This window comes from Bos indicus x Bos taurus, chromosome X (genome assembly GCF_003369695.1).
Source record: "Bos indicus x Bos taurus breed Angus x Brahman F1 hybrid chromosome X, Bos_hybrid_MaternalHap_v2.0, whole genome shotgun sequence".
Lineage (NCBI taxonomy): Eukaryota > Metazoa > Chordata > Mammalia > Artiodactyla > Bovidae > Bos > Bos indicus x Bos taurus.
Window position 1 is genome coordinate 39,688,042 of NC_040105.1, and position 129,867 is coordinate 39,817,908.

At 46.1% G+C, this 129,867-nt stretch overlaps 3 long non-coding RNA genes across 3 annotated transcripts; 1 reads left to right on the forward strand and 2 right to left on the reverse strand.

Moving 5' to 3' along the window:
* Positions 1-18,857: 18,857 nt before the first annotated feature.
* On the forward strand, positions 18,858-84,435 carry LOC113887675. The gene is made up of 3 exons (XR_003509791.1): positions 18,858-19,140; positions 21,474-21,552; positions 84,182-84,435. It is a non-coding gene; the product is annotated as an uncharacterized LOC113887675 (long non-coding RNA).
* On the reverse strand, positions 37,041-40,493 carry LOC113887676. Its single transcript, XR_003509792.1, has 3 exons — positions 40,264-40,493; positions 39,120-39,188; positions 37,041-39,027 (listed from the first exon to the last, which is right to left on the reverse strand). It is a non-coding gene; the product is annotated as an uncharacterized LOC113887676 (long non-coding RNA).
* Positions 43,390-52,860, reverse strand: LOC113887673. Its single transcript, XR_003509790.1, has 6 exons — positions 52,628-52,860; positions 52,299-52,376; positions 48,139-48,209; positions 47,520-47,633; positions 44,985-45,078; positions 43,390-43,928 (listed from the first exon to the last, which is right to left on the reverse strand). It is a non-coding gene; the product is annotated as an uncharacterized LOC113887673 (long non-coding RNA).
* Positions 84,436-129,867: the final 45,432 nt, after the last annotated feature.

Sequence of the window (129,867 nt, forward strand, 5' to 3'; positions counted from 1 at the left end):
GACACAAACAGTCCACAGCAAGTTTACATACCAAATGAGGGAGACAGTTCATAACCACATAAACAAAGAGGTAAATAACCTATCAATGCTATTGAGAAAATAAATATCCAAATATTCTGGAGGTACTGCTCAAACTAGAGTGGTCAGAGAAGTCTTGTTGGAGGAGGTGCCATGTGGGTTGAGATGTGAATGGTGGGGAGAGGCAGATGAGCAAAGAACAGGGGAAAGGCATTCCCAAGTGAAAGACAGCAAGTTCAAGGCTCGAACCAAGGCCTGACTTGAATGGGGGCTCTTTGAAGGATGTCAGCAGCTGGGAGGTGGCAGAGGGCTCCAAGGGGTCTGATAGTGGTGGACCCCCATGGCCTGAGGCCAGGATGGGAAACTGCACTGATTGAGAATCAAGTGCCGGGACTCTTCCATGTGTCGCTTCACAGCCAGCCTGTGGGTTGGTTGGTGTGCACAGGGTGAGGAGAGGGGAGTACGGGGCAGATCCAGTGCTCAGGAAAGCGGATCCTGTGAGGGGTCAGCACGAGCTGCCTCAGGGTTGGTCCAGCCCTGCCCGAAGCCTGCCCTGTGCTGTGCTGACCTCCACTCTGGCCATGGCGCTGGGGGTGGGGTGGGGGAGGCAGAGAGATGCGCACGAATATTAATGGGCTTTTTCTCCTTTCAATAAGCTCAGCAGAACTCTGGGCTTTGTCTGGCGCCCCTGCTCCCCAGGGAGATCTCATAAAGGGCCTCAAGCAGCAGGCCAGAGCTAAGGACGGGGCAATCCAGGCTGTCCTCACAATGGCAGGGTGAGGAGGTTAAAGCCTAGTGTCAGCTGCTCAGATTTTCGTCCCTGGGGCTTTTCCTGCTTTTGTTATTTCTGGTCATAGGCCTGATATTTGATGGGGGCCTCTCTGTAGCTAACTATGGAAGGGTTCAGGTAGGAGGGGCGGCAAGGCTGGCCTTGGCCAAGGTTACAATGGACGGGTGAGCCGTGGTGGGGGCGGGGCACAGGGAAGGCGCTGAAGGCCCTGACTGCGTGCACAGTCTCCAGGCTGTCAGACTCCCAGCACCAGGGGCTCCACGGGGCTCATCAATTTGTATCTTACATCCCCAATGTCTCAGGCAGGAAACTCACAACTGCCTCATCCTGCGGACAGTTCTTGCATGGCAAGCATGGTGGGGTTTCAGGGGAAGGATCTTGCCACGGGAAGACACTGCTGGGGAGCTAAGGCGGCTTCATACCAGGACTCTCCAGGAATGGCGTGTGAACGCACTCAAACTTCACATCCCTGTCAACGGGAGAAGGGTAGATAACCTGTGGTCTAGTCACACAATGGAGTACTACTCAGCAATATAAAAGCACGTATATAAAATATATAACAATAATATATATTACATATGTTATATATTAACATATTATAAAATGTTTAAATAATTTTGTTGTTCCATCGCTCAGTCATGTCCAACTCTTTGCAACCCCATGGACTGCAGCATGCCAGGCTTCCCTGTCCTTCTTTGTCTCCTGGAGCTTGTGCAAACTCATGTCCATTGGTGATGCCATCCAACCATCTCATCCTCTGTCATCCCCTTCTCCTCCTGCTGTCAGTCTTTCCCAGCATCAGGGTCTCTTCCAGTGAGTTGGTTCTTCGAGTCAGGTGGCCAAAGTGTTGGAGCTTCAGCTTCAGCATCAGTCCTTCCAAAGAATATTCAGGGTTGATTTCCTTTAGGATTGACTGGTTAGATCTCCTTGCAGTCCAAGGGACTCTCAAGAGTCTTCTCCAACACCACAGTTCAAAAGCATTGATTCTTCAGCACTCAGCCTTCTTTACAGTCCAACTCTCACACCCATACATGACTACTGGAAAACTATAGCTTTGACTATGTGGTCCTTTGTCAGCAAAGTGATGTCTGCTTTTTAACACACTGTCTAGGTTTGCCATAGCTTTCCTTCCAAGGAGCAAGTGTCTTTTAATTTCATGGCTGCAGTCACCATCTGCAGTGATTTTGGAGCCCAAGAAAATAAAGCCTGTCAGTGTTTCCATTTTTTCCCCATCTATTTGCCATGAAGTGATGGGACCAGATGTTGGGATCTTAGGTTTTTGAATGTTGAATTTTTAAGCCAGCCTTTTCATTCTCCTCTTTTACCTGCATCAAGAGACTCTTAAGTTCCTCTTTGCTTTCTGCCATTAGGGTGGTGTCATCTGCATATCTGAGGTTATTGATATTTCTCCCAGTAATCTACATTCCAGCTTGTGATTCATCCAGCCCAGCATTTCTCAGGATGTACTCTCTATATAAGTTAAATAAGCAGGGTGACATAAGCAGTTTTAAGTAATATACTTTATATATTCTTTATAAATAAAATATAAATATTTAATATATTTTATTTCTATATATTATGTTCTATATAAAATTTATTTTACATATATTTGTATTACATATTTATATTGTATACATATTTCTATATTTTATATTAAAATAGTTGATATTTATATATCAAAATTTTAATATTTCTATATATATATAATTATGAATATGTGAATATATTTATATATTTTATATATTCTTTATATACAAAAGAACATATAAAGACTTCAATAACATGAACAGATCTTAGAGACATCATATTTTGTGAAAGAAGCCAGAGTATAATGCTGTTGGATTCCATTTATATGTGGCAAGTTCACAGAGAGGCAAAACTGATCTATAATTAGAATTGCTAGAAGTCAGAATAGTGGTTGCTTATGGGGGCATTGATCGGGGCAGGGCATGGGGGTACCTTCTGGGGTGAAAGCAGAAATTGTTCTAAATCTGAATTTTGGCTATGGTTAATATTGTCTATACACACATACAAATCCATCAAGCTGAACTTTTAAGATCTGTGCACTCTACTGTATACATTTTACACTTTAAGAAAACCATGACAATTAGAAATGACCTGTCCAAGGCTCATTTGACCTGTCCAAATGACCTGCCTACCTCTGCCATTCGAGTCAGATGACAGTGCTGGGTGTTAATTAGCCCAGGGGCTGTTGTAGGGACTATTCAGGGAGCTGGGTTCCAGCCATACTGAGGATTTCAAGCCACATTCTCCAAAGGAGCCTTTGGCTGGCACCTGGTTCCTCAGTTCAGCTCTGCCCCTGTCCACGGTGCTCAGGTGGCAGCAGGTAGCAAGGGGGGCTGCCCTTGAGCACAGCAGCTGCAAAGCCCTTGGACCAACCCTCCTCTCAGCACCTAAGCTCACACAGGTAGGGGCCAGGGGCCTTGGCTGTCTGCATGGCTCCACCTTTGCTGGTGTTTCCTCCATTGCTTTCTTCCTGCAAAAAAAAGCTGGCTATGGTTACATGACCACAGCCTTCCCCCAGGAGCTCCTACACTTGCTAGTTTGGCTTCCTGAATATATTTGCAGTTTTGATTGAATCTCTGGACTTTATCCTGCCTGTCCATCTCAACTTGAATTACCTTCCCCACCATATAATCTGCCCACTGCAGACACACAGATCCAGAAATAAACACCTCTCCTGAAGGGACTCCTGAAATCAAAGAGGTCAGAAGAGGCTGACCTCTTCCTGAGTAGTTTGGGGGAGGTCCCAAGTGCTGCTTTGCATCCTGAAGCCAACAGGAAGTGAAGTACCGAAAAATGAAGGTATGGATGAATGAATAACCCAGCAAATGACCCTCCCACTGGCCCTGCCAGCTAGGGCAGGACTAGGAAGCAGGGAATTTGGTCCAAGCCTGCCTGACATTTGTACAGGCCACAGATACCAGCGCTCGAGCATCCTTGAGAGGGATGAGGGAGATAGGTGGTCCTCCTCCCATTTATCCTCAGAATTGACCATGTCACCCCTGTAATCCCACCAGTGTGGGATTTCATGCAAATGTGTAAGTATTTCTGTGAGAAGATACCTAAGAAATACAAGACACAGTTCCTGCTGCTGGAGCACCTCAACATTTATTAAATGAGAAAAATGGATAGATGATTTTCAACTGGCCATGGAATGATGAAGCACAGACATGTACCTCCAAAGTCTAGCCCAAAGCCCCCACTAAAATGACAATGATGGGATTTTTCCAGAAGAATCTAAATCCATAACGATAAGAAAAATGAGAGAGGAAGATTACAGCCATTGAAAGATGTCATCAACATTTTGGAAGCCAGAAGGCAAATGGACAAAAGGTAACTGACTCAGGAGACTGGACAATGCTGGAAGCCAATGGCCCGTAGCCAGAAGCTTCAAGGAGCAAGCTGATTTGGGCAGCAGAAACTGAGAAAGGCTGGGGGAAATGGAGGTACCAGGTACTGCAGAAGGTACAGATGGGCTGAATACAGGGCTGTTTGCAAGCCTGTTGAAGCAGTGAGCCAATTCCAGCTCTCCCAGCTGGGTCACCTGATGCCTATCTTCCACCCCATGAGAACCTGGGGATTTGTCACCTGATGCCTATCCTCCATTCCATGAGAGCCTGGGGATTTCTCTTTGGAGAGACTGAACAGGAAGGACTCTAGACTCAGGACTCCACACGCAGCAGGTGCTGTACTGGAAACAGTTAATAAATGATTATTGTCATCTTAAGCCACTAAGTTTTGGGGTGATTTGTTATGCAGTCCTGGATAACTAATAAAGAAAGTAAAGAATGACTCTGGAAAGCATGGGGTTTAGAACAGTGGAGACCCCACATACTGGAGAGGGGCAAGGAAAATTCCCACTTGAATACTGAGAGGAGACCCCAGGGGCATTCTGAGCAGTAGACCTTAGAGTGGAAGCCAAGCCAACCATAGTAGGAGCACGCAAGATCCTCGGACACCATCAGAGAAAGAAGCTGGAGGAGTTTATTTGAATGTATCCAGAAGCTAAACAAACAACACCGGTGGTCCAGTGGTTAGGACTCTGCGCTCCCAATGCAGGGGGCATGGGTTCAATCTCTGGTAGGGGAACTAAGATCCCGCAAGTCACAAAGCATGGTCAAAATAAAATAAAGGACCAGAAAGAAAACAGAAAGGGGGTAAGAGATTAAATAACTCCAGAGACAATAAAAGCTTGGACAGGAAAGAACATGTGTTCCAAGCATACTACATAGGATGGCTGTGAATATATTTCCATACTTATACACACTGAATACTGATTTAACCGCCCCACCCCCCAAATGATACAGTTTTATGAGGATCATAGGGGCAAGAGACAGCGTAGGGATGAGGAGAGGAGAGGAGAGTTAAATTTTATTTTCAAGTAAAGCGCCAATTGGGCTTCCCTGGTGGCTTAGTGGTAAAGAACCTGCCTGCCAACACAGGAGATTCGAGTTTGATCCCTGTGTCAGGAAGATCCCCTTGAGAAGGAAACGGCAACCCACTCCAGTATTTTCGTCTTGAGAATCCCATGGACCGAGGAGCCTGGTGGACTACAGTCCATGGGGTCACAAAGAGCTGGACACGACGGAAGTGACTAAACGAGAGCACCCATGGTAGGTTCATTTCCTAGGGCTGCCATAGCAATGTACCACACATTGAGTGGCTTAAGCAACGGAAATGTATCATCTCACAGTATTCTGGAGGCTAAAAGTTCAAGATCGAGGTCAGCAGGGCTGTGTTCTCTCTGAAGGGGTAGGGAAGGGTCTGTTCTGAGCGGCTCAGCTTCTGATAGTTCCTTGGCATGCAGCAGCATAACTATGGTTTTCACATAATGTTCTCCCTGTGTGCATGTCTGTGTCCAGATTTCCCCTTTTTATAAGGACACCAGTCACTGGATTAGGGTCCATCCTAATGACCTCATTTTAACTTGATCATCTGCAAAGACCCTATTTCCAAACAAGGTCACATTCACAGGTCCTAGAGGCTACGACTTCAGCATCTTTTGCAGGGCACACAATTCAACCCATAAGAGATGGTAACGACTGTGATTAGAATAGCAAGAAATGACAGCGTAAGCATGATATTTAGAAATAAGGTAAATATGAAAACAGATTAGAGAATTAGTGGTTCCTTGTTGCTGGCAGAAACTGAGGTAGAGCCATGGAGGCTGCTGCTGTCTTCAGAAGCTGGAAAGGATTGCCTAACTATTGAAAACATGTACCTGTCTCACCCACCTCGATCATTAACACTCATCACATGTCATGACAATGTGATCACTCATCTCTGGTCCACACAGGACCATACATTCCTGCAAACTGTACTTTTTATTTTTTTTCAAACTACACTTATTATATGCCATTTCTGATGGCAAAACTGAGGCACAGAGAAGTGAAGCAATTTGCCCAAGGTCACACAGCTAACCGGAAGATCCTGGATAGGAAAGGCCAGACTACTCCTATTTCGGATTCGTCTGGGCGTTCTCTATACTGCTGAGTATGGAATCACACCATCGTTGTTGTTGTTCAGTCACTCAGTTGTGTCTGACTCTTTGTGACCACATGGACTGCAGCATGCCAGGCTTCCCTGTCCTTCACCATCACCTGGAGCTTGCTGAAACTCACGTCCAGTTGCCCCCTTCTCCTCCTGCCTTGATCTTTCCCAGCATCAGAGTCTTTTCTAATGAGTCGGCTCTTTGCATCAGGTGGCCAAAGTATTGGAGCTTCAGCTTTCAGCATCAGTCCTTCCAAAGAATATTCAGGGTTGATTTCCTTTAGGATTGACTGGCTAGATCTCCTTGTGGTCCAAGGGACTCTCAAGAGTCTTCTCCAACACCACAGTTCAAAAGCATTGATTCTTCAGCGCTCAGCCTTCTTTATGGTCCAACTCTCACATCCATACATGACTACTGGAAAAACCGTGGCTGTGACCATACGGCCCTTTGTCGGTAAAGTAATGTCTCTGCTTTTAAATACACTGTCTAGGTTTGTCATAGCTTTTCTTCCAAGGAGCAAGTGTCTTTTAATTTTACGGCTGCAGTCACCATCCGCAGTGATTTTGGAGCCCAAGTAGGTACACAATATCTGTTAGAGGTAGGAAAAAAGCAGGAAAGGGGCCTCTTTAGGTACTCATCTTTGATAAGTGTGTGTTTTTCCTCTCTCCGGGGGGCCGGCCAAGTCTTATGATGTCTGCACTCAGTGTTCTCCTCTTAGGGAACCTGTCTGCCCTCACACCCTCCCATCTGGGTCACCATATTCTTTTCCATCTAATCCATCTCATTCCATGACTGCAGCTGATTAGGCTAGAAAGGGCCCTTGATCTAGGACCAGAGGCTGTCCTGGTCTGGTAAGGAGACAACTTGGTCAGTCTAGTTCTGCCTCCTGAGAAAAATGTTTCACTTAGCTGCACAGAGAATCCAAGTCACTCAGCCATGGACAGAAGGCAAGATCAACCTGTTCAGGGCTGGTTACATTGTGAGAAACAGAGAATGACTGATGGAAGGAGAACAAAGAGAAGCAGAACTGCGTCACAACCCCAGGAGAGCCACAGAGAAGATGCTTAGGGCTTCCTCAGTACCCTCAGGCTGTCTAGCACCTGACCTCATGTTGCCTCACAACAAGCCACCCCCACCCCCACCATTTTTTGGGAAACATTTGAGTCTCATCTAATCGTGTAAACAACCCTCATTGTCTATGATGGCCTGTGTCTTACAGCTGGGCATTTCTCCTTTCCAGATGTCCTCTACATATCTTCCTCTATTTCTCCCTTCTTGCCTTTTTATTGCCTTCCCCCCACCTAGTGCTCTGGCTAACCAGACATTACATTTTTACTGCACACTGTTTTTCATAAAGTCATGGACCATCAGTCCTGTAAGGCACCTTCTAGAACTTTCTGCCATGATGGATATGTTCCATACCTGTGCTGTCCAAAATGGCAGCCAGCAGACACATGTCGCTGTTAAGCACTTGAAATGTGGCTGGTGTGACTGAGGAGCTAAACATTTTACTTTAGTTGAATCACTTAAAATTGAGATAGCCCCACATGACTAATGGCTACCCAGTTGGGCAGCACAGTTGTTCCGTCTTCTGATCCATGACCTCTTTTTACAGAGAAGCCTCTTGTTTTGAGTGTAAGAGCCGTGGAAGATCTGTTTCCTCTTGCAGTGGTTGCCTCCTCAAGTCAGCGCCCAGCTGTAGGACATAGCAGCACAGGGACTAGGGTGACGGGTCCCCACTGAAAATCAAGTGGTTGCACCACAGGTTTACACTCAGAGGCTCTCCACACAAGGGCCTGTGTACAGTGGGAGTTGAGGGGCAAATCAGGGGATTGGGTGGAAGCAGGACAACATCGTAACCTCAAATTCAGGGCCACCTCTCTGATTCAGGGGACCTCCTCAGAGATGGTCCATGTCGTAGGACAGAAATGAGCTAGCTGATCTGGGGAAGAGCACGTGGGAGATTTTCATGGGCCAGATCGAAATGTGACAATTATCTTTATCGCTCAGATGCCATTGGCCAGAACAAAGTCATGTGGCCACATCTGGGCCATGCAGTCCAGCAGAAGCGCTTAGTCTTTTCACCTTCCACACTGTGGTACAGATGAGTCCAGAAGAGCTACAGGGATGGAAGGAGCCTGAGTTTCTGAATGACTCCTGGGGAGGAGAGCCTCCCATCTTTCAGGAACACCCATTTTACGACTTTATTTCAGTGATCATCTTTCGTTGCAGTAAGCTATTGCACCTTGGGGGTTTATCTGTTGCAAGAGCCAGCATTTCCCTGGCTATTCCACCCCTAGGAAGCATATTTTCTCCTGAATGAGTCCTTACGTTGTGGATGGTAGGGATTGGGGTCTCTTTGGTGGTACAGTGAGGGGATGCCGTCTTGTCAATTGCCATCTGAGATCTCAGACCGCAGTGATGCTCAGCGCCTGTGTTGAACTCAGAACCGACAGAGTGTAGGAGGGACCTTCCTGTTTCTCCCAGCCTACCCTCTGGGTGGCCATGGCTTGACAGACTCGCATTCCCCATGCTCTCCTAGGTCTCTGAATGGAGGGTCTCTGATGCCTACAAGGGATTGGAATTCTTCTGGGGGAGTTAAGGCCTACAGAGCAACCTGTCTGAGGAGCTGATGGCCTTCACTCTACATGGGCCACGTGGGGCTTCCCTCCTCTGGCTGGACCAGTGGGCCTCAGTGCGAGGGACAGGGAGACCCTTCATGCCCAAGAGCTCATGAGCCTCATTCTAACATGAGCAGCAAGGAGAAAGTCAGAGAAACTGCAATCACGATTTGAGTGAGGCCCATGATGGGTATTTCTTGGCAGAGGAATAAGGATCCTGGCCAAAATTCCCTGCCAAAATTACCCAGCTCTGAGAGTCACGTATGAAGGGCGCAGAGACTTTCTGCTTCATTAACCATAGTAGGGAATACAAGAGGAGGGTCAGGCTTGGGAGGGGAAATATTGAGACCACTTTGGAGCCCACCAAGTTTGGTGAGTCAGTGGGGTGCCCACATTGATGCTTCTAGCAGCGGCATGGGCATGGGAACCTGAGAAGGCTGAATCGAGGAGCAAACCCATGTCTGGAAACAAGGGGTGATGGAAACTGTGGTGAGGGGAGGGAATGGCCAAGAGAGTCAAATGACAAGCAGGAGGAGGAGAACGAAGGGCCACAGGAGAGGTGGGTGTCAGAGGAGCCCCATGATGGGAGGGTGTAAGGGAGGAAGGAATGCCCAGCCAGGTGGGCCAGCGAGAGGACAGGAGGGCCAGGGGCATGGAAAGGCCATTGCATCTGGTGACACGAGCTTACTGGTGGCCTGCGAGAACACAAGTTAACCCAGAATGACACTCACTGGTTGGCGGGGAAGCCAGGTGGAGATTTAAAATTTATGGCAGAGAGTCTGCAAAAAGGATAAATTGCCCCGTCGGGACTGTGAGCTAATTGTATCACGTGGTACGCCTGGGGCAGGGATGATCTAGCGGCACAAAGTAGAACCCACTTGTACAAGCTTAAGTAAAAAGGGAGAATTTATGGGAAGAACATGAGGCTATCTCCGAGATCCAAGGACAGAAAGTGCAGCCGGCATGTGGGGGCAGGAACCAGCAATTGGGGAGCCAGCAGGCACCTTGGCAGCTCAGTCCTCATCTTTCTCTATCTCTGCTGCTCTGAGGTCTCTGATCTCTGCTTTCCTGCCATATGGCCTTTTTCTTCTCTCTCAGCTTTTTCTGTTGCTCTGTGCACACAGTGGAAAATGACTACCTAAGGTGGCCCTCCTGGTCTGTTCACTTCTTTCTCCTCCAGGCTCACACTGTGCCTGACACAAGGCACTCAAGCTGCCAACAAAGACTGCCTAGAACCACCAAGGTGTCCCAAGGCCCAGTTTCTGGGAGAGCATTTGATTGGTCCAGTCGGGTCAGGTGACCTTCCCTGATCCAATCCGCTGTGACCAAGGGGAGGGTCTTGTGCCCTTCCTCAGTGGGAGCTGGGGAACAGCATCTTTGGAAGATGACACAGGGTGGTTGTTTTATTTTAAAATTATTTTATTATTTTATTTATTTAGTTTTGTCTGTTCTGGGTCTTTGTTGCTGTGTGCAGGCTTTCTCTAGCTGCATCGAGCAGGGGCTACTCTCTAGTTGGCCGAGCACAGGCTTCTCATTGCGGTGGCTTCTCTCGTTGTGGAGCCAGAGCTCTAGGGCATATGGGCTCAGTAGTTCTGGCGCAGGGGCTTAGTTGTCCCAGGGCATGTAGGATCTTCCCGGACCAGGGATCGAACCCATGTCCCCTACATTGGCAGGCAGATTCTTATCTACTGTACTACCAGGGAAGTCCCCAGGCAGGCTCTTGAAGAGGAGAATATGGTGGCCATAGTACTCTGATGCTCCAGACAAGCTGCAAACCCCTGATGCACCCAAAACAGAGGTCAGGCTCCACTTTAGTGATGGTCAGTAAACACTATGGAGGCCGTGAGAGATGAGGCATGTGCACCCACTGACAAGTGGCAAATGCGACTTTCCTGTGCCTCCTTTTTCTCCTCCATCACCAGCCCCCCTGCCCTCCCCCCACCCACACACCCAACCCCAGGGATACAACCCGAAGAGCTCATCAGGACCTCTCTCCCCCTCGACATCTAGGAGATTTCTCCAGGCTCTGCTCTCATCTTCTTGGTTGCCTTCCACTACCGAAATGAGAAGAGCTAAACTGGGGGTTGCGAGAGAGGGGTTGCAATGCTTATCTTACTTGGAATGGCCCTGCCCCCACAGTACTGGGTCATGCAGTCTCAAGAGGAAGCAGTTAGGATAGTTTGACAAGTATTTATGTACAAAGATGGACGGTGTAGGGGAACCACAGGGATAGCACAAGAGGCAGAAGCTGTTAACAACGGAGTTTTTTGTCTGTTTTGTTTTGTTTTTTACCACCCAGGGCCCAGAGGTGAGTAGAAGAGGCCACCTTAAAAGGAACCAGGACCGTCAGTGGGAGGGTCAGTCAGCCCAAGCAGATTTCTTTGGGAGAAAGTTGGGGAATAAACCTTCACCTCACTCTCCTCCTGCGCTCTGAGTTCTTGGCGGGGCTTCACCATTTGCTAGAACTGGCCAACAGAAAGTCGGAGGGTGGGGGGGCCCTTTGAGATGGGTGCAGACGGGTCAGCTTCCTGGGCCATAGGGCAGGGAGGAGGGAGATGGGGCATGCCCCCTGAAGGGGAAAACGGAAGATGTTGCTTGCACCTGGGTCGCATCCTCTGCTGTGGGCTCCTCCAGGGCAAGCCACTCGGCTCCTCTGTTTCTGTCACCAGCTCCCAACCTACTGCCCAGGTCACGTTCCCAACCCGAGTTCACTGATGCCCCGAACGAATTCCGTGGCGCCTCTTTGTCTCTCACATTGCCAGTGAACTGGCCACGAATGGCATTTGACTGAATGGGACCAGAAACTCTCTCCAAGGCAAAAGTTTAGAAAGTGGAAGGAGGAAAAAAACCAAATCAGAAATGCCCCAAGATGGAGGCTGAATGATGCTGCTGGAGCTATTTTTCACTTCCTCATCAGGAAGTACAAATCATGAGCCGTACTGTCTTCCTCCTTTTTATTATGGCCTTTATGCTTATAATAAAACCAACCATAACTGGCACATGCAGTACTTTAAGGTTTACCAAGTGGTTTATGTGCCTTATCTCATCGGATCCCCTCAACAACGCTGTAAGTTGCACTGTATTATCTTTCCAGTTTTACAGACAAGGCTCAGAGAGGTTAGATGACTTGCCCAAGGTCACCCAGTGGGTATCGTTGAGATCTCAGCTAGGACTTCAAGTCCATTTCTATTGCTGCCCAAGGTTAGATGGCCTCTCAGGCTTGTTCCTGGCTGGCCACACTGTCCGGAATTGGAAAGTTTGACTTTCAAGAGGATAAACAGCCGAGCGGAAACCAGAGTGAGCAAAAGCCAGAAATGATGCCGAGGAACTGTGGAGCATGGGCCCTGTTGTTTTCTGCTGCCACCTCCTGGGTTACCAATACCCTTTTCTTCTATCTGTTCTTCTCAGCTTCAGATCCAAGCAGAACGAGGGTGGGGGTGGGGGAATGAGAGGAACACCCTCCCTACTCATTGCAAAGCTGCGTGCTTACTTTAAAGATTTTTAAATGGAATTCACTTGAAAAGGAAGGCAATTCTGACACATGCTGAAACATGGATGAAGTTTGACGACATGCTAAGTGAAATAAGCCAGGCATAAGAGGGTACATATTCTAGAATTCCATTGTTTAAGGTATTTAAATTCATAGACAGAAATCAGAATGGTGATCACCAGGGGCTGATGGGGAGGGAGGAATGGGGAGTTAGTGTTTAATGGGGGTGGAGTTTCAGTTTTGCGAGATGAAAAAGTTCTGAAGAGGGATGGTGGTGATGGTTGTATAACAAGTGGACTTAATGCCACTGTGTGCATGCTAAGTCGCTTCTGTCATGTCTGATTCTTTGCGACCCTATGGACTGTAGCCCACCAGGCTCCTCTGTCCCTGGGGATTCTCCAGGCAAGAATACTGGAGTGGGTTGCCAATTCCTTCTCCAGGGGATCTTCCCAACCCAGGGATTGAACCCATGTATCTTATATCTCCTGCTTTGGCAGGTGGGTTCTTTACCACTAGCGGCACTTGGGAAGCCCTGCTGCCACTAAACATTCAAAACTGGTTAAAATGGTAAATTTTTGTTACGCATATTTTGCAGAATTTAAAAAAATTGAATCTGGTAAACATCTAAGGAGCCTCTACTCTGTGCTCTGCACTAGGAATTCCGAGCCAAAAAGTATCAGCCTTACCTTCAAGGTTGACCCTGTCGGGCAAAGTGACATGAATGAACTCAGAGCTGGATGAAAAGTGCAGTAATGCAGTGTGGGTGGGGCTGTAGGGGAGTGGGGAGGATCTGCTCCATCGCAGGAACCTCAGCCGGGCTCTCCTGAGACTGAGAGGGCTTCAAGCGTGAGAAAGAGATTGGGCAGGAAACGAAGGAGCAGGGACGCACAGAACATTCCAAACAGAGAAATGCATGAGGGAAAATATAGAGGTGTGAAATAGCATGTTGTTCTCTCCTTTCTTTGTTGGGATGTAACTGTAACCGCATCCCCCCTCCTGAGTCTCTGGTGAAGAATGTGTGTGTGTGTGTGTGTGTGTGTGTGTGTGTGTTTATATTTATTTATTTGGCTGCGTCAGGTCTTAGTTTTGGAAAGTGGGATCTTCGATCTTCATTGCAGCATACAGATTCTTTAGCTGAGGCATGCAAACTCTTAGTTGCGGCATGTGGGATCTAGTTCCCTGACCAGGGATTGAACCCAGGCCCCTGTATTGGGAGTGTGGAGTCTTAGCCACTGGACCGCCTGGAAAGTCCCCTGAGGGGGTTTAATTTCCAGCCCCTCACAAACTGAGATGTGTGGCCCTACTGTGTATGATGATTATGGAGCTGATGCCACATGCCACTCACCATGGAGCTTTGACCCCATCAATTTCCTGTTCAACAAGTGTCCACTGATCACCCACTTGGATGTCACAGCAAGGTCAAGCTGTCTTCAAGCTTCCAAAGTGGTTACTCTCAATTTCTGTGCTTTTCTTATTGTGGACTAGCAGTGGTCCATGGACCACACTTCAGGTAGCGCTGGTTTAGAAGATGGTGAATCCCTTACAGGGAGGAACCATTTCTTTATATTTTATCCATCCATTGGATTTGTAGCAGACCACTCAAAAGAAGGCCTCTCCTTTCCCCAAAAGGGATGCCTACCTGTTAATTAGCTAGTGTTTTCCCTGTGTTTTGAATATGAAAAGCCCTGCCTGTATTAAATACTATTATTATTATTAGCTTCGTGTCCACTATAGTGGATGTCATTTAATTAGAACTGCATAATAGGCAACTCTGCCTTAATTGGCTGGGATGTGGCTAAGAAACCCTTTCACGTCCGTGTCTGCATTCTCTGTTCTGTGGCCATCACATCACATTCTCTGGCAATGGGTCATTTTGGAGACCTTGGGTAGGGTTCAGGGAAGGTTATCTGGCTACTGATTAACACTTAATTAGCACCTTTTTCATGTAGCACAGCAGTGACTTTGTAAATTTAAAAATTTCAGGGGACCACTTAATGTGGAATTAAAGTACAAGTGCAATATTTAAGATGCATGAAATTGTTTTACGCATTACAGCATTAACTAGCTCTTAATTTATGCAGTGCATGCCAGCGAAGGGCAATTAAAGTGTAGCAGGGAAAAAAATTATAGATCTCTACGTTGTCCTGTCTTTTCCTCTAACGATGCTTTTGAAGGCTTTTGCAACATTCATATCTCAACTCCTATTCTAGATTTAGGAGTAGATGGTAAGTTCTGAAACTTGTTTGCCCCACAGGAATTGACATTATCTTTAAGCTGAACTACCTCCAACCATGATGTCCCTCTAGGGCCCAGAAATCCACCCAGGCCTCGGTGATTGGCCCAGGGATAGGCACATAAGCCCACTAGCCATTGAGATGTCAGGGGACATTTGTTGGAATTTATGGTACAGTGAGGCACACAGTGTCTTTCTTCATAGCCATTGGAAGGCGTTGTTCTCCTTTCCCCTGGTCAGTGTGGTGTGAGGATGTGAGGTTGGGAACAGTGGCAGCCGTTTTGTAAGCAGTCTGGAGTGGCAGGGGAGTCATTGTTTAGAATTTGGCCATGAATCCAACACCATGGGAAGCCATAAGGCCAGGATGAAGAGAGACCTAATCCTGGAAGATATTATGGGAGACACTGGATTGGGACTAGTCTGAAGGCCATTGGCTTCTGTACTCGTGAATTATACTGGAGCCTATAAATATACTGCACTTTCTCACCTCCTTGCCTTTATTTATGCTGTTCCCTTTGACTGGAATGCTCTTTTCCTTCCTTCTGCGTCTTTCAAGTCCAAGTCCTAATGCCAAACCCTTTTAAGAAGCTTTCCTCAAGCTGAACCATGCTTGGGATGCCCAGAACCATGCCCCCTTCCTCTAGGACACTCATGCCTCCTCTCACTTGAAATTCTTCTGCAAGGGGCACACGCTGCCCTGAAAAGATTGACACTACAAAAGTGACTCTCCATCTCCCCCGAGAGGACCTAAGCTCTTTCTTCTGTCCCCAGCATTAGCATTGCACTTGGCACACTGAGTCCACAGAGTGCTGCAAACTTGTTCCTAGAAAGGAATGTTAGCGATATTAGGATGGTGTAGTCGGAAGAAGAGACAGCGCATTTGAGCATATGGTCTTCTTAGCTAATGCCGGTAGAAGAAGGAAAAAAAAACCTGGGTAAATGCTGCAGCTGGGTGGATTCCTGGGCCACTGCAGCTGCTGAGAGCAGGCAAGGACTTGCGAGGAGGAGGAGGAGTCAGTTAAGAGCCAGGCAGAATATTTGTCCCTCTGGTTGTAACTTACATAGATGGATACGGTCTCCAAGTACAAAGTCGAGGGCTAGGAAACTAAAAGTTTCCCGGTCACCCTCCTCCCTATACTCCACGTCATCTTGGCAGACACGAGGCTGAGCTACTCTGACCCCCCTCCAATCATTCGGAGTCTGGGCAGCTGACAGCCTCACAGTCCACACAGTGTTACTCTGGGTGCTGGCTCCAGCCAATGGCTGAGCAAGCTGGTAGCACCCAAGCCCGGCCATTTCCGCCCACATGGTACTGCTCTAATGGGCTCCCTTTGCTGGGAGCTGTTCAGATCTCCCTCTATGGCTGCTGGTTTCCCTGCCCCATCCTGCTTCTGCCCTGCTCCTTTCAGAGGTGTTTCCCCAATAAACCCTTGATGCTTCTGAGTCCATCTTATACCCATTTCCGAAAGAACTCTCCCAGAGGTAAAAACTGCTAACTCTTAGGGCTGTATTCTTCCAGCCCTTTTTTCTATTCATTTATGTATATGTATGCATGCATACCAGCTAAAGGTTTGTTGTAATTCATTTTGTTTTTACATAAATGAGATTATACTGTGTATGTGAACTATTCTACAATTTTTAAAAATTTAGCACTTCTCTTGTGCACAGTAGATATCAGTACGCATAGGTATGTCTTTTCTTATTTGCTGTATACTATTCCACAGTATGGCAAGCTCATCGTTATTTAACCATTCTTATACTGATACTGTGGAGAAGGCAGTGGCACCCCACTCCAGTACTCTTACCTGGAAAATCCCATGGATGGAGGAGCCTGGTAGGCTCCAGTCCATGGGGTTGCTAAGAGTCGGGCACAACTGAGCGACTTCACTTTCACTTTTCACTTTCATGCATTGGAGAAGGAAATGGCAACCCGCTCCAGTATTCTTGCCTGGAGAATCCCAGGGACAGAGGAGCCTAGTGGGCTGCCCTCTATGGGGTCGCACAGAGTCGGACACGACTGAGGCGACTTAGCAGCAGCAGCAGCATACTGATACTGATGAATGCTTGGGTTTTCTATCTTCTATTACTTTTTTTAAAGTATGTTTTTAAATTAATTTCTTTTTTTGGCTGTGCTGGGACTTTGTTGCTGAGAGCAGGCAAGGCATGAGAGCATTCTCTAGTTGTGCCAAGTGGGGGCTGCTCTAGTTGGGGTGCACAGGCTTCTCATTGTGGTGGCTTCTCTTGTGGAGCACGGGCTCTAGAGTGTGGGCTCAGTATCTGTGGCGCACAGGCTTAGTTGCCCCGAGGCATGTGGAATCTTCCCTGACCAGGGATCGAACTTGTGTCCCCTGTGTTGGCAGGCAGATTCTTAACCACTGGACCACCAGCCAAGTCCCTTCTATAAATTAAGAATATATTTATTTATTTTGGCTGTGCTGGGTTTTAGTTTCAGCATATGGGATCTTTAGTTGTGGCATGTGGATCTAGTTCCCTGAGCAGGAATCGAACCGAGGGCCCCCTGCATTGGGAATGCAGTCTTAGCCACTGGATCATCAGGGAAGTCCCTTTATCTTCTATTATTAATAATGGTGCTAGGAATGTGGTATGAGGGGATTTCAAATAACAATAAACTGAACATTATTCCAGACAGTTTATAAACTTGTATTAACCAAACCTTTTTGTGTGTTTCTGATGCTTTGACATCCAGGGCTTTTGCTAACCTAGGAGGGACTGCCCTTCCTAGGATCTGCCAGTTTCAGAGATGGTGAACAAACATCTTGCCTGAGCGTACCCTTCAAATGCAAATAAACCAATCCAGAGCCATACTCCTCACCACCTGTCTATCTGACTCTCACATTCCAGGCCACCATTCCCCAGCCCTAATCAGACAGCTAGGGGCTTCCCTGGTAGCTCAGCTGGTAAAGAATCCGCCTGCAATGTGGGAGACCTGGGTTCGACCCCTGGGTTGGGAAGATCCCCTGGAGAAGGGAAAGGCTACCCACTCCAGTACTCTGGCCTGGAGAATCCCATGGATTGTATAGTCCATGGGGTCGCAAAGAGTCAGACCCCACGGAGTGACTTTTACTTTTATTTTCAATCAAACAGCTAGGGGCAGCCCCAGTGCTCCGGAGCCTAGCCAATCCTCAACCTGCTTACCCGGGCTTGCCTGTTCCTTTTCGCAGAACCCACATTAAAGGCTCTTGCCCACCAGTTCCCACTCTCCCTCTGCTTCTTGACCAACCCCAGTGCTTCCCTGTGTGCTCCTCCTCCCGTGGCCTAGCCTGCCCCCTCCTCTTGGGATTTGTAAGTATAACCACTTATCTTGTCTATGCCTGTCATCATCTCTTGCTCTGTTGGCATCACCAGACCTGAATCCTAATAAAAAACCTATGTTCTGAACAGGAGGACCTCACACTGGCAAGGTGGAGCCAATATTTTCCTTTTCTCCCAAAGGTTCCAGCAGGCTTTCATTTGTGAACTTTCTGGGTGCATGTGAAATGCTAAATGTGCTGGGTTACTTAGGGCAGACACAAGAAAGAACTTCCCGCCAGTAAGCAAGTACACCAGAATAACCTTATTCCGGGAGCATCTTTAGAATAGTGGCGTCAACAGCCTGCAACAACAACCCAGTGAGCTGAATCCCCCACAGAGCAGAGGCAGGGACAGAGGCTGGCGGCCGGCTCCTGCTGGCAGAAGGCGTCAGGAATTCACCACTCAGCGGGGCACGGCCCCACCCCTCGCTGAAGGAGGCCAAGAGGTTCCCTCCGGCCGGTTCCTGCAGACAACTGCGGTCATCTGCACCTGAGAAGGGAGGGGGAATGGGATTACCGCCTTCCCCGTTGCCCTGGGGCTCTGGGCCCGGTGACGCGGGGCATCCTGGCCTGTGTTCGCAGCTGCCTGCCGGGAGCCGGAGCCTGTCAGCTCGAGCGGCAGCGAGGGAAGACATTTCTGACACAAAACCCCAGGGGAATCCACGGAGGAGCTGGGCTGTCATTACTTATTAACAATGGGCCTGATCCCCAGCCAGGCAGGCCCAGGGAAATAGCCTGTAGGGAGGCCGGCCTCCCCGCTACGAGGTGGCTTAACACTCTCAGTGCCGGAGGGAGCTGTTGGGGGAGGGGTGTCAATTGTCACATTTTTTGCAGGGAAGAGGGGCCATTCTTTACATATTAGACAGAGGCGCGCCGGTCCTCGTCTTCGCCTCCTCCTCTCGGTGTCCGCATTCTTTTCCGCTTCCCTGCCCCCTCTGGTTTGAAGCCGGCAAACCCACAGGATGTGGGGGACTGCGCTCCTCCGGAGAAGGAAGATTTGAGCATGCACACAGCCTGAAACCTGCGGCTAACATCCTGGTAACAGACCAGGAGAGGTGCACAGACTAGCTGGTCGTTCAATCTGGTTATTGCCTCTTTTCTCCCCCTCGATGATTCCTGGGCTCCGGCGCCGGCACTCTCTCTCCCAGCTCTGCGATCTCAGGTGGGCAGAGTCACCACCTGCAGGTCGAGCTTCCTGGGGAAGCAGAGGCTGAGATGGAGATTGGCATGGGGGACGTTTTTTTAGGGAGGATTTCTAGGATCAGCACCTGGAGATAGGAGGGGGGTGGAGGCCGAAGCCAGCAAAGGGGGAAACTGAACTACAGGGGTAGCTCGACGGAAGCCTCCGCTGGAGCCCCACGGAGATCTCTGGAGCTGGGGTGACCCTTCGGAGTGGTTCGCAGTTGGGCTGGAGGGGTGAGCCTCCAGACGCGGGCGTGGACCAGCCCCGGGCGTGGGCTGCTCCGGAAGCCGCCATGGCCCTGGGCAGGGCGGTTTCTTCAGCCTTGGGGAGGGGCTGAAGGCCACTCTCCAGCAGCCCAAGGTGTATGGATGGGGGAACCCGGCCACCACCCCCTTGCCTCCCCCGGAGGCCAGCCTGGCCTCCTTTCCTGTTTCATCTCCTCCCATTCTTCCCGCTATCCCTCCTCTCATCCCTCTTTTCTTCCCTCTTCCCCGCAGGAACTATCCCAGAGGTTTTCAAAATTTTAAAGGCCGTCCAATCCGGCGGGCCAGTGCAAGTTTACAATCAGCGAAACTGCCCTAATTGAGGCAGAAGGTCTGAGAACCACCCCCACCCCTCCCAACTCGGGCTACCGTCGTCTTTGCTATAAAACACTTCGTAATCCCTAAAAGAGCTGGCTGGCTGAACTCTGAGCATTTTTTTCCTCTCTAATTGGGCGGTTCCAAACTTCACCACAGGGGGTGCTAAATTGTCACGGGTTCTTTTATTTGTGTCAACGGGAGCAGGAAGCGTAGAATTGTTATGTGTCTGTAATGTAAATTCCGCGGCCGGATGTATCTGTTATCTATTCGGTTTCATGTACTTTAGGAGAAGGTACTGGACCTAACTGGTGACACGCACTTAGGAATAGTCAGGTAGCATGTTATCACCAAGCCCACGCTCTGGAGCCCACCAAGACCTGAGCTTCTTCAATCAGCCCCAGAGGTCTTGTTTATTAGCATAAAGGGCCTTAGTAATGAGTTCCCACTGGCGGAAGCAGTTCGAGGGGGGAGTGGATTGGTCAGGCATCAGAGCTGGACTTCAACACTTGGAGGGCTCAGGCTGGGAAGATGCGGTTCGCTCTGTGGTTGGTTCTCGAAGGAATGGCCCCGCGGGCTTGATTCCTAAATGATCCTACGAGCATCCAGTGACTGAATTGGTGAATCTTGTGCCCCTGGAGTCAGACTAGAAGGTTAGAGAATCCCGCTGCAAGACTTTCCTTGCATTTGCCTTGGGCAAACTTTCCTGAGAGGCGCTGCTGGAGCTTGTAAAGGATAGGGGGCTGGAAGGTCATGGAATTTACAGGACCAGTTATACGGCTGCTTTGCGTAGCTTGTTCAGAAGTTGGCTTAAAGACTTCCTCTGACAGTAACCTGGTGGCACGGTATGGAGAGGGGCCCTAAGACCTCACCCTCCTCGAATTACTGAAAGGTACAGGGCTTCCCTCATAGCTCAGTTGCTAAAGAATCCACCTGCAATGCAGGAGACCCCGGTTCAATTCCTGGGTTGGGAAGATGCTCTGGAGAAGGGAAAAGGCTACCCACTCCAGTATTCTGGCCTGGGGAATTCCACGGACTGTATAGTCCATGAGGTCTCAAAGAGTTGGACAAGACTGAGCGACTTACACTTCACTTCACCTCTCTCACAGATTTACCAAAAAGAACCTAGTGGGTTTTTATGCAAGACCAAACTGGCTTAGGTCAATAGCGCCAGCCTAAAACCCCACCTCATCTATAAAACTTTAATCAGCTGTGAATTACCACCTTCCCACATTAATAACCACTGTGTACCTCTGTGTTTTCTCTCGGGTATGATAGGGGTCTGCTCCTTGCATCCTCTGTCATAAGAAACTGTAAGGACTATATGCATTGTGTTCTTAAACCCTTCCCAAACTGGTTGGATTCACAAATTGGAGAGTGATGTCTTGGGGTTGTGGGGAGGTTAAAAAAAATCAGTGCTCAGAAGTGTCCGCAGCAGGGAGGCCCCCCGTGTTCATTATGAGCGGAGTGTGGATTAAGGGCTGGTATGCACAGGTGCCATGAACTGCACTGCCCTGTGTCTACACAGTGCTAGGGCAGATGAAGCTTGACTACTAACAGTGTCTGTCCAAGCACAGATCCTGTACACAGTCAAATAATCAATGCAAAACCCTGGCAAGGAGAGGAGATTAGGTCATTAGATCTGATGGCTTGGAATGCTGGTTGCCTGCTGAGGATGGGAACCAGGGTTGTGAGTTACATTCTCAACTTGGGTTAAATCTTCTCTCCGTACAGCCTGGTTCTGAAGGGTGGAGTCAGAGTCATCAGGAAACAGAGGGTTCTCAGCCAGCAGAATCATGCTTATCTGTATCAGGTAAGTCCCAGTGTGCAAGACCTTCGAGCACAACTTTGGTACTGAGTGTCTTTCGGCCCCTTGAGTGGACAAAGCATTTTCTCTGTCAGTGTCTGGTTGGATCTTTGTTGTTGTTGAGTCACTAGTGGTGTCCGACTCTTTGTGACCGTATGGAATGTAGACTGCCAGGCTCCTCTGTCCATGGGATTCTCCAGGCAAGAATACTGAATTGGGTTGCCATTTCCTCCTCTAGGGGATCTTCTTGACCCAGGGATTGGTTGGACCTTTAGAGCTGCTGAAAATGTGAGGGTTGTGGGGCAGAGAGCTGCATCTCCTTGAGCTGACCAATAGCTATACCTCCCATGTTGCTTGCTGATGAAAGTCTAGATTTTTCCTGATGTTGGATAGCAATGTGTTTGTGAAAGGCGGGCTTAATTCCAGGACATGATTCATAATTGTACTAAACCATAGTACAAATAGTACTTTTTTTTTTAAACTGTAGTTGATTTACAATGTTGTATTAATTTCAGGTGCACAGCCAAGTGATTCAGTTATACATATATATATATATATTCTTTTTCAGATTCTTTTCCATTATAGTTTATTACAAGCTATTGAATATAGCTCCTTGTGCTATACAATAGGTCCTTGGTGGTTATGTGTTTTGTGTATAGTAGTATTTATATGTTAATCCTAAACTCCTAATTTATCCCTCCTCTCTTCTTCTTTGGTAACCATAAGTTTGTTTTCTGTGTCTTTGGGTCTATTTCTGTTTTGTAGATAAGTTCATTTGTATCATTTTTTCAGATTCCACATGTAAGCAGTATCATATGATATGTGTTCTGTTTGGCTTGCTTCACTTTGATGATCGCTGGGTCCATCCATGTTGCTGCAAATGGCATTACTGGGTCCTTTTTATGGCTGAGTAGTATTCCATTGTATGTGTGTACCACATCTTCTTTATCCGTTCCTCTGTCAATGGACATTTAGGTTGCTTCCTTGTCTTGGCTATTGTAAACAGTGCTGCTATGAACATAAGGGTGCCTGTATCTTTTCAAATTAGAGTTTTTGTCTTTTCTGGATATGTGCCCAGGAGTGAGATAGTTGGATCCTATGGAAACGGTGGGTGGTTGTTGTTGTTGTTTTTACAAACATTACTTCTTGATGATTTAGTTTAGGGAGTCCCTTTCCTGCCCAATAGAACTTAACAGGGATCCTGGTGGCGGGTTTCTCAGAAGTCTTTTTCTCTTCAAGAAAAGAGAAATGTTTAAGGAGATTGTTGCCACCATCACCCATCCAACGTTCTTCCTGCTTTTGGATGCTGTTTGTAAGGATATAAGATACTGGAGCAGCAGCAGTTATTTTGTGACTGTGAGGAAATGATCAAACAGAAAGGTCGTCAAGGACCCAAGATCTTTCTACCTATCTGGCCATCAAATCTCAGACCACCTACCTCTGGGCTGCTTGTTCTATGTGAAATGCTTTTTATTGGAAACACCTGAGAGCATCCTGATGCTACAGTCCCTAGTACAGTCCCTAATTTAATAGTTAAGAAAGCTGGGAGAGATTAGGTCATGGAGTTAACTAGTGGCAGAGAAGGGCCTAGAATCCAAGGGTTCCAGTTTCATCCAGGATACTCTATCTCTGAACTCTTAGGGAACCCCAGAGGCCACCTCATGGCCAAGGGCACCGATGATCAGGCTGGCACCGATGATCAGGCTCTGTGCCTCTGCTCAAATCAGGGCAGTGTGGCTTTTATCTGATTTATCTTATTGGTTCCTCATTAACATTCTGTTTGAACTATGAGGCTTAAACATATTTTATAAACAATGTCCCACCCTTTACAACAGTGGCTGACTTTTTACCCCACCACAGTGAAAATTGTAAAGAAAATCTTTTCTAAGAGGAAACACCCAGGAGGGGTGGTATTTTATTTCCCAGGTTTAAGCCCAGAGATCCTAGCAAACCACTCACTCTCACGCTTACACACACAAGTCTCAGGCGTGCACACACACACACACACGCACTTCTGAAGCATTTGTATGCTGTGTGTGTGTGCTCAGTATGTCCAATTCTTTGCAACCCCACGGACTGTAACCTGCCAGGCTCCTCTGTCGATGGGATTCTTCAGGCAAGAATACTGGAGTGAGCCGCCATTTCCTCTTCCAGGCGATCTTCCCGGTCAAGGGATCAGACCTGCATCTCCTGCGTCTCCTGTATTGGCAGGCAGATTCTTTACTGCTGAGCCAGTGGCGAGGCTCGAAGCATATGCACGCAGACATGCTATTCACTTGATTTTTTCCGTCCTGTTAGGTGTTCTTGGGTTGCAAGGCAGAATGAGATGCAGAGGCTAACACAGGTGTGAGAGTTTATGAGAGCCCCTGGAGGGCTGCTGCCTTGGTTCTGGAAATAGCCACAGCAGAGGCCACATTTGTCATCTGTCTTGTCCTTGGGTGTTCCAGATTCTGGGGCCACCTCCGTTCTTGAGACCCAACTTGTCTTGGCTTCCACTGCTTGCTCTCAAGGTGCCCAGAACTGGATTTGGACACCTTGGTCTGATCGGGTGGGCTCCACACTACACTGCATGGACCCACCAGCCTTGCTTGGGGCAGACAGAGTTCTCAAGCCAGAGTATCTCCTGTCTTTCCTGGGGTGCTGAATCCTGACCCGGTCAATGGTAACAAGACAACAGAGTTAAATGCAAAAGGAACCTGGCTGTCCTGAAGATGGGGCTATGAGCATGGCAAGTACCTGACATTTACTCAGCCCCAGTACAGCCTCCTGAGAACTGGGACTTGCCTTTTTCTCCCTCATCTCCTCTGGGCGACCTCCTTTCCTACCCTTCCTTCGCTTTTTCATTCAGGAAGCATTTCTTCATTGCCTACTATTCCTGTGATCTATTGCTGGATAATAGTCCCCATATAGTGGCTTCCAAAGAAAATCATTTTATTATATCTCACAACTTTGGGGGTCAGAATTCACATAGGGCTTGGCTGGGCGATTCTTTTGCTCCTTGTCACATGGCTGCGATTACTCAGTGGTATTTGCTGGCAGCCTGGTTGGTCTGGAAGGTCAAGGTGGACCAAGTCAGGTACCTGGGCAGGAAAGGCTAGAAGGCTTGGGTTACTGAGCTGAACTCCCTCTTTATGTCACTCAGGGTCTCTCCAGTAGATGAGTATGACTTTGCACATGGCGGCTATAAGAGTGAGTGTTCCAAGAGACAGGAAGTGCTGCCAATTGCTTGAGGCCTGAGCACCCAAAGTGGCATATTTCCCTTCTGCCGTATTCTATTCATCAAAGAAGTCACAGAGGCCACCCAGATCAGAGGGGTTGGGATGGGAGCCTAGACTCTCTTCTCTCAATGGGAGGAGTGTGAAACCAGAAGTGGCCAGCTTGAATCTGCTACCTCACCTATCTGCTGGGTATCATGAGAGATGCTGTTCAGTAACAGAGCAAATAATATGAGTACCGCTATTTTGTTTCCTTATTCCTTCCTCTAGGTTAAGTCCAGATCTCGGGGTAGACTTTCCTGTTGCCCCAAATTACTGGAAAAACTCCACTGGACCTTGTAATGGGGGTGAGCGGAGCAAGGGCAGAGAATCTGGGCAGTACAAGAGCTGCTCTCAGGAGGTCATGTGGGCTGGGAGCGAGATCCAGGAGAGAAGACACTGACGCTAAGATGACTGGGGCCAGGGAGGGAGAGGGGAAAGAGGAAGGCACGGTTGGCAGTTGTCGGGAAGGGTGGACCTTTGATGTGGTCTAAATCTGAGTTCCTTCTAAAAGCAGAGCCTAAAAATGAAGACTTGGAGACAGGGAGTTCATTTGGGAGGTGACCTCAGGAAGCACACTGAGGGGGAGGGGCAGGAAACCAGTGAAGGGTAAGCTGAGGAGCAGGTGGGCATCTAGGGGCTCAGTCATGCTGGAGCCCCCCGGAGACTCTGCAAGAGCTACTCTGGAGTTGTCAACCCAAGAGCAGCAAAATTGTGTTATTTAAACACTGAATTCCTCCCAGCGTTGACCAAGAGTTGATCCTAGCATCTTAAGCTCACAGTACCTTTGCCCTACTCTGCACCAGTGAGCATCCCAGGATAGTCACTGTGTCCAGAAGCTGCCTGTTGGTGGCCTCCAGGGTGGTTATAACTGTCTGATTTATGATGAGAATTTCTAGTCCCTTTGCCACGGGACATGCTCAGCACCTCTGCCTCTCACGCCTCCACACTGAATTCCGGGTGAAAGATGCCCCCTCCCCCAACACGTGCCGCATAGCCCTGCTCCTCCACCTTCCCACAAATTCAACATTACAGCCCGCATGGCCCACGGATGCTTTGGGAGCCAGTGGATTCTCTGTGAGTTACATGAAGAATGCCAACTTCTAAGTCAAGGTCAGGTCTGGGCCAAAACAAAGGTGCTGGTGGGGACAGTGGTGCATGCACTTACCCCGCGCTGGACAGCACGGTACTCCGTGCAGCACAGAGTCCAGGCGGAAGAAGGAAGAGGCAACTTCAGAAACACAAGGCCAACTTCTGGGACCCCCTTCTTGTGTTTGCCAGGGCTTAAGAGACATGTGGCAGTACCTACTCCATCGAGGCCAGACCAAGTTAGCAGGTTGGTTGGCCCTCTGTGGAGGAAGTGACTTGCCCTCTTTGAGTTTCTATATAGTCGTCTCTCGGGCTTCTTAATACCCTAGCGGGCTGTGATCTGTGGTTCTATGAGGAAAGAGTGAGACAGTGCATCTTGGTGAACACTGGGGAATTCAGAAGAGTGTTCAGACTGAAAGCTTTCACGTGATTATGACTGTTATGGCAATGCAGAGTGCTCTGTGGAGACAACCTCCACCTTGGTTTATGCTCCTCCCATAGGAGTCCCTACTCCATGCTCTGTTGCCCTGCCTCCCAGACTCCTAGCAGGATCTCTGGGTCCTTGGTTACTCCATGAAACCTGTTAAGAAATTCTGCTTTTCTAGTGGTCTCTTCTTGACAGAAGGGAGTGCCCCAGACCTCTAGCTCACGCATATGCCCTAAGATGTCTTGGGCCATACCACGGGGGCCTCATTTACCAGTTCATGCCCATACCTCATTCTACCTAGACTCTCATGGGTGATTGTGTATTGAGATAGGCAGGCCTTTCTGTTCCAACTGCCCTCAGTTAGGGGCGCCTTTCAAAGGGCTCAGATTATGTCTAGGCTGCCATCTTAGGATGCTATTGGCTGCAAGTGACAGAAACTCCCAACACAAGAAGATCCCTAAGACGATACTTCTAGGTTCTCTCTTCTCTGATCCTCTCAGCTTTGCCTTTCTGGGCACATGTGTCAGTGTCAACCTCCAACTGGTCCCAAAAAGGCTGCTGCAGTTCCAGGCATCACATGCAGGTACACAACCTCTAGTAGGGAGGAGCTGTTCCTTCCAGCCAGAGATGATATTCCAAACATTCAGCAACCAGTACAGCAGGGTATGGACCAGTGGGAAGAAACTCTAGGTGTACTGGCACGGGCCTGCTGAAGGTCAGGACGGTTTCCAGGGTTGCATTCCTAAGAGGAAGGAAGCCCCTAACAGAATTAGCTTACACAGCAGTGGAACACATGACTCCATCCACAAAACCTGTTTCTAGAATGGTGAAGATTTTGCCATGAATTGTGAATGAAATCTCCCTTCTTGAAGGTGGACATGTGAGTTAGATTCGGGTTTGTTTAGCAGGTTGGAGGCTAGGGAACCCATCAGATTCACCTGTTTCGCGGACTTACACCTCCCCGCCATCATCCCTCTGAAATCACAGTCTTCTTGTGCCGACCTGGGATCCACTGTTAAATCTGACCTGAGCATCTCGTATGTATATTTTTCAAAATTTTAGTTTGAAAATTGAAATTGCAGGAATAAAGCCACAGACTTCCACATACACTTCACCCAGATTCACCCATTGTTGACATTCTGCTATTTTCTGTCTCTCTCTCTCTCTACACACACACTGATTATTTTGATGGAATAATTTCAGTCAGTTACAGACATTGGGTCCTTGACTCCTAAATCTTGAGTGTGATTCTCCAAAGAACAAAGACATTTGCTTACATCATCCCAGTACAATGATCACATTCAGGAAATTTAACATCAATGCAATACTATTATCTAATACAGAGCACATATTCAAATTTCAATAGTTGTCCTGAAATGTCCCTTTTAGTAGTTTTTCTGCTCCAGAGTTTAATCCAGGATCACATATGATCTCTGGTTGCCTGGTTACTTCATTCCCTTTCAGCCTGCACCAGCTCTCCTTAGCCTGACCTTTGATGTTACTGATGCTGACAGTTTTGAAAAGTACAGGACCATTTTGCAAAATGTCACTCAATTTGGGTTTGCTTGATGTTTTCTTAGGGTTAGATTCAGCTAAGCATCTTGGTTTTGCCTCCTTGCTGCTTTCTGTAACTGCAAGTGATTTAAGCTTTTATGAAAGTTATGTTTTTGATGTCTGCAAAGTAGAAGTACTGTTTGGTTCAGTTAGGCCCATTTCATGGATGGACAGACTGAGCAGTTCTTAGTCATTTGGGAGAGCCAGGATAAGGTTAATCCGAGAGGCCTTAGACAAACCAGCAATTTCTGCTCAACTGCCTGCCTTTCTCCCTCGCTCTTGCTCACATCCTGTCTCCTCCAGCTTCTCATAGCCTTCTCCTCGGGCTTAATTGATAGGCGAATTATTGAGTGTTTGGCCAGGCGGGGGGCCAGGAGGCTGTCTAGAGCCTGCAGAGCTTGCTTTTTAGGTTAAGGTGGGGATGAGTCTGCCAGCAGCCTCCCACTGACAAGGGCGTGATGGATTTCCTCCCATTCTTTGCTAGCAATGCTTTTGTTATTTTGCATTTTGTGCAGCACATTTCCTCTCGGCAACTCAAGGCCTTTTGCAGAGTCTTATGTGATGAAAAATAATTCTGCAAGGTAGGCAGACCGGGCAAGGCCTGAATACGGAAACTGCATTCCTATCCACATGTACAAAATCCCTGCTGGGGCCCGTCTGTGTTGGGGCAGTGACATTCGACGTCTGTGGCACTTGGAGACCATAAGAGAGCAAGGACATGGGCAGAGGGGGATGCAGTTGCCTTTGGTAAACTCCAAAAAAGCCCCTCTCCCTGTGCTTGGGCGACTGGCTCTTAAATAAGAAAAGGGAGGACTTTGAGAGAGAAATAAGGGAGGAAGGAATGGGCCAGTGATCGAAAGGAGGAAGTCAACACGTACAGGAAAAGGTGTTCAACAACCTTGGTCATCCAGGAAATGTAAATTCAAACCACTCTGAGATTGTAATATACCCATCAGAATGACTAATACATCAAAATGTATCTTCACCTCAGTCCTGAAGAACGTATGAGTTTACTTTGTAGAAATTCATTGAGCTGTACACTGATAACATGATACTTCACAAAAGATTTGCAGTAAGACAGGAGAAAGAGTAAGGGAAACACAGACTATTGGTGAGGTCCTTCTGTTGGTGAGCAGGTTGGATTCCCATAACTGTCCTTGGGTCCGTTTGTTCCTTAATCCAGAGGGACCACCACTCACTCCTCCTGTTCATGTCAGCAGAGTCAGTATGCTTTTTAATTTTCTGGTACTTAGTTTTCTATCAAAATTTGTGGGCCAAAATTTCATAAACGGCAAAACTTCTATTTAGAGCAAGGCTAAGGGCATTAGTGATTTTTGACTTCATTCATTCACTTATCCATTCATTCAGCCATGAAAGGAAAAATTATGATTCTGGAAGCCTTTGGCTAGGACTTTTCATGTCTCAGTTCAGTTCAGTCGCTCAGTTGTGTCCGACTGTTTGCAACCCCATGAATCACAGCACGCCAGGCCTCCCTGTCCATCACCAACTCCCAGAGTTCACTCAGACTCACGTCCATCAAGTCAGTGATGCCATCCAGCCATCTCATCCTCTAGATGTCAACAAGACATTTTAGCCCATCTGGGGAAAGCGTCAGAGGTGAGATGGGGGTGTGTGTAAAAACTGCCTTCTGTCACTTTTCCCCTAGATTTCTGAACTGGGGGGCTAATTCCTGCCAGAGTGAAAGGTGACAAGGTTGCGACAGCCTTGAAAGAGGATGTATTAGTTTCTGGGGGTTGCCGTAACAAAGTACCATAGAGTGAGCGTGGTATAAACGACAGAAACGTATTAATATTGTCCCATTGTTCCGGGGGCTAGAAGTCCAAGATCAAGGTGTGGGCAGGGTTGGTTCCTCCTGAGGGCGTCTGGGAGAATGTTTCAGGCCTCTCGCCTAGATTCTACAGGTTTGCTGCAGTCTTCGGTGTTCCTTGGTGTGTGTCTTTCTCCTAATTTCCCCTTTTTATAAAGACGCAAGTCATACTGGACTAGGGCCCACTCCAATGACTTCATTTTAATGTGATTACCTCTATAAAACCTTATACCTTAATAAGATCACATTCTGAAGTACTGAGGGATTAGGACTTCAACATACAACCATGCCTCATTTTACTGTGTTTGCTTTATTGTGCCTTGTGGAAGTTGTGTTTTTTTAAAACTTGAAGGTTTGTAGCAACCCTTGGTCGGGCAGTCTGTGGGTGCAATGTTTCTAACAGCATCTGCTCACTTCGTTTCTCTGAGTCACGTTTTGGTAATTCTTGCAATATTTATGACTTTTTCATTGTTACTACATTTGTTTTGGTGATCTGTGTTTGGTGTTTGGTGTTACTATTGTCATTGTTTGGGGGTGCCAAGAACCGTGACCATATAAGATCATGAACGTAACCAGTGTGTGTTCTGACTCCTCTTCCACCATCCAGCCATTCCCCCATCCCCTTTCTCCTCCTTGGGCTTCCCTATTCCCTGAGACAACAATATCAAAATTAGGCCAGTTAATAACCCTGCAGTGGCTTCTAAATGTTCAAGTGGAAGGAAGGGCTGCATGTTTCTCACTTTATTTTATTTTTTTAAATTTAAATTTATTTATTTTAATTGAGGCTAATTACTTTACAAACTGGAGCCTATTATACAGACTGAAGTAAGCCAGAAAGAAAAACACCAATACAGTATACTAACACATATATATGGAATTTAGAAAGATGGTAATGTTTCTCACTTTAAATCAAAAGCTAGAAATGATGAAGTTAGTGTGAAAGGCACATCAAAAGCCAAGATCAGATCAGATCAGTTGCTCAGTGGTGTCCGACTCTGCGACCCCATGAATCGCAGCACGCCAGGCCTCCCTGTCCATCACCAACTCCTGGAGTTCACTGAGACTCACGTCCATCGAGTCAGTGATGCCATCCAGCCATCTCATCCTCTGTCGTCCCCTTCTCCTCCTGCCCCCAATCCCTCCCAGCACCAGAGTTTTTTCCAATGAGTCAACTCTTCGCATGAGGTGGCCAAAGTACTGGAGTTTCAGCTTTAGCATCATTCCTTCCAAAGAAATCCCAGGGCTGATCTCCTTTGGAATGGACTGGTTGGCAAGATAGGTCAGGTCAGAAGCTAGGCCTCTTGGACCAAACAGTTAACCAAGTTATGAATACAAAGGAAAAGTTCTTGAATGAAATTAGAAATGCTACTCCAGGGAACACACAAATGATAAGAAAGTGAGAGTTCCCTGGCAGTCCAGGGGTTAAGACTCCACACTTCCACCGCAGGGGACACGGATTTGATCCCTGGTTGGGGAACTAAGATCCCACTTGCCGCATGGTATGGCAAAACAAACAAGAAAATGGGGGAAGAAAAAACAAATTATAAAGCAAAACAATCTTATTGTTGATATGGACAAAGTTCTAGTGGTCTGGATAGAAGATCAAAGCAGCCACAACATTCCCTTAAGCCAAAGCTTAAACCAGAGTGAGGCCCTAACTCTCTTCAGTTCTGTGAAGGCTGAGAGAGGTGAGGAAGCTGCAGAAGAAAAGTGTGAAACTAGCAGAGGTTGATTCATGAGGTTTAAGGAAGGAGGCTGTCTCCAGAACAACAAAAGTACACCATGAAACAGCAAGTGCTGATGGATAAACTGTAGCAAGTTGTCCAGAAATCTAAGATCATTAGTGAAAGTGGTTACACTAAGCAGCAGATATTCAGTATAGATAAAACAGCCTTCTCTTGGAAGATGATGCCTTCTAGGACTTTCATAGCCAGAGAGGAGAAGTCACTGCTCGGCTTCAAAGGACAGGATGACTTGTTAGGAGCTAATGCTGCAGCTGGCGCCAGTAAATTGAAGTCATTGCTCATTTACAATTTTGAAAATCTTAGGAGCCTTAAGAATTATGCTAAATCTACTCTGCCTCTGCTCTATAAATGGAGCAACAAACCTGGATTACAGCCCATGTGTTTACAACAGAGTTTACTGAGTATTGGGCTTCCCTTGTGGCTCGGCTGGTAAAGAATCCACCTGCAATGCAGGAGACCTGGGTTCAATCCCTGGGTTGGGAAGATCCCCTGGAGAAGGGAAAGGCTACCCACTTCAGTATTCTGGCCTAGAGAATTCCATGGACTATTCCATGGGATTGCAAAGAGTCAGACACGACTGAGCGACTTTTTCTTCTCTTTCTGTCTTACTGAATATTTGAAGGTCTCCACTGTTGAGACCTACTGCTCAGAAGAAAAGAGTCCTTTGAAAATATTATTGCTCAGTGACAATGTACCTGGTTACCCAGGAGTTCTGATGGAGATGTGCAATGAGATTAGTGTTGTTTTCATGCCTGCTAAGCACAGCATCCATTCTGTAGCCCATGGATCAAGGAGTCATTTCAAGTCTTATTATTTAGGAAATACATTTTATAAGGCTATAGCTGCCACAGATAGTGATTCTTCCTCTCATGGATCTGCTAAATCACTTCAGTCATGTCTGACTCTGTGCGACCCCATAGATGGCAGCCCACCAGGCTCCCCCGTCCCTGGGATTCTCCAGGCAAGAACACTGGAGTGGGTTGCCATTTCCTTCTCCAATGCATGAATGTGAAAAGTGAAAGTGAAGTCGCTCAGTCGTGTCTGACCCTCAGCGACCCCATGGACTGCAACCTACCAGGCTCCTCCGTCCATGGGATTTTCCAGGCAAGAGTACTGGAGTGAGGTGCCATTGCCTTCTCCGATCATGGATCTGGGCAAAGCCAATTGAAGACTTTCTGGAAAAGATTCACCATTCTAGATGCTATTAAGAATTTTCATGATTTGTGGGAAGAGGTCAAAATATCACCTTAACGGGAATTTGGGAGAAGTTGATTCCAACCCTCCTGGATGACTTTGAGGGGTTCAAGACTTCAGGGAAGGAAGGAACTGCAGATGTGGAAATAGCAAGAGAATTAGAATTACAAGTGGAGCCTGAGGATGCGACTGAATTGCTGCAGTCTCATGATAAAACTTGAACAGATGAGTTGCTCTTCATGGATGAGCAAAGAAAGTGGTTTCTTGAGATGGAGTGTACTCCTGGTGGAGATGCTGTGAAGATTGTTGAGATGACGACAAAGGATTTAGAATATAACATAAGCTTAGTTGATAAAGCAGTGGCAGGGTTTAAGAGAACTGACTCACATTTTGAAAGAAGCTCTACTGTGAGTAAAATGCTATCAAACAGCCCTGCATGCTACAGAGAAATCTTTCATGAAAGTAAGAGTCAATTGATTCAGAGAACTTCATTGTCGTCTTATTTTGAGACTCGCCAGAGACACTCCAACCTTTGGCAACGAACACCCTGATCGGTCAGCAGCCATCCACAATGAAGCAAGCTTGTCCACCAACAAAAAGGTTACCATAAACTGAAGGCTCAGATGATGGTTCCCTTTTTTTTTTTTTTAGCAATAACATATTTTCACATTGATATATACATTTTTGAAGATATAATGCTATTGCACACTTAATGGACAATGGTATAGTGTAAACATAACTATCATATGCGATGGAAAACCAAAAATGGGTGTGACTTGCTTTATTGTAATACTCGCTTTATCGCAGTGGTCTGTAACCAAACCCACAGTATCTCTGAGGTCTGCCTGTATATTTGGGGGTGGGATACACAATTTAGCCCATGCTAGAGGGGAATGACTCCACTAAAAGAACTGTTCCTCCCTGTCTCCACATTGTGTCTGGGTGATGAGGGACCAGTAGCTTCTCTTTTTCTTATTTTAACTTTTTAAATATTAGAGTATAGTTGATTTACAACAAAGTGATTCAGTTATGTATATGTAATATCCATTCTCTTTCAGATTCTTTCCCACATAGGTTACTACAGATTATTGAGTAGAGGTCCCTGTGCTATGCAGTAGGTCCTTCAGTTCAGTTCACTCAGTTGTGTCCGACTCTCTGCGACCCCAAAGGACTGCAGCACACCAGGCTTCCCTGTCCATCACCAACTCCCGGAGCCTACTCACACTCATGTCCATTGCATCGGTGATGCCATCCAACCATCTCATCCTCTGTCTTCCCTTTCTCTCCCACCTCCAGTCTTTACCAGCATCAGGATCTTTTCCAATGAGTCAGTTCTTCGCATCAGGTGGCCAAAATATTGGAGTTTCAGCTTCAGCATCAGTCCTTCCAATGAATATTCAGGATTGCTTTCCTTTAGAATGGACTGTTTGGATCTCCTTGCAGTCCAAGGGACTCTCAAGAGTCTTCTCCAACACCACAGTTCAAAAGCATCAATTCTTTGGCACTCAGCTTTCTTTATAGTCCAATTCTCACATCCATACATGACCACTGGAAAAATCATAGCTTTGATTAGATGGACCTTTGTTGGTAAAGTAATGTCTCTGCTGTTTAATAAGCTGTCTAGGTTGGTCATAGCTTTTCTTCCAAGGAGCAAGTAGGTCCTTGTTCATTATTTATTTATATAGCAGTGTTTATATGTTAATCTCAAACTCCTAAAGTCTGTTTTCTATGTCTGTGAGTTTGTTTCTGTTTTGTAAATAAGTTCATTTGTATCATTTTTTTACATTCATATATAAGTGATATCATACAGTATTTGTCTTTGTCTTTCTGACTTCACTCAGTATGATAATCTCCAGGTCAATCCATGTTGCTGCAAATGACATTGTCTCTTTTTTTTTAAATGACTATATATATGTATGTGTGTACCACATCTTCTTTATCCATTCCTCTGTCAGTGGACATTTAGGTTGCTTCCATGTCTTAGCTATTGTAAATAGTGCTGCAATGAAGATTGGGATGCATATGCTGCTGATAAGTCGCTTCAGTCGTGTCCGACTCTGTGCGACCCCATAGACAGCAGCCCACCAGGCCCCGCTGTCCCTGGGATTCTCCAGGCAAGAACACTGGAGTGGGTTGCCATTTCCTTCTCCACTGCATGAAAATGAAAAGTGAAAGTGAAGTCGCTCAGTCGTGTCCAGCTCTTAGCGACCCCATGGACTGCAGCCTACCAGGCTCCTCCGTCCATGGGATTTTCCAGGCAAGAGTACTGGAGTGGGGTGCCATTGCCTTCTCCTGGGATACATATATCTTTTCAAATTATGGTTTCCTCTGGATATATTCCCAGGAGTGAGATTTCTGGATCATGTGGTAGTTCTGTTTTTAGGTTTTTTTAAAGGAACTTCTGGGAGTTAAGGTGGGAAGGAGGTTCAAGAGGAAGGAGATATATGTATATTTATGGGTGATTTATGTTGTTGTACAGCAGAAACCAACACAACTTTGTAAAGCAATTATCCTCCAATTAAAAATAAATTAAAAAAAACTTTTATAAAAGGAAATTCCATACTGTTCTCTGTACTGGTTGTACCAATTTATATTCCCACCAACAGTGTAGGAAGGTTCCCTTTTCTCCACAGCCTCTCCAGCATTTAGTATTTGTAGACTTTTTGATGACGGCCATTCTGACCCATGTGAGGTGATACCTCATTGTTGTTTTTATTTGCATTTCTCTAATAATGAGCAATATTGAGCATCTTTTCATATGTTCATTAGCCATCTGCGATCTATTTAGATCTTCTGCCCATTTTTTGATTGGGCTGTTTGTTTTTTTCGATTTTGAGCTGCATGAGCTGTGTGTATATTTTGGAGAGTAATGTCTTGTTAGTTGCTTTGTTTACAAATATTTCCTCCCATTCAAAGGGTTGTCTTTTCATTTTGTTTATGGTTTCCTTTGCCATGCAAAAGGTTTTAAGTTTAATTAGGTCCCATTTGTTTATTTTTATTACACAAGGGGTGGATCCAAAAAGATATTGCTGCAGAGTATCTGCCTATTATGTCAGAGTATTCTGCCTATGTTTTCCTCTAAGAATTTTATAATATCCAATTGGACATTTAGGTCTTTAATCTATTTTGAGTTTATTTTTGTGTATGGTGTTAGAGAATGTTCTAATTTCATTATTTTACAGGTAGCTGTCCAGTTTTCCCAGCACTACTCATTGAAGAGATAGTCTTTCCTCCATTATGTAATCTTGCCTCCTCTGTCATAGATTAATTGACCATAGGTGCATGGATTTGGGCTTCCCTGAGCACTGAAGAATTGATGCTTTTGAACTGTAGTGCTGGAGAAGACTCTTGTGAGTCCCTTGGACTGCAAGGAGATCCAACCAGTCCATCCTAAAGGAGGCCAGTCCTGGGTGTTCATTGGAAGGATTGATGCTGAGGCTGAAACTCCAATACTTTGGCCACCTCATGCGAAGAGTTGACTCATTGGAAAAGACCCTGATGCTCAGAGGGATTGGGGGCAGGAGGAGAAGGGGACGACAGAGGATGAGATGACTGATGGCATCACTGACTCGACGCACATGAGTCTGGGTGAACTCCGGGAGTTGGTGATGGACAGGGAGGCCTGGCGTGCTGCGATTCATGGGGTCACGGAGAGTCGGATATGACTGAGCGACTGAACTGAACTGATAGCTTAGTTGGTAAAAAATCTGCATTTCTGGGCTTTCTGTTCTCTTCCATTGATCTGTATTTCCGTTTTTGTGACAATACCATGCTACTTTGATTACTGTAGCTTTATATTATAGTCTGAAGAGAGGGAGCCTGATTCCTGCAGCTCTGTTTTTCTTTCTCAGGATTGCTTTGGGTATTTGGGGTCTTTTTTCAGTAGCTTCTTAAGCATGTGGGGAAGGGGAAATGGTTGGTCCGAAGAAGAATTAAAGTGTCTCTGAGAGAGAAGGAGGAAAAGCTGTGGAAGCATCATCATGGCTGCCAGCATAGGCTCAGAAGCCAGGCAGTTTTGGTTCAAATTGTGGTTCCACACCTGGGCCCCTACTCTTACTGTATGACTTTGAACAAGTTAAAGTTAGGTTCTTTAAACCTCAGTGTCCCCATTACTAAAGTTGGGTCTTGACCTCCCACCTCCCAGGGTAGTCATACAGCTTGGCTTCTATACTGTGTGTAAGATGGGTTGAAAGTGAAAGTCACTCAGTCATGTCCAGTTCTTGGCGACCTCATGGACTATACAGTCTGTTGAATTCTCCAGGCCAGAATACTGAAGTGGGTAGCCTTTCCCTTATCCAGGGGACCTTCCCAACCCAGGGATCAAACCCAGGTCTCCCGCATTGCAAGGTGGATTCTTTACCAGCTGAGCCACAAGGGAAGCCCAAGAATACTGGAGTGGGTAGCCTATCCCTCCTCTAGCCCCAGGAATTGAACCGGGGTCTCCTGTGTTGCAGGTAAAATGGGTTTTGCTATGCTTAATCCACGTAAGACATGCAAGGAATTATTGTTTGGTTCTGGAAAAGACTCAAGGAGGGCAGAAACATTCAGTGGGGGCTTTAGTAGCTGTGGAGGGAGCAATTTTAAAATGATTAACCATTCTTTTCAATGATTTCAGGAATATGTGGAATTTTTTTTTTAATGCAAATCCTATAGAAGGGGTCAAGGTGAAAAAGGCCTCTCTGCAGCATATGCCCTAGGCCTTCAGGCCCACATCCCTAGAATTTCCCCAAATATATCTATGATATCTATATATTTAAATATTTTTTCTCTGGGGGCTGTGCTGGCTCTTCTTTGCTGTGTGGGGGCTTTCTCTAGCTGTGGTGAGCGGATCTGCTCTCTAGCTGTGGGGTGCCGGCCTCTCATCGCAGTGACTTCTCTCGTCGTGAAACATGGACTCTAGGATGTGTGGGCTTCAGTAGTTGTGTCACTTGGGCTCAGTAGTGGCGCAGGGACTTAGTTTCCCCGTAACGCGTGGGATCTTCCCGGACAAGGGATCAAACCTGTGTCCCCTGCATTGGCAGGCAGATTCTGAACCACTGGACTGCAAGGGAAGTCTTAAAAATTTTTTTGATATGCAAATAGGGTCACAGCAGATGCTGTCTGTCATACCCACTCACCACCCCTAGATCTCCCCCACCAACTCCCAGAGGTACCTGCAGACATTTCTGTCAAAGCCTACCTTTTCCTGTATCTCTCTGCATCAGGATGATCTCTGGCCAAGAAGATAACCCGCTGATACTCGGGATTGGCTAGATGTAAGAGTCCAGAAATAAATACCTCTCAATCAATGAGGGGCCAGAGTTCATGGATAAATACCCTGGCTTACCAGCACCTTGGTGGCATGATCCTGAGGCATGTTCCACATGGACCCTCAGCGGGTCTCCAGGGGACTAAGCCCCATTTGCCTCCAGCAGGGACCCACTCACTGACACAGTCTTTATTGGCATCCCCCTGCCCCCGTCTCACTTCCCTCTTCCCCACTGTGCTTCTTGGATCGCCTCCCAATTAATGACATGCACCCAGATTCTTGTCTCAAGGTCTGCCTTGGGGGACATCCAACTAAGACTGAGATGATATGATCACACATTGGTCTGCATGGAACTTTCTGCAGCCAGCAGTATTACTCCCAGAACTTTCCCTGCCAGCACATACTGAAGGACTGTTTATTATTCGACAGTCTGGGCACATCAGATTCAATTTAGCTAGTCCTGTTCCAACGGGCAATTAGGTTTCCAGTTTGGGGCTGTTATGGACACTGCAGCAGTGAGCAGCTTTGTGCCTGTATCGTTCTGCAAATGGGAAAAATCGATCTGAAGGATTACTTTCTAGTTCAATAGCTAGGTCAAAAGCTAAGGGAACACTTTAGATCAGGACCCAAGGGTGGCTGTGGTGCTCAAGACTGGAGGTGACAGGACTAGAGTGGCTCAAGCGAGCCTGGGGCACTGTCTGCAGCGAAGACCTAGTGTGCCTGAAGAGGGCCTGCCTGCCTGGCGATTCTCCCCGGGGGTCTCAGTGCATTTGTGGGGGGTTCCTGTGTGCTGGGTGCTGAGGCTACTGCAGCAGAAGGGCCTTCCCCTGGAGTCAGTATCTTCAGGAAGAACCCTACCATCCTGTTTCACATGCCCACATCCCGCTGCCACGTTCGTGCCATAGGCAGTTGTTTTTTCGAGCCAAATTCTCCTGATTTTCAGATGAAAAACAACTTGTTTTGAGAGCACGCACTCCTGAGATCTTCAGGCTCTTCCTTCCGGCTGATGAAATTAATTTTGAAGGTAGGAGGAATTGAGGAGGAGGCTGGGAATGGGTCCACAGCACACACAGGGAGTGTTTTCTATAATTTGGTCGCTCTGCCCACTCGTGAACACTTATAGTGTTTACCTGATCATCAGCCTGTGCAGAAAACAAATTTTAAAAGCATCAACATAGTTCTTTATTCTCCTCTAGAGCTATTTTCTGCTTGCTGGCTGCCTACTTGATCTTACCTTAAGATGCAGAGAAAGGTGCCCCAGATGTTCCCTGGGGGCTTGAACCATCAGAGAGTCTAGACGAGGCTGGAAGCAGCAGCGGTCGCAAGGATAGAGAGGAAGGAGAGAAGTCATTTCCTTTTCCCTCTTTCTCTGGTTTTTCCTGTTCATCTTATTTGTTTTCCTTTGTCATCGAAGGTGGGACGCAGGGACAGGGATGCCACCCCTCACACACACACTTACACACACATGCATGCGTGCACAAAAACACCAGTTTAGGATCTGAGCCCTGGTGAGAGCTTCTGACTGCCACTCCCTACCCAGTTCCCACCCCAAGGCCACCCATGGGCATCAAGCAAGGAAAAGCCCAGATAATTATCAGTCAGCTCAGCAACCACACTTATGAGGGGGCGACCTAGGGAGAGGTCTGCCCTCCAGGAGGGCCCAGGAGTCACCTGGCCTCTGGGGATGCTCTCTCTGCTGTATGGGGACCATTCCATTCCAGGAGCTGTGAGCCCTGGCATCTGGGGAGAGGTGTGGCAAAGGGAGCTGGCCTCCTGGGCACCCCAGCAGAAGTGGGAAGTTGAATTCTGACCTTGTTGCCAGAGGTGTGCAGTTCACAGGAGGGACATGGTCAGAAGCGGGTGGGAGGGCTGCTAATGCTGAGCAGTGATCTTCTGTACTGAGCACAGGCTGATGCCAGGCCCGTGTCATCAGACAGCCCTGAGTTCTCTTCCTTCATATCCAGGGGAGGCCCCTGTTCTTGAAGGATGTGTCTGAAGAGTCTCAGGTGTACATGCAAATCACCTCACTCCCCCAGCTCCTGCTGCCCATCCTTCATGCAAGCACAGCAGAGTAGCTGGGGGCAGGGACTCTAGGGCTGTGCCGCCTAGGGTAGAATCCCTGCATTACCCCTGAACAGCCTGGAGACCTTGGACGAGTTACTTCCCTGCCCTGTGCCTGTTTCGTCCTCTGGTTGATGTGAGGGTCAGCATTCGGGAAGTGATTCTAACCGTGCCTGACACACAGTCAACAGTGAATATAAGCATTTGTGAAATTAAAATGGGGGCACGTCCCCCAGCCTATGGAATGTAGAAGCCGTCTACTGAAGATTCGAGGCTGCTGATGGGCAGTCACAGGACAGTGAAGGATGAGGAGTTACCTCAGGATGGGGTCCAACATGGCGCCATAGGACGATCCTGAACATCCCTCCTCCCTTGGACACGCCAAATCTACAGCTCCATATGGAACCATTTCCACAGAAATGTAGCTGAGCAGCTCCTTTACATCAGCAAACCAGGCAAGAGCCACATCAAGGAGGGAAGGATGGGAATTGCCTGGTGGTCCAGTGGTTAGGACTTGGTACTTCCACTGCCGGGGCCCTGGGTTCAATCCTTGGTTGGGAGACTAAGATCCCATAAGCTGTGCAGTGAGGCAAAAACATAAAGGGGAAGGAAAGGCTGAGACACAGTGTCACCATAAACCCCACCCTGGCATGGCAACCCACCATCAGGAGGGAACGTACAAGCCTGGAGCTTCTCCTTAAGGAATGAGTCTCCCAAGTGCCTGGCTTTGAACACCTATAGGTCTCACATCTGTGAGACCCAGAATTCCATAGCAAACCAAGAAAGAGTTCTCTAAGGGCTCATGCTCAGAGTTCAGTTCAGTCACTCAGTTGTGTCCGACTCTTTGCAACCCTATGGACTGCTGCACGCCAGGCTTCCTTGTCCATCACCAAGGTAGCTCATGCTCAGAAGCAACTTCAAATTAAACATCCCACAATTTCCTGGCTGATTGCACTTGTTAGATATTCATCTCTGGCCTCTCTCACCGAGGGCTCGGAGGTCTGCCATTTTGAAGTTTCCTTCCTCTCCCTCTTGAGATCTTTCTCCTTCCAACTCTCTTGTCTCAGCCTGGAGGAGTCCCAGACTGCCTGTGGAAAAGCCCAGTTTCTCAATATTCCGGTTCCAGAGCAATTTATTCCCCCTGTATTCCAACTTCTCCATTCCAGATGCTGCTCTGCTCTGATTTTTCTTCATGAAAGTGTTGATGTGTTTTTCTGAACAAAAGCACCAGCCACCCTGAGTTTCCATCCTTAGTAACCTGTATGTGATCTTAATTAATCCTTATGATGCCTCACGAACCAAATACCACTATTATGCTTTTCATAGCTGAGTAGATCATGACCTAAAGAGATTGTCAAAAAGCCAGTTGTTCATGGAACTGAGATTCGAACCCAGCTCTGTTTGCCCTACTCCTAATCATGACCCCGTACTGCCTTCACATACCAAAACAAAAAACCATTTTGAAGGAGACCAGAATTTCTGTGCCTTACTCTCTGAGTGACCCTAGGTTCAGCTAAAAACACTATGGCTTCTGAAAGTGAAGTGAAAGTGTTAGTCACTACCACTCTAGAAAACAGTATGGCAGTTTCTCAAAAATTAAAAATAGAACCACCAGGTGATCCAGCAATTCCACTTCTGGGTATTTATGCAAAAGTTTTGAAAGCAGAGAAGGGAGATTTTTCACATCCATGTTCATAGCAGCATTATTCATAGTAGCCAAGAGGTGGATGCAACCCAAGTGTCCATCAAAGGATGAATGGATAGAACAAAGTGTGGCCTGTCCACACATTGGAATATCATTCAGCCTTAGAAAAGAAGGAAATTCTGACATGTGCTACCATGTGGATGAACCCCAAGGATGTTATGCTAAGTAAAACGTCAGTCACAAAAAGGAACTAGCTCAGGAAATCTATTTAACATTGTCCCCTTAAAAAATGCTTGGTCCATTTTATATGCCATGGTTTTTTCGACAGTTGAAAACTTTGAAAATTAAAAATAAAAAAATTTAAAACATTTTTGCTTCTCAAACGCTCAATGTTTAACCCACTCTCTGACCCTGCATCATTATTTCGAAATCTCCTTTGCAGAGCACAAGTCCTAGACTGGTAGATCTGACTCCACTGGGAAATTGCTAAAGCTTGCCCAGGTCATCTCTTTACACCCGCTCTGCCCAACTGTGCCAAGTTCAGAGACTCTTAACACTTGGGGCTCAAGACTCTCTTTAGAATCTGATAGAAGCTTCTACCCTCTCCCTACCTCCACACCCTGAATGCACACATGCATTGACACAGATAATTTTCCTTATGATTCCAATGATCCCTAGATATTCTGGGGCCTCCCTGTAGTCTTTCAAGGACCCCAGAATGAGATTCCCTAAGTCCCTCACATCACAGAGCTGCCCCTGATGGGCTTAAAGATTTCATTGTTAGTCATCTGCCTTCCTTCTTGGTGAAATCAAAGAAAGGGTGAGCTTCTTATAAAAAGGTCGTATGTGGCATCTCATCCCTTTAGAATGGTGCTATATTATCTGTGTGACAAGTCAGTGTAAAACATCTCTGTGTGTACAGAGTGATGTGTGTATGTGTAAGTATAGCTCTTCTGTTTTTGTTTTTTGTTTAGTCACTGTTGTGTCTGACTGCGACCCCATGGTCTGTAGCCCACCAGGCTCCTCTGTCCATGGGATTTCTCAGCAAGAATACTGGAGTGGGCTGCCATTTCCTTTACCAACACCTACCCTGCTGCTGCTGCTGCTGCTGCTAAGTCGCTTCAGTCATATCTGACTCTGTGCGACCCCATAGACGGCAGCCCTAGGCACAGTTAATTAGCATTTGGAACAAACTAATCAGGAACCTAGACTCCAGAAGTGGCTGCTGCTGCTAAGTCGCTTCAGTCGTATCCAACTCTGTGCGACCCCACAGACGGGGGCCCACCAGGCTCCCCCGTCCCTGGGATTCTCCAGGCAAGAACACCGGAGTGGGTTGCCATTTCCTTCTCCAATGCATGACAGTGAAAAGTGAAAGTGAAGTCGCTCAGTCGTGTCCAACTCTTTGCGACCCCATGGACTGCAGCCTACCAGGCTCCTCCGCCCATGGGATTTTCCAGGCAAGAGTACTGGAGTGGGGTGCCATTGCCTTCTCCCCAGAAGTGGCTACCAGATCAAATCTACACCAAAAAGATAAAAAATCTACATCAGAAGCTCTTTGAATTAGCAGAGGTATCTTAGAAATATTAAGATATATGATTTAAGAACAAGGTCCTATGTAACATGGGAAACTATATTCGGTTTCTTATAATAAACTATAATGGAAAAGAATCTGAGAAAGAATACATGTATATGTATAACCGAGTCACTTTACTGGACACCCGAAACTAACACAACATGGTGAATCAACTATAGTTCGATAATTAAAAAAAAAAAAGATTACGGACCCCTGGCACCCTCAGTACCATGCTCTAATCCGGAGTTCCATTTGGCCCCCTGCCACGTCCCCATCTTCAGAGGACTGTGGTGCCTGAGCCCCCCGAAATTTGGCTGACCCCGCCAAGAGAGGATCACTGTCAGAAGGAGCCCTGCATACAGAGTGCCTATCGGAGACCCTGCGGATGAGCAGGACGTTAACAGGCCTGCAGGAACAGGTCACAGTGCTGTCCTTGTACCTGCTTCCTAATGACCATCCATCCACCTGGCCAAATTCCACCTGAGGTTTGCTTTTATTCTCTCATGCCACCTGGCAGTGGGTGATGAGGAAGGACAGGAAGAGCCTCAACCGATTTCCCTGGCACATTTCCAGGGTAGCAGGATCAGCCTGGGGATACCCACCAGCAGTCCAAGTCAGACGAGACTTTGCTGTATTCAGAAATTAGACAGTGTCATCGAGACTCAGCTTCTCCCTGTCTGTCACCCTGGCTTCATCCTTAGGCTCTCTACTGATGGTAAGATGGCGGCAGCGTCTCCTCATGTTTACTCTGGTTCAAGTTTGGCCTGGAAAGTAAAGAGGATATTTTCCTGAGAGCTCTAGTGAACGTCCCCCGAGTGAGTCTGATTGCTATTCTGACCTGACTGGCATCAGGTGACCATTCCTGGTCCAGTCACTGTTGCTGACGAAAAGATGTTCCAATAGGTTGGCATGAGTCAAGAGCCACTCCAGGCAGGGGTGTCAGCTCCACTGGAACCCCATGGTTTGGGAGCAGTTAGGGGTGAGTGGCAGATGAAAGCTGCCTACAACTTCTTTTCCACTCCTCCCATTGAGAGGTAGAATCCATTTCCCTTCCCCTTGAATCTAGGCCAGCCTTAAACCTTGTTTTAACCGCAAAAAAATATGGTAAATTTCAAGGCTGGACCTTAAGAAATCTGTGGATACTGCTTTTGCATGCGTGGAATGTACCCTCACGGAATGCTCTAAGGAAGTTTAAGCAGCCGGGTGGAGAGGCCCACATTGGGGAGAATCTTGGAGCCCTGGCCAGTATCCTCAGCTGGACTCCCTGCCAGCACCCAGCATAACCTGCCAGCTGTGTGGTTGGAGCCATCTGAAACAGTAAGGATTGTAACAGGGAAGAGTCAGTTTTGACTCTTCCATGCTAGATCTGTTTCTGTGACTTTTATAATCATACATAATGGCCTGTGTCAGAGAATCCTGCCCCCCTCTGCCTGACCCTTAAATTAAAGTGCTCACCTGCAAATGACTGTAAGAAAAATGAAACTAACACATCCCCCCTGCCTGAGGATTGCCATTCTAGGAGATACTTGCAAGAATTAAATGGTCTTTTTTATTTTGTTTCCTCACCTCCCCCATCTCCGATCCATAAAAGAACCTGGCATCCAGACCCTGACAAGATGGTTATTTTGAGATGTTAGTCTGCTATCGTCTCAGTCAGCTGGCTTTCTGAATAAAGTCATATTCCTTGCCTCAACATCTCGTCTCTTGGACTCACTGGCCTCTCATGCACCAAGCAGAGCAAGCTTGGATTCGGTAACAAGACCAGCTGGGCCTCCAGACACCACAAGGATCAGAAGAATCACCCAGTTGAGCATACTCACAGAATTATGGGAAATAATGCTTATTGTTGCTTGAAGTCATGCAGTTTGGGAAGAGTTTTGTTACACAGCCATTGATAGCTGGTACACAGTGGCTCTGCAAGTGAAAATCAGAAGGGTTTTCCTGGAAATTAAAGAGAGTAAATACCAGATAGACAACAAACAGGAGTCCACCACAACGACCTATTCTGTGTAGGTAACTGAGTCACTACTGATGGGCTCAAGAAGACACAGAATTTTCCACAGCAGCATACCAGTTCCCACTCACCAGTTTTGTTAGTGTCCTGAGACAGTTGCTGTAGCAGCAGAGACAGTTTCTTAATTCCAAGCTCTGAGCTCCAGCAATAGATTTTTAAAGACAACTGTTCCTTTGGGGGCTCCTATGGCAAAGATGTTGGCCCTCCCCCACTGGCAGGTCACAATTGCAGGCTTCTGGGAGTCATTTTTGGAGTTCTGGAGACCCCGCCTAGAGTTATCACAACAGCCCTTCTGTAATGAGTTGGATGGTGGCTTCCCAAAAGCTATGCCTGGAATCTGTACGTGGGACCTGGTTTGGCAAAAGAGGCTTTATAGATGTAATTAAGTTAAAGAGATGAGATCATCCTGGATTACTGAGGTGGGCCCTAAATACAGTGATAGATGCCCTTATAACAGACAGAGGAGGAGAAAACACAGAGATGAGAGGGCCGCGTGAAGACGCAGGCAGAGATGAGAGTGATACAGCTACAAAGAATGCAGACAGCCACCAGAAGCTGGAAGAGGCAAAGGATTCTTCCCTAGAGCATCCGGAGGAAGCATGACTTGACCTCCAGGATTCTTGCCTGGAGGATCCCCATGGACAGGGGAGCCTGGCGGGCTATAGTTCACAGGGTCACAAAGAGTCGGACATGAATGAACACACACACACATATCCCAATGCCATTAAGAGGCTCCATCCATAGTCACTTCCTAAAGAGCAGGTTGTATTTGTCTGCTTTATTCCATGTGTGTATGTGGGTGTATCTGTGCTTCTGTGTGTGCGTTTGTGTATGCATTTCTGTGAGTTTGTGCTTGGTGTTTGGATGTGTGTATGTGTATTTATGTGTGTGTGTATAAATATGTGTGTGTACTATATGTGCATATTTGTGTGTGTTTATGTGTATATATTTATATGCTTGTGGAGAGGGGGCATCGGGACAAATGAAGTGCCTGTGGTAACTGTTAATACCATAAACTTGAGCTATTGTTTTCATAAATGGGAGGCTGGAGTTGGCCTCGTGCTGCTTCTTACCACTGCGCTGTTAAAATGACATTGCTCTGGAAGAATCCTTTCGTTCTGTGAGCGTAACCACGTAAACCAGGAGGAGCAAATTCCACTCCGTGGGAACTCGCAGGATCTGCTTCGCCCGTGGAGCCCCTAAGCCAGAGCGCGACAGCCCCTCGTGGCCTTTGTGTTGGGGACCAGAATAAAAACCGTGGGATTCTCCGCTGGTACAAGGGACATCACCGCAGTGCTTCTTCATACTTTCCCTGTGGCGCCTGTATTGCTGGTTATTAAGCATGCATTTTGCACCTGAGGCTCTTCTAGCCCCTGGCTTGACTGAGAGGAGTCCCTCCCCGCCCCGGTCCTCAGGAAGCTCCTGACCTGATGCTGGTGGCTGAAGCCAGCTCTGTCCCTCCTACCTTGAGCCCAGGTCTAGGTGAGTGCTGTGAACCTGGGGCTCAGCCAGGCGATACAGCAAAGCCAGCCTTTCCAAGTGGGTTTAGAGGAACAAGAGGCAAAGAACTAAAGCTGAGGGGTGGGGCGGGGGCTGAGGAAGGTGGGAGGGGGACAGCTGGGGGCACCCACAGCCCTCATTCCCCCCAGAAGTTCATTCCTGCTGGAGAGGATAGTTATTAGCGGCAGTATCAGTTTTTGAGTGCTCGCTGTGTATCCTAAGTGCTGGATGTGTATCTTCACACCAAGCCTCACAACAGCATAAATTATATTCCTGCCTGGTAAGGCCCCCATGGCTGATGCTCCACTAAGGATTTCTCAGACCTGAGGCTGCCCCACATCCCCTGCCTGAGTCTGCATGAGTCTGGACTTTGGGAATAGACACAGCTGATTCCAACCTCCTCCTCCCCTGGCTCTGTCTGTGCTCAGGGGTGCCTGGGCTCCGGTCCCTGCTTCCCTCCCTCCTTGAGGCTCAGAGCATGCTGGTCGCCAACAGGGCTGGGACTCCGGCAGCCTCTGTGCTGATTCCTGTGTCATTCATCACACAGGGCTCTCTTGGATGTCTGCGTTGAGAAACAAATGTTTTTCCCCTTTAGTAAATCAAGTGAAACATCACACACGGGGACAGCTGGTTAGAGCACAAGCTACTACTTTTCTCCAAGGTGAGGACATTGAAGGCACAAAATGTATGCAGGGCTGTGCATGGGCAATGCCCAGCCTGCCAGCTCAGCACATCCTGGCTCCCCTCCCCGCGCCCCTTTGCCTTGGGCTCCAAGCCAGCTGGGCACCGTGTCTCGCTCCCCAGCCCTTGAGGAAACAAGGTCGTCTTTCTGGCTGCTTACCCGGACACAAGGCAGGCTTGGCAGACACAGCCCTTCCAGGTGCCTCCCAGTATCTCAGCTTGTTTGGACTCTCCTCTCTGGTTCTTGAAACCAGAAATCTCCCCAACATGGCCCCTGCATTAGAGCGAGGAAATGGGGGATAGGAGTGTATAAAGCAGGTTTGGGCTGTAGACTAAGCGTGCTACTGGACTCTTGTAGCCTCTGCTCTTTCAGTTGCTCTTTCACCCCTCTGTCTTCAAGCTCTTAGACCCAGGCTCCCAACTGTCAAGACCTACTTTTTAAAAATATATTTTGTGGCAGTCATTTACACTTTAGTCTAAAGTTAACTGTGAAGTAATTCTCTGTCTGGAGGATTTGCACTTACATCTTTCTGGATGGAAATCATTCCTTAATGGGAGATGTGTCCCCATTAAAGGGATTTTTGACTCCTAATCTATAAGGCAGAGACGCATGGGTGAGGGGGCAGGGTTTGATGCTCCTTCAGACTGAGACTCCTACAACTTCATCCACTTGTCCTGCTTCCAGACTGCCTAGCTTACATCAACATCTTCCCTCTCTGCTCTCTTACTCTCTCCAAGCTTAAGTTGATCCTGGGGTTTGAGAGGTTTTGGTGACTCACCTTGGTGATTCATGTGAGAATTGTAAGATTTCAGGGCTGGTGGGAACGTGGAAGTCAAATAATACAAGTTTCTAGATGAAGAAACAGAAACTCAGGTTAAGGGAGAGGTGAGATGCCCAAGATCCCATGGCAAGTTATAGCAAAGAGGGGGGACCAGACCCCAGATTTCCTGGCTCCTAGCAATGTCCTTTTTACCAAGACCTGGAAATAACTCTCAAACACTGGCACCATTCGCAAAATGAAGTCCAGGCAGAAGCTGTCTGCTTTGCTGAATCACAGAGCATGTATCAGGGGTCTGGCCCTTCCAGGGTTAATGACACAGGCAGCCTCTGTGTGGCTTGGGAGGAATGTTCCTAGAAGAATTCTGTCTAGAAGAGGAGGCTCAGGGTGTGCTCCTTATGGTTACAGGGTCAAGCAGAGCTCGCTATTTTCACTGTCCAAACATCTCTCCTCCATTTGGCAACAGGGGTCTTTGATTTTGTTTTCCAAGCAGTCCAGAGCCCCTCATGCTCCCAAAGCAGAGTCGCCCTTGGCCGTACCTCCAGGCCAGCCTTCTGAGTTACTTCCTTCTCACCTCAGCACCAGGCCCCCTCATCTATTTGAAATCAGCCTTGACCTAAAGTTGCCTGGAATCATCCTAGGAGTACAGGCCAAAGGCAGAGGACCAGAATCAGTACGTGGTCTACTGGATCAACAGACAATACCCACAGACCACCTGGGTTCAACTCTCCCCTCTGCCGCCTCCCCGCTCTCTGTCTTCAGGCTGTTTGCTTAACCTCACCAGGTCTGAGAATCCTCCTTTGTCAGGTAGGGATCATTCTGGGGCTTGCCTCCCAGACTGTCATGACAGTTCAGTGGAGCCAATACATGGAAAACATTTAGCACTTACATACTAGAACAGTGTCCGCGTGTAGTAAAGTGTTAACTTAAAGTGACTCATAATATCTTTGCTGCCTTCTCTCAGAACCTCCCAGATGCCTCTCCCCCATGAAACTAAGCACTCCGAGCTTTGTTTTGAAAGGAGGGGTGGGGATGGGATATGTTAAAAGGAACCTGTGTGGAAATGTGTGAGAGTTATCTGAAAAAATTGAAATGTACCAGCCATACCCACTTCATCCTGACATCAGGCCAAACCAAGGCAAGAAAACTAATAAGATAAATAAGTCTTTATGTGATATGGAAAGAGAGAGAGAGACATGAAGGGAGTGAGGGAAAGGGAGAAGCAGCAGCAGAAGCAGGAGATGGAGTGTGGGGTCCTCTCTGCTCTGCTCCCCAAAATTAGCATTATTGTGCATGTGTGCTAAGTTGCTTCAGTCATGTCCAATTCTTTGCGACCCCATGGACTATATCCCACCAGGCTCCTCTGTCCATTGGATTCTCCAGGCAAGAATACTGGAGTGGGTTGCCATGCCTTCCTCCAGGGGATCTTCCTGACCCAGAGATCGAACCCGAGTCTCTTATGTCTCCTGCATTGGCAGGCAGGTTCTTTACCACTCGTGCCACCTGGCATCAGGTCATTATTCCTTTTCTTTTTGACATGGTCTTTGTTGCTAATGGCACCCCACTCCAGTACTTTTGCCTGGAAAATCCCATGGACAAAGGAGCCTGGTAGGCTGCAGTCCATGGGGTTGGTAAGAGTCGGACGAGACTGAGCGATTTCACTTTCACTTTTCACTTTCCTGCATTGGAGAAGGAAATGGCAACCCACTCCAGTGTTCTTGCCTGGAGAATCCCAGGGACGGGGGAGCCTGGTGGGCTGCCATCTATGGGGTCGCACAGAGTCGGACACGACTGAAGCGACTTAGCAGCAGTAGCAGTTGTTGCTAATGTACAGGTTAGTGCTGAGAAACAAAATAATGAGGAAAATGAAATGGGATGCTCTGAGGGAGCCAGTGGTACATAAATATTTTAACTGTCCAACAAACTTGAGTTCTATGCACATCAGCACCTTCATTCTCGCCCCTTACACCGTGCGGCACTGCACCTGGGTAGCTCTGAGCTGGCCACCAGCGTGGTCCAGAAACCTCACCTCTTCCCCTTCGACAAGCTGAGTATTGATTCTCAGGCCGGGGAACCGCCATGCGAAAGCTGCTGTCCAGGCTGCTGTGAGGGCCCCCTGTGGCCACAGTTTGGTGTTTATGGGCTGAGGGCAGATTGAGCGGCCAGCTGTCTGCAGCAGGAAAGTCCCTTGGTCGAAAAATGTATCCCCTACTGTCCTGTGGTAAATGCCTGAAATTCCACCATTAGCAATGCATTCCTTTGGGTATGCCACACCATTCTGAGGCCACAATTTTCACGTAAAAATGCCCCTCTGGGGAGTAACTCATGAAGACCCTGACACTTAAGATGAAAGAGTATTTCCTGAGAGAGAAGGTGAACATTGGCTATCTTGCTGGTGGGAGAGTGGCGGGGGTCAAGGGGAGAAGGCGTGTGGAAAAAGGGCTGTGGCTTGGAGTGCCGAAGCCAAACTTGGACAGCTGGGTTCTTATAACACTTTTAAAACATGGCCTTAAAGTCTTTGACACTCCTTCCAATGGGAGGTGGGGTTTATGGCCTCTCCCCTTGAACCTGGGTGGGCTGTGACTGCTGAAGCACCCTTTGTAACCTCTGAGGCGTTCAGTTATACAAGGTCATGAAGCTTCCTCCTGATTCTCTGGAACATTCATTTGGGAGTCCAGGGTCCTCAGGTAAGAAGCGTGACTACTCTGAGACCTCATGCTGGAAAGCTCACTCTGAGACCAACCTGGCAAGCAGCCCTGCTGAAGTTCTAGATACGCGAGGAAAGCCTCCAGAAGCAGAAGAGTTGTGCCATCAACCCCACCCAAATTCCTCACCTATGAAATTGTAAAATAGAAAGAATCAGTTGTTTCTAGCTGCTCAGGACTGTGGTAGTTTCTTCTGCAGAAGAAGCTAATAGAACAGCCAGTTGGCCTCACAGAATCAGGGCTGGTGGGGGTGGGGCTGGATTTGCCCACAGGACAGCCTGAATCCCTCAGAAACCAGCTACCTCAGTTCCCTGGAAATAATGCCGAGCCCACACTTGGGGCCTTCCAGCCCATGATGGGCCATTATCTCCTGGAGCAGAAGAATTTGGGGAATTCTCTACAGATAGGGACATTGACCTTCCAAGATGCAAGGCAACCAGCTGCTCCCCTGGTGTCCATGATTTGACCTGGTGTCTGGCCCTTCAGACTCCTAGAGGAGCAGTTGTGAGGTTTGGTGAGGAAAAGCATAGGTGTGGGCTCAGAAGCCAGAAAGGCCCGGGTTCGAGACCTGACTTAAGTCTAGAAGAGGGTGGAAGGAGCGAGGAGAAGCTGATCCGTAGATAAGGCTCTGTGTCTCCAGCCTGCTGGGTGGCCACCCTGTGTGGTGCCCACCTTGTGAGTGGCCCAGCCCAGGGCAGTCAGCAGCATGTGGCAGCCAGAGTCACTCCAGGCTGGTCACAGCTGGACTCCTGTCATCAGGAAATCTTTTCACTCACAGATGGACAAGTTCTGTTAGCACCTTGTTGCAGTTCTGGAAAAATAGAGACTGTTCATAAGGGGGAGAAGATGGAATTTAAAAAAGAGAGAGAGAGATTTTGATGAGCATGGACATAATGTCTTTTTTCTCCTAAGTGGCAACCACTTGATTTGTTTATGGCCCTGTGGTGTTTTCCAGACTCTTGCTTCCTCAAATCCCTTCTTTCCATTCTGACCTAGTTTGGGCTCCCTCAGAAGCAGACTCAGAGCAAGATTTGAGCTTAACTGGTTTGTTGGGGAGGAAACTCAGTGGTATAGGGGAGGCCAGCCAGGAAAAGGAAGGTTGCATTATCAAGGGAATAACTGCCACAGGCCACGGCGTTCAACACGCCTGTCTCCGAGTCCCCTACCTCGGGGCCAAAAGCTGACTAATTATCTTCTGACTCCTGTGGGCACCTGCTGAGAGCTTGGCCTGCGTAGGGCCAGGAGCAGACCCTCCTGTCCAACGGAGGTCACCCGAGCGCACAGAGGACCCTGCTGATGTGCAGACACTGGGAGTGCGGGGCCATCAGGGCCACACCTGTGCCTGCTGTAGGCTCTTTCCCTTCGGACCTGTCCCTGGCCTTCCCGGTGGGCCCTTTATTCACACACGATCAGCTGAGGATTCATTTACCACAATCTCGACAATCCATCTCTCACCTCAAGTGGAACGAAAGTCGCCATAATCCCCAGTTTCTCCCTCTGAGTTCCTCAGAAGAAAGGGATCAGCCTTCCTGCCTTGGAGACAACAGAGACAGCCTCAGAGAGTGGCAGGGCAGACAGAGCCACCCCTCCAGCATGGGGGCAGGACTCCCCTCCCCACACCATCCCGCTTTCTCTTCTGGCCCTGAGAGGGCGCAGACCCTGGCCACTAGCCGCTCTTGATTGTCTTTCCAGAAAGGCCTTGCCCCATCCTGCGCACCCCCTCAGACCCTGTGCCCCAGAGCCTGAGGACCTCCACCTTCCTGCTGGTGCGCCCTGGGCCTCACCTCGCTTTGCTAAGCCTCCACGCTCTGTCGAGTTGGGCCCAGCTGTCATTGCTGTGGCCAAGCCTTGACACGGAGCGCTGAGGTTTGTTTTTATTTTCCGTTTCCAAGGCGCCTTCTCTCCCAGGAGCAGGAGGTGCTGGGGAAGCTGTAATTTGCTAAACAGGCATTAATCTTCACATCAATCCCGAGAGGCAGGTAGAGCTTCTCGGTCAAAACACACAGGGTTGTGATCAGATGTGGCTGGCAGGGTAACGCGCAGATATTTGCACCTCTCCAGCCCAGCCCCTGCTCTCCCTCCTGGCAGCTGCCAACTTCGCCCCTGGGCGGTGGCCCACAGAGAACGTTGTCTTGGGAGAGCCAGGCATCAAGGCCATTCTGCTGCTCTCCCCTGGCCCCCTTAGTCTCTCTCCGGCCTTCCCCTCTCACACAGGGTAACTTAAAAGCAGCGTGGCCTTGGAGGAAGGCAGAAGACCTGGGTGTGAATCTTGCTATGTCACTTTTTTTCCATTCCACAAATATTAATGAGCCCCTGTTAGGTTCCTGGCACTTTTGGGTTCTGGGAATACAGTGATAAATGTTGGGGTTTCCGGAGGATCAATTAATAATACTCCTTTCTTCTCCTCCCGGCCAATTGAGAAATAGACATAGAAGTCCAAAAGGTGGAGTTCAAAATGTTCCTTATTACGGAGAAGGCTATATTGGCAGATGGGGCTTGAGATCTATCACAATTGTCTTGCTGACACTTGCCCCAGCATTGATCTGACCTGCTCAGCCCCAGGCAGGGCTGAGGCCCACAGGGAGCAGAGATGATGTGCTCTTTGGTGGGGTCGGGGGGTCGGGGGGGAGAGCTGCCTTCCAAAGGGAACCCAGAAGGTGCTGAGACTGCCCCCCCACCCCGGGGCCTGGATTCTTTGCTCCAACTCATTGCTTTGTTAGGGTCCCCTGAAGGTAGCCCCTGGGATGAGGATATGAGTACACAGAGGGTATTTGGAAGGGGCCGCTAGGGAAGATGGGGAGGGCATGTGGCCACAGGCCAAGAGTCACAGAGCCTGGCACATGCTAAGTTGTCAGTAAATGATGGTTCTGTTCATCTCTCATTCTGCAGGCAGGAACAGGTGACCCTCGGATATGGCAGTTTGACTCCCACATCATCTGGCTGCTTGGAGGGTGGGGTGTGGACAGGGGATATTAATGGCAATGGAGATGCTGGCACTTGGGCTCCAGCACCCCTGACCAATAGCGACAGGGCAGAGATGAGGGTGGAAAGGGCAAAGGCGGGGTCATTGTCAGGGAGCCACAACTCCTGCCTGTGATTGGAGGGGGAAATACCATTACCAAGTGACTCTCAAGGACTCCGGATTTCACCTCTAGTTCTTAGGCCTAGAGAGTTCTGTGACCCCTTGGTCCCAGAGATGTCGCAGCCTAGATGGGCACACAGATGCATACACAAGCATACACAAATACAGACATGTGCACACACAGACATGCATGTGTACACAATACGCACACACACAAATTACCCGCATTCTCAAATACTTATGTTCTCAAACATATATACAAAGGCACACGCTCACACGCACACACATTCATTCACCCACACATACTTTTTCTGCTACTTGCTGTGATCTCATTAGGCAGGAAAGGTGTTAAAGGGCAGCCGTAGGGACATGGCCTCTTCAACAGGACTGTCGGTGAGAAGGTCTGTACCCTCCCTCCTACCCGCAATTCCCACCCTCCCATTCCCCAAGAACTAGTCAGGAAGTAGGCCTGGTGCTGACCTCTGCCATTTCTCCCACAGACTCACAGCTCCAGAGGTGTCCAAAGTGAGGGCCTCTCCCCTGGAGCATGACCGGGAGGCCCAGCTGCTGCGGCAGGCCCCCATTCGAGGGAAAGGTAAAAACGAAGCTCAGGGACAGGCCTCTGCTGGGAGGTCCTGTGCTCTGGGCTCCAGGCTGGTGCTCGCCAGTCAGCCATGCACTTCCTCAGTGTACACTCAGAGGCCAATGTGTCTGCCCACTAGACCAGGCCAGCGTCACTACCTGTCTTTGATACTGGACAGGGGATGTGGCTTCAGCACAGGCAAACGGTGCCAGGAATGTGCCGCCCCCCCCCCCCTTATCCAATGGCAGGTCAGCCTGGCACAGAAAGGCCATGTGGCCCTCATGACCAATTTAGCTTTAGCCAAGAAAAGGGCATTTCTAGGGACTTGCGGTTCTGTGGACACTGCTGGTCAAAGGGAGAGAGATTGTGGTCATTGAGAGGACAGGAGAGAGCAAAGAAGTTACTGCTTTTAGAACCGTGGACACTGGTCTCATCTTAAAAAGTGAGCGGGAAAGCCATTTTTTCTAGACCTGACTGTTTTTGGTTTTGTCTCCTTGAATGGCTGCTGTGGGTGCCCCTGTGTTTTTCAGTCTGGCAGTAAGTGAAGTAGAGATGGAGTCTAGAACATGCCAGATTGGGCTTCCTCGGTGGGGGAGGTATGTCCATCAGCCTGGCCGGAGGCAAAGCCACCCAGCCTGGGCAGTGGCCCAGTAACCACCTACCTCCTAGAGAAAGGGGTGTGTTCTTTGTTTGCGTTAAACTCAACCCCCAGAGAAGCCCCCCTGCCCGCCCCCTTCTTCCACCCATTAAAATGAGCTTACAATCTGGGGACTAACCTCTAGTTAGAAACAAGATCAAAGCTTTCTCAGTTCTGCTCGTTACTCCCATCGTCAAAAAGCCCCCAAAGGGAATGGAAAGAGAACTTCGTTTTTCTGGAGGAGCATTAAGGTCAAGGTTGGAAATTGTTCTAGGCTGGAATCAGCCTAATAATAAAGCCCAAGTGGCCCCACTGGAAGCTCAGATGGGTACTCCTCGTTTGTTGTTGTTTACTTACTAAGTCGTGTCCAGCTCTTTGTGGCTGCGTGGATTATAGTGCACCAGGCTTCTCTGTACATGGGACTTTTCAGGCAAGAATGCTGGAGTGGGTTGCCATTTCCTTCTCCAGGGGATCTTCCCAACCCAGGGATGGAATCTGTGTCTCCTTCATTGACAGGCAGAGATTCCTTACCACTGAGCCACTAGGGAAGCCAGGGTCCTCATGGGGACCACCAAAAGCTGAGATGTCAAGTCCAAAAGCTGAGATATCAGAGCCCCCAGTGGTCCCTGATAGGATTGCACCCCCGCTGCTTCAGTGGGGACCTGCCCAGTGGTGTTTCCTTTATTGACTGTGGCCCATTCCTGGCCCACAGACTGTGGTCAGCGAGGAAGCTCTGCTTCTGGGGGTCTGGCTGTCAGCTGGAGCAAAGGGCTAACTGGACCACGGCTCTGGTCCTCTGCGCGACTGGCTTGGGCTCCATGACACGGTAGCCAAAGATTCCAAGAGCAGCAAGTGGACGAGCACAGCCATGCAAGTGCTTTTTTAAACCTTGGCTTACCATACTGTTTGCAACTTGCCAAACCAAGTCAATACCCAAGTTCAAGGTCGGTGTGGGAGGGTACTACCAAAGGATACATGTGAAGTCACTCAGTCGTGTCCAGCTCTTTGCGACTCCATGGACTGTCGCCTACCAGGCTCCTCAGGTGACAGTCCATGGAGTTTTTCAGGCACGAGTACTGGAGTGGGTTGCCATTTGGGGCCAATTTTGCAGTCTGTCCATCACAGGCAGAGAGCGCCACCTAGCCTAGTGAGGAGGGTTTACTGGCCTAGTCTTCCACGGGCCACACTATGCTGTGGGTTTATGCAGGATATAACTGGGTCAGACTTATTTCCCCAGCCCCAGCTTGGAACACAGGGCAGGAACATAGAAGAGGCTTGCTGAGGACGGAGTTGAATATTGAACGCACATCACTTCTGGAGGCCCAGGGACCAGTGAGAAGCCTTGAGCCTCATCCTGACTCTCCGAAGCCCTCTGTGGCCTGGGGGCCCCATCGGGTGTCCTTGTTCCAGACCAGGGACACCTAGGGCTTGTGCCGACAGATGATTATTTTCACTTCTCTCTTTTGAAAAATGGCCCATGTTTAAGGATTCATAAAACTTAGGGAATGCATCACTGAGCCTATAACGCCGTGAGAGCTCCATGTAGGGAACGACTTAAAAAGAAGATTCATCAAACTAATTACTTCTCCCCCCCGCCCCCACCCCCACCCCGCCCCTCTTTCCGCTTGGCCTGCTTCGGAAGATGTACGGCCTCATCCGTCATCGGCTGGGCTGCTGCAAAGCCAAACTCCCGGGCCTGCTTGTGTGGGAGGGGCAACACCCTGAGCCTCGATCTTTCTCTGGCTTTCTGGGCAGACAAGAGTTTTTCCTGCTGATTCATCTATTCCAGAGGCCGAACAAGGCCAGGACGCCTAAGGAGTTGGGTGAGGGAGGGAGCGGGGGGAATACTGAGAGCAGTGCAGGAAGGCTGTCTGTCATCCGTCTCTCCGAAGCAGATGCTACGCATCCCTGTAGGATGGTCCTGCCGTGTCCCCTGGGCCACCTTTGGGTGCACCCGCCACCGTGGTAGACAGTGCCTGAGCCTGCTGACCACTTCCCACGTCAAATACCTACCCCTCCCTCTCTGCCTCCCTGCCTTGGACTTTCTGTGGAATCACCGGAGCTTGCTTGGTAGAGGACAAGGCTCTGCGCCAGGGTTTCACACCACCAGAGGCAACCGCAGCTAAGGTGGAGGGAGAGCCTGTGCATAAATACTGCAGCTTCACAGCTGTAGTGGGCTGTAGGGTGGCCCCCCAAAAATAGGTCCATAGGGAACCTGTGAATGTGACCTCCTTTGGGAAAAGGGTCTCATAGACATAATGAAGTTAAGGATCCTGAGATGAGATTATCCTGGATTATTCAAGTGGACCTGAATCCAAAGATAAGTGCCCTTAGAGAATTGACAGGGAGAAGACACATAGAGGGGAAGGTGACATGAAGATGGAGGCAGAGATTACAGTGATGTGTCCACAAGCCAAGGACAACCAAGAAGTGTCAACAGTCCCCAGAAACTTGAAGGAGAGGCCTGGGATGGATTTTTCTAAGGCCTCCAGAAAGAAGAGATCCCACTGACACCTTGATTTCAGATTTGCACCCTCCGGAAATGTACGTGTGCACTAAGTTACTTCAGTCGTATTCAACTGTGTGACCCCATGGACTGTAGCCCACCAGGCTCCTCTGTCCATGGGATTCTCCAGGCAAGAATACTGGAGTGTGTTGCCATTTCCTCTCCAGGGATCTTCCTGATCCAGAGACCTAACCTGCATCTCTTGTGTCTACTGCATTGGCAGGCAGGTTCTTTACCCCTAGTGCCATCTGGGAAGCCCCCAGAACTGTGAGGCCATCAATTTCTGTTGTAAACCACCCAGTCTGTGGTGCTTTGTCACCCAAGCCCTAGGGCACTAATATAGATGTCCTCAGTGGGATGATTCTGAGATGCGTTTAAAACGGTTCCAAAGAGGGTCCCTAACAGGATAGGGCCCCAGTTGCCCACAGGGACAACCAGCTCGTCTCTATACCCCTATCAGCTTTTTAATCCTGCCTCGTTGCCCTGCTGGGGTTTTCTGGGAGTGCTTCCAAGTAAACCACCTGCACCCAAGTCCTTGCCTGCTTTGGGAAGCACTCAAACTCGGGGCACTCAGTCCTGTACCACTTGTTTCTTCATTAATTCATCCCATCATCATTTGTAAGGGAGGCAGTACAGAGAGTGGCTGTAATAGACCAAATAATGGGTCCCCAAGGTGGCACTAGTGGTAAAGAACCTGCCTGCCAATGCAGTGCAATCCATGGGTCAGTAAGATCCCCTGGAGGAGGGCATGGCAACCCACTCCAGTATTCTTGCTTGGAGAATCCCATGGACAGAGAAGCCTGGCGGGCTACAGTCCATAGGGTCGCAAAGAGTCAGACAAGGCTGAAGTAACTTAGCACACACACAAATATATCCACATCTTAATTCTCAGAACTTGCAAGTGTTACCTTATATGGCAAAAGGGACTTTGCAGATTGTGATGAAGTTAAGAATCTTGAGATGGGAAGATCACCCAGGCTTACCCAAATGGACCGCATATAATCACAAGAGTCCTTCTAAGAAGGAGGCAGGAGGCCAGAATAGTGGGAGGAGAAAGTCATGTGACCATGAAAGCAGACTTTGGAGTGACTCAGCCACCAGCTAAGCAATATCAGCATCATCTAGAAGCCAGAAGGAGCAAAGACTAGATTCTTCAGAGCCATTAGAAGGGACCAGCTCTGTCAGCACTTTGATTATAGCCCCATAAGACTCATTTCTGAAGGTTGGCTTTAAGCCAACTTTTTCACTCTCCTCTTTCACTTTCATCAAGAGGCTCTTTAATTCCTCTTCATTTTCTGCCATAAGTGTGGTGTTATCTGCATATCTGAGGTTACTGATATTTCTCCTGGCAATCTTGATTCCAGCTCGTGCTTCTTCCAGCCCAGTGTTTCTCATAATGTACTCTGCATATAAGTTATAAGCAGGGTGACAATATACAGCCTTGACGTACTCCTTTTCCTATTTGGAACCAGTCTGTTGTTCCATATCCAGTTCGAATGTTGCTTCCTGACCTGCTTATAGGTTTCTCAAGACGCAGGTCAGGTGGTCTGGTATTCCCATCTCTTTCAGAATTTTCCACAGTTTACTGTGATCCACACAGTCAAAGGCTTTGGCATAGTCAATAAAGCAGAAATAGATGTTTTTCTGGATCTCTCTTGCTTTTTCGATGATCCAGTGGATGTTGGCAATTTGATCTCTGGTTCCTCTGCCTTTTCTAAAACCAGCTTGAACATCTGGAAGTTTATGGTTCACGTACTACTGAAGCCTGGCTTGGAGAATTTTGAGCATTACTTTACTAGTGTGTGAGATGAGTGCAATTGTGCGGTAGTTTAAGCATTTTTTGGCATTGCCTTTCTTTGGGATTGGGATGAAAACTGACCTTTTCCAGTCCTGTGGCCACTGCTGAGTTTTCCAAATTTGCTGGCATATTGAGTGCAGCGCTTTCACAGCATCATCATTTAGGATTTGAAATAGCTCAACTGGAATTCCATCACCTCCACTAGCTTTGTTTGTAGTGATATTCCTAAGGCCCACTTGACTTCACATTCCAGGATGTCTGGCTCTAGGTGAGTGATCACACCATCGTAATTATCTGGGTCATGAAGGTCTTTTTTGTACATTTCTTCTGTGTATTCTTGCCACCTCTTAATATCTTCTGCTTCTGTTAGGTCCATACCATTTCTGTCCTTTATCGAGCCCATCTTTGCATGAAATGTTCCCTTGGTATCTCTAATTTTCTTGAAGAGATCTCTAGTCTTTCCCATTCTATTGTTTTTCTCTATTTCTGTGCACTGTTCACTGAGGAAGGCTTTCTTCTCTCTCCTTGCTATTATTTGGAACTCTGCATTCAAATGAATATATCTTTCTTTTTCTCCTTTGCTTTTTGCTTCTCTTCTTTTCACAGCTGTTTGTAAGGCCTCTTCGGACAGCCATTTTGCTTTTTTGCATTTCTTTTTCTTGGGGATGATCTTGCTCCCTGTATCCTGTACAATGTCACAAACCTCTGTCCATAGTTCATCAGGCACTCTATCAGATCTAGTCCCTTAAATCTTATTTCTCACTTCCACTGTATAATCATAAGGGATTTGATTTAGGTCATACCTGAATGGTCTAGTTGTTTTCCCTACTTTCTTCAATTTAAGTCTGAATTTGGCAATAAGGAGTTCATGATCTGAGCCACAGTTAGCTCCCAGTCTTGTTTTTGCTGACTGTATAGAGCTTTTCCATCTTTGGCTGCAAAGAATATAATCAATCTGATTTCGGTGTTGACCATCTGGTGATGTCCATGTGTAGAGTCTTCTCTTGTGTTGTTGGAAGAGGGTGTTTGCTATGACCAGTGCGTTCTCTTGGCAAAACTCTGTTAGCCTTTGCCCTGCTTCATTCTGTACTCCAAGGCCAAATTTGTCTGTTACTCAGGTATTTCTTGATTTCCTACTTTTGCATTCCAGTCCCCTATAATGAAAAGGACATCTCTTTTGGGTGTTAGTTCTAGAAGGTCTTGTAGATCTTCATAGAACTGTTCAACTTCAGCTTCTTCAGCGTTACTGTTCGGGGCGTAAGCTTGAATTACCGTGATATTGAATGGTTTGCCTTGGAAACAAACAGAGATCATTCTGTCATTTTTGAGATTGCATTCAAGTACTGCATTTTGGACTCTTTTGTCGACCATGATGGCTACTCCATTTCTTCTAAGGGATTCTTGCCCACAGTAGTAATATAATGGTCATCTGAGTTAAATTCACCCATTCCAATCCATTTTAGTTCGCTGATTCCTGAAATGTCGATGTTCACTCTTGCCATCTCCTGTTTGACCGAAGCAAAAACAACACCCAGTTGTGGATGAGACTGGTGATGGAAGCAAGGTCTGATGCTGTAAAGAGCAATATTGCATAGGAAACTGGAATGTTAGGTCCATGAATCAAGGCAAAAACTTTCCTTCCAAGGAGTAAAGAGAAAGAGGACAGTGAAAACGTTGGCTTAAAACTCAACATTCAGAAAACTAAGATCATGGCAACTGGTCCCATCACTTCATGGGAAATGGATGGGGAAACAGTGGAAACAGTGGCAGACTTAATTTGGGGGGGGGGGTTCCAAAATCACTGCAAATGGTGACTGCAGTCATGAAATTAAAAGACGCTTACTCCTTGGAAGGAAAGTTATGACCAACCTAGACAGCATATTAAAAAGCAGAGACATTACTTTGCCAACAAAGGTCCATCTAGTCAAGGCTATGGTTTTTCCCGTGGTCATGTATGCATGTGAGAATTGGACTGTAAAGAAAGCTGAGCACTGAAGAATTGATGCTTTTGAACTGTGTTGTTGGAGAAGACTCTTGAGAGTCCCTTGGACTGCAAGGAGATCCAACCAGTCCATCCTAAAGGAAATCAGCCCTGAATATTCATTGGAAGGACTGATGGTGAAGCTGAAACTCCAGTACTTTGGCCACCTGATGCGAAGAACTAACTCATTTGAAAAGACCCTGATGCTGGGGAAGATTGAAGGTGGGAGGAGAAGGGCACGACAGAGGATGAGATGGTTGGATGGCATCACTGACTCAATGGACATGAGTTTGAGTAAGCTCTGGGAGTTGGTGATGGACAGGGAGGCCTGGTGTGCTGCAGTCCGTGGAGTCACAAAGAGATGGACACAACTGAGCAACTGAACTGAAGACTCATTTCAGACTTCTGACTTCCAGAGCTATAAGATGATAACTTTGTGTTTTTTTAAGCCACTAAATTTGTGGTCATTTGTTACAGCAGCAATAGGAAATTCATACAGCGGTTAAGATTACAGGCACTGGGATTGGGTAAAACCAGGTTGAAGTCTTGGCACTCACCGCTGTGGACATTGGGCAAGTTACTTACCCTCTCCAAGCCTCAGTTTGCTCAGATGTCAAATGAGGATAGTCCTTCCTGATGCTGCTGTTGTGTGGACCACAGAGGATGAGTGGTCCAGTCCCAGCAGTGCTCATAATTCACTGAGCACTTACTATTAGTCATTCACTGTGCTCCATGATCCTTGCCTTTGGTAGAGTGTTAGTTGCTCAGTCGTGTCTGATTCTTTGTGACCCCATGGACTATAGCCTGCCAGGCTCCTTTGTCCATGGGATTTTTCAGGCAAGAATACTGGAGTGGGTTGCCATTTGCCTTTGGTAAACAAAATGCAGTTCTGGTCTTTAAAGGGATCAACAGCCTAGAAGCATGGATGAGACAGTGAATGTCTGTGAAAGGGAGATTCCTAAGCCGTGGCCCCAAATGGGACAAAGTCATAGTTATAATAGCAGTGGTAATAGCAGTAATAATCACTGTTGTTACCAGAAGGGGGACCCCTTCCAGAGCCTGAGAGCGGGCTCTTGTCTAACACTCAGGAATGAATTGTCCAAGGAGACACATGTGCTGACAAAACAAGAGACTTTATTGGGCATGGGGGCCCAGGCAGAGAACAGCGGGGTAAGGGAACCCAGGAGGACTGCTGTGCCACGTGGCTCCCAGTCTTAGATTTTATGGTGATGGGATTAGCTTTGGGGTTGTCTTTGGCCAGGCATCTTGCTTATGTCCATATCTGGTCTAACTCAGGGTCCTTCCTAATGGCGCACATCTCTCAGCCAAGATGGATTCTAGAGTGAGGGTTTCTGGGAGGTTGGTGGGACATATCGTGGGCTGGTTTCTCCTCCCTCCTTTCGGCCCCTCCTGTATTCTCCTGTTAGTTTTCCACAGCAGCACCATGTTCTTTATTGGAACTTCCTGTTGTGAGACAACTCACAGTTAGTATCCTTCCTGGCCAAGGTGGGCAATTTTGGTCAACGGTTCCCTAACAGTATCACCACAGCTCTGACAGCACCAGTGCCCCAGAGTCACTCAGAATGGCAGCTCTTTTGGGTTCCTGGACCCGATTCTAATGTGTGTGTGTTGGGTGGGGGGAGGGGTCCCCAACAACGAGCAATTCTCTGTGACACCAGCTGGGTGTCCTACAGTTCAACTCAATTCTGACACCATCTACCCAGAAATAGTATCAGATCCCACAGGGTAAGGGCTCAGTCCTACAAGACTGCCCTCCACACACACACTGATTTTAGACACCGGTCAGAAGCTCAGGTTGTCACTTGTACTTCTGACCAACTGGCTACAGTATAGAGGTTCCCATGACCCCCTGGTTCTGTTGCAGGAAGGGGGACCCCTTCCAGGCCCCGAAACTGAGCTCTTAACTAACACTTGGAAATGAATTGTTTGAGGAGACACATGTGCTGACAAAGCAAGAGATTTTATTGGGAAAGGATGCCTGGGTGGAGAGCAGTAGGGAAAGGGAGCCCAGGAGAACTGCTCTTCCAGGTGGCTTGCAGTCTTGGGTTTTATGGTGATGGGATTAGTTTCCAGGTGTCTTTAGCCAGTCGTTCTGACTCAGAGTCCTTCCTGGTGGTGCACGCCTTGTTCAGCCAAGATGGATGCCAGAGAGAAGGATTCTGGGAGGTGGCCTGACATGTGGTGTCTCCTTTCAACCTTTCCCGAACTCTTTCTGTTGGTGGTGGCTTATTAGTTCCGTGTTCCTTACTAGGATCTCCTGTCGTAAAACAACTCATGCAAATGGTTACTATGGTGCCTGGCCAGGGTAGGCAGTTTCAATCAGTGTGCTTCCCCTAACAGTTCCTTGGGTTGGATTAATTTGCTAGAGCGGCTCATAGAACTCAGAGAAACATTTTACTTACTAGGTTATTATAAGTCAGGAACAGACAGATGGATGAGGTAAGTAGGGTAAGGTCTAGGGGAAAGAACATGGAGCTTCCATGCCCTGCCTGGGCTCACCACTGTCTCCACATCTCCATGTGTTCACCAACCTGGAAGCTCTCTGAACCCTTTCCTTTTGGGTGTTTATGGAGACTTCATTAGCTAGACATGATTGATTAAATCATGGGCCATTGGTGATTGATTCAAAGTCCAGTCCCCTCCTTTGCCCTGGGGTTGAGGGGGATGAAATGGAAAGTTCCTACCCTCTAATCACATGGTTAGTTCCTTTGACAACCAGCCCCTATCTTTGGGTTACCTAAGGCCTTTCCATGGACTTCCCTCATAGCTCAGTCAGTAAAGAATCTGCCTACAATGCAGGAGGCCCGGGTTTGATTCCTGGGTTGGGAAGATCCCCTGGAGAAGGGAATGGCAACCCACTCTAGTATTCTTGCCTGGAGAATCTCATGGACAAAAGAGCCTAGCAGGCTACAGTCCATGGGGTAGCAACAGTTGGACACAACTTAAAAAACCACCAAGGCCTTTCCAGATGTCACCTCATTAATATCACAAAAGACAGCTTTATCTCCCTAATCACAGGAAATTCCAAGGGTTTTAGGAACTCTGTCCTAGGAACCGTTCTAAGACCAAATATCTATTTCTTATTACAAATCACAATATCAGAGCAACCTTGCTCCTGCAAAGTCTGGGCTCCCTAGTGTCCTAGAAATTCTGCCTCAGCTGAGGCAAGCCTTGTGTGTAGTGTGGGGCAAACATGGAGGGTTCCAGATGGAATTTAGAACTGCTTTGTCTCTCTCTTTGTTCTTTCTCTGGTCAAACACCCACCTCTTCCCTGCCCACTGAATCTGTGATGTAGCCCCTTGGAGAGCTGGGGCCTAGAAACTCCACGGTACACAGTGTCACTTGCCTTATGTAAAAGAAATAATGATGTCACCTTAAGAGACAGCTCTGCCTAGAAATAGGAATAATGAAACTGAGCAGAACCCTGTGGGGCCATACTGGAGACAAAAGTCCCTCCCTGGCCCATGTTTCTTGTTTGTAGGGAAAAAAAAATAGTTTCCTCCTCTTCTAGGCCTTCCCTGAGCAGACTCAAACAGTTACTATTTAGGGAAATGAGATAACTCAGAAACAAAGGAAAAGTAATAACAGTAAGGAAGAAAGTAATGACAATAGTTCAGTGATAAAACAGAGTCCTAGTTCCTCCTCTAGGGATATACATAACAATGTGACACGTATCTTTTAGTTGTTCTGCAGAAACCAAGACCCCACCCAGGTGGAGGATGGTGCCTACATGCTGACCACAAGCACGTAGACCCCAGACTGGTTGGAACCAGAACATTGATGATTAAGATTCCTGAAACACCACCCTGTTACCTCACTACCAACCAATCAGAACAAAGTCCACAAGCTGCAACCCGCATCCCAAATGTTCCCTTTATTTTTTTAACTTTACAATATTGTATTGGTTTTGCCATATATCAACATGAATCCGCCACAGGTATACACGTGTTCCCCATCCTGAACCCTCCTCCCTCCTCCCTCCCCGTACCATCCATCCCTCTGGGTCGTCCCAGTGCACCAGCCCCAAGCATCCAGTATCGTGAAAACCCTTCCCTGGGGACTTCCCTGGTGGTCCAGTGGCTTAGACTCTGCAGTCCCAGTGCAGGGGGCCTGGATTTGATCCCTGGTTGGGGAACTAGATCCCACATACGGCAACTACAGATTCCACATGCCACAATGGAGACTCGATACAGCTAAATAAATATTAAAAAAAAAAAAAAAAAACCCCTTCCCTGAAAGCCATCAGGGAGTTGAGTCTTGAGCATGAGTTGTCCATTCTCCTTCCTTTTGTTGTTCAGTCACTCAGTCGTGTCCAACTCTTTGCGACCCCATGGACTCTAGCATGCAGGCTTCCCTGTCCCACTCTCTCCAAGAGCTTGCTTAAACTCATGTCCATCGAGTCAGTGATGCCATCCAAGCATTTCATCCTCTGTTGCCCCCTTTTTCTCCTGCCTTCAATCTTTCCCAGCATCAAGGTCTTTTCCAATGAGTCAGTTCTTTGCATCAGGTGGCCAAAGTATTGGAGCTTCAGCATCAGCCCTTCCAGTGAATATCCAGGGTTGATTTCCTTTAGCATTGACTGGTTTCATCTCCTTGCTGTCCAAGGGCCTCTCAAGAGTCCTCTACAGCACCAGTTGGAAAGCATCAATTCTTTGGTGCTCAGCCTTCTTTATGGTCCAGCTCGCACATCCATACATGACTACTGGAAAAACCATGGCTTTGACTATACAGACCTTTTTCGGCAAAGTGATGTCTCTGCTTTTAATATGCTGTCTAGGTTGGTCATGGCTTTTCTTCCAAGGAGCAAGTGTCTTTTAATTTCATGGCTGCAGTCACTGTCTGCAGTGATTTTGGAGCCCAAGAAAATAAAGTCTGTCACTGTTTCTATTTTTTTTTTCCCCATCTATTTGCCATGAAGTGATGAGACTGGATGCCATGATCTCAGTATTTTGAATGTTGAGTTTTAAAGCCAGCTTTTTTATTCTCCTCTTTCACCTTCATCAAGAGGCTCTTTAGTTCCTCTTCACTTTCTGCCATAAGGATGGTGTCATATGCATATCTGAGATTATTGATATTTCTCCCAGCAATCTTGATTCCAGCTTGTGCTTCATCCAGCCCAACATTTCGGATGATATACTCTGCATATAAGTTCAATAAGCAGGTGACAATATACAGCCTTGACATACTCCTTTCCCAACTTTGAACCAGTTGTTCCATGTCCAATTCTAATGATCACTTCTTGACCTGCATAAAGGTTTCTCAGGAGGCAGGTAAGGTCATCTGGTATTCCCATCTCTAAGAATTTCCCACGGTTTGTTGTGATCCACACAGTCAAAGGCTTTAGCATAGACAGTGAAGTAGATGTTTTTCTAAAATTCCCTAGCTTTTTCTATGATCCAACGGACTTTGGCAGAGTTTGATCTCTGATTCCTCTGCCTTTTCTAAATCCAGCTTGTACATTTGGAAGTTCTTGGTTCATAAACTGTTAAAGTCTAACTTGAAGAATTTGGGCGTTACCTTGCTAGCATGTGAAATGAGCACAATTGTGCAGTACTTTGAATATTCTTCTGCATTGCCTTTCTTTGAGATTGGAATGCAAACTGACCTTTTCCAGTCCTGCGGCTAATCCTGTGGCCACCGCTGAGTTTTCCAAATTAGCATCATCGTTAGGATTTGAAATAGCTCAGTTGGAATTCCATCACCTCCACTAGCCTTGTTCGTAGTGATGCTTCCTAAGGCCCACTTGACTTCACACTCCAGGATGTCTGGCTCTAGGTGAGTGGTTACACCATCATGGTTATCCCGGTCATAAAGATCTTTTTTGTACAGTTCTTCTGTGTGTTCTTTCCACCTCTTCTCAGTATCTTCCACTTCTGTTAGGTCCCTACCATTTCTGTCTTTTATTGTGCCCATTCTTGCATTAAATATTCCCTTGGTATCTCTGATTTTCTTGAAGAGATCTCAAGTCTTTCCCATTCTATTGTTTTCCTCTATTTCTTTGCATTGTTCACTTAAGAAGGCTTTCTTCTCTCCCCTCGCTATTCTTTGGAACTCTGCATTGAAATGAGTATATCTTTCCTTTTCTCCTTTGCCTTTCACTTCTTTTCTCAGCTATTGTAAGGCCTCCTCAGACAGCCATTTGGCCTTAGCTTGCTTAGTGCCCTGCCGTAAATGCCGCACTTTCGTGCACAACCCAGTGTCAATAGATTGATTTTGCTGTGAGGGAGGCAAGTGGACCCAAGTTTGGTTCAGTAACAACAAAACAATGGCACCAATATCTACGCAAAAGGGTCTCCAAGGCATGGGCCAGAGGGATCCTTCCTGTCTGGAATCAGGGGCAGCAAAGTGGAAGTGGCATTGGCACTAAGGACTCACAGGGATGGGAGCAGGGGTTTCTGGGAGCTACTGGCAGGAACAGAGGTGGAAGTGGGAGGGGATTTACAGAGCCCCAGGAAGAAGCTATCCCAGATGACTGCTGCTGTCTGGTCACAGGGCCCGCTGAGCCTCACATACCCAAAGCCCTGACAGTGCTCCATCACAGCAGGAGGGACCACTCAAAGGCCAGCGGCCTAGACAGGCAAGTGGTAGGTCGGGGGGCCAGGAGGAGGCGTGGGGCTGGTCTTTCTTTCTGGGGCAGGGGGATGCCATGGAGGGCTTCAGGAAGGGAATACAGTGACTACAGGACTGGAAATGTACTTGCCTCCTTCCCTTTCCCCTGGTGAGAGGGAAAGTCAGCCATGGGTCAAAAGCTTTTCAGCTGACCCAGCAACTGTCGCAAGTTGTCACTGTGGAATACTGACACAGGTGAGCTTGTTACAGTGTAGTTTATAATAGCAGAAAATTGCAAATGACCTAAATGAACCATAGGAGGTACATTTAATAAATGATAGTGTTTTCATCCAACAGAACACTGGGCAACCATCTAAGAACTCAATGTTGGTCTATTTTTATTTTGGAAAATATGATTTACTGTTAAGTGAATAAAGCAGTTTTTGAATGAATTCATATAGCACATACTAATATTGTTTACAGAGATCTGTTTGCTGCTGCTGCTAAGTCACTTCAGTCGTGTCCGACTCTGTGCGACCCCATAGACGGCAGCCCACCAGGCTCCCCCATCCCTGGGATTCTCCAGGCAAGAACACTGGAGTGGGTTGCCATTTCCTTCTCCAATGCATGAAAGTGAAAAGTGAAAGTGAAGTCACTCAATCTTGCCCGACTCTTAGCGACCCCATGGACTGCAGCCTACCAGGCTCCTCCGTCCATGGGATTTTCCAGGCAAGAGTACTGAAGTGGGGTGCCATTGCCTTCTCCGAGAGATCTGTTTATATGTATATATTTGCATGGTGAAATTTGATGAAATGTACACTACCCTGTGTTAACAATGGTGATCTTTGAGCGGGTAGAACTTTTTTCAGGATGTTGCTCATCTATGTTGTTGGTTTGTAGGTTTTGTTAAAAAATATAGTTAACACACGTGACTTATGTCATTTAATTTTTTAAATTTTTTATAGTTTTTATTGAAATAATTGATTTACAATGTGCTAGATTCAGATGTACAGCAAAGTGATTTACTTAAATCTATATATTGTTTTTCAGATTCTTTTCCATTATATGTTATTATAAGATATTGAATATAGTTCCCTGTGCTATATAGCAGGTCTTTGTTGGTTATTGGTTTTATGTGTACATATTTATGTGTGTGTTTTAATCCCATATTTATGTGTGTGTTTAAATCCCATATTTATGTGTGTGTTTAAAACCTCCTAACTTATCTCTCCCCGCCTTCCCCCTTTGATAACCATAAGTTTGTGCTCTATGTCTGTGAGTCTGCTTCTGTTCTATAAATAAGTTCATTTGTATAATTTTTTTAGATTCCACATACAAGTGATATGTGTCTTTCACATATTCATACAATGATATTTGTCTTTCTCTGTCTGACTTCCTTAACTCAACAGGATAATCTCTAGGTCCATCCATGTTGCTGCAAAGTTTTCATCATTTCATTCTTTTTTAGGGCTGAATAATATTCCACTGTGTATATGTACCACAGCTTCTTCATCCATTCATTTGTCAATGGACATTTAAGTTGCCTCCATGTCTTGGGTACTGTGAATAGTGCTGCTATGAACATTGGGGTGCATGTATCTTTATGACTTAGGTGATTTTATAAGGCAAGGGTTTCTTTAGTTATATTTCCACACTTGTCGTGGTGTTTGGATTCTCCTGTCTGGGCCTGCCTGAGCTCCCTAGGGAGAAATGCCGACAGTGGGGGACTCAGAATCCTGGGTTGACTGGGTGTGTGGTCAAAACGGTCCACAGTGCGATGAGACAGAATCCCAGCTCTGGAGAAGGAGAGTCATGGCAGTTCCTATTTTCTGAGAGGCAGGACCAGGCAATAAACTCAGAGGGAGGCCCGAGGGCAGAAAGCAGAGGCTGGAAGGAAGGGCAGGAACAGCAGGCAGGGGGTCCAGGGCTGTGGCCAGTCAGGAGGGCCAGAGAGCTCCACCGTGCCCAGGTCTCATAGCAGCCGTATAGGCCCAGCACAAAGACCTGCTTGGTACTCGATGAGTTTGGCACCCTTCCTCACTCCATGGTGAGAAAGGAAGAGTTAACATCTGGAATCTTCTGATAGAAACTGCGCTCAGAGCGAGCATGCAAAGCCACATTTGTGAAAAATGGGCTCAATTTGATATTTGGAGAGCAATAAAATTGAAATCATTTCAAATTTTAAATGCCCAACATATTGAGACCCACCCTCCGATAGATCTTCCAAATGAGTCTGCAAGCTCTGCCTGCCCAGTTTCAGGGGGGATTCACTTCTTTGCCAAAAATGTTCCTCTTCTTGAGTTGGAAGACAAGAGGCTCGAGGCTGGCAGTTCTCCCGGGGCCCTCCATGTGCTGCCGAGCAAGAGCCTTCTACATGGGGCTGGAGGAGGAGTGGTGTTCCTTCTTCTCTCGGGTAATGAATTTGATCTAATGGGACTGTCTGAATGTCCAGATAGTGTGGTGATAGGTACCCCATAAACACAGAGATAAACAGGTAGAGAGATAGATGGAGGCAAGCATAATTTGCTTCTAAATGCCTTTTCACTGGTATAAATAAAGCAAGAAAATAAAGTTGGATGCACTTGCAATACTAATGCAAGGGGGAAATTAAGTGCTAATTACAGGCTTGAGGATAAATGAAAAGGACGTATATGGAGAAGGCAGGAGTGTCAGAGGTTGCCGCGCTCCTGCCATCGCCGTGAGTCCACTACGAGGTCATCTGCAGACAGCTTCCACATCACCTCCACTTCCCGTGACTCTGCCACAAGGCATTCTTAGCTCAGGGGGCATGAGGAAGTGGGGGTAGGCTGGGTAAATGGCCCAGGAGTACAGGTGACCCTCAGCCAGTGAGGAATGGAAATTGAAAGACAACGCAGCTCCCTGGTCTCTCTGTGGAAGGCTGATTTAAGGTGTCTTCTGTGTAATTCCCCCAAGCCCCCCACCCCAGCAGCATTGCACCCCAGTTTCCCATGGGACAATCCAGCCATTGACAGACCTTAGTTGGTTTTCCCCACTTCCCTTTCTCACACTCTCACCCAGTCACTGTGCTTCCTCTGATCACCTCCCAGCTGACAACCTGCACCCACGTCCTTGTCTCAGGACCCATCTGCTTTGAGGACATCTGAAATCAGAACAGGCAGGTGGGTACCAGCTGCCTAGTGAACAGGTCAGACGTGCAACCTGATGCCTGCATACAGTGTCAGCAATGGCACGGGACCCGCTCTCAGCAGGATTCCATGCTTGGTTGACACTGTCTTGAAATTCTTAATCATTTTATCTTTGAACCTGTGTTGCATAAGTAACATGTGATGGGATGGTGGAGCATGCACACAAGCGGCACAGGGAATGCTGGCTGGCACCTCTGACTCTGCAGGCAGTGCAGCCCAAGCGATTCCCTGGTAATCCGGGGCGCTCACGCACAGCTCCAGGCAGTCTGGGTCACCGCAGAGCCCCAAGGTCCAGATTGATGGTGCTGATGGTGGCGGCTGCAGCAGAAGCCACAGCTGTGGAAGAGAAGAGAGGAGGGGCTCCGTGTGGGGTTCACCCTGGGACCTGCGGTGGGAGGGCAACTTGCCCGTCAGCCTGGACCCCATCCTTGCAGCATCGATACAAACATTAACTCTCCAACTTGAGCCGCTGGACAGGAGCTGCCCAAGCTCAGACAATATGCGTTTATCAGTAAATTATTAAAAATAAAAGCATACACATGGATATTGCAATAAAACACATCAGGGAGCTATTAAAAGTTTTTCAAAGTGTTTAGAATCTCGAGTTTTGAAAACCATTGCAACATTGCATGGGAAATACCCACAGTCTCAGAAATAGAAATTAAATTTAAAGATCACCGAGTTCAGCTGAAAAGAATACAGTTTTCACAGGAAACTTTGGATGAACCAATTATTAATCAAAAGGACAATTTTTAAATTAAGTTTTCCTTACAGTTGAAGATATGGCAATAGAATACATAAACAGGCATTTTGAATGTATTATACATAAATCCTGAAGCCACTTCCAGTTTCTTCTGTGACTTGTACAAGTTACAGAAAATGTCAGACAAAACATTAAAGTGCCTTATATAAATTTATGTTTAAGATTAAATTCAGATTTACATGAAACTGATTTGTGTAGAAATTGTTTTAGAAAAAATGTTCTATCAGAATCATCAGGTCTAGATATGCTGAAATTTTTGAATTTCAAAATATATTTTGACATAATTGATTAGATATGTATCCCAATGTTGTCACAGCCTATAGAAACACCCATAACAATTCTTGTAACAGTTGCATCAGCAGAAAGATCCTTTTCAAAATTAGAAGTTTTCAAAGTTATCTGTAATTTCGCATTTGCCAGGAGTGACTGATGTTGCTTTCAATTTGTATAGATTGAAAATGAAGTTGCTAAAAGGATAAATTTTGATGACCTAATAAATGAAAAAGCAGAAAAGTGAGCCACAGAAATATGGTCAGTCAAGATATCACATTAATAAAATATCAGACTTCCCTGGTGGCTCAATGGTAAAGAATCTGCCTGCCAATGCAGGAGACATGGGTTCAATCCCTGGTCTGGGAAGGTCCATAATAAAATAAAATAAAAATTTTAAAAATGAAGTATCATTTACTGTACTATGTAATATTATGACACCAAAATGTTATTGTTTGCAGTTTGTACATTTATATTGTTATGTGTGTATCACTGTTACTGTGTTTAGAGGTCATAAAACATTTTTTAAAGGAAAAAGTCTATATTTTGGTAACTTGAACAGTACTTTTTTCCTGCTTTTGGAACAGGGGCCCTGCATTTTCATTTCACGTGAAGCCCCATGGGTTATGTAGGCAGCTCTGCCTGCTTAACTTGTTTACCAAGTTTTCCGGGACAGATAAGTTAGGCCTGTGGCCTTCAGGTCCGACACTGATTTTCTCTTTTTTTTTCCTATTCTGAAATTAAAAAAAATTTTTTTTAATTGAAATGCAGTTGATGTACAATATTATATGTTACAGTTGTACAGTATGCTGCTGCTGCTAAGTCACTTCAGTCATGTACGACTCTGTGCGACCCCATAGATGGCAGCCCACCAGGCTCCCCCGTCCCTGGGATTCTCCAGGCAAGAACACTGGAGTGGGTTGCCATTTCCTTCTCCAATGCATGAAAGTGAAAAGTGAAAGTGAAGCCGCTCAGTCGTGTCTGACTCTTAGCAACCCCATGGACTGCAGCCTACCAGGCTCCTCCGTCAGTGATTGACAGTTTTAAAGGTTCTATTCCACATATAGTTATTGTAAAATATTGATTTTGTTCCCCATGTTGTACAATGTATCCTTGTAGCTTATTTTATACCTAATAGTTTGTATCTCTTTATCCCCACCCGCTGTGTTGCCCCTCCCTACTTCCCTGTCTCCACTGGTAACCACTAGTTTGCTCTCTATATCTGTGAGTCTGCTTCTTTTTTGTTATATTCACTAGTTTGTTGTATTTTTTAGACTGTCTGTATAAGTGATATCATAATTTGTCTTTGTCTGACTTATTTCACTTAGCATAATGCCCTCCAAGTCCATCCGTGTTGCTGCAAATGATAAGGTTTCATTCTTTTTTATGGCTGAATAGTATTCCATTGTATATATGTAACACATCTTCTTTGTGCATTCATCTGTCAGTGGGCACTGAAGTTGCTTCCATGCCTTGGCCATTGTGAACAGTGTTAGTATGAACATTGGGATGCGTGTATGTTTTCGAATTATGGTTTCCTCTGGGTACATGCCCAAGACTGGGATTGCTGGATCATATGGTAACTTTGTTTTTTGAGAAACCTCCATACTGTTTTCCTCAATGGCTGCACCAATGAACATTCCTACCAACAGTGTACAAGTGCTCCCTTTTCTCCACTTCCTTTCTCTCTTCTTAATCCAGCTGCATCACATGGTTGGCAATAGTAATAACAAGAGGTAAACTGTAAGGACTGCAGAGGAAGGAATTCTTGGACCCGAGACCTCACAGACTGGGTCTTTGTCTTTGGCTGCAGGCTTCCCTGGGGAAGAAGCATAACCTTGGGCAACGACAGTGTTCACTGTACCTGAGGACACAGCTGTGAGCCATCAGCGGCAGGGCGGGGCGCCGGGTAGGCTGGTTCTAAAAGAGCACGTGGGTAGAACAGGACAGTATTTCCCACAGTCTGCCCCTTGCGCCACTTCATTCACTTACTTCTTATGATGAATTGACTGCACTCGAGAAGAGCTTGTCCAGGATTCTGGGGTCATGTTTTCTGGGAAACTTAAAGGAGTAGGTAGGAGAACTCTAGCCCCTACTGCTGCTGAGAGTTGATTTTGAAGCCATAGTAGTTACTCCTCCTCCACCAGCTTTCATAGACTCCCCTCGGCTAGCACGCCTATTGTCTAGTTGCTGTTAGTGGTGAAGTGATAAAGACCCTCATGCATGGAAGGTCTGAACCCTGGGTTACCATGGTCTCTGACGCTGTGACAGCTGTACTTATCCATTTACCATTACCCCTGGGCGTTAAAGGCACCAACAGATTCCTCAGTGGATGATTTGGGAGCCGGATTCCTGACTCTCTGGGTTGCATACCTGCAGCTCTACATCCTTCTAATGATTGGGAGTTTGTTACCACTGCCAGGATGGTGGCACTTTTCTTTGCCTGCTAAGTCACTTGGCATAAGGAGCCCAGAGACTGGGAGACCACTGAATCTTAAAGTGTAATGAAAACCTTACTGTGTCCCCTGATGTAAGCATTCCTCTTCTGAGAATCAAGACCTGTAGATCCATATTGTGTGGACCAGAAGCACACGTTCCCCCAGTGAATCAATGGGGTTGATATGAACTGGGCCACTCCCACTTTCATCTCTTGGTTCCTAGATGCACATAGCCTACTTATGAGGCCACGACACCTTCTAATCGTTGTTTTGGAGGATGGACAATGTCCTGAAAGATGGAATCCCATCCTTACAGGACATTTTCTCCAAACCGGGGCATCAGCGGCACCATTCACAGGCCTTTCCTCTGCTTTATTGTGCCCACAGCTCCTGGGTGGTGCAGTATATGATAGAACCAGAGCATCCTGTGGTTATCTGCCCACACTCATGCCTGATTTGCTGTAAAGAGGGCTTCCCTGTCTGAGTTGATGCTGTGTAAGATCCCATCTCAGTGAGTCCAGTGCCTTCTGGTAGGGGTGCTTGCTGAGCCCCAGTAGTCAACAAAGGTAAACCCATACCACACACATCTGTTGATCCCAGTCAAGTTGAATTATTGCCCTGTCCAGGGTGGAAATCAACTTGCTACCAAGTGGTCAACAGGCCCCTTTGAGGAATGGCGGCATATTGGGAGTTTAGCATTGTTAATGACAGGTTGGACATTCAACTGTGCCAATAGCTAAATCAGCCTTAGTGACAGAGGGCCCTATGCGATTGGGCCCATAAATAACCTCCATTCCTATGCCGTAACTACTTCATTCACACATGTATTATGCCATTGTGCCAGCACCGGGGTGGCCACTGACAGAGGATGGTGGATGTCAACTGGCAGAATCATTCTTTCTACCTGGTTGGTTGGTGCCTCTTCCGTGGTCAGTGCTCTCTGGTGCATATTTATGTCTGACACAAATATCTTCGTATTTAGTGCATACCCCAATAGGTCCCTTCCTCCACACACCTCTTCCCCACATTTGCTGGTCCCTGATCTTTTTTAAAATTTTTATTTATTTATTTTTGGCCATGCTGGGTTTTCATTGCTGTGTGGGCTTTTCTCTAGTTGCGGTGAGTGGGGGTTACTCCCTAGCTGTGGTGAGTAGGCTTCTCATCTCTTGTTGCAAAGCATGGACTCTAAGGTGCGTGGGCATCAGTAATTGTGGCGTGTGGGCTTAGTTGCTCCGCAGATTGTGGAATCTTCCTTGTGAATCTTCATGGGATCAAAGCCATGTCCCCTGCTCTGGCAGGCAAATTCTTTTTTTTTTTAATTTTTGTTTTGTACTGGGTTATAGCTGATTAACAAACAGTGTTGTAGCAGTTTCAGGTGAACAGTGAAGGAACTCAGCCATACATAGACATGTATCCATTCTCCCCCCAAACCCCACCTCCCATAACATTGAGCAGAGTTCCATGTGCTATGCAGTAGGTTCTTGTCGGTTATTGGCAGGTGGATTCTTAACCACTGGACCACCAGGGAAATCCATCCTCGATCTTCTAATCTTTCTCCTTTCTGGACCCTGACCAACCAACCTGGCCATTTGCCACTGCCTATGAGTCTATATATTTTCTTACTTCGGGCTGCTTCTCTTTCTGTACAAGGTAAATTATCAGGCGCATTGGCTAGATCTCTGCCCATTGAGATTTCTCCTCACTTCTGTATTTACGGCCACCCCTGACTGAGGCTATAGTGTGACAGTCACTCATTTTTGGCTTGCAACAATCTACCAAGTTGTTCCATCTGTAACTTGAGCTCAGCCCTGTCACTTACCCATCAGCTAGTCATAAGGGACCCCCACACATGGCCCTTTGAGGTCAGCTAAAGAGAAGAGGCTTATACAACAGTGGTGGATGTCATGGCATCTAGATCACCTCTTCGTGCATCTTACTTGTGCTCTCTGCTCCTCCTCGTCTCCAACACAGGAGTATCGTTCTCATCATGCAATGGCTTATGCCGGGTCTGCCCAAAGTTGTGATTTGGTAGATCTTACAGTCTGAGCTCATCATGGGTGGTTATGGTCATATGCAGAGTACATCATGAGAAACGCTGGACTGGAAGAAACACAAGCTGGAATCAAGATTGCTGGGAGAAATATCAATAACCTCAGATATGCAGATGACACCACCCTTATGGCAGAAAGTGAAGAACTCAAAAGCCTCTTGATGAAAGTGAAAGTGGAGAGTGAAAAAGTTGGCTTAAAGCTCAATATTCAGAAAACGAAGATCATGGCATCCGGTCCCACCACTTCATGGGAAATAGATGGGGAAACAGTGGAAACAGTGCCAGACTTTATTTTTCTGGGCTCCAAAATCACTACAGATGGTGACTGCAGCCATGAAATTAAAAGACACTTACTCCTTGGAAGGAAAGTTATGACCAACCTAGATAGCATATTCAAAAGCAGAGACATTACTTTGCCAACAAAGGTTCGTCTAGTCAAGGCTATGGTTTTTCCTGTGGTCATGTATGGATGTGAGAGTTGGACTGTGAAGAAGGCTGAGTGCCGAAGAATTGATGCTTTTGAACTGTGGTGTTGGAGAAGACTCTTGAGAGTCCCTTGGACTGCAAGGAGATCCAACCAGTCCATTCTGAAGGAGATCAGCCCTGGGATTTCTTTGGAAGGAATGATGCTAAAGCTGAAACTCCAGTACTTTGGCCACCTCATGCGAAGAGTTGACTCATTGGAAAAGACTCTGATGCTGGGAGGGATTGGGGGCAGGAGGAGAAGGGGACGACAGAGGATGAGATGGCTGGATGGCATCACTGACTCGATGGACGTGAGTCTGAGTGAACTCCGGGAGTTGGTGATGGACAGGGAGGCCTGGTGTGCTGCGATTCATGGGGTCGCAAGGAGTCGGACACAACTGAGCGACTGATCTCATCTGATCTGATGGTCACTTGATATCCCAAATTTACATGCTCTGACTCCATCAGGGCCAGTATCATGCAGGGAGCTGCTTTCTGAATGGCATGGCATGGCCTTGCTCTAGAAGCTAGGTCTAGGCATCTCCACTGTGATCGTCTGTCAGGACTGGCTATCACCTTTATCCAGCATCTTTCCCCGCTACACTGATCTCAAGTATCAGGCTATATAGTCTAAGACGGAGGGCTGCTGGCACCTCAGTCTGAACTTGCTGCAGAGTCCCTTCCTACTCTGGGCCCCACTCAAGACTGGCAGTTTTCTCTATCACTCAGCTGATGGATATTCCCTGAGGAGGATTAACAAACACGGCACTCCTTTCTTAGTGGTGGGACATGTGAAATTCAGTAAGTCGTCTTTTACTTTCTAGGGGATGTCCCAGCATGCTCCAGTTCACTGGGTCGCTCCAACCTTCACTGGTGGGTAAGGCCCTAATTTTCATAGAGTTCATCTTTCACTCTCTGGAGTTCATGTGTCTTTTCAAGGGCTCCAACGTACCACTTCTCGCCCATTTGGTTCGAGTAATATGATGCCAGCAATATGGTACATCCATACAGTGTTTTGCAGAATGTCCAGATGGTCCAGAGCTCTTTAGGTTATCAGAGAGATTGGGAAGTTAACTTAGTCCTGAAGCAAGACCATGTGTACTGTTGTCCATCCTACGCAAATGCAAGCTATTAGAGATGGAAAAGAATATATTTTCTGGATCCCCATACATGTGCCAGAAGTAAAGATTGAGCAGAGTAGCTGCAGTTGGGGCTACTACTTCATTAAGTGATCTACTCTTGTTCACCATAATCCATCCAGTTCTTTTAGGGACCAGTGAAGTGAAAGTAAAAAAGTGTTAGTCGCTCAGTCATGTCCAACTCTTTGCGACCCCATGGACTGTAGCCCACCAGGCTCCTCTGTCCATGGAATTCTCCAGGCAAGATTACTGGAGTGGGTTGCTATTCTCTTCTGCAGGGGATCTTCCCGACCCAGGAATCAAACTCACATCTCCTGCATTGCAGGCAGACTCTTTACCATCTGAGCCACCAGGGAAGATTTTAGGGACCAAGCTGGTGGATTAAATGGGGATATTTGGGGACCACCCATCCTGCATTCTTTAAATCATTGAGGGTGGCCCTAATCTCTGCTATCCCCCCAGGATGTACGTTGCTTATGATTTACTATCTTGGCTTGATGTGCAAGGGGGGAATTTCAGAGGCTTCCATCTTGTCTTACTGTGGTAGCCCTTACTCCACTGGCCAAGGAACCAATATGGATCGGGGCCTGATAGCCACTGAGTATATCCATTCCAAGTAGACATTCAGTGACCAAAAAAAAATGACCAGTGTGTAGGTTCATGGACCCAGTGGAATGACCATCAGGTAGACCTGGGCCAGAACTCCATTTATGACCTGGCCCCCTTGTTCTTTCTATTCTAACAGGGTGTGCCCATGGTGGTGTTTTTTGTCGCTGGTATTAACATTTGTACCCTAAATCCTTGAAAAGTCTGTGCAGTCTCATTTTTCTAAGGCTCTGTTACCCAAGTAAATGACCACAGGACTCTTCAGAAAAGGAATGAGCCTCAACCAGTGAGAGGTAGGAATTGATGGATAAATCCTCCAACTTCTTTGCTCATCAGGGACAACAGTTCTGTTCTATCCCATCTCCCAGAGTCCCGGGTGCAATTGCACCCAGCTGCCCACAGAGGTCACCCAATGTTTAGCTCACCCTTGATTGGCCTTCCTTCCTGCCCTGTCTCACTTCTCCAGGTCATCACTGTGCTTCTTGGGACCTCTTCCCAAGTAAACTACTTGTACCTACATCCTTGTCTCAGGGTATGCTTATCGGGAACTCACACTAAGACAACAGTACAGAAATAAAGCAACCTGAGAGGTCACCCGTCTCCTCCTGACCTTTAGCTACTTCCCGTCTGTTCGCCCAGCTCTGCAGAAAAGGTTCCATCAGCCTCCACGGTAACCCAGTCTGATCTTCAGTTCTCATTGTCAGACCTTTGCTTTTAACTCTCAACCCTCCATCCCTCCCACTGGAATATAAAACTACTTCATCATCTTATGATTTGTTTTTTCCTTTTTCTGAGAGAGAGAGAGTAGCTGACCACCAACTTTGGTGTAAGAGCCTCTTATATACTTGAGCGTGGGTTTTTGTCTTTACTTCTCCAGGCTGAATGATTCAAGTTCTTTGAAAGAGTGCCCATCAGTCCCGTTTGCCAGGCTTTTAATCATCTTCGGAGCTGTAAGCTGTCACCCCCAGCTGCTCACCGTAGACCAGCCTCCAGGCTTCTGGAGACCACCAGATGCGCGTTTTAACCTGGAGAAGTTCACCAGAGTCGGGGGGTGCCCCAGCTGCTATAAATCACCTTCTCCCGCGCCTCCTCCCCGAAGTCGGAGAACAAGCCCCAGCTTGCTGTCGAAGGCCATAAAACTTCTCTTCTTTAAAGGACCCCTTTGTTGGGCACGTTCATTGTAGCAGGCGTGCAAGTCCACCAAGGGCCCATAAAACTTCCCCAGGCTTTGTGCAGGTGACCCCACGTGCCTGCGTCTGAGCCATCCCACCCTTAAGCCCACAATAAAACTGCTGCTGGGTTCACCAGAGACACACTGGACTCAATTTGCCTTGTGATTTGTTTATTAGCTTTACAAATGGCTTTTGAGGCCAGACAACCTCTCCTAACCCTGAGGACTTGACAGGTGGAAGCTCAGGAACTTCCCAGGGAACTGGGGGACTCTCGAGTAGCCATGGAGATTTCAAAACAATTAACCTCAGAGAGAAACTGTGGCTGCCCTTAAAGGGTGAGGCAGCCTACGGATGCAGCTGGGCTCTCCTGTCTTCGGTGGGCAAAGGTATTTCGCCTCTTGCTATCACCAGAGTGGTCCAAGGGCCGCTTTCTGAGAAGCCCCAAGGCCATCACCTGCTCCCTGACGATGAATCCACTCCAGCAGTCCCACCAGCCTTCGTAAGTGAAGTCGAAGCAAAGCCAATCAGCAGTGGGATGACATTTACCTCATACATAGGTCAGCAGTTAAGAGCCCAGGGCTTCAAACAACTCAAATGTCCATGCGCAGTAGAAGGGCTATTCATACAGTGGAATGTAAAAAGAACAAAGCGTGTGAGTAGTTCTTAAAATGTTCTCATCACAAGAAAAAAAAATTTTAACTGTAGTGACAGATGTTAACTAGATTTTACTGGAGTGGTCGTTTTGCAATATATACAAATATTACATCATTATGCTGTACCCCTGAACATATAACATGTTATGTGTCAATTATACCTCAATTCTAAAATTATCATCATGCTGTACCCCTGAAATTAACATAATGTTGTATGTCAATTATGCATGCATGCGTGTTAAGTCGCTTTAGTCATGTCCAACTCTTTGTGACCCTATGGATTGTAGCCCACCAGGCTCCTCTGTGCATGGGATTCTTCAGGCAAGAATACTGGAGTGGGTTCCCATGCCCTTCTCCAGGGGATCTTCCCAGCCCAGGGATCGAACTCACATCTCTTATGTCCCCTGCATTGGCAGGCAGGTTCTTTACCACTAGTGCCACCTGGGAAGCCCATGTCAATTATACCTCAATTAAAAAAATCAAAATACATTTTTTTGAAAGAACAAAGCATGGATATACACAACTGCATGGATGAATCACAAACATTCTGCAGGGTGGAAAAAAGCCAGACATATGAGTAAATAGTACATGCTTCTGTTAATATTTACATGAAGCTTAAAAAGGCAAAATTTAATTTATGGTAGTAAAAGTCACAACAGCTGTTACCTCTGGGAGGCAAAGGGGGTAAAATTAAGTGGAAAGGGACACAGGAGGACTCTTTGGGGGGTGAAAAAGTGGGCCATATCTTGATCCGAATGCTGATCACATAGGCATATACATATGTAAAAGGTTTTCAAGCACTTAAGATCTGTGCTTTCCTGCATGTAAATCTACATTAGGATACTACTGAGAGGGAAAGCCCCAATTTCTAACCTACATAACTATGAGCTAATAAATGACCGTTGTTTTAAGGTGCTAAATGTGTGGTCATCTGTTACAGAGTCATGGAAAACGAACACACCTTGGTTCTATTATTGGTCCTGCCTCCAATTTACTGTGTGATCAAGGGTATGTCACTTACCCTCTCTGAGCGTCAGCTTCCACAATTCATGACAACAGTGACTCATCTCCTGCCTGCAGGACTCATGTGAAAATCACATGACTTAATGTACATGAAAGCACTTGCGAAAGAATAAAGCAGCTTATAAATGGCAAGTTTATTATTGTCACGTTCAAAATAAACCCCCAACTTTGACCACAGGAAATGATTCAGAATCAAGCAACCCAGGGCTGATCAACCCCTATTTTGTTACAGGCCCTCAGCCGTGTGTCAGCAGGATATGGGCCTGGTGGTCTGGTGAGCCTGGGAGATAAATGGTGTCAAATTCACTCCTGAACACCGCCACCTGTATGCCATTTGTTCCTGCTTGAATTTGACATAGGCAAATACCTTCACGTGTATTAATATTTGCGATTTTACCTTCCCAAAGTACAATAGATGGGAATTTTATTTTTCACTTGCTAGAAACCTCTATGCCTTCTGGAACCCTGTAACTCTTCCTCTGACAGGAAAATAATGCCCTGTCAGACGACTCTGAAAGTGTGAAACTGTTAGTCGCTCAGTTGTGTTTGACTCTTTGCGACCCCATGGACTATAGCCCACCTGGCTCCTCTGCCCATGGGATTTTCCAGGTAAGAATACTGGAGTGGGTTTCCATTCCTTTCTCCAGAGGATCTTCCCGACCCAGGGATCGAACCCACGTCTCTTACGTCTCCTGCATCGGCAGGGGGTTTCTTTATTGTCTGAGCCACAGTGAGCTAGCGCCCAAATCCTGTGGTTGTGGCCCTCTTAAAAAATTATTATCGCTACATCTTTGTTTCACAAGTTTAAATCTTTAACGGACTAAAATCTCTTTTACTCACAATGATCAAATTAGAGCATAATACTTAATCCATGAATCCGTTCTTTTTTCTTTAAATCTTTTACGTTTCTCCTCCTGCCCTTTCCACATGAGCGCCCTCCCCCCGACCCCCAACACGCTTCCAGTAAAGTTGTAGTGTACATCTCCCCCTCCCCGCAGTGAACCTTTGATTGAATAGCTATTCAGTGTTTATCTTATTGCATGTTTCAGTGTTTTGTAAATATTTTATACAGCTGATCCATGTAATGAATTATGGTTATTACTTTTTTTTTCCCTCTTGCACAATCCTTTCCCTGGAGTTAATAGTCATCTGGCTTTTGGGTTTCTTAATTTTTTACATATTTATCAGTAAGGCAGCTGTAAACTTTGCCAGATGTCTGAATCGCCTCTGAAGACATTCAGACACATCAAATATTTGATCGATTTCATTGGAAAATCTCTCTCCCAGAGCCATCTAATCTGCCCAAACCTGAACAGGCTGCCCTCCAGGCCTGATACATGCATGATTTTATTATTATATATTGAGCACTTATTCTGTGCCAGGCACTATGATATTTGAAGTGCACAACAATTTTATGAGGTTCATATTTGTATACCCAGGACAGTAAGTCTTAATGAGGTTAAATAACCCTATCAAAAGATGGGCTAGTAAGAGGAAGAACCAGGATTTTAGCCCATGATTGTTTAACACCAAAGCCCTGATTGGTTGATTCTGAATCATTTCTGGTGGCCAGAATTGGAGGTTTATTTTGAACATGACAATAATAAACTTTCCATTTATAAGCCACTTTATACCTTTGAAAATGCTTTTATGTACATTAAGTCATTTGATTTTCACATGAATCCTGCAGATGGGAGATGAGTTACTGTTGTCCTTAACTGTGGAAACTGTAGAGGCTGAACCTCAGAGAGGGTGACATACCCTTGGTCACACAGTAAACTAAAGGCAGGACCAATGTTAGAACTGAGTTGATTAGTTTTCTATGGCTCTATAACAGATCACCACAAATTTAATAGCTTAAAACACAAGCCATTTATTAGTTCATAGCTCTATAGGTTAGAAACCAGGGCCCAGCGTGGCTGGATTCTGAGCTTAGATTCTCACAAGGCTAAAATCAAGGTGTTGGCTAGACCTGTAATCTTGCCTGAAGCTTAGGGCTGCCTTTTAGGCTCATTCAGGTTGGTAGCAGGGCTTAGTTCCATACAGTCGTAGGTGCCTATTCTCTTGCTGACTATTGGCCAGGCGTCACTCTCAGCTCCTGGAGACTTTTTTCAGGTCCTTGCCATGGAATGGAAAATTCTCCCTGATACCAAATATCTTTCAGGTGTTGGATCCTTCTCAGTACCAGGAGCCCAGTTCCTTTATAAAGACTCATCTGTTTAGGTCAGGCCCACCCAAGATAATCTCTCCCCCTTTTTTTCAAATTTAAGTATAATTTACTCATAATGTGCTAATTTGAGGGATACAGAATACCTGATTCAGGTTATTTTTTTTTCAGATTATATTTCATTTTAGGTTATTACAAGAAGCTGGGTATAGTTCTCTAGGCTATACCGTAAATCCTTGTTGCCTTATTTATTTTATGTGGGCGCCAGCTGCAATGGACTGTGCAGAAGCATGGCTGAGAAGAGCTACCCCTTGCCCAAGGTCAGGGGCGGTGACCGAGAGTGCCAGGCTGCATCGGCACAGGAGCGGCCGAGAGGAGCTACCACACGCCCGAGGTCAGGGGATGTGGCCGAGAGGAGCAACCCCACGTGCAAGGAGCGGCAGCTGCGCCGGTGCAGGAGGGCTGAGAGGAGCTACTCCACATTCAAGGTCAGGAGGGGCGGCTGTGAGGAGATACCCTTCGTCCAAGGTAAGGAGCAGTGGCTGCACTTTATGGAGCAGCCGTGAAGAGATATCCCACGTCCAAGGTAAGAGAAACCCAAGTAAGATGGTAGGTGTTGTGAGAGGGCATCAGAGGGCAGACGCACTGAAACCATAATCACAGAAAACTAGCCAATCTGATCACACGGACCAGAGCCTTGTCTAACTCAATGAAACTAAGCCATGCTGTGTGGGGCCACCCAAGACAGGAGGGTCATGGTGGAGAGGTCTGACAGAATGCAGTCCACTGGAGAAGGGAATGGCAAACCACTTCAGTATTCTTGCCTTGAGAACCCCATGAACAGTATGAAAAGGCAAAATCATAGGATACTGAAAAGGGAATTCCCCGGGTCGTTAGGTGCCCAATATGCTACTGGAGATCAGTGGAGAAATAACTCCAGAAAGAATGAAGGGATGGAGCCAAAGCAAAAACAATACCCAGTTGTGGATGTGACTGGTGATAGAAGCAAGGTCCGATGCTGTAAAGAGCAATATTGCATAGGAACCTGGAATGTCAGGTCCGTGAATTAAGGCAAATTGGAAGTGGTCAAACAGGAGATGGCAAGAGTGAACATCGACATTCTAGGAATCAGCGAACTAAAATGGACTGGAATGGGTGAATTTAACTCAGATGACCATTATATCTACTACTGCGGGCAGGAATCCCTTAGAAGAAATGGAGTAGCCATCATGGTCAACGAAAGAGTCCGAAATGCAGTACTTGGATGCAATCTCAAAAACGACAGAATGATCTCTGTTCGTTTCCAAGGCAAACCATTCAATATCATAGTAATCCAAGCCTATGCCCCAACCAGTAACACTGAAGAAGCTGAAGTTGAACGGTTCTATGAAGACCTACAAGACCTGGTAGAACTAACACCCAAAAAAGATGTCCTTTTCATTATAGGGGACTGGAATGCAAAAGTAGGAAGTCAAGAAACACCTGGAGTAACAGGCAAATTTGACCATGGAATACGGAATGAAGCAGGGCAAAGGCTAATAAGAGTTCTGCCAAGAGAACGCACTGGTCATAGCAAACACCCTCTTCCAACAACACAAGAGAAGACTCTACACATGGACATCACCAGATGGTCAACACTGAAATCAGATTGATTATATTCTTTGCAGCCAAAGATGGAGAAGCTCTATACAGTCAGCAAAAACAAGACCAGGAGCTGACTGTGGCTCAGATCATGAGCTCCTTATTGCCAAATTCAGACTTAAATTGAAAAAGTGGGGAAAACCACTAGACCATTCAGGTATGACCTAAATCAAATCCCTTATGATTATACAATGGAAGTGAGAAATAGATTTAAGGGACTAGATCTGATAGAGTCCCTGATGAACAATGGATGGAAGTTCGTGACATTGTACAGGAGACAGGGATCAAGACCATCCCCATGGAAAAGAAATGCAAAAGGGCAAAATGGCTGTCTGAGTAGGCCTTAAAAATAGCTGTGAAAAGAAGAGAAGCGAAAAGCAAAGGAGAAAAAGAAAAATATACCCATTTGAATGCAGAGCTCCAAAGAATAGCAGGGAGAGATAAGAAAGCCTTCCTCAGCAATCAATGCAAAGAAATAGAGGAAAACAACAGAATGGGAAAGACTAGAGATCTCTTCAAGAAAATTAGAGATACCAAGGGAACATTTCATGCAAAGATGGGCTCGATAAAGGACAGAAATGGTATGGACCTAACAGAAGCAGAAGATATTAAGAAGAGGTGGCAAGAATACACAGAAGAACTGTACAAAAAAGAGCTTCATGACCCAGATGATGATGGTGTGATCACTCACCTAGAGCCAGACATCCTGGAATGTGAAGTCAAGTGGGCCTTAGAAAACATTACTACAAACAAAGCTAGTAGAGGTGATGGAATTCCAGTTGAGCTATTCTAAATCCTGAAAGATGATGCTGTGAAAGTGCTGCACTCAATATGCCAGCAAATTTGGAAAACTCAGCAGTGGCCACAGAACTGGAAAAGGTCAGTTTTCATTCCAATCCCAAAGAAAGGCAATGCCAAAGAATGCTCAAATTACCGCACAATTGCACTTATCTCACACGCTAGTAAAGTAATGCTCAAAATTCTCCAAGCCAGGCTTCAGCAGTACGTGAACCATGAACTTCCAGATGTTCAAGCTGGTTTCAGAAAAGGCAGAGGAACCAGAGATCAAATTGCCAACATCTGCTGGATCATCGAAAAAGCAAGAGAGTTCCAGAAAAACATCTATTTCTGCTTTATTGACTATGCCAAAGCCTTTGACTGTGTGGATCACAATAAACTGTGGAAAATTCTGAAAGAGATGGGAATACCAGACCACCTGACCTGCCTCTTGAGAAACCTATATGCAGGTCAGGAAGCAACAGTTAGAACTGGATATGGAACAACAGACTGGTTCCAAATAGGAAAAGGAGTACGTCAAGGCTGTATATTGTCACCCTGCTTATTTAACTTCTATGCAGAGTACCTCATGAGAAACGCTGGACTGGAAGAAGCACAAGCTGGAATCAAGATTGCTGGGAGAAATATCAATAACCTCAGATATGCAGATGATACCACCTTTATGGCAGAAAGTGAAGAGGAACTAAAAAGCCTCTTGATGAAAGTGAAAGAGGAGAGTGAAAAAGTTGGCTTCAAGCTCAACATTCAGAAAACAAAGATCATGGCATCTGGTCCCATCACTTCATGGGAAATAGATGGGGAAACAGTGGAAACAGTATCAGACTTTATTTTTTGGGGCTCCAAAATCACTGCAGATGGTGATTGTAGCCATGAAATTAAAAGACGTTTACTCCTTGGAAGGAAAGTTATGACCAACCTAGATAGTATATTGAAAAGCAGAGCTATTACTTTCCCAACAAAGGTCTGTCTAGTCAAGGCTATGGTTTTTCCAGTGGTCATGTATGGATGTGAGAGTTGGACTGTGAAGAAAGCTGAGCACCGAAGAATTGATGTTTTTGAACTGTGGTGTTGGAGAAGACTCTTGAGAGTCCCTTGGACTGCAAGGAGATCCAACAAGTCCATTCTAAAGGAGATCAGTCCTGGGTGTTCATTGTAAGGACTGATGCTGAAGCTGAAACTCCAGTACTTTGGCCACCTCATGTGAAGAGTTAACTCATTGGAAAAGACCCTGATGCTGGAGGGATTGCGGGGAGGAGGAGAAGGGGACGACAGAGGATGAGATGGCTGGATGGTATCACCGACTCGATGGACATGAGTTTAAGTGAACTCCGGGAGTTGGTGACGGACAGAGAGACCTGGCGTGCTGTGATTCATGGGGTTGCAAAGAGTCGGACACGACTGAGCGACTGAACTGAACTGATAGCAATTTACATCTGTTAATCCCATATTCCTAATTTGTCCCTCTGTGCCTCCCTCTTCCATATGGTAACCATAAATTTGTTTTCAATGTCTGTGAGTCTATTTTGTATATAGTTTTCATTTCTATTATATTTTAAATTCTACATATAGGTGATACCATATAATATTCATCTTTCTCTGACTTATTTCAATACGCATAATATTCTTAGGGCCATCCATGTTGCTGCAAATGGCAATATTTAATTTGTTTTATGGCTGAGTAATATTCCATTGTGGGCTTCCCTGGTGGTTCAATGGTAAAGAATCCACGCTAAATGTAGGAAACATGGGTTCGATTGCTGGGTTGGGAAGATCCCCTGGAGAAGGAAATGGCAACGTACTCCAGTATTCTTGCCTGGGAAATCCCAAGGACAGAGGAGCCTGGTGGGCTACAGTCCCTGGGGTCACAATAGAGTTGGACACAACTTAGCAACTGAACAATAATAGTAATATTCCACTGTATATTTATACCACATCTTCTTAAGCCAGTCATTTGTTGGTGGGCACTCGGGTTGTTTACATGTCTTGGCTGTTGTAAATAGTGCTGTTATGAATATTGGATTGCATGTATCTTTTTGCATTAGAGTTTTTTTGTCTTTTTGGGTATAGACCCCAAAATGGGATTTCTGGATCACATGGTAGCTCTCTTTTTAGGTTTTTTTTTGGCTGCGCTGGGTGTTGTGGCACTTGGGCTCTTCATTGTGGCACACAGGCTTTCTCTAGCTGAGTCCCACAGGGCTTCTTGTTGCGGTTCACAGGCTTATGTTGTGGAGTATGGGCTCTAGAGCATGCGGGCATCAGTAGTTCTGGCGCATGGGCTTAGTTACCCCAGCATGTTGTATCTTAGTTCCCTGACCAGGGATGGAACCCACATCCCTGGCTTTGAAAGGTGGATTCTTAACCTCTGGACCACCAGGGAAGTGTCCTGTTTTTAGTTTTCCAAGGAACCTCCATACTGTTTTGCATAGTGGCTGTACCAGTTTACATTCCTTCACAGTGCAGCAGGGTTCCCTTTTCTCCACACCTCTTCAGCATGTATTGTTTGTAGAGTTTTTGGTGATGGCCATCCTGACAGGTGATACCTCATTGTGGTTTTGATTTGCATTTCTGTCATAATTAGTGATGTTGCGCATCTTTTCATTGCCTGTTGGCCATCTGTATGTCATGTTTTGGAGAAATGTGTATTTGGATTTTGCTCCCATTTATTGATTGGATTGTTTGAGGTTTTTTTAATATTGAGTTATATGAGCTGTTTGTATATTTTGGATATTAACTCCTTGTTGGTTGCATCATTTGCAAATATTTTCTCCCATTCCATAAGTTGTCTTTTCATTTTGTTGATAGTTTCCTTTGTTGTGCAAACACTTTAAATTTGATTAGGTTCCATTTGTTTATTTTTGCTTTTATTTCTTTTGCCATGGGAGACTGATCTAAGGAAATACTGCTATGATTTATGTCAAAGAATGTTTTGCCTATGTTCTAGGCTAGGAGTTTTAATGGAATCACATCATATTTAGGCCTTTAAACCATTTTAAGCTTATCTTCGTATATGGTGTGAGAGAGTATTCTCATTTCATTGATTTATATGTAGGGGTCTAGCTCTCCCAAGACCACTTGCTGAAGAGACTGTCTTTTCTCTATTGTATATTCTTGCCTCCTTTGTCATAGATCAATTGACTGTAAGTGTGTGGGTTTGTTTCTGGGCTCTCTATTCTGTTCTATTGGTCTATACGTCTGTTTTTGTGTCAACACCATGGGGTTTTGATTACTGTAGCTTTGTAGTGTTGTCTGAAGTCTGAAAGGGTAAGGCATGCAGCATTGTTTTTTTTTCTTAGGATTGTTTCAGCAGTTCTGGGTCTTTGTAGTTCCATACCAATTTTAGCATTGTTTGTTTTAGTTCTGTGAAAAATGTCCTGGGCATTTTGATAGGGATTGCGTTAAATCTGTAGATTGCTTTGGGTAGTATGGCTATTTTGACTATATTAATTCTTCCAATCCAAGAGCACAGGTTCTCGTTCTATTTCTTTGAATCATCTTCAATTTCCTTTATCAATGTTTTATAGTTTTTAGCATATTGGTCTTTTCACCTGCTTGGCTAAGTTTATTCCTATTTTTCCTATATTTTTTACTGTGATTTTAAACAAGATTTCTTTTACTTGCCTATTTCTGATATTTCATTATTAGTGTAAAGAATTATAATAGATTTGTATACATTGACTTTGTATACTGCTACCTTGCTGAATTCATTTATTAGTTCTAATAGTTTTGGTGTGGAGACTTTAGGGTTCTCTATATAGAATATTGTGCCATCTATGCAAATACTGATGGTTTTATCTCTTCCTTTCTAATTTGAATAACTTTTATTTCTTTTTCTTGTCTGACTGCCGTGGCTAAGGCTTCCAATGCTATGTTGAATAGGAGCCATGAGAGTAGGCATCATCGACTTTTTCCAGAATTTAGCGGGAAGGCTTTCAGGTTTTCATTGTTGAGTATTATGTTGGCTGTGGGTTTGTCATAAATGGCCTTTAATATGTTCCCTCTTTACCCACTTTGGTGAGAGTTTCTGTCATGAATGGATGTTGAATTTTGTCTAAGGCTTTTTCTGCATCTGTTGAGATGCAGCTATCAGGCTTCCCTGATAGCTCAGTTGGTAAAGAATCTGCCTGTGGTGCAGGAGACCCCAGTTTGATTCCTGGGTTGGGAAGATCTGCTGGAGTAAGGGATAGGCTACCCACTCCAGTATTCTTGGGCTTCCCTGATAGCTCAGTTGGTAAAGAATCCACCTGCAATGTGGGAGACCTGGGTTCGATCCCTGGGTTGGGACGATCCGCTGTAGAAGGGAAAGGCTACCCACTCCAGTATTCTGGCCTGGAGAATTCCATGGACTGTATAGTCCATGGGTCACAAAGAGTCAGACACGACTGAGTGACTTTCACTTTCATTGAGATGATCATATGGTTTTTGTCTTTCCTTTTGTTAGTGTGGTATATTGCATCAATTGATTCGCGTGTGTTGAACCATTCTTATGATTGTGGAATGAATCCAACTTAATCACACTGTATGTTTTTTTTATATATGTATTGTTGGGTTCAATTTGACAATATTATGTTGAGGATTTTTGCATCTATATTTATCAGAGATATTGGCCTATAAATTTCTTTTTCTTTGTTTGTAGTATCTTTGTCTGGTTTTGGTATCAGGGTGACTGTGGCCTCATAGAATGAATTTGGGAGTATTCCTTCCTCTTCAATTTTTGGAATAGTTTGAGAAGGATAGGTGTAAGTTCTAAGTTTCTTAAAAGAATCATTCACCAGAAATAAACCAGTCACAAAATGACAAATACTATATAATTCTACTTTTTTTTGGAGGTATCTACAGTAGTCAAATTCATAGAAGCAGAAAGTACAATAATGGTTGCTGGGGGCTGGAGGGAGGGGGAATGGGGACTTATTGTTCAATGAGTTTCAGTTTTACAAGATGAAAATGTTCTAGAGATCTGTTACATAACAATGTGAATATACTTGACACTACTCAATTGAACACTTAAAAATGGTTAAGATAGTAAAGTATGTTTTGTGGAGGGGTTTTTTTTGTTTTTTTTTTTACCATAGTTGCAAATAAAAATAAGTTTAAAAAAGAGAGAATCATTCACCAAAGATTTTTGTGATCTGAAGTATGAAAGAGCTCTTCAAAGCAGCCTCAGGATCAGGAAAAGTGACGAGAATGTCATAGTGGATATGGAGGATTTGTGCTCTCGACGTACATCCCACACCTTCTCTGTGCCTTTCTGTACTGCAGGTCATGGAAAGCTAGTATTCTGAGTGTGAATTGGATTCTACCAGTTTGATGCCATTATGAATAATTTGGAGGGTAGGAGTGTTCTATTGACAAGCATGGTCATAGGGTCCGTAAGTTCGTGCAGTAGTTTTCCAGTGCCCAACACTAGCTCCATGAATGTCAGCTGGAAGTTGTGGCAACAGCATACAAGCCTTCCTGACCTGGGATCACACTCTTGAAACCACCTGTCCCTGTAAAGCCTTCTGATTCCCCACCTTCCTGGCTGAAGTCAAGGTAGAGTAGCTCCCCTGAAGGCCAGTAGTTCTGTGATATCATTCTCAGTTAGTCCCAAAGGGCCAGCCCAAAGCCCGATCCTCCCATTCTTAAAACAATTTTGCAAATACCCAATCCCCTGAACTAAATCCCTTTCTGCTTACAATAACTGGGGTGATTTCTTTTCCTGCAACTGAACCCTAAGTGTTGGTGATACGTGATGATTAGGCCAGTGGATGTTTTGGAATTGGATCATGGCATCATGTGAGGTTTTGGTGGTACCCATGGAGGCCTTCTGTGTAAATGGACTTTGGCAGTAATTACCATCTGCCCCATTTTCACCCTGCTCCCTTATGCTGGGCCTCAAACCCAGCTGGGTCTCTACTGCTGCTGGCCAATGCTTTATTTCTCTCCTTTCCCTTTTATAGCTTCTAGAAAACTCTTTCCCTCTTCTCCAGCCCCCTTACCAGATTGTAGCAGACTCTAAGGCTGTCCACCCAAGGCATTCCCCCCACCTCTTCCCTGCTAAAAGAATCATATTTTGTTTGGATATTAGGCAAAGACCTCTTAATTTTAGGTGATATGTTTTATGCTGGGTTTGTGACCCAGTCTTAGTTAATAAGGGGAAGTCTCCTGGGAAGCTTCTGAAGAGACTGTTTCTTCCTGGAAAGAGGCAGTAGTGAGGGAGTTTTCTCATTGCCAGATTATTTAAGACTTCCTCTCCTAAAACAGATACTTGATGGCTGGAGCTACAGCAGCCATCTTGACACTACAAGATTGCAGGCGTAGGGGGAAGCAGTCAATAACTAAGGATGGCAGGGCAGAGTGGCTGACAGAACTGGTTCCTCCACACGATCAATGGACCATGGGCAAACCTTGAAACTGCCTGTCTCCAGACTTCTTGCTAGCTAAGCAGTAAAGGCCTTTGGGATTTAAGCCAATATTAGTTGGATTTTGGGGTGCATGTGTGCATGCTAAGTCTCTTTAGTCTGACTTTTTGTGACCCTATGGACTATAGTCTACCAGGCTCCTCTGTCAACGGAATTCTCTAGGCAAGAATACTGGAGTGGGTTGCCATGCCCTCCTCTAGGGGATCTTCCCTACCCAGGGATTGAGCCCACGTCTCTTATGTCTCCTGCATTGGCAGGTGGGTTCTTTACCACTAGCACCACCTGGGAAGCCCCATTTGGGGGTACTCAAAGCCAAAAGCCTACGTAACTGATACTTCTAGCCCATTCCCGACAACTCTCAACAAATGCCCTTGCTTTCCTTTGTAGAGAAAATGAAGTCCATTCCTGCCCACCACCCCAAAACACAAGATTTCTTCCTCTGCTCTTGTCTCATAGCCAAGGGCCTCTTACCTGATCTGAGGCTAATTTCTCCCTTGTGTCCTGAACACCAGCTCCTCTGCAGAGACCTGGGCAGTCATCTTTCTCTCCTGCATCATTCATCTCCAGCTTTCCATGGCCCTTTTCAAACTGTGGTCTTGAGTAAGCACCCAAGGCAATGTGTACTCAACTGAATGGACATGTTTCTTCCTAATCACCAGGTAACTGCTTCTCAGGTGCCCAGTCCCCTAGATGAGGCCCTGGAGGTGAAAGAAGCAGAAGATGAGGGCTTGGAACTGTTCTCTGATCCCACAGTGAGCGGCTGCCCGGGTTTGGGGATGGACCATGGGTACTCATGCCAATGCCTGCTTCCCACTGTAAGGCTTTTTTTTTCCCTTCTGCCTTTTCTCCTTATTTTTATTGAGGGCATATTTTCTTTATCTTTAAGGCTTTTATAGCTTTGTATCTCTGCCTCGTTTTAGTATATTCTGTTGTTATGATTTATGCTGCTTTTACTGGCTCTTTACCCTCAGCACATAAACATGTTTAAGTTTTCCACAGCTTAAAAAAAATAAAATAAAATGAAAAACCCTTCCTTGACCCTGCATTCTCATCGAGTTTCAGCATGCTCTCTTTCTCTCTCTCCCCACGCCCCCTTCTGTTCGTCGTGAGCTCTCTGGGAGTTATCTGCGCTCGCGGTGTGTCTTCTCATCCCACTCAATCCTTAACTCTCATCTCCAAGACCGGAAACTCAGCCCAGCCTTACTTAACACAATGGGGGTTTTATTGGCAGGATGTGAGGAATCTCACACGACTGTGGGAAGAAAAGAAGGAAAGGGATGCAGCTGGGCCACTAGATCCCCTGGGACTTTTTTCTTGTGGCCCCCACACTCTCTCTACTCCCAGCTTCTTCTGAAATGATATCATTCTTTCCTCCGCATTATGCCCAACTTGCTCCAGACCCTTCTACCCCACGACTCTCTTTAACTCCAGTTTGAAAATCCCAGGGGAGGATTCTGATTGGTCCAGCCTGAGTCAGGTATCTTCCCATGGATCAATCAGCCATGTCCCCAGGAAGCAGAGCCCCATAGCTGAGACAAAACCCCAGGGAGGGGGATTGTGAGCCAGCTTCTCAGCTGGCTTCTCCCTTTCTGCTGCTGTTTAGTCGCTCCATCCTGTCTGACTCTTTTGTAGCCCCATGGACCATAGCCTACCAGGCTCTTCTATCCATGGGATTCTCCAGGCAAGAACATTGGAGTGGGTTGCCGTTTCCTTCTCCAGGGGAACTTCCTGACACAGGGATCAAACCCTTGTCTCCTCACCTGCATTGGCAGGTGGATTCTTTACCACTGAACCACCAAGGTAGCCTGCCTTCTCCCTTACCAGCAGTATTTGCTTGAAACTCCTCTCACACACCTGTTGGTGCCCCAACCCATGTGGCATAAGTCTTACCTCTCATCCCACTGCTGTCACCAGTCTAAAGCCATGGGCTGTGCTCTGCCCATATATGCAACAGGTCAGCCATGCTGAGTGATCACAGCCCTTCCAGCTGATTCAACCATGACCCTCAGTGTAGATCCAGCCCAGCTTCCTCTAGAGGACAAATGTGGGGGCCACAGAGATGAAGCCCCAGGTCCCTTCAGGGACCTGTGACCCCTTTTTTCAGCAGAAGACCACTTCACTCCAAGGCAGTTCTTTCCTGGCGTAGCCAGCATCCAATGATGGGTCCTTTCCTCCACTGTGGGACACCTCTAACAGGCTCTGCATGTTTCAGCATCTCCCAGAAGGTCTGTGCAGGTTTGCCAGGCCAGTTTTGCAGTTTAAGCCTTCCCTCGGCCCAATTCCACTTTTTCCCCCTCCTTCCACTGATGGTATCCCTAATAACTATCTCACATGCCAAACTCCATTTTGGTTTCTGCCTCTGGAGAACCTAACCTGTGATAGATACCCCTGTGCTGTGTGTCTCATGCCAGCTCCCAGTGGTCCCTGTGGGACTGAGCACTACTTGCCCACAGTGGGAACCAACTTGGTAATGCTGCATTTCTTTACTGGCTTCCTTCCTCCCCTCATCCTACTCCCCCACTGCCCATGGTTTCTGAATCTCCTAAAATCTACTTGCTCTCAAGTCCTTGTCTCAGGGACAACCTGCACTCAGATACCAGAGTTATTATGATTTTCTTTGTTGTTGTTAAATAATGGATTGGCTGCAAAGTTCATTTGGGTTTTTCCATTAAAAACCCAAACAAACTCTTGGGCCAACCCAATACAAGAGTTCCAGCCTTTCTCTGCAGCGTGTATCACTGTGACCATGAGCTCTTCTTGAAATTCTTTCCTGCCTCAACTTGTTTGGTTTCCTGCCCTCTTGCTGCCCGCTACTTTGCCTTCCTTTCTTCCTCTGCCCACCCTGGGATTACAGCTGGGCTTCCTCCTACACCCAACACATCCCAAGAGAATTAAGACAATCCTCTGGGCTTCCCTGGTGGCTCAGAGGTTAAGTGTCTGCCTGCAATGCAGGAGACCCAGGATCGGGAAGATCCCCTGGAGAAGGGCATGGCAACCCACTCCAGTACTCTTGCCTAGAGAATCCCATGGAGGGAGGAGCCTGGTAGGCTACAGTCCACAGGGTCACAAAGAGTCAGACACGACTGAGCTACTTCGCTTTCACTTTCTGAAAGTCAACCATCATTATACAGGGATGACCCACCCTGTCTTTCTCCTGCCCAGATCTCTCTCTTGAGCTCTGGACTCAGATGACCAGCTATCTTCCAGCCATCTCTATGTGGATATCCCACAAATGCTTCAAATCAATATGGCAGAACTAAATCCACCACCTTTTTTTTTTGTTTTAAGTCAGCTTCCCCTCCTTACAGTCACCTTTTCAGCAGATAATATCACTGTTTGTTCTTCCCAAAGCCAGGAGTCACCCAACCTCCTGGGAGTCACTCAGCCTCCTACACGTCATGCCACTCCCTCATGAGCACTTGTCTTAGTGCAAACACACCACCTACCTTCCATCAGTCTCTCCATTCCCAGGCTTTGCCCTCTATTAGCATGTGACCTCGAATCTCTCTTAGCCTCAGTTTCTACATCTGTAAAATGGGCTGTTCATCCTAGTACCTATTCTTTTAGAGTTGTTGCGAGGTTTAAAAGATATTGCACATATAAAATGCTTAGAAAAGTATATAGCATATAATAAGTACTCAATGATTGTTGTTGGTCAGTCACTCAGTCATGTCTAACTATTTGCAACCCCATGGAATGCAGCACACCAGGCTTCCCTGTCCTTCACCATATCCTGGAGTTTGCTCAAACTCATGTCCATTGAGTTGGTGATGCCATCCAACCATCTCATCCTCTGTTGTTCCCTTCTCTTGCTTTCAGTCTTTCCCAGCTTCACAGTGTTTTCCAATGAGTCAGTTCTTCGCATCAGGTGGCCAAAGTATTGGAGCTTCAGCATCAGTCCTTCCAATGAATATTCAGGGTTGATTTCCTTTAGGATTGACTACTTGACTACTTGATCTCCTTGCAGTCCAAGGGACTCTCAAGAGTCTTCTCCAACACCACAGTTCAAAAGCATCAATTCTTCAGTACTTACTCTTCTTTATGGTCCAACTCTCACATCTATACATAGTGGAATAGTGGAAAAACCATAGCTTTGACAGTATGGACCTTTGTTGGTGAAGTAATGTCTCTGATTTTTAATATGCTGTCTAGGTTTGTCATAGCTTTCTTTCCAAGGAGCAAGTGTCTTAATTTCATGACTTGCATCAAATGTTCCCTTAATATCCTCATATGTCCAACAGAAATAAAGAAAATAATATACCCCCAAGGCCTGTTAGATGCTTTTGAACCATGGTGTTGGAGAAGACTCTTGAGAATCCCTTGGACTGCAAGGAGATCAAACCAGTCAATCCTAAAGGACCTCAACCCTGAATATCCATTGGAAGGGCTGATGCTGAAGCTAAAGCTCCAATACTTTGGCCACCTGATGCAAAGAACTGACTCATTGGAAAAGACCCTGATGCTGGGCAAGATTGAAGGCAGGAGGAGAAGGGGACAACAGAGGATGAGATGGTTGGATGGCATCACCAACTCGATGGACATGAGTTTGAGCAAGCTCTGGGAGTTGGTAATGGACAGGGAGGCCTGGCGTGCTGCAGCCCATGGGGTCACAAAGAGTCAGACAAAACTGAGCAACTGAACTGAACTGAGTGGCCTAGTCGTTTTCTCTACTTCCTTCAATTTAAGCCTGAATCTTGCAATTAGGAACTGATGATTTGAGCCACAGTCAGCTCCAGGTCTTGCTTTTGCTCACTGTATAGAGCTTCTCCATCTTCGGCTACAAAGAATATAATCAATCTGATTTCAGTATTGACTATCTGGTGATATCCATTTGTAGAGTCATCTCTTGTGTTGTTGGAAAAGGGTGTTTGCTATGACCAGTGTGTTCTCTTGAGAAAACTGTTGGCCTTTGCCCTGCTTCATTTTGTACTCCAAGGCCAAAATTGCCTGTTACTCCAGATATCTCTTGACTTCCTACTTTTGCATTCCAATTCCCTATGAAGTACATTTTTTGTTGGTGTTAGTTCTAGAAGGTCTTGCAGGTCTTCATAGAACCATTCAACTTCAGCATCTTCAGCATTACTGGTTGGGGCATAGACTTGGATTACTGTGATATTGAATGGTTTGCCTTGGAAACAAACCAAGATCATTCTGTCATTTTTGAGGTTGCACCCAAGTACTGCATTCTGGACTCTTGTTGACTGAGGGCTGCTCCACTTTTTCTAAGGCATTCTTGCCCACAGTAATAGATATAATGGTCATCTGAATTAAATTCTCCCATTCCCGTCCATTTTAGTTCACTGATTCCTAAAATATTGATGTTCACTCTTGCCATCTCCTGCTTGACCACTTCCAATTTACCTTGATTCATGGACCTGACATTCCAGGTTCCTGTGCAATATTATTCCTTACAGCATCGGACTTTACTTTCACCACCAGACACATCCACCACGGAGCATCATTTCCACTTTGGCCCAATCGCTTTATTCTTTCTGGAGCTATTAGTAATTGCCCTCTGCTCTCCCCAGTAGCATATTGGACACCTTCCGACCTGGGTGGGGTGGGGGGGGCTCATCTTTTGGTGTCTTATCTTTTTGCCTTTTTATACTGTTCATGGGGTTCTCGCTGCAAGAATACTGGAGTGGTTTGCCATTCCCTCCTCTAGTGGACCACGTTTTGTCAGAACGTTTCACTATGACTCATCCGTCTTGGGTGGCCCGGCACGGCATGGCTCATAGCTTCGTTGAGTTACACAAGCCCCTTCGTCACTACAAAGCTGTGATCCATGAAGGGGCATTCATCCCTACATAAAGGAAATTCTGTCCTGTTGGGAGTATATTCAGCAAAGCAATGGATACAATTATGAATGTACCATATATTCTTTTTTCCTTTCTCATCTAATGTGTGTGTAATAGTATTTATCAGAATTATTTATTTATTTATTTATTTTGCAAATGCACAGGCCTGGGGTCCTGCTTTTATTGGGGCCAAGGGTCAGGGCCTAGAGCTTTAGGAGCTCACTCTTTATTAGTTAATGTCAAACATTAGATCATGAATTTAAATCACAGCCAGAAGAATTTATCAGAATTCTTGCAGGGCACAAACCTATAGCAGTACAACAGGCAGTGTTGTCTATATGTGAAGTCGCGTGTTTTATCTACCTTAGTGATTTGAACCACGTCTTAGAGTATCTAATGCCTCTTGTTCTGATGAAGCATGGCAATTCCAGATGAAACATCAGGCAAAATGGCCACTGACACAGGAAAATACCCTAAAGAAACATATTTATCAATGAGTCAATGTTTATCCCATAAGAGTAATTTGATTACATAATTATGTAGCCCAATGCAATGTAGTGGCAATTTAAGAAGGCATGAGTTGTTCTTGTGTGCCCTAAACTTCAGATAAACTTTATGTATTTTTTCAGAATTATTGATCCAACCCCAAATCGATCAACAAGTATGTAACCCAAAATTGTCAGATAAAAAGTGTGTTAGGCAGTTAATAAAAAGATTATGTTACATTTCTGGAATTTGTGAGGTGTAGGTATTAGTCTGCTCTTAAAAGGGCTTCACAGGTGGCTCAATGGTAAAGAATCCGCCTGCCGATGCGGGAGACCTGGGTATAATTCCTGGCTCAGGAAGATCCCCTGGAGGAGGAAATGGCAACACACTCCAGTATTCTTGCTTGGAGAATCCCATGGACAGAGCAGCCTGGCAGGCTATAGTCCATGAGGTCTCAGAGAGTCAGACACAGCTGAGCACACATGCATGGTGCTCTTTAAAATCCAGAATTTCTTATAATTTCTTGTCATACCTAATTTTGTCCCTGTAATCTTATATTCTTTTACTTAAAGAGGGATCCTAAGACTGTATGAATTTCAGGCCCCACAAAGCCTGGGTCATCTTCTGGTTTCACCCCATGACCCCACACACGTGTACCATCACCCCTGTTCTGGTATCCACGCACCCCACAGACATTTCCACAGCCAGGGGTGCTGTGAGGTATCTTTAGACAGAGGGAAGAAAGAGCCAAGTAAAAAGGGCTTTGGTTCTATCATGTAATAGAGCTGGGACTTGAAAATCACAGAGGTGAAACGGTGGGGAGAATTCAATCAGCCGACTCCCACTTTGGGGATTGAAGCACAGGAATGTTTGGCAAATAGAAAAAGAGGAAGGGGAGGGAGTGACGGGGTTAAAGACCCAGAGGAGGCTGCAGTTCCGCGCTTGACCACAAGATGGAGGTAAAAGAGTGGTCCCTCCATTCGGTCAAAAACTCATTAAGAGCTAATCAAAGTAAAGCGGGTTTTTCATGTTCCCTACCTGTGCCTTCTCCCCCTTGCCAAGCCTCACTGCACTTACTATTGTTCCATTCTTTTTGGTTAAAGTCGTCACAAATCTGCGTTTTTGTTTGTTAACTCAGCTGTAGCCCATACTTCGTCTTCTAGACATCTTCCCTTGCTCCTTATGGATAAGGATTATGTTCTTATTAACTATTATTAGAAGAATTTTCTGACTCAGAAGTTTCAGGACTTCAAGCTATAGTCTTAGTTCAATAATTGCCTGATTATTTGCTGTTATGCTTGGAACTTTCATTACCTGGCTTCTCTTTTGCATGCATGTCTCCACGCCCCCGAGTCGAAGCTCTGAACAGAGCGCTATCTGCAACGCCAGCCCTCATTCCCGTCTGTCTGAGAGAGATACGGTTCCATCTAGTTTTACTGGGGTCCTGTGAAGGCTGAATGACTCCTATGTTAACCATAAAAAAGCAGAGCAACTTGCCTAAGAAAGACAATGATAGAAATAGACAGTCAGGCTTCCTGCAGCCAATTCTACATTTTCTAAACTGGTAATGGCCACTGTCGCCTCCCTACCCTGTAAGATTTTGGCGGTCCTCTAGCTGTTTAGGCCAACACTATTAGTTCAAAACATCACACAGAAAGCATGGGGCAGTGACCAGAACTCACCACCTCTTCGATCTCTTTTGAGAGCTTTGCTGTTGCCGAGGGCCCTGGGCCAGGACATGTACTTGGCATATTGGTGGGGGCTTTTGCTAGAAAACCATGCTAACAATGAGATGGTGGAAGGGTATGACCCAGATACATGAGCTTCTCCAGTAGTCAAGCTACAATGTTTGTCTTTGATGAGTTGTAAGCTTTGTAACCTTTGAGTTGTAACCTATGAGTTGTAACCTTTGATGAGGTTGGAGATCCCACCTGTGTGAGAGGACATAGCAAGGCTGCACCCTTAGTAAATTCCCTCATTCCTTGACTGCCCAAGGATTGACAAATCCCCTGAGACAAGAGGTGCTTTTTCAAAACAAATGGAGGGAGCAGATCCAGAAACATCTTGGCCTGTTTGCCTTGCAGAGTGCCTTTCCAGATCCAGATCTTGGTGCTCTGTTTTGCTTCATAGATGCGTCCTGCTATGGACAGCAGCTTGGGTTCTCTGATTGGGCAGAATAGGTGACCCAGCTCTGGACAAGGAATTAGGAGACCTAGATTCAGAGGCCAGCTATGTGATGGTGGCATCCCCTTTCAGGAATGAAGGACTTCTTCCTCACAGCTTAGAGAGCCCCTCCAGCCAAGGCCACATTTTCCCCAGGTAGCCCACCTCCAGTGACTGATCACCAAGGGGGTCTGAAAGCTCAGCCCTCTCTCCCTACCTTCAGAAGGCTCCAAGTCTCATTCTAGCTTTCCAGCTCCCTGTAGAGTCGGTTAAGGCTTCCTGGAGGATTACACTGCAGCTCAGTTTCTCTGTCTGGCCACTCTTGCCTTCTCCCCTCCCTTCCTCAGGGCTGGATCCCAAGGGCTCTCCCTAGTCAACCTCTGGCATGTTAAACTCCATCTCTGACTCCTCCTCATGGGGAACTGAGCACGAGGCAGCGACCTTGGGGAAGGCAAACATCTTTTCTGTACCATGTTAGGAGGGTGTCGGAAAGCTCCAGAGCTGTCTTCAGTGTCACTCCTGGGGCTCCCTGGGTGGTCTTTTTCGCATACAGCTCCTACCAGGCCCTGGCAACTAGACCTAGCAAAGAACGCAAAGCTTTGGAAGCCTGAGAACCCAAATGCATACAGAAGTGGCTACTCACTGAGGCAGGCTAGTGGGCAGCGCTGGGATCCTGTAGCTCTCAGTCCAATTCAAAAAGTGCTGCTATATGGTTTTCAAGCTCACCTGCTGAAATTCAAAGGGACGATTTCCCCACTCAGTCTCTCCAGCCAGGAGACAGGCCTGGGAGGTTGTCCACTCCCACTGGAGGTTGTCCACGTTGGCCTTTGCTCTCTCTCTTCCTCCAGGGCACCCTGTCCAATAGAAATCAAATTCAAGCCACCTAGGGAATCTTCCATTTTCTAGGAGCCACACACACAAGAGGTAAAAAGTAACAGATGAAACTGATTGCAATATATTTTACTTAAGCCAATATATCCCAGGGATCATTTCAACATGTATTCAGTACCAAAATAATTAAAGAGGTATTTTCTTTTATTTTTTTAAAGCAAAATCTTTAGCTTCAAGAACAAAGTACATTCTTCTACATTCTTCTCATTTTCTGTTCTTGGCATAAGTTTTCTTTCCAGTGGAACCAAAACCTCCTGAATCCCTTTCAGTGTTATCTAAAACTTGAACATCCTCTATTTCAGGATAAAATATCTATTCACAAAGAGCTGTGCAGTTTGATCACCCTTTTTGACTTCAAACCTTTCTTTGCCAAAATTACATAGTACAACACCGATGCTTCCTCTATAATCTTCATGTATGACACCAGCTCCCACAACCCTGAAGTGTTTCACAACCAAACCAGAATGCAGAACTACTGTCCCATAGCACCCAGAAGGAAGAGCTATCTGAATGTTGGTTTTCACAAGGGCTTTGTCCCTCGGTGGTACTGCATCATCATAGCCCACGGTGTGTGTGGACCCCTTGTTTGAGCCACATGTCGCCCTCATCCACAGGCCAGGCCCACTTGCTAGGGGGAGGGGACTTATGCCTCTTGAGAGCAGGGTGTGGCAGAGTAAGCACACGAGGGAGCAGGGAGAACAAGCAATGAGGTCTTTGCAGTTCTTCTTCTCCATTCTAAAATCTTTGAACTTTGGCACGTATGTGACAATACCTGTCAATTTGGACGAGTCACGTTGTAAGCATCTGGTTGGTAGTCACGGTGGTGACCATATTGGTTACAGATTATAAATGATGAGAATGGCAGAAGGCAGATGAGAATCTGAGATTTGGAAACTGAGCACTTCTGCTTCTAGGGTTGGTGAGTTTTAAGCCTGAGCGTGAAGGTTCTTGCTGGTCCTCACTTCTCATTTCTCCATAAATTAGGAGCCGGGGTGAGACTTTATTTAACAAGCTAACATCCGATGAGCACCTGGCATGCCAGTACTTTATCCAAAAACAATGACTTTCTTACGGCCCCCTCAACCCTCACCTGGAATTAGCAACACCGGCCTGGGTGGACGCTCGAGTTTGAAAGCAGTATTACCTGAGACATCTTTATTTTGAGTTGCATTTGTGCACCTTGTACAAAATCTTGACCAATTTTCTAATCCCAGTCAGGAAAGGAAGCGTTTGGAGAGAGGTATACTGCTACGTGTTCCTTTAGAATGTAAAACGTTTAATTAGATGCCAAGGATTGAAAATCTTGATTCAGAGCCCGAAATGGCTAATAAGGTTTTATTGTTGCTATTACTTAGAGGTTTTATAGAACTTTAGGCTTGCAGAGAGCTTTTCAATCACTTGAGAGAATCTGAGTTTGTTAACAGCGAGATGAAAAAAGGTTCTATTCATCAGGAGAGACAACATACATAATATTTTAAGTATTTAAGAATTACGACCCTGCTGTGAGAACTCCTAAAATTACTTCTACGTGGCTGCAAGAGATTCTCGTTAGAGGCACAGGACATTAATGCAGATACCAATGTTATTACCCTGCTGAGTCTGCAAGGGTGAACTTCTTCAAGTCAGGAAATAGAGAAGTTTCTAAAGCAAACATTAGCCAACTCTAGTTACACACACGGAGCTTTTGCCCACACGTGATTTTTGAACCTTTTTAAAGGAGCTGTTAAGGTTTTATGAGTGATCATATTATAAAATCATATGTAGTTCCAATGTGGCATAATTTATGACTGCTCTGGGTCACCAAAATCTCCCAGGATTCCATTGTTGGGACTGCTGCAACTAGAGACAAATTTGCACCAACTCCTCTATAAATACTATCAGTGGGGCAGCCTTGACTTTAAAGTATGTGAAAAATGGGTTTCCCCTTCCCATGTATGCGTGCGTGTGTGCTAAGGCACTTCGGCTGTGTCGACTCCTTTTGCAGCACTATGGGCTGTAGTCCACCAGACTCCTTTGTCCATGGAATTCTCCAGGCACGAATACTGGGGTGGGTGGCCACACCCTCCTCCAGAGGCTCTTCCTGCCCCAGGGATTGAACCCATGTTTCCTGCGGCTCCTGTATTACAGGCAGATTCTTTGCCGATGAGCCACTGTGGAAGCCCCTTCCCATGTGTACCAAAGGCAAATTCAGGCCCTCCAGACTTTTGAACACATCCGTTTCTGCTGCGGCAACACCATCTAACAACCCAAAGCTCAGTACTCATGCAACCAGATGGCTGGCCAGGTAGCTCTACTGATCTCAGCCAGACTCACTCACGGCTGGCTGGTGGCTGATCGAGGCTGGCCTCAGCTCCTCTCCATGTGTCTCGTGGTCCAGTAGGCTGGCTTGAGCATATGGTCATGGAGATAGCACATACCCAAGAGAGAGCAAGCTCCAGTGCATGGGCCACTTTGAGCCTCTGTGATATGCCCGCTAACAGCCCATGGGCATAAGCCTGTCACATTGCTGAGCCCAGTGCCCAGAGCTGGGTCCACGGGCACAGATGAAAGGAGGGGTGAGGATTGTGGCCGTGTGAGCCACCACAGGTGAGAATTGATTCAGATCATTTTCTTGGAAAGGGAAGGCCAAAATAGTAAATGTCATCACTGTATGCATCCATTTTGAGAGACAAGATTTTCAACTGGCAACACCAAGTTACTGCCAATTCACTCCCCATCACCACCTCTTAGAACAGTCCTAGGCCAAAGGTCATGGAAAATTTTTGACTAAGTTCTTTTCATTGTGTGCATTTCTGGCCAGGGTTATATATTTTTTTAAAATTTCATTTTATTTATTGATTGGCCTCTCCACACAGCATGTGGGATCTTAGTTCCCCAGCCAGGGGTCAAACCCGCACCCTTTGCTTTGGAAGCACAGAGTTTTAACCACTGAACCACTGGGGAAGTCCATTGACCGAGTTCTAATGAGCAACTTTGACAGAGTGGAGGCAAGAATGGTTTTCAAGTGCACTTCTTCCTAGGTGACACATAGGTGAGTAGCCCTCAGAATCCCCCTGCTTCTTTTCCCTATGGTCACCTCTACTTCCGGCCCCAGACGCTGCAGAAATCCATGCCAGAATGCAGGGAAACAGGAGTTACAGGCTCTGTGGCCCCACCTGGACCAGGTTTGGGTGGTCGCCACACATGCTGAGGAGAGACCCTGCTCTCTGCCATTAGGCCGGGCGTCAGCTGGCCCCATGCCAGGCTAGCGTTTGTGCCCATCTGTCAGGGTGGCACCTGGCCCTCTTCTAGAAACAGATGGTTTCAATTGATCTTTCCTTGCCAGTCTTTCCTGTGTGAACACTCCGAACCTGCCCCGCTTCATCCTGGAACTTAATGGAATCCTCACATGTTCTCGTTTCCTGTACCGTTTCCCTGGCAGCCAAACTGTTGTTCTTATTTTTTCGTTCTTTTTTTTTTTTCTTTAGTTTTTACTTTTCTGCAATAGTAGGATTATAAATGGATTTGTATATACAGAGGGGAAAATCAATAACCTGTATTTTCTAGGACGAAATGTAACCTCGCAGCGAAGCACTGACAATTATAAAAAAATAATTTGTTTTTCCATTTCACTGATCTTGACATACAGCTCACCTCATATTCCTAGACTGAACTGACTTGGGCCTCCCTGGATATAGGAGGCTTGGCCTGACAAACCCTTTCAATATGAGACAGAAAATATGAAGGTGCATACCCGCCACACCCTCAGCCTCAAGCTAACAATTTAGTGGCCCAGAGGACAGTAGGGATTTAAAGTTTATTTTGTTTTTAGAGGAAAGACGTGAGTTAGGGCAAGATTGAACCGTAGTCCTGAGGCTCTAGTCTGGGAGGAGAGTTGCCCCTGGTGACTTGGCCCAAGGACAGCAGAGAATGGCCCCAGTGCTTGGGCCTACTGGTCTCACCTACAACGCAGCCCACGAATGTTTAGCTTGGGCCAGTGCTGCTGCGGAGAAGGCAATGGCACCCCACTCCAGTACTCTTGCCTGGAAAATCCCATGGACGGAGGAGCCTGGTGGGCTGCAGTCCATGGAGTCGCTAAGAGTCAGACACGACTGAGAGACTTCACTTTCACTTTTCACTTGCATGCACTGGAGAAGGAAATGGCGACCCACTCCAGTGTTCTTGCCTGGAGAATCCCAGGGACAGGGGAGCCTGGTTGGCTGCCGTCTATGGGGTCGCACAGAGTCAGACATGACTGAAGCGACTTAGCAGCAGCGGTGCTGCCGAGTCGCACCCAGCAATGTACAAACCATAGCCATGATTGGGTATTTCTCCTGCCATAAGCCCGAGATGCCACCATTTGAGTTAAAGAAGAGGGGAAGGAAGGCCTTATGAGCAAACACTTCAATGTGCATGGAACAGCTGCAGTCAATAGAGTTAGAGTGCAAGCCACAGTGGAACTCAAAACTCTCTAGTAGCCACATTGGGAAAAAAAAGGAGAAATAACTGAAATGAATTTTAATGATATTTACTTAGCTCAGTATAGCAAAATATCAGTTCAACATCTAATCCATTCGAACAGTTATTCATGAGACATTTTACATTCTATCTTGTGTTTGAAGTCTTCAAAATCCAGGGTGTATGTTACAGTAATAGTACATTTCAATTTGGAATAGCTATAGTTCATGCACTCAGTAGCCATATATGATTGCTAGCCACCATATGGGCCAGTGCAGGCCTAGGATGTTTCCAGAAGGAGACTCAAGAAACAGTTAACAGTTTCTTCTCAGGAAGAGAATTAAGGGAACGGGGGATAGATAGTTACCTTTTTTTTTTTTTTTGAAAAGGAAGATTCTTTTATTTTCTTAATAACCAGGCTAGAAACAAATGTTTGTGTGTTCAAAAAAGAAAAATATCTGCTCTGCAGAGAATTAAAGACTTGCCAAAAATCATTTAAATCAATTCACTTGTTGTATTGGTTGACACTATAGTCCAAATATGGTTAAAGAAGAGAAATAAATTCATCAAGCTAATCAAGAACCTCCAAAAGACATTTACATTAAATTTCAGACAAGAAATAATCAAGCATGTCTCTAACCTAAATAAAGGCCAGGTTTAATAGAGTAAGGGCTTCCCAGGCGGCACAGTGATAGAACCTGCCTGCCAATGCAGGAGACGTAGGAGATGTGGGCTCAATCCCTGGGTCCGGAAGATTCCCCTGGGGAAGGAAATTGTAACCCATTTCAGTATTGTTGCCTGGAAAATTCTATGAATGGAGGAACCTGGAGGTCCATGGGGGTCACAAAGAGTTTCAGACACGATTGAGCCACAGGTATGTGTGCGCGTGCACGCGCACACACACACACATTAATACAGTAAAATACAAAAGTGAAAATAAAAAGTAAATGCTTACTCTAAAAGAAAAACACCTTGCTCTTAATTGCCTAAGAATTGAGGAAAAAAATCCTAACATATCAAATCTAATTCACTAGGTACCCCTTTTTAACCCCTGCCAATACAAGTTTTTATTATTCTACATGGCTCTTACAATTCTAACGCTTGTTACCTCAATGATTCACATATACTGGCTCCTCAATGATGCTTTAGGGCAGTGGTCCCAAACCTTTTTGGCACCAAGATAGTTACCTTTTAACTGTAAACCTTTTTGTACTGCTTGAATGATGTACAAAGTATGTGGACCAAATTTTTTTAATATTTATTTTTTATTAATTTGGCTGCGCCAGGTCTGAGTTGTGGCACACAGGATCTTCGATCTTCGTTGCGTCAAGCAGGAATTTTAGTTTTGGCATGCAAACTCTTATTTGTGGGATCTAATGACCTGACCAGGGATCGAACCTGAGCCCTCTGCACTGGGAGCATGAAGTCTTAGCAACGGGACCACAGGTAAGTTCCCAGTCTACATTTAAAAAAAAAAAGACTTCTTACACTGATATTCCTTTGAGTGATAACTCAGTGTTGGCAAGCAAGAGGAAAAAAAGACATTCTACACAGATAGTGGGACTGTAAGCCCCTACCACTGTTTTTAGAGGAGTTGTTAGGGTTAGTGTTAGGGTTTCCAAAGAAACAGAACCAATGTGGGGCGATTATACATGCCTACACACACACACACACATATATATATATTCATTTGATAGCCATTGAAATTACATTTAACTGTGTTTTTACTGGTGGCTCAGGTGGTAAAGAATCCGCCTGCAGTGAAGGAGACCTGGGTTCGATCCCTGGGTTGGGAAGATCCCCTGGAGGACGGCATGGCAACTGACTCAGTATTCTTGCCTGGAGAATCCCCATGGACAGAGGAGCCTGACGGGCTGCAGTCCATGGGGTCTCAAAGAGTCAGACACGACTGAGCAACTAAGCACACACACACACATTACTATATGAGCACTGAACTAATTGCTTTTAATCTTCACAAAAACCTCACAGTAGAAAGTGTCAGGGACTCCGTTTTACAATGTGGATGCTAAGTAAGGCTGTGAGAGGTTCAGAAACTGGCTGGCAAGTAAAAGGTGGGACTGGAGTTGGAGCTGATTCTCTCTGACTTCGAAGGTAGTGGATAAAGATAGGGAGAATGAACACACAGGGGCCAATGAACAAGATTTATTATAAGGAACTGGCTCACATGATTCTGGAGGCCAAGTCCCACGGTGTAAGCTCCGATCCAAGGGCAGAAAACCAGTTTCAGCTCACATCTGGCAGAGAGCAGTTTCTCCCTTTCTCTGTTTTTTTTTTTTTGTTGTTGTTGTTCTACTCAGGCCCTCCGTGGATTAGATGAGGCCCACCCACATTGTGGGGAGAGGGGGACCTGCTTTATTCAGTCTGCCAATTCATATGCCAACGTTATTTGGAAATACCCTCACAGAAATGGGCTTCTCTGATAGCTTAGCTGGTAAAGAATCCACCTGCAATGCAGGAGACCCCGGTTTGATTCTTGGGTTGGGAAGATCTGCTGGAGAAGGGATAGGCTACCCACTCCAGTATTCTTAGGCTTCCCTGGTGGCTCAGCTGGTAAAGAATCCTCCTGCAATGAGGGAGACCTGGGTTCGATCCTTGGGTTGGGAAGATGCCCTGGAGAAGGGAAAGGCTACCCACTCCAGTATTCTGGCCTGGAAAATTCCAGGGACTGTATAGTCCATGGGGTTGCAAAGAGTCGGACACGACTGAGCATCTTTCACTTCACAGAAACACCCAGAAATATTGTTTAACCAGATACCCAGGCCCTACAAGGGCCCCGTCATATTGACACATGAAATAAGCCATCACATCTACTTCTAGAAATTTATTCTAAAGAAATGACTGGCCGAGAGGGCCCATGTATTATGGACCAGGATGTACTTCTCAGCATCTGAGTTCTTACTGGAATATTGGAAACATCCTGAATGTTGTAAACAGATGTACAGTGAAATTGCACCCTCTGGAGGGGGTAGCTTCTAAAGACAGGCAATGAGAGGAAAATCACCAAATAGTCATAATCGCCCTTGAAAATAACTTGGTTGGCAAAGTATTGGAAGCTCAGCACTAAATCCTCCACAGCAAGGTCCCTGTTTCTTGAGGTGAGTTCCTCCTGCAGTAGTTTGCTAGCATATCAGGACCACACCGCGTGAAAAACAGGTACCCTACACGCTGGCATCGCTTGACAAGATTGGAGAGACACATTGGAATTGAAAGCAACTGAGGAAATAGATTTGTTTCCATCTGAAGTTCAATCTTTGAGTGAACTGGTAAACAGTATCACCTCTGTTCTTTTTTTTTTTTTAATACTATATGATTCTGTTTATATGAACTTTAAAAATAGGTAACATTACTTCAATGGCATTAGAAAATTAGGAAACTGGTTACTCCTGGGAGCATTAGCGGAGGAGAGTTCTGGGGGTGCTGGTGGTTTTCTGCTCATCTTCATCTCTATTATGGAAACGTTTTCCTTGCTCTGGAAAGGTATAGGGTTCAACCGACATACCTTAAAGGGGTGTAGGTGTAAGAAAGTAAGTGTTGGTCAGTCAGTCGTGTCTGACTCTGCGGTCCCATGGACTGTAGCCCACCAGGCTCCTCTGTCCATGGGATTCTCCAGGCAAGAATACTGAGTCGGTTGCCATGCCCTTCTTCAGGGGATCTTCCTGACCCAGGGATCGAACCCAGGTCTCCTGCATTGTAGGCAGATTCTTTACTGTCTGAGCCACCAGGGTATAGGTGACTCTATAGCATATTGATATGAAAATATAAAGAGTGAAGTATGTAAGGGAATGCCCCCAAATGTCATGTTTTTTATCTCTAGGTGTCAGAATAGCCAATTACTTTTTTTTTCCTTTTGTCCTTTTCTTTTATGTGTGCACACGTGTGTGTGCATACTTAGTGTGTTTTTACCTTTTTCTTCAATGGCTAGTCTGAAGGTGAATTTTGTACAAGTTCCCTAAGAGAAAAATAACAATTTTGGAAGCCAGTGCTATCCCTCAGGCCAGAAGAATCGCAGGCCCCTCTGGAGTTCCCCGCCCACCAGGGCCTCCTAAGAGGAGGACGTGATGTCCTCTGCTGGAAGTGCAAGCTGACATTCTCACGGCTGCCACTTTCAGAGGGATTGGGGAGGTGTTGGAGACAGTGCTGGTGCTTACACATACCCTCCATCCTGCTGGGCACCCTGAGGAGCGGAGATCTCCTGCCCTAACTCCAGGCTACTACCCCCTGCGGCTCAAAAGAAATTAGAAATGTCTCTTGCAGAGATGGCACCCCACCCTGGGGACCCTGCTGCCCTGCCCCCTCCCTTCAACAGCCACCCTGTAGCTGGTCACACCATCGTGGATTGTCACGCCACCACAGCAGGAGGGACTCAGGCAAACACGGGACATGTTTCCAGAGGCACAAGCGTAGCCTGACAGCCCTCATTTAGGTGCCGATTTAAAGCCCGAAACAATCCCTTGCAGAGCCTGGCTGTCATTTCCAGTCAGCGGGCTCCAGCCTCTAAACATTCTAATGAGAGTCACTCCCAGGTCCCTGCAGCTTCCCCACTCCTCCCCACAAACAGGACCAGGATGGGGGGCGGGGGACAGTCTCTCATCTAATCTGTGTAACCAACCACCAAGAAGGCGGTGGCACAACTACTTTGAAGATAAAGGAAGCCAGGTGGCGGGGGTGGGTGGGGATGGGGGGGTACATTAACTCACCTGTTAGGTTTTGGGTTCCCAGGAAGGAGCCTCTGGGACAGAGGTGAGCAGGTGGGGTGTTTAGTAAATCTCCCTGAAAAGGATTCCTGGGTGGCTCAGATGGTAAAGAGTCTGCCTCCAATGCAGGAAACCTGGGTTCGATCCCTGGGTCGGGAAGTTGCCCTGGAAAAGGAAATGGCAACCCACTCCAGTATTCCTGCCTGGATAATCCCATGGACAGAGGAGCCTGGTGGGCTACAGTCCATGGGGTCACAAAGAGTCGGACACGACTGAGCAACTTCACTTTCTTTCTTTCTTTCTTTCTTCTGAAAAGGAGGACAAGGAAGCAGGGGAGGTAGGCCAGAGGTGAAAGTCAGCTGTGATGCAGGCCCAGTGACAGCCTTGGCCACCCCAATAGGAGGCTCCAGAGCGAGACTGGCCCTTGGGAGTTGTCCCAAGATGGCGGACTTTTCTACCAGCAGCCATCAGTCAGTGGATGGCTGTGACCTTGGTGAGGTCTCTGGAGACAAGGACGCCTTGAAGGGCTGAGGGCTGTCTGCCAGTAGTCCTGCAGATAGAGCAAAGAAAGGGTGACACCTCCTTCTGTGAAGGGGTACTTGGACCCCTTCACATCACCGTGCCCACCACTCCAAGGTCACCCAGCTAATGGGTGACAGAGATGCCACTGAAAGCAAGTGATTCAATGTCTGCAGTTTCTGCCCAGTTACTGAGTTAAACAGCCTCCTCTGCGTGGACTGGGTCCTCTCTTAGACCTTCTAGGAAAGAGTGAGCCCCTTCCAGAATTTAGATAACAAGGCTGTTCCAGCAGCTCCCTGACTAGCTGGCTATTCCCATTACTAAGGCCACATGATATTTCAATTTTTTTTTTTTTTTCTTGCCCATCTAAGCCAGACAGCGCAAGGTCCTCTGCAGCCCATGTGGGTCATTCTGCCCCCGCTGTCCACATCAACCACTTTCAGCCCCACTACATTCTTTAGCAGTATCCAGATGGGCTGTAATTATCCAGAGGAATTGTGTCAAAACTGAAGGAGAGTCTCAAGGGAAATGAAGAGCATTCCAAGTGTGTAGTGACACTAGAGAGTATGGTTTTCTCATCCTGTGACAGCTTACTAGGCATCAGGAAGCCAAATCAAAATCTTGGTTCAGAGTCCCCCCTTTTCCCATCTCAGATTTTCTCACTTTCCTTTCCTATCCTCCCACCCCCTCAATCCCTAGCTAAATTAAGGCAGGGGCTAGTAAGCCACTCCAGAGAAGGCGATGGCACCCCACTCCAGTATTCTTGCCTGGAAAATCCCATGGATGGAGGAGCCTGGTAGGCTGCAGTCCATGGGGTCGCTAGGAGTCGGACACAACTGAGTGACTTCACTTTCACTTTTCACTTTCATGCATTGGAGAAGGAAATGGCAACCCACTCCAGTGTTCTTGCCCGGAGAATCCCAGGGACGGGGGAGCCTGGTGGGCTGCTGTCTCTGGAGTCGCACAGAGTCAGACACGACTGAAGCGACTTAGCAGCAGCAGCAGCAGCAGCAACAGCAAGCCACTCAGTCCTGTAGCCCACCTGGAGGTGAGTGACACAGAGGAGAACCCATGTGGGTAAGGCCCAGACATAACCACGCACCTTTCCCCCCCTCCTTAGGGGAAGGACTACTCTTTGCTTTGGAGACAGGAGGATTCTGGGATCCAAACACACATGCAGCCATGTTGGGGGAACAGTGGTCTTGCTGGCTGGAGGTTTGACAGAGATGAGTGGCTGGGGAAGAACACTGATGTAAGAGCTGACGGGCAAAGGACATAGGCGAAGAGGCAGAAATGGATCAGTGTTGGAGAGGGACGATAACAGCCTTTGTCAGAATCCCACTCTGTCCAGCATGGTGTTTTCGTTCGCTAGGGCTGCCATAACAAAGGACCACACGCTGAGTGGCTTGAATGACAGAAATGTATTGTCTCACCATTCTGGAGGCCAGAGGTCCAAGATCAAGGTGTGGGCAGCATTGGTCCCAAGGGTGAGATGGAGAATCTGTCCTAGGTCTCTCCCCTAGCTTCTGGTGCTTTGCTGGCAGTCTTTGGCATCCCTTGGCGTGTAAAAGCAACACCTCCATCTCTGCCTTCATCTTCAGTTGCTGTTCTCCTTCCGTACATGTTTCTGTGTCCAAATTTCCCCTTTCTTTAAGGATAACAATCATATTCGATCAAGGCCCATCTTAGTGACCTCATTTTAACTTGATTACTTCTGTAAAGATTCTGTTTCCAAATAAGGCCACATTCTCAGGTTCTAGAAATTAGGATACCAACATATCTTTTGGGATGAGGGGAACACAATTCAACCCATGTGAGTGCTAAGTCACTTCAGTCGTGTCTGACTCTTTGTGACCCCATGGACTGTAGCCTGCCAGGTCCTCTGTCCATGGGATTCGCCAGGCAAGAATACTGGAGTGGGTTGCCATACCCTTCTCCAGGGGATCTTCCTGGCCCAGGGATCGAACCTGCCTCTCTTGTTTATCCTGCATTGCAGGTGGATTCTTTACCGCTGAACCACGGGAGAAGCCCAAATTCAACCCATGGTGGTTTAGTCGCCAGGTCGTGTCCAACTCTTGTGACTCCATGGACTATAGCCCGCCAGGCTCCTCTGTCCATGGGATTCTCCAGGCAAGAATACTGGAGTGGGTTGCCATTTCCTTCTCCAGGAGATCTTCCTGACCCAGGAATCGAAGCCAGGTCTCCTGCACTGCAGGCAGATTTATTGACTGAGCTATGACGGAAGCCCTAACACTAATTCCAAACTTAGAGTGTGCATCTTTGGGTTTTGTCTGCACAGCATGCCTGGCCATCTTCTTCTGGTAATAGCATTCCTCTTCCTTAGGAGTGATTTCTTTCTATCCATGCAGCTACCAATGACGTGACCCTGTCTTCCCATTACAGGGATGAACATGTGACCCAAGTTGACCAGCAGATTTCTCTCTCCGTCTCTATCTTTCTATATTTTGAAATTAAGTGAATTAGGATAGAGAGTGGGAAAGATATTCAAGTTGGGATTCCATGGTGGCTCAGATGGTAAAGAATCTGCCTGTAATGTAGGAGACCTGAGTTCAATCCCTAGGTCAGGAAGATCCCCTGGAGAAGGGAATGGCAGCCCTCTCCAGTGGGCTTGCCTGGAGAATCCCATGGACAGAAGAACCTGGTGGGCAACAGTCCGTGGGGTCATAAAGAGTTGGAAATGACTGAGTGACTAACATTTTCACTTTCCTAAAAATTAACCCAGGCCCAGTCTGTTCCCTGTATTTGGCTCTTTCAGGGAAATCTTCCTGATGAAATGCCTGGACTGTGACAAACCCAAGGCTGCTGTGGCTGATGAAACAGCCTGGCATTGAAGTTTGAACCCCAACTTCCTCATTAACTAGCTGGGAGATTGACAAGTTTTCTCATCTATGAAATACGATGACAATAGCGTTATCTAAGAGCAGTCTGGCAAGGATCATGTATGTGGGATTATTTTGCATGAAGCATAATTCTATACAAATGCCTGTTATTATTAGAAAGGTAGAAATCTAGGACTCAGAGAGCCAAAGAAGAAGAATTAGTCGGTGTTTGACCAGTCCTGACTTAGCGCTCTGGCATCACACTTGCCTGCCACCACTCATGCCTCTGTTTTCCAGCTGAGCAGGGCCATGTGACCACTTCACTGAGCTGTGAGCGGAAATTGACAGGTGTCACTTCCCAGCCCAGAGTCAGTGTGGGAGAGACTGCACAAGGGCGTGAGTACAGTTCATCAGGCCTCACCAAATGGCAATCTACCACAATGGTCAAAGTCGCTCATTTATTCGTGCATTCATCAAATCTTTTTTGAATACCTTGCATAAGCCCAGCAGTGTGCTAGTCTCTGGGGATGCAGAGACAGATAAGCAGGATCAGTTTCACGCTGGAGAGGCTTCCTGGAGGAAGTGATGTATGCACTAGCTCTTAAAAGGCAAGTAAGTGATCACCAAGTAGACCAGGGGAAGAGTCTTTCAGGCAGAGGAAGCCACGCCTCCAAGGACACCAGATGTTGTAGACGTTATGGGGAGAGGTTCCCAGAGGCTGGAGCCTAGGGTGCATGCAATGTGAGTGCCAGGCTGAGGCGTTTTGATCTGATGCCAAAGCCTGGAAGCCAGAGGAGGTTTTCTAGCAGTGGAGCACCATGGGAAAAGGGGGAACGATTGGAGGCAGGCCAGGGAGGAGGCCACTGCATGAGTTCTGGAAAGAGATGATGAGGCTCAAACCAAGGCATGGGTTTGGGGTTTGAGGCAAGAGACCGGATTCAGGCAGAATTCTGGGATATAAGAGATTAGATGTTGAGATGGGGGGTGGGGCTGAGGATGACTAATTTGAATAAATGGCCTGAGTTCTTTAGACAGAGGCCTGGCATGAAGAATACCAGAATAGCAGTCTATCAGCCCTCCGAGGCTTGTGTGAGAAGCTTGTGCAGAGATGAGTGGTGTGTGGCAAGCATACCCTGTGAGCCCTGTAAATTGTAAGGAGATGGCCTCTCTCCCTTCTCCAAGCTGCCCTGGGACACTTAGAATCAAGATCTGGTTCTACTTCTAGTGAAACCCAATCAGGCACAAAGCCTGTATCTGTCACTCTTGCTCTCCCCATCTCTTTCACCCTCCCTTCCTGTTTTCTTCCTCATTTGTAATACAACACTAGGTCTACTCTGATCACAAACTTATTCAGTCACCTTTCTAAAGTATTTTCTCTACAATCCAATGGTATTTAACACCAGTAGAGTGGACCTTATATGCTGTGATCACAAATCACACAAACCATGTGAGATTTCCAGCATTCAGTTGAGTATCTTTTTGGAAGTATCGAGTGTCCTGAGACCATGAAAGAATGCAGAATTCCTGTAAAGTTCAAAGGTCTTTATACCTAGGCAGGAAGATATATGTTGTTGTTATTCAGTCGTGTCCAACTCTTTGTGACCCCATGGACTGCAGCACTCCAGGCTTCCCTGTCCTCTTCTGTCTCCCAGAATTTGCGTAAGTTCATGTCCATTGAGTTGGTGATGCTGTCTAACCATCTCATCCTCAGTCACCCCCTTCTCCTGCCCTCCATCTTTCCCAGCATTAGGGTCTTTTCCAATGAGTCAGCTCTTTGCATCAGGTTACCAAAGTACTGGAGCTTCAGCTTCAGCATCAGTCCTTTCAGTGAATATTCAGGGTAGATTTCCTTTAGAATTGACTGGTTTGATCTTTTTGCAGTCCAGGAGACTTTCAAGAGTCTTCTTCAGGAAAATATATACATACCTTTTAAGAATTCAAGAAACAAAGACTCTAGTGGGATACTCAAGCTGGGGGGCCTTGTTGATTTAAGTGAGAAGGTTGAAGAATTAGGTAATGTCAGGGACCCAAGACCACCCCTTGGAGTTATATAATCATTGACATAGCAACTCTAAATGTTGACACAGATTCCTTTTGCAACCTCAAGCATGCTGAGAAGATGATATAATGGTTTCCTTAGTGGGTGTGAGAGGAATTGCCCCACTCTCTGCCTTTCCTGAGCTCATGTGTGGCCAAAATTTCAGGTCAAAAATAACTTCATTTCACTGGGATGATAACCATGTTCCTTACTGAGTAACATCTTTTGACCCAGGGAAGATTTCTAATTAAATTTAGAAATGTTTAAGAGTAGCCCATACTTTCTCGTAAGAATCTGGGCAAACTGGGCACTTTATGTATGTGTAATGTTTAAGCAGATATAGTCAATTCAAGTAACAGCCTCGTGACTGTGCTTAAAATGTGTTACTGGTGTAGACTTAGAATTTTAAGTTGAAATTGTACCAGAATGTATGGTACCAGAATGTCCAGGAAATTTTTAAGTTCACTGTCTTTGAAACTATAATTTGTTTGATTTATCATTTAATAGATCTATTAATATTTGAGAAAGTTTTGTTCATACAGACTGGTGAAGTACTTTAAAAGGAGAAAGAATATATTATGTTTTGATGCAAGTGGCTGCCTCAAGGGACAGGTTATGACTATCATTATCCGTCTCTTACCCCACAGCCATTCTCTTACAAAACCTAGATTGTGTTCATTTATGGAAGGCTTTGTGACTCAGGAAAAGCTGGGCCCCTCCCCAGCCCAGGAGTGGAGCTGGCAGTGAATCCTGACAATTAAAACTAATTACGCAGTTAGTAATTCCATTTCCCTTACCAGTGATTGGTTCAGGAAAAGAAGTGAAGTGAAGTCACTCAGTCGTGTCCGACTCTTTGCGAACCCATGGACTGTAGCCTACTATGCTCATCCGTCCATGGGATTTTCCAGGCAAGAGAACTGGAGTGGGTTGCCATTTCCTTCTCCAGAGGATTTTCCTCACCCAGGGATCGAACCCAGGTCTCCCGCACTGTAGGTAGACACTTTACCATCTGAGCCACCAGGGACTCAAAAAATAAAAATATTTCTTTGAGCTGCTTTTTTGGGAGAGAGTACGGCAAGGATACTGGAGTGGGTTGCCATTCCCTTCTCCAGGAGCTCTTCCCGACCCAGGGATTGAACCCAGGTCTCCCACATTGTAGGCAGATGGTTTACCGTCTGAGCCACCAGGGAAGTCAGGAAAAGAAGTGTGCAATTTTGACCAAAGATTAAGATAGAGAAGTCTGCTGGGAGGCTTCAAGGAAGGTTTTCCTTTCAAAGAGGAGCACAAGGAAAGAGATAAGACTCCTCCCTTCTGGCCTTGGAATGTTGTGTGAGAATGTGATACCTGGAGCTGATGCAGCCATTTTGTGAGCATGAGGAGAGGCACTGACAACTGAGGATGGCAGAGTAGAAATGTGGAAAGAACCTGGGTCACTAAGCCTCCAAATTAAGCAATCATCATAGATTCTCCTTACTGTTTTTTAAGTTTTCATTTGATTTGTGTTTTAGTAACTCATCTTCCTATTTAAAGATTCCCCTTTGGTTATCATTAAATTAATATTGCAACTTCCCCTTCCTAGATAAAACATTTGCTTATTCTTGTTGATTTATGTGAGGGAAAGGATATTTTTAGATCTCCAAAAGATAGGTTATTTGGGCTATTTGTTCTTTTTTTTTTTTTTTTCTAATTGAAGTATAGTTGATTTACAATGTTGAGTTAGGGGCTATTTGTTCTTGTTACTTTCTAATTTTATCATATTATGGTCAGATAATATGGCTTATATGATTCCTTTTGGGAAATACATTCAAGTTTTCTTTGAACACTAAGCCTTGGTAAATTTTTTATAAATTTTCCACAGTTGCTTCAATAGAACATATCTTCTATTGGGCACAATGCTTTATATGTGTCTATTAATGTTGAGGCTGTGCAGGGAAGGAATGGAGAGACAGATGTAGATAACACACTTGTGGACAGAGAGCAGGAAGGAGAAGAGTGGAATGAACTGAGAAAGTAGCATCGACATACATATGCTATCATGTGTAAAACGGATAGCCAGTGGGGAGTTGCTGTATGGCACCCGGAGTCTAGCCTGGTGCTCTGTGATGACCTAGAGGGGTGGGATGAGAGGGGGAGAGGGAGGCTCAATGGGGAGGAGAGATATATAATTGTGACTGATCTGCACTGTTGTACAGCAGAAACCAACACATTGTTGTAAAACAATAGCCTCCCATTAAAAAATAGAAAAAATGTTGAGGCTGGGGACATCTTAAAGGCTTCTTCGCTTTTATGTTCAATACCTGAGCTGGGAAGACTTAGCACACGTGGAAGCTGGTATAACTGGGCTTCTTGGGCATCCCTCTATATGGTCTCTCTGCATGGTGGCTTCAGGGTAACCAATTTCTATTTTTTTTAAGAGAATCAATTTATATTATTTATTTGGGGCTGTGCTGGGTTTTCATTGCTACTCGGGCTTCTCTCTAGTTTCTGTACACAGGCTTCTCATTGCGGTGGCTTCTCTTATTGCGGAGTACAAGCTCCAGGGCACATGGGCTCAGTAGTTGCGGCTCCCGGGCTCTAGAGCACAGGCTCAATCGTTGTGGCACATGGGCTTACTTGCTCCACAGCATGTAGGGTCTTCCTGGATCAGGGGTCAAACCCATGTCTCCTGCATTGGCAGGTGGATTCTTTACCACTGAGCCACCAGGGAAGCCTGTAACAGACTTCTTATACGGGAGCTCAGGGCTGTAAAGATATGTATTCCCAAAGGGATAGAATTAGGCAGAAGTCATATAGGCTGTCATGATCTTGCCTCAAAAGTCATGCAACATTGCTTCTGCCAAATTCTATTCATTAGAATGGAATCTCTAAGGCCAACCCTCATTCAGAGAGAGGGGAATTAGATTCCATATCTTGCTGTGTCAAAGGGTTTGCAAACGTGTTCTAAAACCACACCACACCAGCCTAACCTGTCTGTGGAACATAAAAGACATGGGCATGTGTTTCTGGCCCCATCTCCAGCCCCTTGACTTTTCTCTACAATCTCTACTCGCCAGCATCTCCCAGGCTTCCATGTCACTTCTGTTGAGACAGTGCGAGTGCAGGATGGAAAAGAATTTCCGGACACAGAGTATTGCAGAAAGGAGTGAGTTTATTAAGAACAAAGAGCAGAGATTATGTGGGCACTGTGGGTGCAGCGGGCCGACAACTCCTGACAGACCAGGGAGAGTCAACAGATTTTGTGGACTGAAACTCCTGTGCTTAAGTTCTAGAACTACACTCTAGTGAAAAAACAAGAAGTAGACAAATACACAGAGAAGGCGATGGCACCCCACTCCAGTACTCTTGCCTGGAAAATCCCATGGACAGAGGAGCCTGGTAGGCTACAGTCCATGGGGTCACAAAGAGTCAGACACAACTGAGCGACTTCACTTTCCTTTTTCCTTTTTAGAGCCTCAAGACAAAGGAAATTTCTGCTAGAAGGCTGGCATTAGGTGGTTGGTTGGGGCACTATAGGGTATTTACTGGAGTGGGCATCTTCACCTAATTGGGAGTCAGGAAGCTTGTTAGTGATGATCAGTGGGCTTTTGGTGATGGTTACAAAGGGGCTCAGTCAGCTTTGGAGGTGACCTTGGTTCTGAGCTCTGCTCTTCTGGCCTTGGTGCAAGTCCTTGCACCTGTGGCCTTGGGGGCAGGACTTAGCAACTTCCATAGCCAACTCTGCTCTCATTCAAAACCGTTGCCCCTCTTCTGTCATGCTTGTACTGTCTAACCTCCCTACTCACCCCCTTTTTGCTGGGCCCTGTGAGCCCCTAGAACCATGAGGAATAATATTAAAATGATTGTTGTTATTTTAAGTCACTAAATTTTGAGATGATCTGATAGGCAGCAATAGGTGCTTTCTTGAGCTCAACACCTTTTTTGATGTTTACTGCTTCCTGAAAAACTTAAGCATGAACAGACTTCTGCCCAGAAGCTTTAAAGTTGAGTCTCTCTCTTTTTTTTAATTGTGGTAGGAACACTTAACATGAGATATACCCTCTTAAACTGTCTTTTAAATAATTGTTTCATTTATTTGTTTATGGCTGCACTGGGTCTTTGCTGCTGCGGGCGGGCTTCTCTATAGTTGCAGTGCGTGGGTTTCTCACTGTGGAGGCTTCTCTTGTTTTGGAGCACTGGCTCTAGGATGCGCAGGCTTCAGGAGTTGCAGTGCACGGGCTCAGTTGCCCTGTGGCATGTGAGATCTTCCCGGACCAGGGATTGAACCTGTGTCCCCTCCATGGGCAGGTGTGTTCTTAACCACTGGACCACTAGGGAAGTCCCTCTTGAATTTTTAAGTGCACGCTACTATATATATATATATATATTTTTTTGGACTGCACCACATGGCATGTGGGATCTTAATTCCCTGACCACGGATGGAACTCATGTCCCCTGCAGTGGAAGTGTGGTGTCTTCACCACTGGACTGCCAGGGAAGGCCCTCACAATACAATATTGTTAGCTATAGCTACAGGGCTATACCGCAGAGTTCTAAAACTTCATCTTTTTATTTTTTTTCTACCGCACCATGCACAGCTTATAGGATCTTAGTTCTCCAACCAGAGATTGAACCCTGGCCCTTGGCAGTGAAAGTACTGAGCCCTAACCACTGGACCACCAGGGAATTCTGTAGAACTTCATCTTGCATGACTGAAACGTTACACCCATTGATGGACACCCCGTGATCTCCCCTTGTCCCCAGAATTGAGTCTTAATTGAATTAATTTTTCTAAATTAACAAAGCATAGGAAAAATATATCCCCATTTTATGTTTAACAAGTATCTATCCTTCTCAACAATCAATTAGCCAGATGTATAAACCTCACATTTCTCATTAAGAAATCCCTGAAGTTTGAAACTATAGAATACCAAAAAGTGTATGCTAAATAATACATTTTTCACCATGAATTCTTCTGGCTGTGCACTATTATTGCCAATAAGACCCCAAATTAATAAGTTAAACCACACATAAAAAAAAAACTGTATGGCAAATTTGAACTATTTCAAAGCTTTCTTTGACAACCAAGGCTATTGGAAGATATCGAATGTTTTTAAAAACTTTGTGAGTAGAGTTGATTTAAATGTTGTGTTGGTTTCAGGTGTACAGCAGAGTAAGTCAGTTATATATATACACATATTCTTTTTCAGATTCTTATCTCTTATAGGCTATTACAAGATCCTGAATATAGTTCCCTGTGCTATTTAAATATGTTTTCAAAATAAGGCAGATTACAAAATGATAGATTGTGTAATGATCCTGTCTCTCACACAGCTTTATTCATCCAAGCATTCATATTCAAGAAGTATTCTTTGAGTGCCTGATATTAATAATAATCAACAATTTTGAGCCTTATGTCAGGCATTATACTAAAACTCTGTATAGCATCTTCTCTAATCCTTCTAACAGACCTTCAGTTCAGTCGCTTAGTCATATCTGACTCTCTGCAACCCCATGGACTGACTGCAGCACACCAGGCTTCCCTGTCCATCACCAATTCCCAGAGCTTGCTCAAACTTATGTCCATCGAGTTGGTGATGCCATCCAACCATCTCATCCATCTCTGTCGTCCCCTTCTCCTCCTGCCTTCAGTCTTTCCCAGCCTCGGGGTCTTTTCCAATGAGTCAGTTCTTCATATCTGGTGGTCAAAGTATTGGAGCATCAGTTTCAGCATCAGTCCTTCCAATGAATATTCAGGACTGATTTCCTTTAGGACTAACTGGTTTGATCTCCTTGCAGTTCAAGGGCCTCTCAAGAGTCTTCTCCAACACCACGGTTCACAAGCATCTAACAGGCCTTGGGGGGATATTATTTTCTTTATTCCTGTTGCATGTATGAGGAAACTAAGGCAGAGTGAAGCTGAGTAACTTGCCCACTTCTAAGCGGCTGTGCCCAGATGGGGGCTCCGGGCTTGTGCCCAGGTTTGGTTCAGTCACTCAGTTGTGTCCGACTCTTTGTGACCCCATGGACTGCAGCACGCCAGGCTTCCCTGTCCATCACCAACTCCCAGAGGTTATTCAGACTCGTGTCCATTGAGTCGGTGATGCCATCCAACCATCTCATCCTCTGCCATCCCCTTCGCCTCCCACCTCCAATCTTTCCCAGCATCAGGGTCTTTTCAAATAAGTCAGCTCTTTGCATCAGGTGGCCAAAGTATTGGAGTTTCAGCTTCAACATCATTCCTTCCAATGAATATTCAGGACTGATCTCCTTTAGGATGGACTGGTTGGATCTCCTTGCAGTCCAAGGGACTCTCAAGAGTCTTCTCCAACACCACAGTTAAAAAGCATCAATTCCTCAGTGCTCAGCTTTCTTTATAGTCCAACTCTCACATCCATACATCCTTGACTAGACACACCTTTGTTGGTAAAGTAATGTCTCTGCTTTTTAATATACTGTCTAGGTTGGTCATAACGTTTCTTCCAAGGAGTAAGCATCTTTTAATTTCATGGCTGCAATCACCATCTGCAGTGATTTGGGAGCCCCCAAAAATAAAGTCTGCCACTATTTCCACTGTTTCCCCATCTATTTCCCATGAAGTGATGGGACCAGATGCCATGATCTTAGTTTTCTGAATGTTGAGCTTTAAGCCAACTTTTTCACTCTCCACTTTCACTTTCATCAAGAGGCTCTTTAGTTCTCTTCGCTTTCTGCCATAAGGGTGGTGTCGTCTGCATATCTGAGGTTATTGATATTTCTCCCAGCAATCCTGATTCTAGCTTGTGCTTCTTCCAGCCCAGCGTTTCTCATGATGTACTTTGCATATAAGTTATATAAGCAAGGTGACAATATACAGCTTTGACGTACTCCTTTTCCTATTTGGAACCCATCTGCTGTTCCATGTCCAGTTCTAACTGTTGCTTCCTGACCTGCATACAGATTTCTCAAGAGGCAGGTAAGGTGGTCTGGTATTCCCATCTCTTTCAGAATTTTCCACAGTTTATGGTGATCCACACAGTCAAAGGCTTTGGCATAGTCAATAAAGCAGAAATAGATGTTTTTCTGGAACTCTCCTGCTTTTTTGATAATCCAGCAGGTGTTGGCAATTTGATCTCTGGTTCCTCTGCCTTTTCTGAAACCACCTTGAATATCTGAAATTTCATGCTTCACACATTGTTGAAGCCTCGCTTGGAGAATTTTGAGCATTATTTTACTAGCGTGTGAGGTGAGTGCAATTGTGCGGTAGTTTGAGCATTCTTTGGCATTGGAATGAAAACTGACCTTTTCCAGTCCTGTGGCCACTGCTGCATTTTCCAAATTTGCTGGCATATTGAGTGCAGCACTTGTACAGCATCATCTTTTAGGATTTGAAATAGCTCAACTGGAATTCCATCAGGTTGCCATTTCCTCCTCTAGGGGATCTTCCTGGCCCTGGCATCAAGCCCGCATCAGCAGGTGGATTCTTTACCACTAGCACCCCCCCTGGGTACATATAATATGAATGTGCCCAGGACTCTCCCTTTAAAACCTCTTTCTTCTGCTGCCTCCATGTGCCCAGCAAGAAACTCAGGCGCTGGGCTGAAGTGTCAGTTTAAACAAGATCTTCACTTCGGGGAGACGAAGAGATCAAAAAGATCAACCTAGCCCAGGAACAAATAGTATAGACACAAACTTGGTAGGGCAGGTTTTACACTTGATTTGGGGTTAAATAAGTTCACGTGGTCTTTGTGGGCATTTTTTTTTTTTTTTGCATTTTTTTTAACATTTTCAAACTTACACAAAAAAGAGAAAATAACACAGTGAACCCCAGGTACCCATCAGCCAGCATAATTAGTATCCATTTATGTCCAATCTCACTTCATCTATACCCCACTCACTTTTTCCTTCCCCCATGTCCTCCCTACTGGATATTTCTTTGGCTTTATATATAAGCAATTTTATTTTGCTATTCATTTTTTTGGCTGCACCAGGTGACTTGTGGCATCTTAGTTCCCCGACCAGGGATTAAACGTGGGCCCTCAGCAGTGAAAGTGTGGAGTCCTAACCACTGGACCACCAGGGAATTCCATAATCAGTTTTATTTTTTAAAAATTGAAGTATAGTTGATTTATAATGCTTCAGGTGTACAGTCAAGTGATTCAGTTTTATATATATTTTTTTTTCTTCAAATTCTTTTCCCTTATATGATCCTACTGAATTTTGTAAAGCAAATCCCAGCCATCATATTCTTTTATCCACAAATACTTCAAATCCACAAATACCTATCTTTTAAAGAGAAAGAATCCTTGAAAACATAACTGCAATACGAATATCACTCCCAAAGTAACTAACAGGATACTTTCATATCATTCAGTCTGTAGGGGAGTGAAAATCATTTTCCCTCCACCCTCTGGGTTCTTGGCTGAGCTGTTGCTGACAAGTGCTCAGTTGTGTCCAACTCTCTGCCACCCCATGGACTCTAGCCCACCAGGCTCCTCTGTCCATGGGATTTCCCAGACAAGAATACTGGGGTGGGTTGCCATTTCCTTCTCCAGGGGTCTTGGCTGAGAACCTGCTGTAATAAAAGGCAGATGAACAGGAGAAAAACAAATAGAAGTTTAGTAACATGAATATCTCCTGTATTCATAAAAGAGCCCCAGGAATACTGAGTAACTCCCTGAAATGGCTCAAGATACCACCTTGTTTACTGTGCTCTTCCTGATAATCTCCCATAACTGACTGTCTCCCCCCTCAACATCTTCCTTTGTCTTTAGCTGGAGATGGGATTTAAGCCACATCCAGCCACAAAAGAAGGTCTTTTTATACCCCTCCGCTGGGCTGTCTGTCATAGCTAGGAGAGGTGGTTCAGGGATCCCGGTGAGCCAAGGTCAATACTTCTATTGTTTTGCTTTCCTTTTTGTTTGTTTTTAAATTTTCATCATTTCTTTTTTGAACAACTCATACATTTACATGCTTCAAAATTCAAAAGATATCAAAGGGTGTATAAGAGAAAGTCTGCCTTCTACACTGGTTTTCAGCCACCCAGATCCTCTCCCCTAGAGCAACTAATTTTATCAGTTTCTTGTGTTTCTTTCAGAAATGTCTGTATGTCCATACAAGTCAATTTGTTGTTATTTAGTCCCTAAGTCCTGTGCAACTCTTTTGCGGCCCCATGGACTATAGCCCACCAGGCTCCTCTGTCATAGAGTTCTCCAGGCAAGAATACTAGTATTCTACTGGGGTGCCATTTCCTTCTCCAGGGGATCTTCCTGACTCAGAGATTGAACCCACGTCTCCTGCATTTCAGGCAGATTCTTTACTGCTGAGCCACCAATATCTCTCTCTATACATATAGATGCATGTATCAGTTCACTTCAGTCGCTCAGTTGTGTCTGACTCTTTGCGACCCCATGAATCGCAGCACGCCAGGCCTGCCTGTCCATCACCAACTCACGGAGTTCACTCAGACTCACGTCCATCGGGTCAGTGATGCCATCCAGCCATCTCATCCTCTGTTGTCCCCTTCTCCTCCTGCCCCCAATCCCTCCCAGCATCAGAGTCTTTTCCAATGAGTCAACTCTTTACATGAGGTGGCCAAAGTACTGGAGTTTCAGCTTAAGCATCATTCCTTCCAAAGAAATCCCAGGGTTGATCTCCTTCAGAATGGACTGGTTGGATCTCCTTGCAGTCCAAGGGACTCTCAAGAGTCTTCTCCAACACCACAGTTCAAAAGCATCAATTCTTCAGTGCTCAGCTTTCTTCACAGTCCAACTCTCACATCCATACATGACTACTGGAAAAACCATAGCCTTGACTAGACGGACCTTTGTTGGCAAAGTAATGTCTCTGCTTTTCAATATGCTATCTAGGTTGGTCATAACTTTCCTTCCAAGAAGTAAGCATTTTTTAATTTCATGGCTGCAGTCACCATCTGCAGTGATTTGGGAGCCCCCAAAAATAAAGTCTGACACTGTTTCCACTGTTTCCCCATCTATTTCCCATGAAGTGATGGGACCAGATGCCATGATCTTCATTTCTGAATGTTGAGCTTTAAGCCAACTTTTTCACTCTCCTCTTTCACTTTCATCAAGAGGCTTTTTAGTTCCTCTTCACTTTCTGCCATAAGGGTGGTATCATCTGCATATCTGAGGTTATTGATATTTCTCCTGGCAATCTTGATTCCAGCTTGTGCTTCTTCCAGCCCAGCGTTTCTCATGATGTACTCTGCATAGAAGTTAAATAAGCAGGGTGACAATATACAGCCTTGATGTACTCCTTTTCCTATTTGGAACCCATCTGTTGTTCTATGTCTAATTCTTTCTGTTGCTTCCTGACCTGCATATAGGTTTCTCAAGAGGCAGGTCAGGTGGTCTGTATTCCCATCTCTTTCAGAATTTTCCACAGTGTATTGTGATCCACACAGTCAAAGGCTTTGGCATAGTCAATAAAGCAGAAATAGATGTTTTTCTGGAACTCTTGCTTTTTCGATGATCCAGCGGATGTTGGCAATTTGATCTCTGGTTCCTCTGCCTTTTCTGAAACCAGCTTGAACATCTGGAAGTTCACTGTTCACGTATTGCTGAAGCCTGGCTTGGAGAATTTTGGAATCAGGAGAAAGGGGTCTAGAATTCTCAAGGAGGAAGAAAGGACAAACTTTTTCATCCTCTACATCCCTTAGGATTATATAACAATAATGTATCCTGCCTGAGGACAGTCTCTGGATTAAACCTTCTGGCTAATCCTGTTATCTTAAAATGTAAATTATGGGAGTAGGTCTATATAACAATAATGTATCCTGCCTGAGTTAGACAAGGCTGTGGTCCGTGTAATCAGATTGGCTAGTTTTCTGTGATTAGTTTCAGTGTGTCTGCCCTCAGAGGCCCTCTTGCAACACCTACCATCTTACCCAAGACGGGCGGGTCATGGTGGAGAGGTCTGACAGAATGTGGTCCCACTGGAGAAGGGAATGGCAAACCACTTCACTATTCTTGCCTTGAGAACCACATGAACAGTATGAAAAGGCAAAATGATAGGATACTGAAAGAGGAACTCCACAGATCGGTAGGTGCCCAGTATGCTACTGGAGATCAGTGGAGATATAACTCCAGAAAGAATGAAGGGATGGAGCCAAAGATATGTGTATAGATATGCATATTTCCTTCCTTTCTACATAAATGGTAGCATACAATACACAATGTTTTGCTCTTTGATTTTTTTTTCACTTAACAGGAAATCCCCCCCCCCCCCCCCCCCCCCCCCCCCCCCCCCCCCCCCCGCCTAACAGGATATCTTTACAATCAATTCATAGGGCTTTCTGTTCTTATTTCAACTGCAGAGTATTTCAAAGAATGAAGATACTGTCACTTAGTTACCTGCAAGTCTTCTAATTGGTAGACTTTCAGGCTATTTGCAGTTTTTTCAAACAAATAAAGCTGTACTGCATGAACTTAAAAACAAGACCCAAACAGCTTTTAACAAGCAACTTCGCTTACCTAGAAACAAATTAAATTTCAATTAAGGAAGCACCTTGTTATATAAGATAACAAATGATAAACTACTCTGGTTGGTTGTTTATTGTTCAGTTGCTCAGTCATATCTGACTCTTTGTGACCCCATGGACTGCAGCCTGCCAGTCTTCCCTGTCCTTTACTATCTCCTGGAGTTTGTTCAAACTCATGTCTGTTGAGTCGGTGATGCCATCTAACCATCTCATCCTCTGTCACCCCCTTCTCCTCCTGCCTTCAGTCTTTCCCAGCATCAAGGTCTTTTCCAGTGAGTCAGTTCTTCACATCAGGTGGCCAAACACTGGAGCTTCAGCTTCAGCATCAGTCCTTCCAATGAATATTCAGGGTTGATTTCCTTTAGGATGGACTGCTTTGCTCTTCCTACTGTCCAAGACTCTCAAGAGTCTTCTCCAACAACTGACCATAGCTTTGACTAGACGGACCTTTGTCACCCTAGTGATGTCTCTGCTTTTTAATATGCTGTGTAGGTTTGTCATAGCTTTTCTTCAAGGAGCAAGCAGCTTTTAATTTCATGGCTGCAGTCACCGTCTGCAGTGATTTTGGAGCCCAAGAAAATAAAGTCTGTCACTGTTTCCATTTTTTTGCCCATCTATTTCCCATGAAGTGATGGGACCAGATGCCATGATCTCAGTATTTTGAATGTTGACTTTTAAGCCAGCTTTTTGACTCTCCTCTTTCAGTTTCATCAAGAGGCTCTTTAGTTCTTCTTTGCTTTCTGCCATTAGGGTGGTGTCATCTGCCTATCTGAGGTTGTTGATATTTCTCCTGGCAATCTTGATTCCAGCTTGAGCTTCATCCAGCCATGCATTTTGCATGATGTACTCTGCACAGAAGTTAAATAAACAGGGTGACAAAATACAGCCTTGACATACTCCTTTCCCAAATTTGAACCAGTCCGTGTTCCATGTCTAGTTCTAACTGTTGCTTCTTGACCTGCATACTGGTTTCTCAGGAGACAGGTAAGATGGTCTGGTATTCCCATCTCTCTAAGTATTTCCCATAGTTTGCTGTGATCTACACAGTTAAAGGCTTTATAAGATAACGAATGTAAATTATGAAGCAGTGTAAATTATAAGATAATGAATTTATAAGGTAATGAATTTATTTATAAGAGTGAATTTATTTATAAGATAACGAATGTAAATTATGAAGTCAGTGAAGCAGAAGTAGATGTTTTTCTGGAATTCCCTTGCTTTTTCTATGATCCATTGGATGTTGGCAACTTGGTCTCTGGTTCCTCTGCCTTTTCTAATCCAGCTTGTACGTCTGGAAATTCAGCTCTGGAGAATCAGAAAATATAGAATGCCTCTTTTGCTGCTTTGGGCCAGGTTAAAAGTTGTGTGTGAAGTGGGAGGATGAAACTGCAGCAGGGGAAATTACAGATGAATTCATTTTGAAAAAAAATGAGTCACATTGAAGTGTGTATAGAATGTATGGTATGGGGGGAGAGTTGTTATCATTTCAATTAAAAAAGCCTCCTCTAACTTAAAAACTCCAGTATTAACGTGGCATTATAGGACTGTAAATATTGGACATTCCAAGATAAATCACAGACATAATGCAAAATCTGACCCAGTTCTTAGGAACACAGACTATAAAACACTATAATGAAGGCAAAAATCCACATCGAATCTCCATTGTCTCAGAAGATACAATTTAAAGAAGTCCTTCCCTATTCTGTAGCGTTACCACCAGTAAATGTTAATAATTTTTTCCTGCCCTTTGTCATTAATATATGTTGCCACTTTTG